Source organism: Opisthocomus hoazin, chromosome 2 (genome assembly GCF_030867145.1).
Source record: "Opisthocomus hoazin isolate bOpiHoa1 chromosome 2, bOpiHoa1.hap1, whole genome shotgun sequence".
Lineage (NCBI taxonomy): Eukaryota > Metazoa > Chordata > Aves > Opisthocomiformes > Opisthocomidae > Opisthocomus > Opisthocomus hoazin.
Window position 1 is genome coordinate 34939753 of NC_134415.1, and position 118915 is coordinate 35058667.

The 118915-nt window shown below is 44.1% G+C and overlaps 2 protein-coding genes across 7 annotated transcripts; both read left to right on the forward strand.

Moving 5' to 3' along the window:
* The first annotated feature begins 33225 nt into the window (after window positions 1-33225).
* On the forward strand, window positions 33226-70125 carry FOXN2 (forkhead box N2). Of its 4 annotated transcripts, none has more exons than XM_075413154.1 (7): window positions 33226-33280; window positions 34970-35094; window positions 46866-47416; window positions 54795-54919; window positions 59829-59893; window positions 64890-64958; window positions 65402-70125. In XM_075413154.1, the coding sequence occupies exons 3-7, from the start codon at window positions 46880-46882 to the stop codon at window positions 65917-65919; spliced, it is 1314 nt and encodes a 437-aa protein (XP_075269269.1). In that variant the 5' UTR covers window positions 33226-33280; window positions 34970-35094; window positions 46866-46879; the 3' UTR covers window positions 65920-70125. The 4 variants fall into 4 exon arrangements, with proteins under 4 accessions (XP_075269269.1, XP_075269272.1, XP_075269270.1 ...); XM_075413157.1 differs by having other exon boundaries at window positions 59832-59893; XM_075413155.1 differs by lacking the exon at window positions 34970-35094 and having other exon boundaries at window positions 33240-33280.
* A 10635-nt stretch (window positions 70126-80760) lies between these two features.
* PPP1R21 (protein phosphatase 1 regulatory subunit 21) lies at window positions 80761-116352 on the forward strand. 3 transcript variants are annotated; one of them, XM_075413158.1, is made up of 23 exons: window positions 80870-80914; window positions 83097-83211; window positions 83900-83968; window positions 84371-84517; window positions 86592-86693; window positions 87395-87559; window positions 87659-87717; window positions 90145-90239; window positions 92560-92612; window positions 94778-94927; window positions 97989-98090; window positions 98166-98254; window positions 99108-99244; window positions 100260-100352; window positions 102189-102316; window positions 102689-102841; window positions 103599-103691; window positions 104233-104466; window positions 105887-105922; window positions 107112-107228; window positions 109250-109348; window positions 111559-111687; window positions 113485-116352. In XM_075413158.1, exons 2-23 carry the CDS (start codon window positions 83167-83169, stop codon window positions 113512-113514), a joined length of 2325 nt encoding a protein of 774 aa, XP_075269273.1. In that variant the 5' UTR covers window positions 80870-80914; window positions 83097-83166; the 3' UTR covers window positions 113515-116352. The 3 variants fall into 3 exon arrangements, with proteins under 3 accessions (XP_075269276.1, XP_075269274.1, XP_075269273.1); XM_075413161.1 differs by lacking the exon at window positions 83097-83211 and having other exon boundaries at window positions 80761-80914; XM_075413159.1 differs by lacking the exons at window positions 83097-83211; window positions 109250-109348; window positions 111559-111687; window positions 113485-116352 and having other exon boundaries at window positions 80777-80914; window positions 105887-105956; window positions 107112-107209.
* The last annotated feature ends 2563 nt before the right edge of the window (window positions 116353-118915 follow it).

Here is a 118915-nt window from a genome sequence, read left to right on the forward strand (position 1 = left end):
GTCACATCTCATATATGTGGCAATTACAGCCATGGCTTACTTTGTAGAAAGTATGTTGGGGAAGTGTATCATTTTGGACACTGTGAATACAGGAGGAACCATTAGCAGATGATGACCAGCTACTCGACAATTATGAGCCACCAGGGAGTTTAAAAATTTCACATCTGTGGTTCTTTGCAATGTTTTTGCCTGGAGACTGTGTGGCAGTCTTTTTTCATCTTTGAAGACTTTTACGCTCAAGCTAGTTGCATCAAGGTAGAGGGTGTGGAGAATGTCAAAAGCTGTGTGGAGTGAACTATGACTTCACTTTTTCTCGTTATTTTCCAAGCCCAAGTTGTGGCAGGTGGGCACCGTGCAGCTGTCTCTGCAGTGACAGTGCTGCTACTTGCACACTACTGTGTGCGTGCTGACACTTCATTCAGATGTTGGGTGAAAAGCGGAAGACACAGAAGGTGCGATAGTTGTATTTTAGCAGTCCAGATCAGTCTTGGGACAACAAGAGTCACAGTTTGTCTTTTGACATTAATCTGATTTTGTAAGGTGGGAGGGGGTCACATGAATGTTTATAAATTGTTATTTACTACATCCTATGACACGGGGGTGGGAAAGAACTTTATTTCCAATAATGATGTTAATTTGTATGTGCATTTTGAACAGCTTGCTGTGCTGGGCATAATTTAACATGGCTTAATTGTCTACAACTGGCCTATAGTTCAGTTTTTACTGACACTAGAAAATCTCAGCCAATTCTTTTCTTCCCTATGGCAATGCAGCTTTTATGTGTCCTAAGTTATCCAGAAATCGTTTGATAAATCTGAATTGAGAGAAACACAGTTTGAGATCTGTATGCTTGAAGCCCTATGGCTTCTGTAGAGACACTTAGAATTTACAGAAAATCATTATGGTCAAGACATATTCTTCTAATTATACAATCAAGAGCCTATGCTATGTAAAAGTTCCCTGTCTGGTTCAGTCAGACATGCTTTTTCTATCTTTTTTTTGTTTATCTTTTTTTTTTTACCTTGCTGCTATTAAATTTTCTCCAAAATGACTCCTGTTTTCTCTCCTCTGACCCTTTTCACCTTGGCTTACTTCCCAGTATACTTCTTCTTTTATTCCTTTCCCAGTTATAAGAGGCTTTGTCCTGCAAGCTTTACCCTACACCTATGCTTTGATTCTGCCTTGTGCTCAGCAGCAGCACTGGCTAAGGGTTTTGCTGCTCTGGCCAGTGCTGACAGACCACACCAATGTACCCTGCTTTGGGATGGTACGGAGTCTTCCTCGCCTAAGCTGTTCCTGTGCCTCAGCTGGCCTGGAGCATTGACCTGCCTTAAAAATTGTATATTGTTTTCCTGGGTTCGTTTTTCCTTTTCTTCAGTTGACTTGATCATGGTGGAGTCATGAACAAAGTTAAAGGATGCAGCCCTAGAGTATGTTACTCGACTCCTTAATCTCTTTTTCTTTTTTTTTTTTTTGGCTGTGCTTTGGATCTCATGCCTGACAACAGAATAGAAAAAAGTGAAGTGTTATAAATTTTGCTAGGCCCCCACAGCATCTTGAGAGTAGCTCAAAAATCAGGAGACTGTTTTTAAGAGATTAGGGCTCTTTTTGTTTTGTCTGGGCTTAAGAAGTCCTTTGGATACATTTAGGTCACTTTTTCAAGCTTTGTTCTGCAACCATGTGGACTAAAAACTTATCTTTTAGAATAAAACTGAAATTTTTTGATCATCACTTCAAACCACCAAGTACTGCAAGATATGTAATGTAATTGTGAGAGACGTCAGTTCTTCTAGTATTCTCCCAAAGTACATTTTTACAGCAACCTTCCCCTGCATTGGAGGTTTCTGGTTTTGATTTATTCAAGACAATCTTTTGTATTTATTTTCATCTGTGGCTTTTGAACACAGCACATATGTGCAACTTGTGACCACTGTAAAGTTCATGAGAAACTGGAAATAAATATTTCCGTAGTTACTAAGAACTGTTTGTTGTATTGACACTTCACCTTCCTTCCCCAGGGCTACGTGGTCTCTCCCAAATCCTCGCCGCGTGTGGCTGATCCAAATGCTATGTAATCCTTTTGATGCAGTTTGGTTAATTTTGAGTCAGCAAAGCATTTTGTGTGCTTTTAACCTCCCTGCTGCATGCCACACCTGTAGGGGGGCTGCTAATCTAATTTTGTTTCACAGTGGTGGCAACAAGCAGGTCACTTACGGAGTTAATGTCATCTGCTCCACTAATTACTGTAGGAAAGTGATCCCATCATCCCGGCTGAAAATGTCTAACTCCAGCCTACAAAGCACTTTTGGTACGCTAATTCTGTTAGTGCTCCATTACTGCCTCATTTGAGCTGTGTAGTCCATCTCCCAAAGTGAGGTAGTAAATCCCCAACCAGTTCCAGAGCTGAGAAAATTGTACAGACAAAAACATTGACTACATTATTGGACATTGTCTTCTGTTGGGCTTGGTTTGTTTCTTGAAGTTGATCTGCCGTGGTAACTCTTCACTTATAGTAGCCTTAATCCTCCACTCTACCTTGAAGGGAGTTATATGCCAAAAGAACCCCTATGGACACGGATCTGATCTCTCTACTCCTTAGATACCGAATATAAAATTAGAATATAAAGCTACACTGTTGCAATACCTTGAAATTTATCAGGGTCTCAGAAAACATGACAGTGGCAGACTATACCAATACCCTCAGACACAGTAGTAGAGGAACATCTTGAAACATCTGGATAGGTATCCTTGGGCTTGAGATTGTACACTTTGCATGAAAAGCTCCACAACAGCCTGAGACCATGAGAAATAACCAGGGCACAACGGAGCACTGTACCACAGTAAATGTCATGAGAATAACAGTGATGTAATTCTGTGCTGTCTTCCACCCCAGGTCTCCACGAAAGACATATGTATGTGCAAAGTCTCTTACCTTCCTAAGTTTGTAAGACTTTAACTTTCTTCCCGTTGAAGTAAGTGAGAATCCTCACACTGGAATCTTCAGAGTTTCTTAGAGTTTCTTTAGAGATTTTTAGGCTTCTTCCAATCATCCTCACTGTCATTTCTCCTGACGTCCACACATATCTCCTTAAAATATCTATCTTAAAAGATATAAAAATTATTTCAGAACTTATTGATGAGCAAAATGCTTTTGAAGAGCAGAAGAAAATGTGTAGTGTTGGGAGCTACTGGCTGGCTTGGTTTAGACAGGAGCTGTGTGTTCACAGTGATGGATTAATAAATATGCCGAGGTGTCTGAACTTCTTCTAGGCATTCCCTGTTCATTTCTCAGCTGAACTGCAAAGACTCTTGAAAAACTTCACAGAAGTTACAAGTGAAAGGCAATGTGAAAGAAATCTACTGAGCAGTTACTTTCTCAGCTGTAGCACCAGCAGTGCTGAGGCCGTCGAGCGACTGGAGCTCGTTGTAGCTAGTGGGACTGCAAGGGCTGAATGATGGGTGGCTCTTGCAGGAGCATTTGGTGACTGTTACCCCAGGCACTACTCGCCTGATACTCCCTCTGTGCCCAGTCACTGGGATCTCTGTTAGCCGAAATTCCCTTGTACAGAGTCTTATGGAGTTCATGTCTACATATTCACTCTAGGCTGCTTTTGCCTTTCTGTTCCTTTTTTTTTTTTTAAATATATGCACTATGTAGAAGTATAATAGGTCATGACTTAACCATATTGCATATCCTGCAGTGAACAGAACCTATTGCTTAGGTTATTCCTAAGCACTTATTCCATATATACATAGCAATGTTTCTTCAGCCTTGTTTCCTATGAACTTTAAAAACCCCTCCTGCTTCTAAAAAGAGGCTTAATATAAAAAATTGCCATCTGAGTGGAACTATTTTGTCAATGCTTAGGAACCAGTGAAGGGAATGTTATGGATGAGGTTGGAATGTAGCCTTAATAATCATCACAATTGTACCATGAAATGGGTATATTTGTACAGATATAGTTAAAACATCTCATGTAAGAAGGCAAGTTAGTGTCAGAATAAATACTGTGATATGGTTGGGAGGCGTGATTATGTTTTGTTTTGCAATACTTTTATTATGTATAACACAAGGTGTTTACTGTCTCCCATAACAGAGTGTGACTAATGCATATCTAGAAAACTGCATCCCTATTTCTCGTATGGAATGATTGCCACGACAGATATATTTGTATGAGTCCTGGAGAAGACACACCTTCAAAGAGACGAGGCTACAACTGAGAGCATGGCGTGAAGCTGTGCCCCCTCCTGCCAGACACGAGCTCGTACCTATATTTCCCACTGTTTCACAAGGCTGCCTTGGCTCGGCTCTGCTTGCTCTTGCTGCCAGCTCTGCCGGGCTGCCTTCTGGCAGATGGCTGATTACCATAAAGAGGAGCCAGCCGGTTGTGGCCGCTGTGTGCAGATCCCGGCGTAACCAAGCACGGTGCAGCTGTAGCTAAGCACGGGAAAGTGGCATTCATCTTCCCACCAACGCCGGGTTTGACCTTTCAAAAGAAAAAAAAACTGGTGGTGTCACTTGGAGCAGATGGTGAACAGGAGCTTGGTAAAACATCTGTGATGTCCTTTTTAAAAAGTCACACTGGGCTCTTCGTGGGCTGGAGTCGTGGCACCAGGATATCACCGTTTTTCCTCATTCAAAAGGTGAGCTGCCGCTAGCGTATGCATGATGTGGGGTGCAAAATGTGACCCTGCTTCTGCTTTAAGAAGTTGTCAGCATTGCTTTGTGATTTCCTGAGCTTAACAAATAATATAGGTGAAATATAGATTATGATTTTCCATAACACAGTGTGCACTTTGGTGTTGTGTGTGGCCAAATTATTCAACAAAATCTGAAATGTTGAAAGCACAGTGGTCACAAGGGGACCTTTGAATCATAGAATTGTAGAATCATAGATTCATAGGTTGGAAAAGACCTCGAAGATCATCAAGTCCAACCATCCTCCCAACACCACCATTCCTACTAAACCATATCCCAAAGTGCCACGTCTACATGTTTTTTAAACACCTCCAGGGACAGTGACCCAACCACCTCCCTAGGCAGCCTATTCCGATGCCTGACCACTCTTTCAGTAATGAAATTTTTCCTAATATCCCATCTAAACCTCCCCTGATGCAACTTAAGGCCATTGTCTCTCGTCCTATTGCTAGTTAGCTGGGAGAAGAGACCCTTGGATGCACTCAGGCAAGGAGTTGCACGTTGGGATTACTCGCTGGCTGCAGGACAAGTGTAAAGGAGAGTCCGACAAACTCACACTTGTCAGGAGTTCAGTCATTCTCAAAAGCCTCTTAAATCCTTCGCATTGTATTTACCTCGGTATTTAAAAAAATTCAACCTGATTGAAGAATCGAATGCATTAGTTCTTCCAGTTCATTTTCCAGAGGAAGGAGGTGAAGAAGTTGAAACAGAAAGTGGGGGTCATTGTAGGATGTGTTGGGGAATCTGGCTGTATGACTCCTGCCAGGGTATGAAACTGTTGCTCTGAAAATTGATGTGTCAGCCACTGTGTCACCTGTACCTATCCATGGATGTTTCTGCGCATAGCTGAGGTGGGTCCTGGCTGTGTCATGGCTCACCTGGGTAACTGGTGGCAGGACTGATTTGGGAAGGGGATGGGACTCTCTCTGCTCTGAAGGGAAGGGGCTGGGAGGGACAGTGGAAACTGAGAGCAACAGAAGTTCCTAGAGAACTGTTTAGATGGGTTTGGGGGGGAAAAGCTGAAACCAGTGGGAAGTTTTAATTGGTGCAGAGGGTCTCATGTTGCCGGGGGGACTAAACCAGGTGAGACAAAATAAGCCACGTGCTGCTGACTGCCCTGCTTGACATTTCTAGACCCTGGGACAGCATGGCCTTGCAGTTAGGACATTTGCATTTCTACTAGCGCTCTCTGAGCTTGCACTGGTCTTCCAGTGTATGCGTGATTTGGTTTGTGTGTTCATTTGCACCTAACGTACCGTTCCTGAAGTGCCAAGCCTCTCGCAGCCACCTCAGATGCTTTGGGTTATCACTTCTACCAGTATTCCTACATCCTCCAACTTTTCCTGGTAATCTGCCAGATTCCTGGAAATCCCGACTCCTGTGCAAACAAGAGTGCCTCTTCATTTTGTGTGTGGGCCTGTCTTGCCCAGCATGCACACTTCACATCGGTCTGCATGCACACAGTATGTGAAATGCCTTATGGATGCAGTAGGCGCTCTGTGTACGTGCAGTGGGGTGCTGCTTTTCTGTCTCCGAATTTTAGCAGGTATGCCTTAGGTGGGTGTCTGGATGAGACCTCATGTCAGCTGCAGAGACAACTTTAGGACTGGACCATCTCCAGATGAAGAAAGTGGTGACAGACAGGCTTGTCACTAAGAAGTGTCCTGGCAGGGACAGTGGTTGGCAAGAGCAGTTATTCCTTCCAGCAAAACATGTGAAAGGCTGAGGAGGAGCCAACAAAAAGCACGAGGTAGCTGTTGTCACCCCTAACTATTAGCTGGTTGTTTCATTTCTCGAGGAACATAACAAGCCCATATTTACATGTGGTATCTACACAGCACCTCTGTGTGTTACATCATGGCAACCTAAAGTGACATAGGGATGTGCCCCTTCCTCCCTTCGCCTGGACATAGAGAGACATCAAAGATGGCAAAGGGGTCCCAGCCACCTAGCAGGTGGACATCTGCAGCAGTGGCAATGGGATCGCTATGGATTTAGTTCATGGAGTGATCACACATCCCCAGAGACATAGGTGGATCCATCCTGATGGATGGCACAAGCATCCACGGCAATTTTTTCTCTTTGGAGCCTCTGAGCCTTGCTCCCATAGTGAAAGCACCTTCCTCATGGGGGGTGGTGCTTCTGCCAGCTTCAGCTTAAGCGGGGGACAGTTTGGGTACCCCAAGAAGCAGCAAGGCGTGCCCAGGACCTTGCCTCCCCACTACCTTGCATGCCCCTAAGCCTGCACCCAAACCACCGTGTTCCCCCCACAGCGCCTGTCTGCTCCATATTTGCTGTTCTCTGCTCTGTCTGGCTCCACTTGAGTCCTTCACAGTAGCGGCATATCTGGCCCTAAAAACTTCAAGCATTAAAAAACTACTGGAACACTGTGCTCACCAGACTATCTGCTTTTTGCTGTTTAGTTCTCCATCACCGGTTCTGTTACATGCATTTAGGAAAGAGCTCTTTGTGTCTTCAGCATGAATTGTGCCTGCGGAACACCATTCTGATGTTACTCAATTAGCTTGACAAATTCCTGTCCTTAAAATGAGTTGGCTGCAGCAGGGTCTGCTAGAGTGCACAGCCAGTGGCGATGGGCTCTGCCAGGAGCTGCTGCTGCTTGAAGCAACGTAGGCAGTCAGCTCTACATGCAATACTTGGAAGTCATCGTTTTTGCTAATCAAATATAAGGTGTTCAGGCTGATTGTTAGGTTTCATCTGATCACAAAGCAGGCTGCCATTAATCCCTTATCAATGTAGTGCTTTTGATTGAAATCTGTCGTCCTCGTCCCCCCCCCCCCCTTTCCTCACTGGACATAACAGACAATGGCAGGGATAGGGCCAAACTGCTCTTCTGCAGACAAGAAGTCAATTGTCTAAAAACAACACGTCATTCAGGACTATGGGAGACTGAGGACAGTGGCAGGAGCATGAATATACAAAAGTGCCTACTGTTAAGGCCACAGCTTTAAGTGTTTAAATTCAAATCACATTCCCATTTGAGGTCCAAATTTATAGCAAGAACACACACACAAGGGTTTCAGTGTTTTATATAAATTTAATCCAACTTCTCAGGATATTCCTGATGGCAGCACATCAGAGCCGAGTGCAAGGGAGACTTGCTTTCCTTGCTGTATGAAGCAAAAATATTGAAGTAGGTTATTTTGGTTTGGTTTGGTTTTATGTGCTCTGTGTTAGTAAATAGAACAGCCTGTCATATCTAGGCTCTGGTTTTCCGATTGTGAGCTTAGTCCTTGGCTCAAAATGCTATTGTTCTTGGACCTTTGCCTTGAGCTGAAGGGCTCAGATGTGGGGAGGAAAAGGAGGAACCAATCTAAAAATAAAGTGAAAAAAAAAAAAGCTGTTTATTGCTCTGGAGTAGATAATGCTTTCCTAGAAGTCTCAGCAGTCCCGTCCTTGCAGGCAGTGTTGGCTGGCACAGTTTGCTTTCACACGCAAGAGGTGAATATCTGTATCCCCAACCGCCTTCCTAATGTTTTGCTCTGTGCTCGAACAGTGTTTGCTCATGCCGGTCACAGCACAGTGAGACAAACAGGCTCCCCTTTCCATTACACGTCAAGCAAAGAACATCTGCATCGCAAATGTAAGAGGCAGGTCAAGTTCCTTCGCTCCTTCGTGTCCCTTGGTGCGACCCCGCGGTGCCTGCTCCCGCCGTGGCCCTGTACTGATGGGAGATGCCGAGAGCCACACAGGCTTTTCAGTAAAGACTGTGGCACACAATAGCTGTGCGTACACGTGCACGCTGTGCCCAGAACAATACCTGAATCAAAAGCACTCTCTGTCTCCATTTATTTACCCACCTCCGCAACCGGGTGTCCCATGAAGCCTTGAAGACTGCTGGTGTAAGGCAGTGAAGGAGACGTTTCTGCTCCAAGGGCCACAGCACTCGCTGCAACAAGACTTTGTGCACGCAGGAGCTGAGCAGATGTTAGATTGCTTATGGGAACAATGAGAATATCCCAGATTACGTCAGATGAGCTGTAAACTAGACGTGAGGTAACTGCCAATAGTCAGGACTTAGAAGAAAGCTCCTTTTGCACAGGACATTCCCTCCTTGCCCATTTTCAGGCTTTGAGGACATGCCATTAAACCCTCTGCTGTCAAGCCCTGTCGGTGCTGGGTACGAGGCTAAAAGTGTAGGATTGACTCAGTGCACAAATTATCCTGTTTCAATATAGATGCCAGGGAGACGGGTAAAATATTCAGGCATTCAAATATTTTCGCTGAAAATCACTCGGCTGAGGTTATCTTTGACCAATATATCGACATCCACCATCACATGGATAAACAGCGCCCGAGGAAAGATCACAGAGGCCACATCCTCTGCATGTCCAGCCACGCTTCTCTTGCACTGATAAAACACTCCTGCAGCTTTACAAGTTCAAAGAATTAGATAAAGATTTTCTCTCAGCAAAGTGGTTTTACTCAGATTGTTGTGAATATTTTATGTGCAGTATCAAGAGCATTGGTACTCAGTTTCTTGAAATATTTGAACAAGCAGAACATCAGAACCATTTAAAGGTTGGGTTTAGCATCTCTTTAACAAGGCACCGTGCTTTTTTAGACATTTTAGAGACCTATTAATAGTAATATTTCTCTGTATGAGTAAAACACACAGCACTGAAGATGCCTCTGGGGTCCCTTCCCAACACGCTTGCACTCATGAATTGGGCCAGTTGCTACCTCCCGAGGATCCAACCAGGGTATCTGCACAGAAAATTCCCAGGTCTGGCATTCAAGTTTGAGTATATTATTAGCACATCCTGTTTCTTGTTTTAGGGCAGTTAATTGAGAAGCTGCGGCAAAGCTGCCTTTTCCTCAATCCCTAAAACCTTGGAGGTCCCTTTCCCTTTGCAGCAGTAACTGATAACGTGTAGTCAGGTTGCCCCCGAGAGCAGTGTGTTGTTAAACAGCAGGCACTCGAGTACTGGTTTCGTGAGCTGGAGTGACGGTAAAGAGCAGACAGGCAAGTCCCTGGTGCAGAAACCTCAAGCTGGGCAAGACTGCCCTAGTTTGCTTTCACAGCTAAAATGTGGTTGTGCTTCAAGTATCTTGCTCTAAAGTCCTCCTTGTGACCAGGAAAAGGGCGTGTGCACCCAAAGCGATGGATAATTTTCCTCCTGCGTGGGCGATCGCTGTGATAAAAGGTATAATCTCTTCTTACAACCTTTGTCTCATTTAGTGGAGAAAACGCAACAGTAGTTTTACTGTCATGGGGGTGGGTAAAGTGCAGGAATTGTCCATCTGCATCCCAGTCCCGTGTCTGTGCTTTGTCTCTCTACAAAATGGGTGATGAAAAAAAGACTCTTGAAGCAACCCCTGCCACCACTTTTTTCAACAAGGAAGACATTGTTTTTCTCACTTTGTGGGGCATTTCGTACCTCACTGATTACTAAACCTTAAACCACTTTTCTCCCCTCAGCTGCTGTATCTGCGCTGGTAACAGCAAAGCGCTGCTGGCCCAGTGGGATTTGCGTGTCGGCTCCCTCCCCGCAGGCGCTGGAAATGCAGGTCACAGGGGCAGTGTCGTTTGCATGTGGCCTGGGACAAGTCTCCAAAGACTCATCTGGACATGGGACAAGGATGCAGCTTATGCACTGGCCTTCCTCCCCACTGCCGTCAGGTTGAAGTGACTCACTCTTCCACCTCACCACTACAAGAGATGTGGTTTTTAGTTAGTCCTAGCCTTCTCATTTGAGGGTTTTGGAAAAAAATACAGGAAAACAGCAGCAAGCTAGCCTGGCAGGGCTATCTGTGCTGAAGTCTTGCCACCCCTCACCAGCTGGGTTCTGCTCTACAGTCTGCAGCCACTGACTGCTGGAGAAGCTTAAGAGCTCCAGCTTCGATATTAAAGGGAGAAAATTACTGTTGGAAAGACAAATCCTGGATCAAACCAACCTCAAAGCCAAAAAAAGAATGAGAGTGGCACCTGGAAGTGTGTGGTAAGCCTGGATAAGCTGGACGCAAGACACCCAAGCTGAACGGATGGAAGTCAGCAGCGCTGCCTTGTTTGTGCCAGCTGAAGGTCTCACCTTATCTGCTCAAAATGCAAGGACGGATCCATCTGACTCAAAGTCTGCAAGATGTGACTCTTGAAATATAAAAGCAGCAGGCTTCATGCCTTCTGCGAAGTTGCTCAGTGGCTTCATTGCACCTCTGGAAGTACAGCATGGGTGAAGCTGGCTCCTTTGTTTAAAACCTTCACCTTACCATCAAGACATAAATCCCAGTGTCAAATTAAGTGTTATGACACTCTTGTTCTGATTCTGTCTCCTCAAAGTGGCTGTCTATTTAAAAAAAATCAATTTTTGTCATCATTCTTGCTCACCTTTCTCGTAGGGAATTAAATCCAGCTCCTTCCTCTGGTTTTATTGCTGAGTGCTGTTAGAGAAGGTGATTAAGGGTTTTTTAACTAGCAGCTACAGAAGTATCACTTTCATGCACAAGATCTGTGAAGGCTATCGAGAACACTTTCAACCAGTTGTTTGCTTTGTTTGATTTGTGTGGCACAACTAATGTAATAACGTCTTTGCAAATTATATTAATTATGACTTTCCCTTGTGTTATAGAAACAGAAAGAAGAGCTTTTTTAGAATGTAACAGCAGCAATTTCTCATGTCCCATACTTTGCAATGTTCGAACCAATTATCACATCAGTAAAAACATGAAAAACAGTTTCACTGTTACAGTCATTACTGAGAATACATGGTTGTAGTTGTTGAAAATGTGCTATCTGCACTAACACATATCTTAGCAAATGCCAAAGGAATTTACTTAATCTTGTATTTTTCAAGCAACCGCAGCATTACTAATAACCACAGTGGTGATAAACAAGTGCACTTGCTTCTGTGGTCATGGCTTAAATTCTGCTTTCGAGATGAATATCGGAATTTGCTCCTGTTGATTGATACAGATTTTAAATCTGTATTTTCATAAGTGTGAGTAAGGTTTGGCTTAGCAGCTGGGAAAACATATTTAAAGCTGGAGAGAAATTAATATGCACAAGAGGATGTGTGAGTAGCTGTTTAATGCTGCCAGGAGCAGAAAGATGAGATTTCTTCAGTTAATACAAACAGTACATTTGCATCCACATCTTAAGACAGGGACCCAGGAGTGACTAAAGGCTACTACTGTATAGATGTTTTTGTCGTAGGATTTTGTCAGCAAAGACCACTGATCTTCTTCCTAGAGAGCTAACCCCAATCAATGTAATTAATAGGGTAAAAAGTCTCTACTGCTGCTGTGAGTTGTGCCTGTGTGGGGGCTATTTTGCCAGTGTTGCTCCACCAGTGGGAGAACATTTTTCTTGTCCTTGTAGCTCATTGTAGGAGTCTGGGACTGCATCTGCTCGATCACCCTGAGACCGGGGTGGATTGGAGTGGGCAGAGGCAAAGAGCAAAGTGCTCATGGCGAGAGCACCGAGTGGCATGTTGCACCGTGGGGTATCTGTTTGCCCTCAGTGTGATCGCTGGGGCAGGTGTTACCCTTTCAGCCTGAAGCTCTGCCTAGTAATGAGAAAGACAAGCTCACAGTCTGCAGTTTCACCAATACTTTAATACAGCATCGTCTGCCACCAAGAAAGGCAGTCCCGCTGCCCTTCCACCTCTGTGCTCTTCCAGTCCCTGTGTTTCACAGCGGTTGCGTGTTCAAGTCTACATGAGACCTGATCTAGATCAAAGACAATGATTTGCTCTCGGCCTTTGGTTAGGCTGAGTTTCCCATCGTGCTCTTCGCTGTATTACATTTTTCCTAAGACACTTCAAAACCGGGGGAAGCCCTGCCAAGCAGGCATCCACTGAGCCTTGCTGTCCAGTGCACATGCTCCACCAAAGATGGATTTCAAAGTGTGGCTGTGACCATGGATGGAAGACTTCACCTAAGCACCCTGAAGGTGTCTGGGTGGAGTGGCTGTACGGTCAAGTAACTGGGAGGAAAATTTGGCTGCCAGAAGTCTGCAACATTACTTTAAATGTGATTAAGCATTAAGCCTTGTTTCAGTTATAAAGCTTAATGAAACACTGCTATGGAGGTGTTTCAGGAGTCCTGCTGACCTCCTTTGTACTTTATAAAGCACAGTCCTCTGCCTTGTTTAGGTTTAATTCTCATGGGAAAAGCTTACTCTTTTGATTTCTTGTAACGCACCCTTTTGATTTCTTGTAACGCATTAAACGCTGACAGCCGGCACGGTGTTGTACAAGACATGGGAAAAGAGAGCAGGAAAATTCAGAAGAAATGTAACTGAGGATATCCCCCCCGACGGCAGCCAGAAAGCAGCCATAAGTGACAAATTCATAGGACTTGCATCAGCCTGACGTTCTCTGGATAAACAAAATGGAGCTAATTTACCCCAAGGACCAAAAGGAGTCCAACTGCTGGGTTTCCATTTGCCCTCAGATTCAACATCTGGGATTTGCATGTGTGATATCCCCTGAAGAGGGAGGACCCAGCGAACTCACGGCAAGATCAGCCTTACATATCTCTGCGAACCAGCTTGTCGTGTCACGGATGCGCTTGCAGTGGCGCTGATCCTGGTGAGGCTGCGCCGGCGTAGCAATGCGGTTGTCCTCTGCTGCCCTGTAGGTTGAAAGCAGGCCCAATGCCCGTCGGTAATGTTGGCGTTACACCTGGTTTATCACATGCGAGTAACTCTGCCCTGCCCGTGCTCACATCAGAACGGTCTCTCAGAGCGACATTTCCGGACTCTTTATTACATTTTATCATCCATGGAACAAGTAAGCAAAGGAAGCTGGGAGACAGATGTGAGGCCGATACAAACACAAATCCTTCTAATGAGCTCAATGGAGCTGAACTAGTTACATTAGGAGAAAAATTTCCCTTTCTCCCCAGGCCAGGAGATGAGACCTGCAGCCCAGCTCACCCGTACCCAGCCTGACTGCTGTCATTTGCTCCCAGGAACACGATGTCTGTATTTTCTAGGGTGAAGGTGCTGGGCCTGAGGGAAGAGCTGGGGGCTCGGCTGCCCAGCAGACGGGAACTCGAGCATCAAAGAGAGCAATGATGGTTGTTAGCCATTTTGCTGGCTGCTGGGTTTCTTCCCAGGCATCTGGGCGGCCCAGCATGGCAGAGTGCGAGGCGCTGACCTGGTCTCCTTGTGTACAGCAAGGACGTGTGTTCGTGACACTGTGAGGTGACTTGCCCCAAAGCCAAGTGCTGCAGCACTGACATGAGCAGATGTGGCATGGTACCAGCCAGCAAAAGCTTGGATAGGAAAAATCCCTTACACCTCATCGGTTCCCTTCTTAACAGACACTTTGCTTTTGGATTATAGGGGGTAATAAATAAATTGATTTATATTTTTATATAATCAGCAACAGCATAACTTTAGTGACTTCCTGAGAATCTGACAATCTGATTATAAAAACAAGAAAAAGGACAACTCCAGTGGTTAAAAACTCAGGGTTGTTCTTTGAACTTTCACCTCATTTTTTAAACAGTCATCAGCTGTGATTGCATCCCATTTGAGGTGATTGCCATAATTAATTCTAATTGAAGTATATTTAATTTAAACCTTGAAAAGTTTTTTTTTGTATCATTGCGTAGCACCAATATTCATATATGACAAAACATCACTCACATGCAATTTTGCAGTTCGATGCTGACTCATACAAAGCCTGCTAGCTTAGCCATGCTTTGAAAATTCAAAATATGCTCTTGCTAGCATGCTGCAGCAAATGCCAATACAATGATTACATAAGGCAGAGGAATCAGCTGTTGTGCATAGCTGCAATTTTGTGGAATACCACATCACACGTGTCCTTGCACATGCCAATAGGTTTTTACAGCATACTGTGGATTGATTTTTCTGTGCCCTTATCAGTCTGTTCCATGATGATCTTGGTTTGAGGTGGCGATGTAAGGTGGACAGGGCTTTGATTCATGCTCAAAATCTCTGTAACACTGGCCATTTGACTGACAAATTTATGTCCTGCTTCCCTAAACTGGAGCCATCCTTAAGCTGTCGCTGGCTCCCAGCAGCTTCCAGCCCTGACTGCTGTGGTGTTTGCTTTTGGGAAGCTGTGAAAAACAATGAATACATCTACAACTGACTTGAGAGTCAGAAACATTTGGTATGGTAATAAAAACATTCCTGCCAGAATGCTTTGGTAGCAGCCAGCTTAACAGCTAATTGGCTTTATTCTCACTGAACAGTATCTATACATTTCTTGGGAAAATGAGTGCAGGATTGAAGCAAGAGATATTTGCAAGCTTGTTTTGCAAGCAAGTTTGCTGATGATACAAAACTGGGAGGAGCGGTGGATACACTAGCAGGCGGTGCTGCCATTCCACGAGACCTGGACAAGGTGGAGAGTTGGGTGGTGAGCAACCTGAGGAAATTCAGCAAGGGCAAGTGCAAGGTCCTGCACCTGGGGAGGAACAACCCCATGCATCAGTACAGGCTTGGGGCGGACCCGCTGGAGAGCAGCTCTGCAGAGAGGGACCTGGGTGTCCTGGTGGATGACAAGTTGACCATGAGCCAGCAGTGCGCCCCGGTTGCCAGGAAGGCCAGTTGGATCCTGGGGTGCATTAAGAGGAGTGTGGCCAGTAGGTCGAGGGAGGTTCTCCTCCCCCTCTGCTCTGCCCTGGTGAGGCCCCATCTGGTGTACTCTGTCCAGTTCTGGGCTCCCCCATTCAAGAAAGATGAGGAGCTGCTGGAGGGTGTCCAGCGGAGGGCTACGAGGATGATGAGGGGACTGGAGCACCTCTCCTACGAGGAAAGGCTGAGGGAGCTGGGCTTGTTCAGCCTGAAGAAGAGAAGGCTGAGAGGGGACCTTGTAAGTGCTTATAAATGTCTTAAGAGTATGTGTCAAGAGGATGTGGCCAGACTCTTTTCAGTGGTGCCCAGTGACAGGACAAGGGGCAATGGGCACAAACTGAAGCACAGGAAGTTCCATCTGAACATGAGGAAGAACTTCTTCCCTCTGAGGGTGACGGAGCACTGGAACAGGCTGCGCAGGGAAGCTGTGGAGTCTCTTTCTCTGGAGATATCAAAACCTGCCTGGATGAGGTCCTGTGCAGTCTGCTGTAGGTGAACTTACTTTGGCAGCGGGTTTGGACTAGATGATCCACAGAGGTCCGTTCCAGCCCCTACCATTCTGTGATATTATTCTCTTCCCGCCTCATATAAAGCTGACATGGAAATCAGAAAGCAAGCCAGTGTGTGAAAGTGTGATGCTATTAATCAGCTTACGAAAATACCATTTGGATTTAGTAGAAAATTAAACAGAAGTGTTTTTTTAATATATTTGAAACAACCGTACAAATATATAGACAAAGTAAATTATTTACCATATGAATCTCCATATAAGCAGGTCACCGTGTCTAGGTAAGGCTGCAAATAATATTAATTCAAAAATGTGTTGCTTCTCCTCCTGAAATTTACTGCCACCTTGAATTAGTATTCCTCATGGTAGCTACTTGTCAAGAACATGGCCAATAAATAACAAGGATGGTGTAAACACAGCTATGTGATCTGGAAGTTAAAAGATGTTTGGCAATGCCTTTTTGGGGCGTCTTTCCGTTTCTCAGATGAGGAGATTTTCCCTACCCATAAAACTCTAAGTTAGCTGTACAAGCCCGTGTTGGCTCAGCCAACATTTCACCTCTGTTCTGCAGATTTTAGCCACATGAATCATTTCCAGTTCCGCTTTCCTATTGCCACCGATTTTCAAAAGGGAGCGGGCGCGATCAAGAATATCCAGAGTTACTATTGTTATTGCTAAACCAAATGAGAATGAAGTTGAAAAAGCACTTGAATGGCCTCCTGGAAGCCAGTGTTTAACTCCTGGTGTTGGGATGAGAAATGCAGATTTTTTTTTACACCCTGGGAAGTATCCAATACTAGCCTGCAACAGAAACAGGGTTGTTGAACAGACTGGACTTTGAGATCAAGCCAGAAGATTAATTCCTGCTTTCCTGCCACAGCCTCCTTCCTCCTGGAACTGCAAAATGAGCCAAAAAACTCTAAGCAGCATGTCTGGCCTTTGCTTTCAGCTGCCAAGGCCCTGAGTGCACCCGTTGCCCTGCTCCTGGGACCTCCATGTGCCCCATTCCTGGCTGCTCCTCACTTGCTGGCCAGACGTCCCCATCTGGTCATGGACCCACAGTGCGAGGCCACCTCTCCCCTCACTGAGCTGCTTCCTGGCACGGCCACCCGCCTTCGTCTCTTGGGCAATTTGTCCTAGCTTCCCTTTGTTAAAAAGTGAAAGCTTGTTTCGGATCATCCGGAGTACTTTATTTTCAGTATAATTGGGGAACTGGCTAGCATTGGTGGCATAAATACAGTCTTTACAAAGAAAGATGTTGGAATTTTGTACAATGAACAGGGCGACGTTTACTCAAATGCTACTGTATTATACATAGGTAGACAAGTAAACCAGGTTCAAGACAACAGGAGGTGGTGCTCCATGAAAGAAGTGATGGACCTTAGCAAGTCTTTCCTAAGGGGTGGTGTTTGGGTGCAAGAGATTTTTATGAGATCGAAGGGGAGATGGAAAAGCGCTTGGAGAAGAGAACCTTTTGTTACTGACAGATGAAGAGCACCAGGCTGGGGAAGCCCCCAAGCTGAACGTAAGCAGAGGCTGGGAGACTATTAGGGGGCAGAAGGATGACATACACTTGCGTTGCTCCTGCCCTCCCCTCGCTGTCCACTTATCATCATGGCTGGGTACAGAATGATGAGCCAGAGGGATTCTTGGTCAGAGAGAGCATGACCACCGTGTCACCTTGTCAGTTGCTTTCAGGGGCAGGACGTAGCCTCCGAATGGTGGTGCCCAGGCAGAAGCTACCCCTTACTGCCTCTGAAGAAGAGAAGTTGTTGCATTGTCTTGCTTAATGATTTAATCTTCAAAACAGTAGGATTTGGGACAACGCTGCTGCCTTCTCATGTGGATCCTGGGGAACATGAAGTGGTTTGTTGGTGATTGATTTGGATGGATTGCCGTACTGGTGGCTTAAACCTTTGGGTATAGGAAGAATAAATAATAGCAAAAATAATTTATAACTTTATTTGACTGACTTTTTGCTTAAACATCAATTAAATTCATCATCCTCATTAATTAGAAGTGGTCTTACAAAGTTAACAGAGCAAGATTACTTATTGTTGGTAGATGTACTTATAGACATGTCAATAAAGATCTACACAAAAGCCTAATCCTACTTTCATTGTAATTTTACCCATGTGCAATGTTTCTTTAACTTTAGGTTAGAAGTTATATAAAATAAACCTGGTTTTTCTAACTTACCTTTCATGGGCACCCAGAATAATCAAATCAACCCTTAGGTAAGGGGTAGCAGTTTCTATGCTTCGTCCCAATCTTTTGGAACTCCAAAATCCAAATTGCATCAAACAGAGGAAAAACAACAGCATGGTTTCACATCACCTCAGAGATGCCAGCGGAGTAACCACCATTTGGTCCACTTGATGATCTCACTCCATGTTTCTAGATCAAATCTGATTTGAGCAAGATGCCGGTTCAGACAGAATTAAATGTAGGTTTTGTTTATCATGATAATTCATTAATTAACACTTGTATTTCTCTTAGCTGAGTTTGTCTCAGGTTTTTCTCTCTGGTGCACCAAGGGGGTCAGAGGCAGAACTGATATCAAGTATACTGATCTAACATGAAACGTTAACGATGATTTGCATTTTATTTCGATTTTCATCACATTTCTTACTAGGTTCCTGTCTCCTCACTGCCTCTCTCAGGATGAGTGTATGCCCTCCACGCAGGCTGGAGGCTTTCCTCCACCCCCAGGTTAATAGATACAGAAATAGAAATAGATGGATCCTGAGCTATGGAAGAGGCTGTCCCCATGCAGATGCCAGAATGTATGAGGCCTCTGGACAGCTGGAATCAGGTCCAGGCAGCAATCCCCACCAGCTGTTGCACAGATGTGCCTGTCAGAAGTACTTACAGTTTGGGAAACTCAGCAAGCACCATCTAAGAAAGTCCTCCTCTCTTTGCCCAGGGCACAGCCCCTCCAGTGGTCTGTAGTACCAAACTCTGTTATTTCTAACTAACTCTCCAAATCATACAGATCAAAAAGTTTTCTGGTGATAAAGTGTGATGATCTATGGACATGAATAGCTGGTGTGTGCCTCAGAGGCTGATTTTGATCCAAGTTACGCTGCTATAAATCTGGAGTGACTTTGAAAAGACTAGGGGAGATACAACACAGAAAGGGCGTGGGAAGTGACGCACTGAAGCGGCAGAGCATGCAGGTTTACCATCAGGATCACTAGTGGAAGTGCAGGTGCTCTGCAGAGTTGGGTCACGGTGGTGGTTGCTGCTCTGCAGATGAGTTACAACCGGTTTTACAGGAATTGCTACTGTGCCAGGGGAGAAAGACCTCTGAAAGGTTCTCCAGTAATCATCCCGGCAGCCCGGGCTCAAGCTGACTGGGAGGAAAGGTGCTGGAGCCTGGACTCCCCTCTGGTTCCTTCTGCCTCCTTGGATGGGGCAGAGAAGGCCCCCCATGTGGCACTGGCAGAGGCAGTCCCCATCGCACACAGGCAATAGGTGTGCAGAAAGTGCTTTTGACTTTGTGTGCCCAACCAGAGACGTTCTCACCGAATCCAGAAAGGAAAGAAATCACTCTGGGGCAAATTCTGTCATCCTGAACCAAGCAAGATGCCCAGCAAAATACTGGAAAGTTTACTCAAATGAGGATTACTGTGATTGAGCCCAGCCACTTCTCATTACTCTTCTTCACCTTGCTGTACCTCCAGATACTCTGACCTGAACATAGCCCCCTCTTTTGCTGGACTCCATGCAGGCCTGCAACAAAGCAGATTTGTATTCATTATTTAGATATAATCTTACAGTTAAATTATATATATGCAAAAATATACATATATATTCACATATAAAATATATGTGTGTACACACACTGCATATAAATAAATATATATATATACACACATATACAACAATCTGAGCTTCAAAAGAAGAAAAAAATTTGGGGGTGGAATACAATCAGTAACTCGTGGTGTTTCTGACAGCCGTATATGAGGATATCCCTGAATATATAGGACAGTCCAGCTGAGGAACATCAGCTTTGATATTTTGAGTGATGTATAGAGAAAATTGCTTGCAGTGATTAGAGTTGTAAACTGCTGCTGAGTGGTAACCAACGCTACAAGCAAATGTGGAAATTGCTTGTTAAGTGTAACGTTCAGCGACAAGTGTTTTGATCACAGTCAGTTCAGGGAAGCCTGATAGACGGCAGGAACGAGATTGAAGGAATGTTAATTACACCTTGGATCATCTCAGACTTTGGCTCTGGTGGGAACCAGAGAAAACCTTTCTTGCCTGGATGCCTTAGAGTTTTAGACAATTCTGAATTATTTGCGTTTTCACAGGTGAAAGGAAGATCAGGACATCAAGACTACCTGTGAAAGCCAGAGTGCAGAACCACGACGCCAGCAGGCACAGGCATGGAGGAGCCACCACCAGCTCTCCAAAAACTCAAGGGGCAGCTTCATTGGCTGAGCTCTAGTCTTATGGTAGAAAAAGCAAATGAAATCCTGGTCATAAAAACTGACTTTTTTCCAAGGACATAGATGCAACATTTGTCGTGCAACTATTTTTTCTGAAGACACTGGAGATAAGACAGGAAGGACTGCCTTCTAACGAGGGGCAGACCTTGCACAGCTCAGACAGCAAGCTCGTCAGGGCATGGCATTGGGTCTTCTTCCTCAGCACCAACTCTGTGCAAACCAGCCTCTTAAAGCTGGCTTTGCCTACAGCTCATGCGCTGGAGGAGAGCCTATATCTCCTCCCACCCTGTCCCCTCTCTCACACTGGATATGGGCTTGGGGCCCCCTCGCTGGACATATCCCAGTTATCAGATGTATTTGCAGTGATGAATGATCTCTCATTCAGTCCTCTTCCCACACCCCCACCCCCCAGATTCATACAAGGACAAAACACTTCATTTTTTTAAAAGTACAAGTGAAAAGTAAATAACAGAATGTGGGGAATTTGTATCGTTAGTTTCTGATGTTTTAATGCACTCTCTGGTCTCATCCCTGCACTGAGCAGCTCCAGTCAAAGCAGCCAGTTTAGGGCAATACCAGACTCCAAACTGAATCTCATACAATTTTTTCTGCTGATTCTCTCCAGTGCACAGATGTGGGTAGTTAAGGCTTGGCGGTCTGAAGATGTCGCGCTGTACGGAAAGGTAGTGTCCCCCCCCTCTCCTAATAGCCAATAGCGTTTAACCCGTGAAGTAAGCAGACGGAAATGATGCTGTAAACCTAGGCTATATAACTCTGTGTTATTTATCAATAAACGCCATTTGCCGTCCACCACATTGGTGTCCGCGTGCTGATGACCCGAGCGGCCGAGGGGTGGGTCGCCGAGCCGTCCCTGAACCAGGTCGCCACGCCAACAAAGGCGACAAGTGGTGCCGAAACCCGGGAAAGACTCGCCTGGAATCGGGTGAACGGCGGCCGGAGCGGCAGGACCAGCCCGGCGGGGAGGACGCTCACGGACTAGCAAGGAGGATGGAATCCCTTGTGAAGGACCGGATCATCGGACACCCCCATAACCCGCACACCCTGACGACAAAAGAAGACGACAAGTCGGCAAACGTCCTGTCCGAGCCTGAAACCTCCTCACGGACAGAATCCAGACAACGGCAGAATAGCGTCCGCAAAGGGGGGCTACAATGCCTTTGTGTGATCCTAATCTTGGAGCTTGTCACTATAGGACAGGCAGAATCAAGTTACCATCACCATCAGCCATATAGGTGGGTCCTACGGAACCTTGTAAATGGTCGAGTAGTAAGGGAAGTCATAACAGCAGGACCTCCTAGATTTGCTGCTCACCTGTGTGAATTAGCACCCATACAGCCCTGCCTAAACCAGCAGCCCTATTACTTATGTCCACAATCTAACCCAGGAAAGGGATATTGTAATTCTCCTAATCAATATTATTGCGCATATTGGGACTGTGTCACTATCGCTTCCGCTTGGACACCCCCAATCCCAGACAAATATTTAACGACAACATGGGGACCACTAGGTTGCAAACATCCACGACTTGATTGGTCTGGAGGATCTGTAGGGTACAGTAATTGTGACGCTATAATCCTCCAAGTAATTTCATCCAGAAGACTCAAGATGGGTAACAGGAAGAACTTGGGGAATTAGGTATTGGGAACCAGGACAAGATCGAGGTGGATTGATACATATAAGGAAGGAGGAAATAATAAAAAACCCTCCTCATGGAGTTGGCCCCAATCCAATTGTTAGTGGACCACAGATAACTGCTAGTCCCCTGGAGACCACTCAAAGTGATGTAATATCCTCCCTCGATGCGACGAGGGAACCTCCCTTATGGAAACTAATGCGAGCTACCTATGACACCTTGAACCAAACCAACCCAAAACTAACTGCACACTGTTGGTTGTGCTATGATGTGAAACCCCCTTTTTATGAGGCTATAGGGGTAAACACAACATATAGCCTAGACACCCGATCCGTACCACTTCAATGTTCTTGGGGAGAGAAGAAAAAGAGGATAACCATGCAATATGTTTCTGGATCTGGGACCTGTATAGGCAATGTGTGGGGACAAAAACGGAAGCTCTGTAGTTCTGTCTCGTCCACAGTGGGAAAAACCAAAGAAAAATGGGTTATTCCCTCTAAAGGAGCTCAATGGATCTGTTCCAAAACAGGCCTTACTCCATGCATATCTCTGGCAGTGTTTAATCCCATGGTTAACCACCCTGCTATCCACCTTGATAGGACCAATCGCGATGATTGTAATAGCACTAATTTTTGGACCCTGTATACTGAATGGAATCGTGTCGTTCGTCAAGAGTCAGCTAGAGAAAGTTAACATTATGTTCATAGAACACCGTCAGCTGCTTTAGAAACGTACCTACCCAGTGTTATCCTAAAAGTTACCTCAACTTTTACCTGTTTACTGTGCCTTATACTTTTTCAGGTTTATAGCATATACTTTTTAAAACTATAAATATAATGTAAGATATAGAATAAATATAAAATAAGAATATCGATAGAATTTTTAAGACTTTAAGATTATATTTTAAGATTATGTTATATATATTTCAGATTATATTTTAGCTAATTTACAAATGCATTTGTTCAAGGTGCCTTATATTTGTTATCTTAAGATCTTAATATTTATATTTTTAAGTTATAGTTAAGATTAATTAAGGTTAAGTCTAACATAATATTTAATTTTAAGTCTTAAGTTAAATACTAAGTTAAGTGAAGTATTACAACTTTATATTTCATATTAGCCTATTTAGTTAAGCATAAGGAGGGGGGAAATGTGGGTAGTTAAGGCTTGGCGGTCTGAAGATGTCGCGCTGTACGGAAAGGTAGTGTCCCCCCCCTCTCCTAATAGCCAATAGCGTTTAACCCGTGAAGTAAGCAGACGGAAATGATGCTGTAAACCTAGGCTATATAACTCTGTGTTATTTATCAATAAACGCCATTTGCCGTCCACCACATTGGTGTCTGCGTGCTGATGACCCGAGCGGCCGAGGGGTGGGTCGCCGAACCGTCCCTGAACCAGGTCGCCACGCCAACAAAGGCGACACACAGAATCACAGAATCACAGAATGGTCGGGGTTGGAAGGGACCTCTGTGGGTCATCTAGTCCAACCCTCCTGCCGAAGCAGGGTCACCTACAGCACGTTCAACACAGGCTGTGCTCGGTGAACAAAACAAGCGGTTTAAGGACTATCTTTGACCAACATTTTGTCTGCCCAAAAAGAGAGGCAACAATAATAACCTGGGGAAGGAGAGGGAGGAGGACTATGTGAAATTGTCTGAAATTGTCCGCATGTAGCTGAATGGGGAATAAGGCTGAAGAAGCAGCTGCAGGAGGGAGGATGGGTGGAGGACAAGAGGCTGGAGCCGCAGAAGCAGCAGGGGCAGATGGAGGAAGATGGACCGACAGGAGGTCGAGGGATGAGGAGTGAGATGCACAACAGCAGCATGCACGGCACAGCTGGAGCCAAAGCCTAGCCTTGCTTTGATATTCAGGTGTCCGAAGAATCTCCCTTTCAAAGCATCGCTTTGCTGTGGTTCAAACGTTGAAGTCTCTCTTCTGTTATCAGAGCTTCAAGTTGAAATAAATGTGCAGAGTGAAATTTGGTAACATTATTTTGCTCCTATTCTTTGGTTCCTGACTAAAACCAGCCTTACATGGAGATCAGGACATTTTCTAGACATACGTGTACAGACACACGTGACCCTGCACAGAATTGCTTTCTGTCCTTTCCACGTTCAGCACATCCCCTATTTTAGCTGCTTTTTAACAGTTTGTACATTCCCATTCACATCTGGAAACATCCCTGGGGATCTTCCATCCGCCGCTTACACTTGGATGCCATGGTGATACGTGTCTAAGAGGTATGCTCTGCTGCACAGGGACCGGCCAGACCTGCTCGAGCTGTGTCAGGTGCCAAAACTACTCAGCTGAAGAGCTAGAGATGTCACTCGAGCATCACAAGGGCCATTCCCTAGCAGGATATATTAGCCTGTGCAGAGGTCCACACCACCAGTCCCAAGGGACGTCATTATTAGCATGACTACTTCAAATACCCAGCAGATGCATAACCAACAGATTTAATGTTGGCAAGTCAGCTGTTGGTGCTTTGACAGTGAAGTCGATTAAAACCTTGTTAATCCATGAGCAATGGTATTGTGAATGTGCCTGAAAGGACTGGCTTCGAGAGAAAAGGCTTCCTATACTCTTCCAGCACCATTACTGGCATACAGTTTGCTGGCCACAATAAGGACACGAATGTATCAACCAAACAAAATATGCATGATCATTATGCTGCCCTCAACCGACTGGAAGGCACCTTCCTGAATGCCACAGAGAAATGCACCAGCTGCTGTTGAATAGGATTTCTCCTGTCCAAATAAGACCATAATCAATAGACATCTGAGTCCAGCATATTTTCCAAGGCCTCATCCATCTCCTGCTCTGACTCATGAGCAAATTTTATTCCATAGCCAAGTATTTCAACACAGTTGATCCTTTAGCCCAGCACATCCTGCCCAGGCAATGAAAGGGTGAAAGAATATTTTCTGTCTACAGAACAAAGAAGACCATTTCATTCACCCTTCTCTCCTATGCCTTTTATTCTCTAAGTGATGGCAAGGTCATAGATTGATACTTTTATCTACTTGGCATGCCTTCATTTCATTTCTACACATCAGCCACTGAGAAACAGCTAGCAGGAACCATGCCAGCCTCGAGACACATGGTGAGAAGGATTCCAGTGTTCATTAGTTGAAAAAGAAAGTTTAGCGAAACTGTGGGTTTGGCTGTCGGAGATGGTGCAGCAACTAGACATAAGGTCTTTGACCATTATCTTTCTAATATTTCCAGCCAGGGAGTCTGTTCGAAATCCTTGACTGGAACAGTCTATGAGTTTTCCAGCTTGGTGCTGGAATATCATCCATGTGAGAGTGACTTTTCTTAGCTTGCTTGAAAAGATCGTCGAGAACAGGTTTGCAGGTATCAAACCAGCCATTGCTATTTGCCTTGTACAAGGACCACAGATCTTGAGTTTCTCTTGTATGCAGAGATTATCAAGCAACCTGATTTAGGAATGGAGGGAGATTCAAACAAAGGGTAACTTACCTGCAGAACCAGGCTGCAAAACCATGATTGTCAATGCACCGGGAGTCTCAAATCATGTGGGCCCTAGACAGGGACGATCAGGAACCCATCACTGCTCTCCTTATGGACTCTTATCATATCATGAAGTCACTGGAACTGATAACTTGGACTGCCTGGGTCAACGCTTTGATACCACTGATGGCATAACTCTACGGCAATCTCTTGTCATGGAAGCATTGCACAATGACCTGCCTGTATAATATGTATAAGAAATATCTATAAAGAAATATGCGCTCTTGTTTGCACCATCCATAATACCATTTCTTGTCTCGATTTATTTTCTTTCCCCTTTATATATTTTTGCAAGTGCTTTGAACTTCATAAAAACGAAGTGTCAGTTCCGTGTGCAATCTTTCTGTCCTGCCTGGAATCCCTTGAATTATGGGTTACGGGCAGTGAAGGAGGAGAGGCAGGAGAGCCAGTGAGCTACACACGCATGTCTGCGCCATTCCCTTACTGCCATCAGAGGCCCCATCACTGCCATTGCTATTGCCTCTGTCTCTTGTCCAAAAACCAACTCGTCCAATGCCAAAAGCTGCATGTGGAGGCTGGTGGTCCTTGCTTCCCCCAGATCTGGGCAGCATCTGTTCGCTTGCCTTTGCAGTACACAGGTAGCCTAAAGGACTTGGTAAGCCGCTTGTTGTCATCCTTTGTCTTCTGCTAGGCGCTCTTTGGTTTGTAAATGTCCTGTGCAAAGGGGGATGTTCAGAGAGCTCTCCTAAAGCTGTCCTCCCAGCAACAGCCTTGGAAAGCCTGTGCATTCCTCTTGCTTTTGGGCTGAACATTAGGACGGCATCATCTCAGACTCACTGGCCTGTGTAAGGGGAGTCCAAAAACATCCAACAGCAGAGCCACAGCTCTTCTGTGCTGGTCCTAATGCAGCCAAAAAACGTGATGGCAGGATGAAACCAGATCTCTTTGAGGATTTTTTCAGAGATGATGAACCCTAGCCCACCACTGTGCAATGATGAGATGCCATTCACCTCTCAGCCCTCCTGTATCAACCCACCTACCTATTAGAGAAGATTATAATAGCCAGCTGCCTCAGTCAGTGTTTTGAAGCTAAGCACTTGTAAATGCTTGAAGATACTTGGATTAAAGATAGGCTAAGTAAAAGCTGATGTGAGAAGTAAAGCTTATAATGTGCAGTAAGATGAGGTCAGTTTTTTTCACTGGGCCTTAAATCATATTTTTTCTTCTGAATAATAATTTAAAACCATAAAACCTTTGTTGCTGAGAGGCACCACAATGATCATTTTGCATTGAAATCAAAATAGTTTCTTTGAAAAATATTCAACCTCTCTTTAAACTGCCAAGTCCTTAGTCAGATCTTTAACCTCAGGTCGGAACCTGAACTATTGCCATTTGCCTGAAAATTTTAAGCATCAGCATAAAAATAAACCACAAGTAAATTCATTTGGAGTACTGCAGAATACACGGACACGACAATTTGAAAGCCAATTGTTAAACAAGCAAGTATTCTCCTAATCATAACAAAAAGAGACCGCCATAACACACAGTGAAAATAACAGAAAGCAAACAGCGCACACCATTGATTGAGGCCTTCATTATCTAGGATGGCTTTTAATGGAGAAACCTGCATGTGTGTCATTGCTCTTATCTCTCCAAAGGCAGTATGCACACACTGTAAAAATCAGTCTCTTCATTTTCTGCTTGAAAAGATCATTGTAAAAAAAAAGTGTCAGGGAGTGGAGGTCATGCTGATTTATTGGCAATTAAACCTGCAGGATTTCTGCACTCCTTTCAAAACAAAGTATCTCTGGGTAATTCAGCCTGGCAGATTACATAGTAGGCTATCTACTAAAAGGCATGAATCTTTTTGTTTGTGCACAACAGAAACAATTGACTTGGTCTTATTTAGGAAATTGCTACTATTTTCTGTAAGGTATTTGTATTACCCATGAAGAGAGAGAGGTAAGTTATCTCTTAAAAATGCAAGATTCTTGTCCAATAGTAAAAATGATGGTTTTATTCCTCATCCATTGTGGAGGATAGCCAGTCTACAGTTAAACTTCCTCCTGCTAAATAGTTGTAAATAGATGACAGTGGTAAATACATAATCCAAATGCATTGCTAAGGAAGACCACATTTGCTTGACTCCATGGCTGATTTACCCGTTCTTGAGCAGGTACTTCTACAACAGCTTTCAAACCAGGCTGCGTTGGCCTGGTCTCTTTGTGATGATTTTCTAGCTGTATTATTTAGAAGCCTGAAAAAAAGACGTAGCTAAACTTCCAAAATGTTGACTATTCTGTTTTGGCAGAACCATCTCATGCGGGTTGCATCATTTACTGAGCTAGCGTAAGCTATACCAAACAACCAGATGCAAGTACGATCGATATTCCCACCCAAAGTGTTTCCCAGCATAGCAGTAACTTCAAACTCTTTCTGACACAGATAACTTCATAGCTTTGCACACAGTTTTGGATATCCAATATCATAGAGCCATGATATTTCACTGGTGATTCAAAACGTGTATTTCAGTTCTTGGACATGCAACATGCTGTACAGGAGGAATATTGCAACCAGCACTGAACATCTTCCCAGTCAGTGTGGTGACTTTGGTTGTATGGTTGGGAATGCACCTAATTATTCATTTTGCCAGATAACATTGCCCCTAAGACTTCCTTTGTAGTTCCCTGCTTGTCTGAGCTCTGCATCTGCACTGCAGGAGTATTCAGTGGAGAAGAGTGGGTCTCAGGAGACGTTAACACACCCTCAATCTTAGAAGGAACTGTTAAGGGGGGAGGAGGAGGGGGAAGCAGAAATTCAGTCCCTAAAATGCGGGTCTTCAGACCTGTCTGTACATAGCTACAACCAGATCGGAACAAGAACTTCAGCACAAAGTCGTGTTTAGGACATAGCAAGAGATGAGAGAGAGCAAATGTGGCAGGCGGCAGGATGGTGGGAGCAGAACTGCTACGAACCACGCACTGTGCAGTGTCCCTCGTGGCTTTGCCTCGGGCGAGGGAAGAGACCAAACGCCAGACTAGGCTGGTGGCAGGAGAGAGAAAAGCGGGAGGCATTCCCAGACAGAAACTGCAAGCAGAAAGTTACGGTGTGGGAGCAGAGTAGGCAGACACGCCAACCTGGGGAACTAGGAAGTCCCTTTGAAGTTGTTACTTCAAACAACCTGCCAATGCAAATCGGAGATGCCACTTGCAACAAGAAGTCCTGGGAGAAGCAGGGGTCCAACCAGTGCCGGGCCAGAATTTCCCTCACGGCATCCCTGGGCAGAAACGAAGGCTAACCACATCCTGCAGACAGCACCCTGTTTTGCTCCTCTGGAGGAGACAACGCTGTTCCTGGGAGGTTTAACCTGACAAACTCTTCGTATGCCAGCTTTCTGCAGGGTGATGCACCGGTTGCAGGTCACTGGGATCAAAGGGCCTGTGGTTTCATGACGCAAAGTGCTGAGGCACTATGAAGCCCAGCTGACCGTGTGGCAGAAATCCCTGCACAGTAGCTGGGGCTTGCTGGCTCTCGTATCACGCATCCACACCACCTGACCTCCAGCACTTGCCCCTCTGTTTTTCAGCAATTCCCTTCTTGCCCTTCCCCACTCTCCATGCTCTTAGGTCGCACCTAAGACCGCTGACCACGCGTTGTACTTTAGACGGCAGGATGGGCGACTGGTTTGGGTGAGGAGGTGCTTTCGTAGTGCTGGGTGGCATGGGTCGGGTCCGGCTGACATGGCCTGTGGAGAATCCCTGTTGTGCAGGGATCTCCTCTCAGGAGAAGCAGGTTGTGACTGCTGGGAGGCGGGTTTCATCTTCCCAGTGGGTCTGTTCACCACACACCAGGTCTGGATGACCGTCCTCTCTGCCCGAGGAAAGCCTCATCCCATGGTGCACATATAAAGCCACGTACCGTCAACGTCTCAGATCACAATAGGAGAAAAATTCTGAGGATGCTGACCCAGACACAGGAAAGGTGGAAGGGCCCGTTTTCTGCCCAGAGCAGAAAAAAAACCCCAAACTGCTGCTTTTTTTTTGCCCCCGCTTGCATTTCACCATGTGGTGAGAGCAAAACAAGCAGAGCTGTGACTGTGCCCTGGAGGGGAGAGGACAGCCAGCCTGTGGCAGAAACCGTTCAGGAGCCGGGAAGGAGAGCTGCAGTCATGAGAGCCGCCTTGGCAAAGCAGGCACGACACGTTCTTGAGTGGGCAGGACCTTCAAGGACAGCCCTGGAGCCAGGCCAGGAGGCACCAGCAGCCTCTGCTGAGTCTGTCTTGGCTCCGAGCAGGAGGTGACAAGGGTAGGGTGAAGGGCATCTCCTGCCACCTCCTCAGCACCTGCCTCCACCTTTACAGCCTGTCGTCCCCACACCTCCCGCCTTGGGGGTCTGCAGGAGGTGCTGCACGGACCCCTGGGGAGCTGTGCGGAGACTCGTGGTGTAGCACCATGGCCAATGTTTGTCCCACCTATTTTAAAGGTCTGTGTCGGGAAGTTGCACCATGTCCTTGTCACTTGAATTGGACGAGTTCTGCTTTGTTTGGTTGCTGGTTTGCTGTAGGTTTCCTTCAGCAGCTCTGGTGCTTGTCCTGCATGCTGTAGAAAGCTGAAATGGAGCAAGATGGAGATCAAGGCGGCGTGTGAGCTTGGACTGCCAGCAGCCGCAGGCCTCCATTGCGGGACAGGGTAAACTGCAGGAAAGAATGGTTTAATCCCTTCAATCTGAAATTTCGGAACAAGCAGCTTTCAGGGTTTTTGCAGAAAGCAGCCTGGCAGGGCATCCTCCACGCTGTGGCTCTCCAGCTTCTCAGGGGTGAGCAAACACGTGGCAGGATGACACCAGTGGCCTTGGCTCCGTCTGATGCCATTGCTTGCAGCCCTCCACCACCTGCTCCCTCTTGCTCTCACAAATCGTGTGCAGGATGTAGCAAGTAAACTGGATCATGGTAAGGAAGCAGGGACCAAACTGGGCGTGGACACTGAACAGAGACAAAGATGGGTTCCTCGGTCACCCGGCAGCTGCCTGGGCACTAAGTGAAGGCATTCTGATGCTGGCTGAGGTCACTGGTCAGGAGTCAGTATGGGCGGGGGCAGGCAGGGCAAGCAAACATTAGGAGAGGTGTGAGTGCCTCCGTGACAACCCAAAGAGGCCTGTGGTGGAGGACTGTCTCTGCCTGTCCATGGAGGATGCTTACCCTTCTCTCCAGCTGTGTGCTTGGTGGGGACCAGGAGAGCCCGGAGCCCTGCTGTGCCCTGGCCGCTGCCTGAGCTGCAGGTGCGGACTGGGGCGGCTGCCAAAGACAGAGTGGAAATGAAGCATCGCCCCAGGGTGCAAACGGTGCTCCAGCAGGAAGGTGCTGGTTTTTGCAGGGCTGATCCTGGGGAGCCATGGCTGGCAGGACATCAAACACCCTTGAGGAGCCAGCCGCAGCATCTCTGTCACACCAGGGATGCTGAATCACGTACCCATGACACGTGCCTGTCCTGTACCCGGTACCTGACCTGGCAGTGCCCGCTCAGAATGCTCTGCGCCCCAGCCGAGCCAGGTCAGCTCCACGTCCTCCAACACACAACTGAGCTGTTGCAGAACGGCGACCATACGTGCACTGCTGGAAGACGTAATTCTGCCTATTGCGCGTTATCGAGATGAGTATGAGAGAAGACAGAAGGTTGAAGCCTTCCTAGGGATTGTGCTGTGCGTTCCTTTGTCCCCTGTCCCCAAATGCACTGCTGCAGCCACTGGTGACTTCGCAGGCAGCAGAAAACTCTTTTCAGTGGTGCCCAGCGACAGGACAAGGAGCAATGGGCACAAACTGAAGCATAGGAAGTTCCGTCTGAACATGAGGAAGAACTTCTTCCCTCTGAGGGTGACGGAGCCCTGGCACAGGCTGCCCAGGGAGGTTGTGGAGTCTCCTTCTCTGGAGATATTCATGACCCGCCTGGACAAGGTCCTGTGCAACCTGCTGTAGGTGACCCTGCTTCAGCAGGGGGGTTGGACTAGATGACCCACAGAGGTCCCTTCCAACCCCTAACACTCTGTGATTCTGTGATTCTGTGAAAAGTGAAGGTGATGCTGGTTGGTGTTGGAGCTAAGAGGGTGACGCAGAAGGCAGTCCAGAAAACTGCAGATCTTGGTTACTGCCTTTGTTTATATGGAGTTGCTGAATTTTTAACAACGTAGTATGGTTTAAAACCAAAAAAACCTGCTGTGGGCATGCTGAGCAGTGGAGAGGACTGAGGAAGACAAAGGTGACAATGTTTTTCAGGAGGTGTAGAAAGGTTTGATTTTATTTGAAGTGTTCTGCTACGCCCAGCTTTAAATAAAATGCGCGTTCAAAGGCCAAGTTTGGGGTTTTTTTGTTACTGTGAGGGGGTGGTGACTTCAGGGCACTTTCAGCTTTTATCTTTTCAGGTTTTGTTTGGTTTGTGGGTTTTTTTCTTCCACTAAAATATAAAGGGTGAGAGGGCGTATGTTCCTGCTGCACTGAGCCTGCGTTTTTCGAGGGTAAATGGAAAAATCTGTGAGCAGCCCCGCTTTGAAGGCCCGAGTGTAAACGCGATCGAGGGGTGAGAAGGGATGCCACTGCTCGGTGGCCCACACCAAACCTTTCACGTAATAAATGGAAGCCGGAGGGATCCCGCATTCAAAATGTCGCTCTTTCAGGTAGCCGCCCGGCCGGGCAAAAGGCAAAGCAACACACCCTGACTGCGAACAACGCTCAGCGCGACGCCCGCTCCTCCCTCCGAGGTGCGGTCGCTATCCAGGCGAGCCGCCGCGCACGCTTTCTGGGAGGCGGAGGGGGGGGAATCCAGGCAAAGGAGACTCTTATGGGCGAAGCGTCGCTGGTACCAGCAGTGCTGGGTCGATTTTTAATGGTTTAGGAACGGAGGGCGCTTTCAGGGTTAGAAGGCTTTAGCAATGCATAATTAATATAAGCGCACTTCCGTTGTCCGCCGAGAGGGTAAGAAGGCCCCAGCTAACTTCTGAAGCTGCGGAAAGGTTGAATGAATCATTATGTACTCAACCGGTGGAAATTAGGTAGGAGCAAAATGAAAGTTGCCGAGAACGATTAATCCTGCTCAAAACTGCGTGGTTGGACTCTGTTTCCGAAGCCGCGTTTGGCGGCGTAGCAGAAGGAGCCCGTACGTGCCGGGCTGAGCCTGCCTGCCACTGGATTCAGCCCTCCACCCTTGGGAGAATATTGCACCCGCTGCAACCCCGGGGCCCGATTCATCCTCGCCCTTCCAAAAAACCCCTGAGAAGTTGTTCTCTGAAATTACTTCAGATTTTAAAAAGACGCCCGACAAGTGGTTCCCTGCTGACGGGGGAGCGGGGAGGGGGATTTCCTCCAAACCCATTCCCGCGACCTCCCTTAGAAATGAAACCACCGCGGGGCAGGCGAAAGCCGAGCGTCCTTCGGCGAGGCGAGGGAACCTCGGAAGGGCGAGTGAACTTTTTCAGCCGCGAAAGAAAATTTCCAACCCCCTCCCTTCCCCACAACCTCTGCGAGCGACTTTTTTTTTTAAATTAAAAAAAAAAAAATTGGGGGGCGGTGGTGTGAGGAGTGATGTTGGGGGAAATGGGAACTTTTACCAGGAGGTGAGGGTGCTCTCGGGGTGGGATGCGGGGCAGGGAAACCCCTCGAAACCCCGCACCGCCTCGACGGCCCCGGGGGGGGCGGCGGTGCCGAGGCACCGCCGCCCCCCCCGGGGCCGTCGAGGCGGTGCGGAGAGGCGGTACCGGCGACGAAAGGGTGTCGTTCCCGGTTGCCATGGGGAGGCGGGGAGGGCGGTACCGCCGCCGCTGCGCAGGGAGCAGCTGCTCCCTGACACATCCCCTCGCTGCCATATTGTGTCCGCGCCGCCGGCCGCACGGCTTCATGTCCGCGGTGAGTGGAAACGGCGCTCCCCCCCCACCCCTCCTTTCCCTCCCTCTCGTCCCCACGCCCGTTTTTGTCGCTTTCCCACCTTTTATTTGTTTAGTTTTTTTTTTTTTTTTTCCGGGGGGTTGGTGGGTTTTTTTTGTTTGCTTGTTTTTTGTTTTTTAACGCGCTGGAAGGGTTTCGCGGGGGGAAATGAGAAGCGGGGCGGCGGGTCCCGGTGCTGCTGGGGGGGTATGTGTTTGTGTGGCCGGTGCCCCCCCCACCCGGGGATGCTGAGCCCCACGCGTGGAGGCGGAGAAGCGACACACAGCCCCCCCCCCCCCCCCTCAGTGGGGAGAACGCGGGGCCGCGCCGCCCCCCCCGCCCCGGCAGCTCCTCCCCCCGGCGCGGCTCCGCGCAGCTTCCGCCCTCCCGCGCGCGGGTTTTACGCGGGTCACCTCCCCCGGCCCCGTTATTCCGGGGCCCCCCGTCCATCCCCTAAGCCGGCGGGAAGCCCCACGGGCGCGCAAAGTGGGTCCGTGGTGTGCAGAGGTGGGGGTCCCGCGTTTGGGGGGAGAGCGCTGGAAACGGCCCTTGAGGCGCGAGGCGGGGAGCTGCACGTGGCCCTGGGGAGTTTTCCGCCTTCCTTGGGGGGGGTTTGGGGGGAGCTGAGCAGCGAGGCGCCGGGGCGGCTGAGGAGCAGCGTCCCGTTGCCCGCCCGGCTTGCTCCTGCTCGGACCCGCCAAGACTCCCGGTTCTCCCAGTCCACACAGGAGCGCAAACCGGCTTTTGTTGGTAAAGATTTGGGTTCCGACAAGGCCCGAACAAAGAGTAAAGAGGACAAAGAGTAAAGCCAGAAAACGAGGGGTAACCCTGAGCGGGGCTCGGCAAGCTCGCCTCCACGCCTTGGTGGCTGCCGAAGGGTGGGCATCATGCGTGAAACATAAAGCTAGAAGTGCTGAAAGATGTTGGACTGGAATGCTGAGAAGGTAACTTGGTTAGGTTTGTGGCTAACTTGTGAAAGCAAGATGGTTTTATATATACTATCACAGAATGTTCAGGGTTGGAAGGGACCTCTGCGGGTCATCCAGTCCAACCCTCCTGCCGAAGCAGGGTCACCTACAGCAGGCTGCACAGGACCTTGTCCAGGCGGGTCTTGAATATCTCCAGAGAAGGAGACTCCACAACCTCCCTGGGCAGCCTGTTCTAGGGCTCCGTCACCCTCAGAGGGAAGAAGTTCTTCCTCATGTTCACCTGGAACTTCCTCTGCTTCAGTTTGTGCCCATTGCCCCTTGTCCTGTCGCTGGGCACCACTGAAAAGAGTCAGGCCCCATCCTCCTGACACCCAGCCTTGAGATATTTGTAAGGTCCCCTCTCAGCCTTCTCTTCAGGCTAAACAGGCCCAGCTCCCTCAGCCTTTCCTCATAGGCTATGCTACATATATATTATGCTACATATATATATATCTCTACACACTCTCTCTCCACATCTGGTTATTGGTGGACTTGCAGTTAGATGGACTTTGGTAACAGGTGGGTTGCAAGACGTTGATGTGCGAATTGCTTAACTTCTGGCGCGTTTCTTGGTTCAGGGTCTTTCTGGCCTCCTGGAAGTCTGTCGTGGTGCTCCGTCTGCTCAAGGTAAATGAAGCCGGCCCTGTCTCGTGTTGGAAAACTTGAACTGCTTTGCAGTTGTTGTCTTTCTTTTTCTTGGCAGGTGCCGACTCACGGTTCCCAAGTTCTGCAGGAGGTGGCTGGACACATCAGCTCTGAACCGAAAGCTGTACAGTAGCAATTAAAGTGGCACGGAGCTTGAGCTAATGAACTTAGCTGAGTGCTGGGGTACGTTATTTCTGAGCTCGGCCCCATGCTGCCACAGCGGTTTTGGCTTCTTCTGGGGGTTCGCTTGTGTCCAGCTGCGTGACTGGAGTTTCATGGAAACAGGGAGGAGATGGTAGTTCTCACTTTGTGTGTCCGAGTTGCTGAAAATACGCGTAGGACTTTTCTGTGCACTTAGTATTTTTTTTTAAATGTGCCCATGAGGTGAGCAGTGGTCACGCTTGCAGAGCGCGGTGGAGACGTGGCGTTGGCTCTAGCTGCGGCACAGCCCCGGGGAGCGGGGGGCTGGAGGAGCCGGTGGCACCGAGCCCACATCACCCCACGCGTGCGGCCCCGAGTGCTCCTGGGGACCTTGCCGGAATAATACTCGGTTGGTGTCTTTGTTGTCAGCGTCTTGACCGGAGGATGAAGTTGTGACCCTTTGGGTGCTGCCGCCAAGGCCGTGCTGGAGGAGCTCCGCAGGGATTGCTCAGCCCAGAAGTAAGATTTTCTTTTTTTTAATCCAGAAGGGACACCAACCAAAGAGCACGTTGCCTCAACAGCTCCAACTGCCACAGGTTTTCTGCTGGAGGAGCCTTCCCGTGTGCTGTGGGGAGCTCGGGATGGAAGGCACCAGCATTGCCAGCAGCTATCTCAGTGTCAGGACGTGCCAGTCCAGTAAGTAATGAAGCAGATAGAGGGACATGTCGTGGTCCCAGTCGTGGACTAGAAAAGCACTGCCTGGCAAGCAACCATAGTGCCTGGGAAAGAAGACAGAGGCTTTGGGGCACGTCAAGCTCATTTTTGCCATCTCTGTTAACCACAGGCTCTGCCCGCTCAACGCAGTCGGCTTGGAAACCTGACACGCTGGGCAGAGCCGGACTCTTTTGGTCAAGGAGATAGCTTGACACCCGAAGATGCTGTGCATGGATTTCGTTTAATCTGATGAGAGAACGGTGCAGTTCTTGCAGGGAAACACTGGCACCCGTAAAAACTGTGGAAGTTTTGACTCTGGTTTCACTTCGATTGTGATTCTGCCTTCCTCCCCTGCCGTTGTTCTGTGGCCACTTGTTGCTGGGGTTAAAAGGAGCTGGCATTTATGCAAGGAAATACTCCAGGTGCTCAGAAGATTTTTTCGAAACACAAGTTCGTGTTATTGGAACGAGGTGGACAGCAGGATTACAGCCGGCGGGGTGACAGAAAGTCGGGGTGTTGGGAGGAGCGACGGTGTGCCCACAGCTGCCGCCGCCGTGCATCTCCCACGCCGTCGCCTTCCACGGGGCAGTCTCACTGCACCGCCGCGGCGCAGAATGAGCTGTGTGAAATACAGCTTTCCTTTCCTGGCTGCAAATCAATGAAAAGCGGCCTTTAGTCCCCGTAAGTAAAGGCTGTCAGCGGGTGCGCACTCCCTGCCTTTTAGCAACAGGTGTAAATTGTGCCCGCTTTATTCCTTTGGGTTTTCTTTTTATGGCCGTGGCTGTTCCTCCCCCTGCCGCCGTGGTGAGGTGGGTTGTGTCTCGGCTCGGATGTAGGATGTGGCTGCATTGCCTGCAGCTTCTCTGAGGGAGGTGGATGGAGGCAGCAGGCGCCCGTGCCTCGCCGCTCGGCAGCCGAGCTGGTGTTGGGCAACTTCCTGCGCCGAGACGCTGCCGTCGGCGGCACTCGGTGACTCACGGCGGCGCGCGGCTGCGTCTCTCAACAAGCGCATGCTTGCAGGCTGCGAACCCCGTCCGCATCCCAGCGTGGTGACGGAGGGGGTCGGTCTGGGTGCCTGCAGAGCATCTCTCCCCGGATCCAGCAGCTTCTGTGGCTCCCAGAGAAGGCAACCACGAGGAAAACAAGAAAACCCTGAGATGCTGCTTCGCTTTTTTCCTGGCTGGACCTTGACGTGTAGATACATGTTTATTCGTTCCCTGTCATGTTAACACGTGCCTTCTGACTTAGTGCACGCTGTGTGATGGCGAACTCTCCGTCCCATTCTCACCATGCTGAGTAAAAGCACACAGCGGTGCTCCGAGGTGCTTGCAAAATACAATTTAAGTCAGCAAGTGGGAGACAGCTCGCCCATGCTTTGATAATAAAAGATGTCATACGGAAGAAGCACTGTCTGATGCCAGCCAGCGTCTTTGTGACCCCTGGTGCTCGGCCTGCTCCCTGTGAAACGTGACGGCTGCGGAAGGCCGCGGGTTGGGTCACGCTTGCTTTGGGAGCGCGCTGCTGGGTGCCCCTCAGTGCCGAGTGCCTGGAGGCCGGCGCGGTCGGCGCCCGGGAAGACTAGCTGTTGTGTCTGGGGCAGAAACACCCGCGGTACCAAACGGTTGCTTGCGTACCAGGACCGTTTTAAGAGAAGCCTGGAATTTGTGCAGATAAGATGATTTATACCAAAAGTCAACAATGTGGATTTTTACTATTTTTTTTTCCCCCTAGTGTGTTCAAATTTTTTTTGTGTTATGTTCAAACTAGACGAAGAGCTCCCTACTCTTCCCTGAAAGGTTAAGGTGTGTGAGAGACTCCTCTAAACTGGCTACTGCTGCTGCAGAAGTCGCCCCCCACCCCTGCCCCTCCGCACCCTCCATAAGGATGAGAGTGTAGTTTGGGAACGTTTTCACCCAGTTCCTGCTGGCAGAAGATCCTAACGTGATCTACTCGGGTCAGCGGTACCCGTGTACGTTGGATGACGTTGCAGGATGGTGGTTGATCGTCTGAGGTGGCTGACGCCGCTTCTCTGACTTTGCTAACGGGACAAGTTTGAAATGCAGGGCTGGGCTGAGATCCGGTCTACAGCCTCCGGCTGTGGCGCTTACGGCCGTGTGCGGGCCTTCCCCGACGGCCGGCGACAAACCTGGTCTGTGCGTTGCAGCCACAGACCCGCACGCCGCGATGTGCCATTGAATGAACGGTGTCGCTGGGTACCTTCGGCTTTGTTGGTGCGACCGCGTCTTCCGGCTGTTGAGTGCTGGGTGGGTGGTGTGCAGGTGATGCTGCTCGGTCCTCCTGTCACTTCGCTTGCGCATCTGGGAGTCCCACCAGCGTGCGCTGTACGAATTGCCATCGCCTTTTTATTGTGGACTTGCTGATGTGTGACTGGATGTATTCCCAGAGCCCATCCCCTGGAGCAGCTTATCTTGAAGCTCAGGCTTTGTTTCTTCTCACAGATTATTTTCATTCCTGCCTTGCAGTTTGTAGCTACTTATAGTTTCCTGGTTCACCTGTGGTCCCCTGCTTGCTTCCTTTCCAACACTCTCACTGGATTGCATTGTGCTTAGATTTGGGGCAAGTATATGGTTGTCTAAGAGCCACTTAGTGGAAGTGGAGATAGCTCAGTGACTGGAAAACTTGCACAAAGTTGCGCTGAGTGAGTGGGAACTGGGAAGCTTGCTGCCAAGCAGCAGCAGCAACCACTCGTCTCTCATCCTCTGCCTGTGAGGACCACCACTGAGCTGGTTATCAGCCAGTTTGGGTTGGTTTAGGGATGTTGAGTAGTCAAAAGTATGAGCTAGTACGCTTTTGGGCTTTTGACCGTGCCGTATGAGAAGGGTCAGATGGCATCTTGTACTTTGACGGTCTAGTTTTGCTAGCAAAGGTGCCTTTCTTTCTGTGTTTGGAGAAACTTCTACCTTCGGTGGACTTTCTTCTGAAGGTGTACCTCAACATACAGACCCTGTGTGGTTAAACTGAGCCATTTTTCCATACAAGAAAGAGGCTCAGTCTGGTTCTTCCAGTGTGGGGTCACCGTACAGAAGAGAAGATAATTTTATGCCACAACCATTATGAGCAGAGGGATTATTCTGATACGAAGTAATTTTGAAACAGGAAGCCAAGTTCAGCTGTTGTGGGGTACAATTAAGAGCAAGTTGGCCGGGGAGGTGTTCACGGTGAAGAGCATCGCTTTGCCGTGCCCGTGGCTCTGGAGGAAAACTTGCGCTTCGGGAGCAGGAGCTGGGAAGCAGCAGTCAGCGACAGCTTCACAATCACAGAGTTGTACTGGTAACGTGGCGGTGGCTTTGTGTTACGGCTCCAATGATGTTTGTAAATTAAATCTTGCAGAAGGGTCGCTTGGGGCGAAGCTTCAGATTGTTGGTTTTCAGCTGAAAAATGGGAGCTCTGGTACTTTAAGGCTGAAGAAGGCAGAAAAGCTGGGTGGGAAAGATAGCATTATGTTTTCTAGTGTTGGTAAATTGGTACTGATGCCAGCTGAAATTTAGCTATATTCACTTCTGTTTCAAGAGGATGGTAGAGAAACACGTGGAAGGGTTACCCTGGAAAGGGAGTTAGCATCAGAATTATTTTGCAAGGCATTTGCTCAAGTAGCTCACTTGTGAACAGATCAGTGGCTTACATTGTTTTTGCATTTTAGTCGATTTAGCAAGCAAGGTACTGAATTTAAGGAACATGACCTGAAGGCATCTTTCGAAAAGCTGCTGTTGGCAGTAAAGCATTTTTCTTAAAAGCACTTCTCCTCCCTCCACCCTTTCTGTGACACGAAGGGGTTTTCTTAATAGTTTAGATTTCACTGCTGGGGTTTTTTTTGCACTTCCCAGTTTCTCAGTTGGGCGGTTTTCGTGTACATGTTTCAAATCTGAGGCCCAGGGAACCCGATCCAGTAGTGACTGCAGCCTTGGGAAGGGCTTAGCGATCGCAGAGTCCCTCCAGCCAGCGCTGGAATAAATGTCCCAGAGGCTCCGGGCCGTCCACAGGGTCTGGGCTGGGCTCTGGGCCTGTCCGTGAGTTCGTGTATCATTTTTGTGTTGGGTATTTATTTCAATCACAAAACCCACTTGTGTGTGCGTGTATATGTGTACTTAATAAGAAAAAGAAAACTTTTTTCATACAAGTGAGCTCCTGGGTGAAATGTCACTCTTGCTCCCTGCCCTGCCCCGGGCTATGATAAGGGTTCGATCCCTTCCCTTATTAAATTTTACAGTGTTTCTTAATTTTTCCTGATACTGGACCCTTTAATTGGTTTTCGTTACCATTTGTTTTTGGGTTTTTCCCCCGGCCTTTGATTAGATCAGAGAGTGCAGGAGAATATTAACATTAAAGGGGCATTAAAATGGGAGAGCCTTGGAAGCATTTCAGCAAATACCTGGAAACCCTCTCTTCTCCTTTGAGCCTACTGATGCCAAGGTTAAAAAGAAACCCCCGAATTTACGGCTTGTCCGGTCCTTGGCTGGTTTTGGTTTTTTTTCTTTTTCAGGCTGGCTTTGAGAATTCGATAAGCTTCTTTTTAATGGATTTTTTGACAATTATTTTAAATTTCCCCCCACTTTGCAAGCCAACAGGAGCGGAAAGGGCCCCTCCTGCCCTGGGTGCTGCCCTGGGGGAGCATCTCTGAGTGCCTTTTGTCACCGAGGGGTGAGGCTGCCCACTCCTCTCCTCCGCAGACAACAGGTCCCGGCTCGCCGAAATCTATGGCCGAGAGGCGGTTTTGTCCCCAGGAGACTGTAATGCCTTTAGTTGTCTTGGATACGTGACATCATATACTGTTGTAATCAAATATAGGGCTTTTGCAGGACTGGGAGGGGGGATTTCAGGCTGACCTCGAGCCCGCCAAGCCGCCTGTGTGAGGTGGGCAGGGGATGGAGCAGCGCAGCCCGAGACAAAGGAGATGAGGGAGGGGGGAAGGTTGAATTAATGGGGGGGAAAAATGGGCTGCTGTCATGCTTCTAATGCTCCCCGTCAAGCGGATGTGGTGCGCTTTGTCGATGGGTTTTTGCTGGTGGTTGCCAGGATTTTTTTGTTGCTCTTCCCTCTAACGCACAAAAACTTGTAGCCGGTCTCTTGCTGTGTGCCTGCTGGCTTGGAATTTTATCCGAAACTTGTGTAGGCAAGTGGTGACAGTCATTTATTTGTGTAATTCTTGGGCTGTTTTAGCAACACGATGCCTACTTTGATATGTTTAAGTCAGGACAGTCCCTGGTGTCAATATGCTTCCCATAAATGCAGGGAGTATGAAAAATCATTAGAAGAGGTTGCTTTTGGTATAGTTGCTTGCATGCAAAAGCACGTACCCATCTTTTTAAAGACTCTCTCGGAGCCTGCTATGTGTTAGTACGGAAGTTGTGTGTGTGGAGTGCACAAACGCGCCAGTTCTGTAACGAAGGCTGCATGCCCTGAGCTTGTTGCAGAGCTGCTCTCATTAATGCAAGCGTGATGTGGCTAAAAATCTCTCTCTTCTCTTGGATTAAAATAGTATTCTACTCAACAATGTATAGTAAGATTTTTGTTATTGTTAATTTTTATTTTTTAAATCCAGAGGGAAGTTACTGCACAGTTAGCAGGTTCCAGGTCTTCCCACTACTAGCAGAGGTGACTGAGCTGCTCGGCTGGTCCTGCAGAAGTAAATAGGTATGTTTAGCTGCAGAGAAGGTTGTCCTAACCCGGGGCACTGATGCTATGCTGATGCCAAATGGCACCTTTCATCCGACGCTGCTGGAGAGTGAAGAAGGGTCAAGCAGCAGCTCTGCTTGTGCTCTAACTTGTCACAGATGAGGCTGTGGCATCTTTTAACAAAAAGGCTGAATTCTTTCTTGCTGGGTTGATGAGTCCAGGCATGGTGACCGTAGTACTGAAACGACGACTGTGCGCCGTTACCTGCAACGCTGCTGGTTTTAGAGAAGGTCACTTTTGGTGGGATGGAGGTATCTGCTACTGCTTTGTCCCCTGGACCTGGACTCTGCTGGAGCTTAGACTTCTTCAAGAAGGGCTGCTGCAAAAAAAAAGGCATGCTTGCCTGAGGATATGCCCAAGCAGACTTCCAGTGGTGTTAAACAGTTGGCCTAGGTTGAAGCAGCTTTGTCTTCATAAAATGCTTATGCATCAAAGTGTTCACTTCTGTGGCAGAATATAGCAGTGCTCAAGGTCTTCTGTAAAAAGAAAGTTATAGCTGGTGACGTATATGGGGGCGTGCAAGCCTGGTTTAACGCCAGATGTGCTCTGCTAGTCTGAGGAACTTCCAGCCCCCATAACTGTTCCCAAACTTAGCTCTTCAGTGAGTTTGAAAGAAGGCTGCAGAAAATATTGTCTTGTCTTGCGACGTTGAATCTCCTCATCTGATGTGTTAGTGCTTCTCTGAACCTGACTGCCACCTGGATACACCTGCAGCCTTAACCAGCCCCTTCGGACCCGGGCTGTGCTGTCTGGGTAGTGAGGGGCCTGGAAGAGCAGGACTTCACTGGACTTTGGGTGCTGGACCGGCATCTGTTGGAAGAGAGGTCCTCTCCTGGCTTCTCCGTGAGCTCTTGAGCGATGCCAAAAGTCACAAGACTGCTGGAAAGAAGGTTGTCTCTCTCGCCTCTTTTCTGATGCACCCTAACTTTTATTCGAGCACCCTCGGTTGACTTTGCAGCCTTTTAATCTTCCGACCCTAGAATCACAGTCCTCTGTCTGTAATCACCATGCAAAACAACGTGCACCTCCACTGCAGTGCGTTGTATTTGAGGAGCAGATGTTTTGGCTGGCTTTTCTTTTGAAGGTGCTTGCAGGAGGTGGATGCTTGAGTTCCTTAGGGTCTGGATGCTCCGTTTCCAGTTGCAAGTGTTGATACTAATTGACAGCAGCGTGCTGTGTGGCTGCCTACTTATTGGTAGGGCAAAGCACGTGGGACAGAGCGTAAACTGTTGCACATTTTTCAGAGGTGCACTTCAAGCGTTTTATTTCTGCATTTGGAGGTCGCCTTTTGGCTCTGCTTGCGGGGCTGGGGCTGTCCCCGTGGGAGCTGCAGCGAGTCTCTGGGCATTCAGCGCGCCAGCCGGAGAGGTCGGTTAAATGGTTGCCGTCTGCCATCCTCCTTCGGTAAGATGTGGCTTGGGGAGAGCTATGGGAGAGGGACAGGGAGCGCGTCTCAGCAGCTGAGCAGGCGCGTGTCATTTGGGGATGGTTTTCTTGCAAGGCTTTTGCTGCCCCTGGAGTAGCTGCAGAGGCGGGGAAGGTGGCACGAAGGGAATGAAGGAGTGGAAGATTAATTTCACTGAGTGGCTGTGAAACGCTTGTGTGGGCTCTTAACCCTGCCTCTCTGCTAGGTTTCCCCTCCCTCCCCCCCTCCCCATTTCACATTGGTGCTGCTAATTCAGGTTGGCTGGGAGCGCTGTGGAGAGCAGGTCCTAGTGGCTACCTCTCACCTTGTTCCCATCGACCCTTCTTGCCAGTGAGAAATGTTAGGGAAAAATCTGAGAGTCCAAGCTTGTATGGTTTTATCATGACGTCTGCACTGGTGAGCTTCTTCCGTGCTCTTTTCTTTTCACAGTCTGCTCCCCTTGCTCTTACTGTGGGTTTCCCACTGGGTCATCCCTGTCCACAAAACCCTGCTAGCTTATAGCAAAGACGGCTTCGGTGAATGGCATCACCCTTGTATAAAATATGAAACCCCAAATATTGGAAGTGGTAATCTTGAAGAGGACAGCTTGGAAGCTGTGTTCTCATAGTCCCATCTGCTTACGGCCAAGCAGAGCACACATGGGGAAAAAGAAATTGTAAACTTTGGATGTCATTAAGGGTCTGCATGAATGAAGAGGGGCTTTGGAGAGCACGCAGGCTGTCCACTTGTGTGCCACTGGAGTGTGTCTGAATCTGCTGCTGCTCCCCACTAGGCTGCTACAGGCAGAAAGCAGTGCTGGCTCAGCTGAACAGTTAGAGATGGTCCTATGGTCCACATGGTCCTTGTGTGCTTGAGAGGTGAGGAGGTCCTATGGGCCGCATGGCCCTTGGGTGCTTGAGAGGTGAGGAGGTCCTATGGCCCACGTGGTCCTTGGGTGCTTGAGAGGTGAGGAGGTCCTATGGCCCATGTGGTCCTTAGGTGCTTGAGAAGTGAGACATTAATATGTCTGTTAATGAGCCTGTCTGTGAGGTACCTCTTGGAGCTGTGGTGGTTGATCTTTGTCTAGGGGAAGGGCAAGCGTTTGATGGCTTTGCAGTCCTTTGCAGTAGGAACGCTGCCAATGTTGGTTTCTTCTCCAGACTGATGCAGCAGCAGGCTAGAGTAAACTGGACAGAATTAGAGGTTACAAGATTCTGGGATCAAGCAAAGCAAGGGCAGGTTAGCATGGTATAAAGCACTGTGTCGTTGGGGCTGAGGTGACGCTCTCTAGGAACACTGGCTATCCCCAGAAAGGCAGCACCAAAATTATCATTTGAAGGTCCTTAGTGTTACCCGTCTCGTTACTGCCGTTGCAATGGCGTTAAGTATTACTTCATTAAAATAACTCTTCCTGTTGCATACTCTGCTGTTTCTATATTTAAATTATCCCTGATGCAGCATTTAGACCGCTGGAGAACACCCTTTGAAAACCGCAGTAGTTATGGAACCGTGATTGTTTGGTTGGTTTGTTGGTTTTTATTTATTAGATGGTAATAGTCTAATAATGGCCTTTGTAGCTTTCTAGAAAAAATATTTTAATTTCTGCTGATGTGTTTATGTAGAAGATGTGTGAGGTGGTGAAGTAGGCACTACAAAGGTAATAAGAGACATTTGGATTTTTGTAATGTGTCTACTAAGAGAAATGTGGCACTAGCCTATATTATTACTGTAAGTATATTGGTTGCAAATAGTTTTTTTTAAAAAAGTAGGGTATTAATTATTCTGATGATTCTCTGCTAACACATAATAGTGTGCAAGCAAATAGTGCATTGACACCACAAAGCCTACCTGATTTTAAGTGCCAGTTTAATAAATTAATATGTTTTCCTTCCCTCTATATTTTTGGGAAGACTGTGAGTGTGCCCAGGCCATATTTGTCTTGTAAAACAGACTTGATTGCCCCGTTTCACCAAAAGGATAAATACAGTGACCTAAAACTTGCACGTGTGTGTGTATGTGCATGTGCATGTGCTTGATCTGCTGTGCTGATGGAAGATTTGCAAAGGGATATCTGATGCAACATGAACCGAGTGCTAAAATTACAAATACACGGCTGAGAGGTGTAAGCTAGTATGTAGCTGGCTAAAGAGGCTCTGAACAGGGCGTAAAAGCTAAGCGTTATAAGGAAAACGGTGCAGCTGGGGTTTGTCTTGCTGTAGGAATTTTATCACTAGCTCTTTGTTTGTTTTCTTAATTTAAGAAAGGATTGAAAAAATGACATAAGCATATGTATATATCGCTGTGTTTAAAGCCAGTAGTCGCTGACTGCCAGTATAAATCTGCTCTGACGGCTTGGGGGAGAAGTAAATTGTAGGGAGAGCAAAGCTATTTTTGACCAGCTATTTGAGCAGTTTGCTTTGCTTTAATTTTTTTTTTTTTTTTTTTTTAATGACTGAGCTGGTAGTTAATCATGTCTGTCCCTGCACAAAAATAGAAAATTTGGGGATGGTTTCCAGCACTAGCACTGGTAAGCATAGGTGCAGGTGCGTTACTGTCAAAACAGCTTTGCAATAGCTGGTGCCAAAGCGTGTGAGCGGATGAAGAGAGGAGAAGAAACTGCTGGTGGGAAACCCGGTGTGTTTTCTGGGGGAGGCACAAATTCTGCACCCCACACCTGCCTGGCACCAGGCAGGGGCAGGCAGAGCTCTGGCTCCTCGTGGGGAGCAGAAAATGGATGTATCCTGTCGCCTTTCTGTGTCGCCATGTCACGCCTCCTTGCCTCCACTTTGTAAGAGAAGACGCGAGCGCACGAAGCCATGTGTTTACTAAAAGATGTTGTGAGGAAATACCCAGTAACTGCGTAGAGCTGTCTGGTGAGGTGCGATACGGAAACTGTCCTAGTCTTGCAACTGAAGAAGGAGCTGGAGCGTGAAACCAGAACAATAGCACACATACTGGGACAGGGAACTGGCACCATGTCTTTAGAGTGGTTTTGTTGGCCTGTACTTCTGGTACAGTTACGTTGGCCAAAGCTGTAGGTGCAGTGAAGCTCTCGCGTGGTCACGCCAGCAGAAGAAACAGCTGTTAGCACAACATGTTTTGCTGGATGAGCCCTTTTAGAACTCCGGGAGCAAAAAGATGCTTTCTGTTAGTGTCACGCCTCTAAAGCATGGGTAGCCTGTTAAGGCTGTGTGTTCTGGGTGGCAGTTTTTAATAGATACAACTTTATATTTTATATGTATATTTTCCTTTAGGGAAAAGTTCAAAGCAAGTGGCCAGCCTTTATTGCTGCAGCAGGTCTGAGCTGCCACGCCAGGGGACGGTTTCTTCCCGTTGAGAGCTGGTCCTACTGCCCTCTTCTCTGCGAGGGAGCCCGGGTTGGGACAGCAAGCCCTTGCACGAGGGGAAAGGTGGTCTTTCGCACCTGGGACCCAGCTGAAGCAATGGGCTGGCCAGATCTTTCCCTGGTGGAAACAGGAGGCAGTACTTGGGAATGACTGTGACTTTCAGGGAGCCATAAAGCCTTCATTTGCACTGAGATCACAACTTCACTTTATGCTGATCTAAGTTTTGCAACTTATTTTTTACTCTTTGGGCACCAAAGGCAAATGCTTCTAAACAGGGTCAATTTACAATACCATGAGTATAACTAAAGGGTTGCTGTGAGAGCTGGATGGATTAGATCCTACCTGTTAAGGTCTTTTTCAGGTTTCAGCTGTTGACATCAAAATAGCCATTATTTCTGTGTCCAGACTGGTGTTTCAGGATGGATACAGCAGTTTCCAAGTGCTTACCATACATTCTGGTTATAAAATGGGGGGAGTTGACACATGTTTATGAGATTACCAGGGGGCTCATGTTGGACTCCAGCTCTCATCCATGACTACAATGTTCTTGCAGAGTGTGGGGATGGTACAACCCTGCATTTGGGTTTGGTGGGCTGCCACTGAAAGTGATTTCCAAGGTTTGCATTGATTGCTGACTGTCTCCTTTGTTGCAGACCAATAAAGCTAAATGGGTCCAGTCACTGGAATGACTCCAGATAAGAAAGCTGAAACACCAGGAGCAGAAAAAGCTGCAGGACTACGGCAGTTGCATGGGATGGGCAGCTTGCCCGATGCAGGTGACGCTGGCAGGCCGAAGGCCACTGTGGTGGACAGAGATTCGGCAGACGACGAGCTCACAAATTTGAACTGGCTACATGAAAGTACTAACCTTCTAACAAACTTCAGCCTCGGAAGTGAGGGTCTTCCGATCGTTAGCCCCCTATATGACATTGAGGGCGACAGCGTGCCGTCCTTCTCGCCGGCCTGCTACCAGAACCCCGAAAAAAAATCTTCCACTTCCAAACCTCCCTACTCTTTCAGCCTTCTCATTTACATGGCGATCGAGCATTCCCCCAACAAGAGCTTGCCAGTCAAAGAAATCTACAGCTGGATCCTGGAGCGCTTCCCCTACTTCGCCACGGCACCCACCGGCTGGAAGAACTCGGTCCGACACAACCTCTCCTTGAACAAGTGTTTCCGAAAGGTGGAGAGAAGCCATGGCAAGGTGAGACCTGGCGGGAGGGAGGTGGATTGAGGTTGAAATTCAACGGGAAATGGAGAAGACTGTTGTTCTCAAGGGCTTTTGGGTTGGTTTTTCCCCCCCCTCCATGTCCCCTAACGCTTAATTTGCAGCTGGAGATGGTTTGGAAATGCCACTTCTGACAAATCGCAGGATGACAAAAGTCTCTTGGTTTTGTTACTTAGTACTGACCTGGGTAGAGCTAGCTGTAACGCATCCTTTTGAAAGCTGGCTAACATGCTATTGCGAAGGATCCTGTTTCCACTTGCTTATGATTTTGTTCGCCTGCAATACCCAGCCTGAAATTTCAGACATCTGTCTTAGGACGTCTTTTTGCTGAAGCTTCTTAAACTGGTGCTCTCTCTCTTTTGCCGCGCTGGAATTTCAGGCTGCGTTCCTCCTTCCCTGCTTTTCCAGCCCGGCCGCGGCTACGGTTGCAGCGGGAAGCAGAAGAGATGGCGGGGTGCCCAGCAGCTTCCCCGCATGGCTAGCACGGGTGTTGCCCGTCTGGGTGCAGATGCGGTCTTCTGCAGGGTGCCCTTGCTTGCAGGCACGCTGCGTGTACGTGGCCGGGAGTTTCTCTGTCTGAAAGCTGTCTTGGATATTAAATTGACTTTTTCACCTGTGGTGGTCTCCTACACTTAGCACAGCTCTAGCTTTTGAATAACCATCTTAATTCCTGCATTTGATATACTGTATTTCTTTAACGTCCGTCATAATGTGTCAGTGTGTGTCTCTAAGTGGTGCAGGCACAAGCTTCACTTCTTGAAGTCAAGGATACTCTTTCGCTGTACAAATTCTTTCTTCTCATCTGTATGATTTTCCTAGTGACTTCCTTCCTCCCTCTCTCTCGTTTCCCATCCTATTCCTCAAAGAGCCGGCTCTGACTTAAATAAACCAACAAACCACATACCCCAAAAGTCAACAAACAAATCCCGGACTCCTGTGCTTGGAGGTCAGCCTCAGTGGCAGCAGGCTTGTTATCAGAAATGCACGCAACGCCTGGCGTGCTTGACAGCCTCTCACTGTGGACGGAGGTCCCGGAGCTGAGTGGGCATCGGAAGGCACTGTCTTGTACTGGTAGGACTGAACGTCGCCAATTCTCAATATCCTTGCTTTTATGTTAAATTGTGAGGGTGTTGTTTTCCCAAGCAGCAGCTTTGCCTTGAAAAAAATGACTTTTTACTGCTGTGTGGCAAGGCCAGTAACTCCGCCATAGCTGAGTTCTGCTGAGTGTTAGGACGGGCTTTCAGCGTGGCTCCAGGTGCTGTCATGGAGCAACAGGGACGCTGCAGGCTGTGCCTGCGTGAAGGACGTGGAGCTGAGCAGCGACCGCATGCTGCCGCCGATGGCAAAGGTGCCCTTCAAGGAGTGGATGGCCCTGTCTGGGAAGGCAGACATCAGTTTCGGAAGAACTGGGGCAGGGAAGGGAAAACTCCTAAATCGGTGTACGAGTTCCTGCTGTCTGTGGATCTGCCCATTAAAGGTCAGCCGTTTCCAGCCTGGAAACCCTCGCCATTTGGGAGTTACCAGTCAAACCTCCTGTCCTGGCATGGGGGCGGCAGGAGCTTGAGATTGCCCGGTCCCCTGCTTACCTTGCCGACTCCACCAGTCTTGCCGGGCTCAGAGTGGCTGAAGGAAAGCCAAAGGATGGCTTGTTGCTAGATGTGACACCTCTAGTAGGTAAAACAAAACGTAGAGTAGGTACCACTGCTACCTACTAAGCTGTAGTAGGTAGTAAGGTAGTAAGGTGATGCTGATGTGCTCTGTCAGTGTGTTCCCAAGGCTTTAGAGAGGGCACAACTCTCTAATTCTTAAGAACAGAAACTGCATTTACCTAAAAAAATGACCACAGAAAAGCCCCTCTTGAAACTTTGCCAAAGCTTCCCTATTTCCAGAACATAGTAGTTAAATCTTTACCCTCTGCCCTGCTTAGAAAAGGACCAAGTGAAGGTACTGCTCCAAATTCTTCCCGCAAAATAAGTGCACGGCGTGCGCAGACTCCACTGGGGATGGCAGGGATGCTGCAGACCCCTTTGGATGAGCTCCTTGGGTGTTGCTTCTTGCAGCGAGCAGCCGTAGCTTGCAAGCTTGGCTTGCCAATTGTGTTGCCCGTAACCGTGCGCTAGCAATGCCTCTGGGTGCTTCTCTGAGAGGGCAAGATAATTTTGTATTTTCTTCCCTTTTTTGCTTTGTTAATGGCATCTTAGTTGTGTCTTGGAGGGAGCACGTAGCTTCTATTCCGAGTGCCCCTGGAACCAGAAGTGCCTGTGGCATGTTGCATGAGAGACCCATGTTTTATTTTGTAACATCAGGGTAAGAAGGGTTTTCAAGCTTTTCAAATTAATCTGGGCTCTCGTATTGGAAGAGTGTAAATGTCTGACAGGGGGGTTGGGTCTGTGCCCCCTGTTCCCGGGGCAGGCTGCTTTCTGACACCTCCCTGGCTATTGCTGCTGGCCGTCAGCTATGAAATCATCTCTTGGAGGTCTGGCAGCCAAAGTTGGAAGAGTCTGTCCTCATGTTTGCCATAACACTAATATTTTGGTTTGGACTGGGATTACTTTTCGAAGTGAATCTCCTGATTTTCCCCACTTACCCCACACGAGCTGGTACTGGAGGGCAGTTTCAGCACACGTGAACTGGATTCATTTTGGCTGGTGCTAACCTGGAAGAGTTGCTGCAGGAGCATGCTTGCTGTGCCCCGACTGCTCCCAGACGTTGTCCACAAGACCGTGCTGTAGCAGATCTGGAGTAAAAAAAGCTCCAACTACCAACAATATACGTATATTCATATCAGCCGGCTAAACACCTTCACCCTGCCTGTGGCAACAGGCTGCAGGCATTTGGGAGTCTAGGATGGCTGTCTTTGCTTGGATCGCTGAAAAATATTGTATGTTATGGTTTTCTTTTAATGAGCTGAAGGGCACTGAAGGGAAAGTAACCACTTTGAGATGTCTTATGAGCCAGCACTGCAGGCGAGAGGAGGAACTTCTCATGCCATGGAAACAGGGCGAATGTACGTCAAATCTCTGCTGAGATATACATTACCCTTTCTGTATGCGTATATTGTGATGCTGCCGTATCTAAGTGGCTTGTCCAGGTTTACCCCAGGTGATAGACTTACGAGCTGCAATACCCTGTCTTATTAGAGTTGCAGTTGAGCTCATGTCTGCAGTCATCCAGACAGACGAGATTTCAGTGGTTCTCTGGTAATGGTGGTTGGGAGCTGGAGCTGATTGAAAGCAAGGGGACGGTGTTGGAGCTGGTCTCTGGGACACCTGCTTGCCTTCCAGCGTACCTGCTGTGGCCCTGGTGCCCCTGAAGATGTGGAGGTGTGATTGCAGGCTAGCGATCCTCATCAGATACTGCTAATGCTCTTTGCATCTCAAGTACTGTCACACAGCCTCGGAGTCCCGGGGGAGAGAGATCTGCAGTGGGACATTGCTTTATTTGAGGGACCAGTGTCTGATAGAAAGCATGGGAGGACCTGAAGTGAAAAGCAATTTAGAGTTGGAAGACCTGAAGAGTCTCCCTGCTCTTTGCTAGACTTGTTTTTACAGTTGTGGATTTGGGAATTTTTTATTAATCGATACCACTGGGGAGGAAAGGTGGGAGGATGCAGGAGTGGCATCTGCCTCAAGCATCAGTTTGGCGTTCCACGGCTCACAGGGATGTGGCCCTGCCACTGTCTCCTCTGGGGGTCGGGGTGGGGACAGGGCTTGAATATCTTCCAACAGATCTCCCTTTCTTCTTGTTAGATACGTGTTTTAGGTTTGTTTTTCCTTCTTTCAACGTTTGCCCCTTTTTTTTTTTTTTTACAAGAGGTGGTGGTAAACAATCTCTGGCGATTCAAATATTCAGGTGAAGAGCGGGTCCCATCTATAAGCCTGCAGAGATAGGAGAGAGATGTCTGTTATCTGATAAACCTCTTGGTGAATATCCGATTCATGCACACGCACGGTATTTCACAAAATCACAGAATAGTAGGGGTTGGAAGGGACCTCTGTGGGTCATCTAGTCCAACCCTCCTGCCGAAGCAGGGTCACCTACAGCAGGCTGCACAGGACCTTGTCCAGGTGGGTCTTGAATATCGCCAGAGAAGGAGACTCCACAACCTCCCTGGGCAGCCTGTTCCAGTGCTCCGTCGGCCTCAGAGGGAAGAAGTTCTTCCTCATGTTCAGACGGAACTTCCTATGCTTCAGTTTGTGCCCATTGCCCCTTGTCCTGTCACTGGGCATCACTGAAAAGAGCTTGGCCCCATCCTCCTGACACCCACCCTTCAGATATTTGTAAGCATTTATAAGGTCCCCTCGCAGCCTTCTCTTCTTCAGGCTGAACAAGCCCAGTTCCCTCAACCTCTCCTTGTAGGGGAGTGGTTCACCTAGCTCAGGTGGAAGCAGCTGGTGAGAACTGCCCGTACCCGATGGAGCCGGGGCTGCTGCCCAGCGCTGAAGCTCATGGAGGGCTTTCTGCAGCATAGGGACGGGTGTCTGCCTCTGCAGCCAGCCCGAGCCACCGGTGCCAGCTGAGTCGCTCCGCTTCGGTCGCTCCTTGGGCTTTCCTCACTTGTCTGGTCATACTCAGTGGTCGTGCTTCACCGCTAGCAGAGGAGGGACCATAGCAGGGTGGTAAAGGGCAAGGCTGCACCATGGCGGGCATCTTGTTTCCGATCCATGTTGCTATAATCAAGCCCCAAAATGCTGGGGACTGGAAAGTTACTCTTGTTACGAAACAGTCCAAAATGCAGGAATTATTTTCCTTTCCAATTTTCTGTATTTGGCTAGATAAAATCCTGCAAGTCAAGTAAGAAATGTAATAAGGATGCAGAAGAGAGATGATAGTCAGACCAAAAAGTCATCTCAGAACAATTTAACTACCCACTCATTTTGAGAGGGAGAGTCAAAATGGTCTGGTGGCTGCTCTGTTCTCACTCTGGAGGGACGTTTCGGTAGGTGGTAAATAAAAGTTACATCTACATTTCATCTAGCACGTCAACAGTTGCTCCACTGTTGACGTGGCGTAGTAACCTCCAAAGGCGTTTTAGTGTTTTGGATTGCCTAGGCTTTGTCTGTGCTAGGAGAGACGGCACAGTCTTTTGTTGCTGTGCTTAGACCGCTGGTTTGTTTTAAAGCTGGGTGTTAGCAGTGTTTCATGGGGTTTTCAGCTCCAGTGGTGCACGGCTTTCCCCTGAAGCATGGCACTGACTTCAGACCCGTGTTGGCCTTCCACTGTGTGTCTTTGCGGAGCAGCAGCTGGGAGTGCGAGGGCGCAGATTAGCAGCCCCATGGGCAGCAGCATCATCTCTTTCACTCAGTGTCTGCTTTTAGTACAAATAATGGTGGGTGGAAGTGTGGTTTTGCTTTACGCCTAACCCAATCTTACTACCCAAAGAAGTCACCCTGTTTATCGCCTCTTGCATTGGATTGAGTGCCTGTGTGGCTTCAGGGCGTGCCCCGGTTCAGCTCACTGTTGCAATACCCACCCCAAATCACTGTATTCTGTTATCAGGGCAGCAGGCTGGTGGGAGTAAGTGGCTGAGAAGATAAAGAGGGAAACTAGCCCCATTCTGTCTGCAGCCCACAGCTGAACTCAGTGAGGCATCAAGTGGAAGTGCTCACCTAAAGTAGCAGATAAAATAGTGTAGATCAGTGGTGTGCTGGCTGGTGGAGTTCCTGCTGCTCCCTAAGGGCAAGAGCCTCAAAGCTACCAAAGAGGTAGGGAAGAAAACCCTTGAGTTAGGCAGGGTCTTTTACAGGGGAAAAGTAATGAGCTGGCTGGCCAGCCAGGGAAAGGGTCTGGCTCTGTGAGGGGTGTAGGGAAGGGATCAGGGCATTAGGCTGTCATTGAGATGATGGATGGAGCTGGTTGGGAGGATAACCCCCCTCCCCGTTAGTACCTAGGTGGCTAAATAATCCTGCCAGTCACCACGGTGGAGGATTTGGCTGTTTAATTAAAGGTAAGCTTCTTGATAGGTATCTTGAAGGCTATGCTCAGTTTTAGCATGAAAAGATGAGTATAAGAGAGATTCAGGTTAAAAAAATAAGTAACTTGGAGAGATGCTGAATCTCAGAGATCCCTATGAAAGTGATGCCGTGAAAAGCCAGAGTTAAAGACTTTCCTGTCTTCTCAAAACAGCAAGGATCTACTTTAGTTTAATTACAATCACTCTAGCATGTGGAAATTTTACATTTATGGATATCAAAAGGCAGTGGCTTCAACTAAAATTATGGAGCAGCATCTCTCTGTTTCTCAGCTGGAGCTCTCCCTGATTTCATTTTGCACTATCAATAGCAAAATATTTCCTTTTTTCAAGGAAAGTCTCGTGACTTAAATAGGACCACAGACTTTGATGCTTTGTGGATCCTTTTCAGTCTTACATAAGTCATGGAGTATCCATCCATAAAACGGTATTAATACCTCCTTGATACTGGTAGGAGAAGGCCAGGTGGGCTTGCAGGTGGTGCTCCACGAAGCTTGGGTTTTTTATCTGAGACTTTTCTGCCCCAAATCCTATGGAATCTTCCTGTTCACTTGTAGAGCTGCACCATCCTTCTGCCACGTGCACGATCACCCCTGTAACATATGCTTCCCCCCTTAAAAACCTGGCACTGCTACCTGTAGAGCTGTTAGCTCTTTGTGTTGCAAGAACTAGCAGCCTCAAAAACCATTTTTTTCTTTATATAGTAAATATGTGAAGAAACCCTTGAGAGGAGCAAGAAGTGCTTTATCTTGCTTGTCTTTTGGCATATCAAATTTAATATTGAGAATGACTAGCACAGTGGTGCTTACATTGTTAGGTGCATCAAAAATACATAAATTAGGTTTTCAGAGTTTGGAAAAGTGGGAATAATCCGTTTAGTAGCTGAGCATCCGGCAAGTTACTTTGACAGGGCGGTGTAAAGTTAAATGAGTATGTGGCTGTATCTTAAGCGAAGGGAGAGGCACTTTGGTTTCTTACTTAGAAACCTGTTAATCAAAAGACTACTGATCAATTCACTGATGCCTGGAGAGACACTTAAATTTACAGCTGTATTTAACAAGTGTTTAAATAAGGTTTACAGCTTGCAGTGGAGGAACATGAATGGAAATGGGACTTTAGAGGAGGGGCTTTGGAGATGCTACCCCAAGCTGCAAGACAGGTGCTTCTATACCATATAACAAGGGTCCCGGCACCATACACTCAGTCTGGGAGTGTCCACTTTCCATGCAGGCGATGGAGCTGCCTGAGGATGATGTACATCAGCTGTACAGCGGTGGGTGCCTGCATCATTGCACTGTGCTGCGTCTTGGGAATGTTAAATTAGAAATGACTGTAAGAGCCTGGCCCCTGGATTTTCTAATTTGCACTCCTTCTGTCTTGCAGGTGAATGGAAAAGGTTCGTTATGGTGTGTTGATCCAGCATATAAACCTAATCTTGTCCAAGCACTGAAAAAGCAGCCTTTTCCCTCAGCACTTGCATTTTATACTCCGCCGGCGTCACCACCAAGGTAGGTGAATTTTCTCATCCAAGTACGGTGCGGGGTTGTGTTACTTTGCCCAGCAGAGGAAATGCCCATGCAGATGTTGATGTCTTGTTACTGGTTGCCACCCAAGAGAAGAATTTGAGTGGGGCTTAGGTGAGACCAGCTAGGTGAGGTGGGGAGATGTAATGAGTTCCAGCTTCCCATATAGCAGATCTGGGGTTTGTGTCCTCCCAGTTGTCTTCATAACTGAAGTGCTTAGAGTGTCTGGGCTGAGAGGGGTGTTTTTCTCTGAAGCTGTTAAAAGCATTTTGCAGCAGCGATGGGAAGAACAGCCTTTACCATAAACATGCTCTGAGGTGGAGCATGCAAGACTTCTGTAATCAGGGCTTCCTCATCCGACGCATTTTAAAATGAGGCAATAGATTTTGGAGAATTTGAAGTCAACGTCACATGTTCTCAGTAGAGGAAGAGGAGCGGCAGCTGGGTCAGCCTGTAGACGCGGGACAGAGAGGAGGAGGAGATAAAGCAGGGAGGAATGCATTGCTGTTGGTGAGCTCAGTTGTTAGGTAGGCACGTGGCTGGTTTATCTAGTTCAGCAAAGAATTTGGGCGAGATAAGAGATAATTAAGGTCTCTGTACATTGCCCTACACCTTAACATTACTGTGAGGAGTTTCTATAACAAACAGGAGGAACTGGGATTACTGGAGCAGGACATAAAACTGGTAACACTGAGCAGACATTTGTAAGGGTCCAACGGAGGTTGACTCTGAGAGCTGCCACCCCCGTGCAAGTCTGGCAGCAGCCGAATGCATGGCATGGGCTCTTCCCGTGGGCTTGTAACCTACGAGATGTAAAGGTGATCTCTGACCTTCCAGCCATCTTGAGCCGTAAGGGGTCAAGAAGTGTCCTGTTTTCCATCTTTCTGCTGGGAGCATTTACTAAAATAACCCTGAAGCGTTTAAGTATTAAGAAATAGTGAAATTGGAAGGTATGATATGGCTGGTGGTATTGTCAGGCTTTGTTTCCTGGGAACAAAGATTGTTGATACTACTGTAATTGGACACTAGATTATAATGTTTTTACAGGCATTAATGTTTCTGTGTAAGGGCATGGACTTCTGTTTTTCGGTTTAGTCCTTGAAAGCTTTGTTAACAACATGTCTATGTTAACGCAGTCAAACTTTAAAATTTAGACACTAATACAGATGGGAAGGGACCTCTGGATGTTGTCTGTCCAGCCAGAGGAGCGAAGGATGAAGACAGACTCAGCCTAGAGCAGGTCGTTCAGAGCCTTGACCAGTTAAGCTTTTAATATCTCCAAGGTCCTCAAGATTAGTCCAACGATACAAGCATTGAAATATGATTTACCTAGCTTGTATAAATACAATATACTGAAATGAGGTGTAGAGAAGGAGAGAGATTTTGTCTGAAGGCTGAAGCACTTGCAAGATCAGGACTTCAATTTGAAGCTGTTTTTTTTCCAGTAACTTTTTTTCCTTCACTGAAGGACGAGTCACACTTGCCAACAGTTACAAGGAAATCCTGGTCCTGGTGAAGGCCCATGGCAAAATTCCCACTTCAATACGTGAAGGATTTTGCAGCACTTATATTTATGAGGACAACAAAATAAAACCGACATTAAGATACTCAAATTCTCCCTAGTGAAAGCTGGTTTATTTTCCTTTAATAATAACAATAAAAAAACATTTGTGTGACTTTGTCATACACAGAAAAAGAAATTCCCCCTTCCCCCCAATTTAAAAATTCTCTGGTTTAGTTTTGGAGAAGGGCCCCCAAGGGGCTGCCTTATCTTGTCCAAATTTATCTACAGGGTGATGCTCGAATTCAGCTATGAGAGTGTCTGGATTTTTCTGTGGGAGGGCTTGTGTTCATAATTATTTTACAGTGTGTTTGTGGGGAACATACCAATCATTCAGCAGCATTTAAAAATAAAATTTAAGGTGTTACTTTGAGCAGAAGTTTTCCAAAACTGTAATCTGTGTCTAGTTACACTGAAACTTCTATTATCATAGATGATTGGCATCACTGGTGCATTGTATTCCATGTATTGCACAGCTTGTTCAACAAGTCGCCGCAAGGCCCATAGCTGCATTGTGTTGCTACGACTACGTGTATTATATCCCTGGGCTCTGGGGACTGCCGTGGTCCTCATCTTGCAAATACCTTTACGCATATGCATAGCTTGTCTTAATCAATACTAAGCATTAATTTGCTGTAGGAAAACTTTGTGTGTATGATTCTTGAAGGATCTGAGCTGAAGCTAAAGGATGAAGATGTTTAGCATCTATTTGTACATTTACCTGCAGACTGCAGAGCCAGCCATGTTAGGGTGGGTCCATTGCTCTCCTTGTGACTCTTTCTTAATTATTTTTAATTTTTTACCCTAGTTTTGGGTCTATTCCCTTTGTACTCTGTCACCCCTACAAGAAAACGTACCAGACAGTGAACTTGAGTTTTGCATGTTTGCGTTCCACTGCACTGGATCTTTCTCCCATTGGTTACCACATTGGAAGATGCTTAAATATTACTTTTCAGTAGCTTTGGTTACCAGTGCTGCAAGAGCTGCTTGCATAGCTCGGATGATGCATTTCAAGCCACCTTGCTTCTTTTTTTTTTCCTTCTGCACTATACCAAACTTTGGAGCTGTTACCAATGGCCAGCTGAGTTTGGATGCTATGATGGCAAGTTGGAGAAGTGAGAGTATTAAACGGGCATCCCTCATAAATAGCTGTGCAGAGTAACCGATCTCAGGGTTCTTAAGATGCGTGCAGCCACAGCACCAGTTGGTGAAAAATATTTTCTTCAAAATTCAAGTTAAAGAATGAATTGGTTGGATGGCCACATCCACAGGGTAGTGGTCAACGGCTCAATGTTCAGATGGAGATTGGTGACAAGTGATGTCCCTCAGGGGTCTGTACTGGGACCAGTACTGTTTAATATCTTCATCAATGACATAGCGGTATCGAGTGCACCCTCAGCAAGTCTGCAGATGACACCAAGCTGAGTGGTGCAGTAAGTACGCCTGAGGGGTGGGATGGCATCCAGAGGGACCTGGACAAGCTTGAGAACTGGGCCCATATGAACCTCAATACAGGTTGGGGGATGAAAGGATTGAGAGCAGCCCTGCTGAGATGGGCTTGGGGGTGCTGGGGGATGAAAAGCTGGACATGACCTGGCAATATGTGCTCACAGCACAGAAGGCCAACTGTATCCCGGGCTGCATCAAAGGCAGCGTGGCCAGCAGGTCGAGGGAGGGGATTCTGCCGCTCTACTCTGCTCTGGTGAGACCCCGCCTGGAGTCCTGCACCCAGCTGTGGAGCCCTCAGCACAGGAAAGACATGGACCTGTTGGAGCGGATCCAAAGGAGGCCACAGAAACGATCCGAGGGCTGGAGCACCTCTCCTATGAGGAAAGGCTGAGAGCATTGGGGTTGTTCAGCCTGGAGAAGAGAAGGCTGCGGGGAGACCTCACTGCAGCCTTTCAGTAGTTAAAGGGGGCTTATAAAAAAAGATGGGGACAAACTTTTTAGCAGGGTCTGTTGCAACAGGACAAGGGGTAACAGTTTTAAAAGAGGGTAGATTTAGACTAGATATAAGGAAGATATTTTTTACAACGAGGGTGGTGAAACACTGGCACAGGTTGCCCAGAGAGGTAGCGGAGGCCCCATCCCTGGAAACATTCAAGGCCAGGCTGGACGGGGCTCTGAGCAACCTGATCTGGTGGAAGATGTCCCTGCTCACTGCAGGGTAAGTTGGACTAGATGACCTTTAAAGGTCCCTTCCAACACAGACTGTCCTATGATTCTATGAAGGTTTTACTTTTTAAAAAGGTGTTTTAAAAACTGAAGTCCTTGTCTGGGTTTTAATTAATAATCTAGACCATTAATTTTTTTAAAAAAAAGTACTTAGCAGCTTTGTGATTGGGGGGGGAGGAATTTGTGTCTGTGTCTTACTGTGGAAATTAGAGCTGCCTAAACATGATAAATATAAAAGGTAAACACAGCTTACTGATAGAAATCACTCCATTAATCCTGTGAGGTTGCTGTTACGGGTTGGGCTTGAAAATTCTGCTCATCACCCTTTGAATTCTTCTAGTGATACTATAAAAAATGTGTATTGCTATGTTTCATGCGACTTTAATAGCTGTGTACTATTTCTGTTGTATTTATTTCTAACTGTTTGCTAGTATCTTTATAATGAACTGATTAGTTAGGGCTGGGTGTGCAGCAGAAAACCATGTGAAAGCTTTAATTTGTCCTGTATTCTGTAAGGTATTAAGTGGTATTTTGCCAGGTGCAAAGCTGGTCTGATAACACAAAAAGCAGACAGCATCCCCAAAACAGCCCAGCTTCAGGTAACTTTAAAAGCAGCAGATATCTTGGTTTGTTTTTCAGGTGGTTTTTTTTTTTTTTTTTTTTTTTTTGTTCTTCCCCAGCTTTTTGCACGACACCACCTTTTGGTTTTGTTCATCTCCCACCACTGCTTTGAACAGCACACATCTGGTCCTTACCTACTCTGTTGCTCTGAGGCTCTAAACATCCCTGTATAAGCTAATGTTTTGTTCACCTGTATGTTTTACTTACTAAAAAATACATATCTTTGTTTAAAATCCACCTTTTAGACAGGTACATAGAATCTGTAGAAGTTGGTGTCTCTTGCCAGAAAGACTTTTCCTTAGTGTGTGTGTTTTGAGGTGTTTTCAGATGCTGATGATGGCTTATAGTGCTACATAAACAATCAACCAATGTGTCAAGCCACCTGCTGAGGGCAACAGAAATTGCTTGTCCACCAAACTATGGTGTTTGGGCTGATTTTGTTTTTACCTTTCTATTTTCATAGTATTGTCTACTGTACTTTGTACAAATCATTTGGCTAATTAGGCCTTGGCTTTGACCTGTTGAATTTCTTTTCAGTAGGTCAGCGTCCCCTCACTACCTAACTTCAGTCCTTCAGGAGAATCATGGCCGATCTCTCAAAGGTACACATTTAATTTTCTTTCTCTCAGCTCCGCTGGTTTTAGTCACAAGCACATACTGAAGCCTGGCTGATGTTGTATATGGACCTGCTCTGACAGGGCTGCTAGACTTAAAAAAAAAAAAAAAAAAAAAAAAAAAAAAAAAAAAAAAATAGTAGAATGCATGCTCATCATATTAGCCACTGGTGCGTAGAGTTTAAATACATAAGATGAAATTAAAGATGTAATAGGGGCCATCTTGTTCTGCCAGCAAGGTATTTGGCAGACACATCACTCCCAAATATAACCTGTTTAAAGAATGAATAGTTCAGTAGAAAACCAATCTGTAAGTTACGTATCTCTACACTAGTTTTATTGGTTACTGAGAACAAAAGGCAGCGAACTTTAACGTATAAAATTTGAGGATGTGGCCAGAGAAGTGCCTTAAAGTTGCTTGTTTGATACAAGGTGGGTGGGAGAGCATGACAGGATTTGCAGGGGACCAGGGAACAAGAAGTATGTTTCAGAGGAGTATTTCATAGCTGTGTGGTACTTGACTCGTGCTAAAAAGTTGGGCACAAGCTGGTGTTACTGCCAGTGTAGTTATGCAGGAAGACCTAAGTTCTGGATATTAACCTGGTTAACAGAACAGCCTGATGACGTCTGCTTAGTTTAAGGTTCTCGCCTTAAAAATTGCAAGATGCTCACTTTAACTTTTGGGAGAGGGGAATAGGATGGGTTTAATATGTGGACTCCGAATACAGGTCTTGATACCGTAGGCTATCAAGTAGGCTAAGTAGCAACTATGTTGCTGCTTCTCAACCAAGTTTATATCCTTCTGTGTTTCCTGAACAAGTAATGAAGTAGGTGCAGGAGAAAACAAGTCATGTCCACAACCAAAAGCTTTTATGTTGTATAAATGTTATTTTAACCATAGTCACCAAAAATTGGTGGGGAAAGATTGGATCGGATCGAGTTGTGCTCAGGATATTACTGTGGATGAGTGGTCTCTTGTAGCCACGGCAGGAGCTCCGTAGCACAACACATTTCCCTGCCTAGCAAGTCAAACACAGTTGGCTGTAGATGGTGTTGCAGAAGGTGCCCGTCCCTCCCAGTTGTCTCTTCAGTAGCTGGCACCGCTGCTAGGGCAGTTTGGCACTTGCAAACCTGCCTGAGGGATCGGGTAGGCACCAACAGCAGTGTGCAAGCTGAGCAGGGGATGCTGGCGTAGCTACGCGTGCACTTTTGTACCACAGACCAGCCCAAAGTGGTATTACTACTGAGAAAGAATACAGATTTTGGGGTTTTTTGCTGTTTATTTTCAGGTAACCCCTGCTGAAGTCCAGCACTGCTTGTCTTTCTGGTGTCCCCTTCCCCAACCCACTGGGATATAGCTACTCTTACAGGAATTAAAGAGCGTTAGAGTAACAAGGACTTGGCCGTACTTCTGTCCTAGGGATTTCTACTTTTGCTTTCCATGACAAAATACAGCCAGACGGATTCAGATTTAAAAAAAAAAAAAAAAAGTGAATTTAAGATGGAAATCTGTTTTTCATTGACAGTCAAATGCAAATAGAAGTAGCAACACCTGTTGAACAGAAGGTGGTTACTTCATGTTCCCATATGTACTTTTTACAAAGCTTTCTTAATTTTAAAACATGTTAGTGGGCCTTGGTACCAGGAGGGAGCTAGACAGCGTGCTGGGATATCACAGCATTTCTTTAGAAACAGCCTGTTGAGCACAGGTCGTGTACCTCAGTAATAAAGCTTAATCCACTGAAGGCTTATCCTCACCAAAAATAATAATTTTTTTTTTTAAAGTGCTGAAAAGTGAATTGTGCTCATTTTCTGAAGGGCTGATCCCAAGAAAAAGCAAGCATTAGTTATTTTGTTGTAGAGAAGCATTGCTAAAGCTCTTGATTTCAACAGGATAATAAAAGGCCCCTGATGAAGTAGGACTCCAGCAGCACAGCAGGTGTCCAGCTCTCTGGTTTTGCTAGTGCGGTGGGCTGTGGAGGTGAGGAGGCTGCATTTAATTTTCAGCCACACACCAGAAACGTTGGTTAGGCAGCAAAGACGAGGTGTTTTAAAGACCAAGCAGCTGCCTGGTCCACGGATGATAATTACCACGCATCCAGACGGAGGTTTTCTGGTGGTTCTCTGGTGGCAAGGAAGCATCCTTGGCTGGCTGGCTGCTGCGGGGCTGCTAAATCTCCTCTGCCCGTGGGACTGCAGGAGGAGTACGTTTCCTTGGGAAGACCTGGGATCCTCAGGGCTCGTTAAAGAATACAAGAAATCCCCCTCCTCTTAGTGATTTTGCTGGTGTGTCTTGTGACAGGCTTGGAGATTGCCAGCCTGATGCTAACTATTCCAACTGGCTACCCCGGAGGTGTGGAAATAATGACGTATATCTGCTCTCATTTAATTTCTGCGTCTCAATGAACCTGTTCAGCATCTCCCCGGCATTAGAGAAAAGCCATTAACATTCCCGAGGTTGTACAGGGCAGCTGTTGTGCAGATGAAAGAATTCCTTGTAATGAGGTGCTTCCTCGGCCATTCTGCTGGGGAAGCATAAATTTGGGAAATACTGCTCTATCCAGGAAAGCGATTGCAAATGAAGCTAAAGCACATTAATGGTGACACAGAGCACTGCTAAGACGTCGTGGCGGAAGTGCCTCTCCTCTTTCTTTGGGGGTACTAACATGCAGAAATGCTATTTGCAGGTAGTAATTCTGTGTTGCATTTAACGCCTCAAATTGCTTGTCATTTTAACAAGGTGGTGCTTGTATACCAACATCGCATATTAAAATAAAATGTCGGTGATAGCAAGTAAGGAGTGGGAATATTTTATTTCCTGATTATGGTAGTGGAGGAAAGTAACTCTTCATGCTTTTTTTATTTTATTTTTGTCAGTTGGATACATAGGGCTTGTAAATTCAGGGGCTCTAATGCTGCCAAAAAAAAGACAAAATGGAATACAATAAAATAATCTCATGAGTGCAGTGGGATACACCTTAAAGTATGCTGGTTTTAAAATTATGGAAAGTGAAAACAAGGGGGGAATGGGTATGGTTTATAACCTGTGTTGGAAACAGCAGCTTAATCCCCTTTCCATGTTGGTACAATATTGCCAAGGTGACATCATGATCTTCAGTTGCCCCTCTACTCTGCTCTGGTGAGACCTCACCTGGAGTCCTGCGTTCAGCTCTGGAGCCCTCAGCACAAGAAGGACATGGAACTGTTGGAGCGGGTGCAAAGGGGGGCTACAAAAATGATCCGAGGGCTGGAGCACCTCTCCTATGAGGACAGGCTGAGAGAGTTGGGCTTGTTCAGCCTGGAGAAGAGAAGGCTGCAGGGAGACCTGATTGCAGCCTTTCAGTACTTAAAGGGAGCCTATAGGAAAGATGGGGACAATCTTTTTAGTAGAGACAGCAGTGACAGGACGAGGGGTAATTGTTTTAAACTAAAACAGGGTGGGTTTAGGCTGGATATAAGGAAGAAATTCTTTACAATCAGGGTGGTGAAACACTGGAACGGGTTGCCCAGAGGGGTAGTGGAGGCCCCATCCCTGGAAACATTCAAGACCAGGTTGGACAGGGCTCTGAGCAACCTGATCTAGTTAGTGGTGTCCCTGCTCGCTGCAGGGGGGTTGGACTAGATGACCTCTAGGGGTCCCTTCCGACCCAAAACTTTCTATGATTCTATGATTCAAATTTCTCCTTTACCAAGGTGAAGTTAGGGACAATTATTTAAGATTAGGAAGCCAAACTGACAGTTCTGCAGTCCCCCTCCCAATACTAACTCTCCCCTCAAATTCAGTAATGTAGTTAATGCATGTGATGGGGGGCAGGGGGGAGGAAATGCCATCTCAAAAATGACATTGCTGATGTTTCACTTCAGCAATTCCCACTCCAGTTCCAGTTCAGCAGGACTGAGAGCCCGTTCTGCTTGCTGCTGGCACCTTCCATGCGTTGTCTGCCAGTGCCGCTCCTCTGCTTACCACTCATACGTACATACGTACACACACACAAGTACATCTCGGATGTGGTCTTTGGCTCTGAGACACCAAGATTCTTGTGAGAGCTCACTGTCTCTTTTGACTGGGTACTCCAGCATATATGTATATAGTCTTGCATATTTCCCTCCTGTATAAGGAGAGGAATATATAGCCTGTCTCTCCATCATCCGTAGCTGAAGTGAGCAAAGGAAGACTTTGGATTTCCTCTTTTTGTAGAGTGCCTGAGTGTGTGCTGAAATGATGGGAAAGGCGTGCTTGGTTCTTATCCTTTTTCAGCTGATTCTGGTTAGAAATGTCACTCATTGCTGTAATACCCTCAAGGTGCCCTTTTTGAGATGTAAGCAATCCACTCTGGGCGGCAAAGGATGGAGTTTTACAGCAGCGCCTGTCACTGTAGCTAAAAGCGCTGCAGTTCACCTAGACCTTTCCAAGTGCCTATTTATTATTTAGATCCCCATGCTTTCTAGATCGAGCAGTTCAGTGCCCTTTGCCCCCTCGTCTTCTTGATTTCTTCTGCTTGACTTAGTGTGAAAAATACTGCTGGAGAAGAGAGGTGTGCTGAATTAGTGCTGTGTTAACGGGCATGTTTGTTCGTCAGCCTTGCATATTGGCATAACCAGAGCATGAAGCTGCTGAGATGCTTTGCTGTGCCATATGCATAATCTTTTGCTCTCAACCAGCACAGACAAAAGCCACTTGTTGATAAGCATAGCAACAGCATCATCATATGAATGTCTAATTAATGTCGCTGATTCTTGGCTTCAGCTTTGGTTAAGTGCAATGTGAGAATTCAACTTCTGAATATCATACTTAAGATACAAGACTGTTCTATAACTGTATTGCACTGTACAAGAGTCATGCTTTGTCTAAATTAGTACTTTTTTTTCCCTCCCTGGCCTTTATTGTAGGCCAATCTATGCAGATATATTCTTTGTATGTTCTAGGGGTCTAATTTTGTCACGGTTATCTGAGATCTAACGTTTTGCTGCTTCTCCTTCACAGAATCTGATATTGATGCTGCTACTGCAATGATGCTGTTAAATACTTCCATTCAACAAGGGATGTTGGACTGTAAGCATGAACCATTTTACTCTCTTTTTCTTCTCTACCCGGTAGCTAAATGTTTTCTCTCTAGTTTCAGGAAATGATTATGGTCTAGTTTCCACATAGTAAGAGCAGTCAAGAAGCAATTCTGGTTTGATTATTCTTTCTGCTAGCATCACAGAGTTTTGTAGAACCACCTTCTTTTTTCCCACCCCTCAGTTAATTTTGCTTTTTCTGCAAAGTTCTTCCACTGACCTCTTTGTGCTAGATGGTAAGAAGACTTTCTTAGCTGCTGCTTCTCTGTTTCTCCAGCTCTTAGTTGTGATTAGCTGAAGACCATTGTCCTCCATTGATGACGGTAAATGTGCAGAAGATACTACGACTCTTTGCAGTCAGCCAGCCACAGTGCACTCACTTTGCAGGTGATCTCATTGGAGTATTTGCTTACTGATAGATCATGTTTTTGATAGGTGAGAAACCTCAGCCTCTGAAGACGCCTAAGAAGAGGAGTTATGGCAGTGCATTCAATCCTCCCAGTTCCATAAATCTGCAGGAAAATGATTCTGCGGCCACCAACATTGATCCAAAGGAGGATCACAACTACAGTGCCAGCAGCATGGGTTCCCAGCGCTGTGCGTCTAGGTCCAGCGTGTCTTCCTTGTCCTCCCTTGACGAGGTGTATGAATTTATCTCCAAGACCAGCCATGATGGAAGCGATGGCAGTGAAGGATTTCACAGCGAAGTGGATACAGACGTTGACTATGAAGATGATCCTCTTGGAGACAGCGGCTATGCATCACAACCTTGTGTAGATACCTCTGAGGAAAGTCAGCCTAGCAACAAAGCACTCAAGGAGTTATGTCAAGAAATCGATGAGGAGTTGAAAGAAGCAGCGGGGTCTCTGCTCCACCTTGCTGGCATCCAAACGTGCTTGAGTTCCTTGATAAGTACTGCAAAGACCCACTGTCACAAGCAAAGGAAAAAATAGTATGTTTGTCAGTGTTGAATATATACATATATTTTTTTTAATTGTGGCAATACTCTTCTACTTTTACCCTTCACAAGGGAGATCAAAGCCATAAGAGGACTCATTGCTTTTTTATTTTTGGCGCTAACTATAATTTAGCCATTTATTTTTAAATCACTGCCTAAAAAGAAAAAAAATTATTTAATCTTCTCAAATCAGAAGAGATGCATGACTTGTGAAAACCTGAAAGCATACTTCTTAATGATTGCTTTTTAATTTTTTTTCTTTTTAATAGTTGATTTTATTTTTTTTCCAGAGATATATTTGCTCAGATGCACGTTGTGGATCATATTTGCATCTCTGCTGGCCCCATCTGCAGAGATGAATTTTGCCCTGTCTAAGGGCTCTGACTTCCATGTAAAGGATTAAAAAGGAGGAGAAAAAAGAAAGAAAGGGGGGAAAAATAGAGTTCTGGCCTTGGCTGTCTCCTCCCATTCATCCTCTCTTCTCTCATCTGAAGCAGGTCCCAGTGGAGATGCTGGTGAAGCAGCTCTGAGTGGCTGCAGTTCTCAGCCCATCTGATGCGGCGGCTGAAAACCTGCAGCACCCCAGGAGCTGCTTTCAGCCAGACGCTAAGTAACCCTTGGAAGAGTGAGGGTAAGGGGTAGCTGAGGTGGGTACCACCCAGAGTTTTCTTTTTTTAAACTCCTCCCCCCAAATCTACTGTGTGCAGGTCAGATTCCTGAAGGAAAATAGGGGTTTTTTTTTTGTTTTCATCTTAAAATTGTCTTATTTGGGGAGGTGTGTGTGTCCTTTTCATGCAGATACACACGTGCATACACGTGCCTTGGATGTAGCCAACAGGGAAAGCTGCCACTTGCCAAGTTTGATGTTGTCCTGGTGTTACCACTGTTGAATACGTAGTAGCTGTGGAGTCCTGCAACATCTGCCCTTCTGCTCCCCTATACCAATTCTGGGGGAGGGGAAGAACCCAACAGTTGTTGGTGGTGGCAACATGGATGAGGTGGAGGCTTTCAGTGGCCTAGGTGGTGAACATCTGCTGAAAAGGGAACATCTTACCCCCTAATCTGAGACAATAAATAGTTTCCTTTTGGATCAGTGAACCTTGAATCGCTTTGGGGGTTTTTGCCCCCTTCCCCCCAGCGTTCGTTGTTTTTGTCCCATGGGCTGCCCGTACCTTTTGTTTCCCAGATCACGGTGCCTTGTGCTGTGTGAGACCTATCAGCCTCCTGCCGCATACGGGGCATCGAAGGGGCAAGGCTAGGCTTTAGCCTTTGGATGTACATCGTAGCTCAGGAGGACCTCTCTGTTATGGGAAGAAATTCCTTCACAATTCATTTTTGCAATAAAAGAATCTCTTTACAGATCCCAGATGTCCTTCGGCCAAAAATGTTTTAGTGGTATGGTGAAGTTTTTTCCTCTTTTTTTTTTTCCTTGTAAAATCATTGATTGCTTACCTCTTCTTGTAGATGATGGCTTTTTTTTTTAAAGTTTTCTGTTAAAAAATGGGTAAGCAGTTCTGTTGGAGTGGGTTTTAACAACAGTGCTGTAAGTGTAAGGATGCCTTAAGTATGTTGCAGTATAGTATACAACTATCAAAGGTCATCTTTCCCCTTTCCAAAAGGTAGCGTGATGTGCCATAAACGTTCTCCCTGACACGTGAAGCTATTGCTTCCAGCAGGTGTTGGGCAAGCTGGTTGAAAATTAGGAGCAGAGCCACCTAGGAAACCAATGTCCACTGTTTTGGTTGTTGAAAACAGTGCTGGATTCAGCCAAAAGTTAACCTTTCCCTAACGGGGTATTTTTCTGGCTATTTGGAGGCCTTTCTTAGATCAGTGTGGGTATTTTGGGTTTTTTTCGTATTTGTCAGTCTCTTCATGAATACTGCCATAAACTGTCTACTTTAAATATGGACACAGCCATGCTGCTGAAGGTCTGTTGCTCTGAGGGCCTGTTCCAGTGCCTCTTGAAGACAACAGTGGTGCTCCCGCTGACTCAATGGCTGTTGGATTAAGCCTGAAATATTTGAAGTTCTTTGTGTTTTGGAATTTAAAGCCAACATTTTTTTTTTTTAAAAGCACAAACACTAGGAAAAATAGTGGTTCTTTTTTTTCTCCCAGTTATTTCAGTTTTAAGCATGATTTGTTTTATTTTTTGAAAGGGAAGAAAAATACTCTGCTGCATTCCTGCTTTGTGTGAACACCCGTTAGCCTACACCCGTAACAGGGCAACGCGTGTGCAGATCTGTATGTCTTCTGGGTATCACAAGTGGTGCATTAGCCGGTTAGATCTGATATCGGATGTGTTGCTGATGGATAGTAGGGGTAAAACTCGCTCTTTAAAGGAAAATTAAGTACCAGCGCGCAGTGGTTCTTGGGATTTTGGGGTGTGGATGCTTGGTGGAACTGCTTTTTGCTCACGGGTTGCTTTTGTACCTTGGTGGAAAACTGCAAAGGGCAGAGTTTGTCTCAGTGTGAAAACGAGGATTCAGCTACCCAGAAACAGCAGTCTGGGATTTTGCTTGGTGCCGTGAATTCAGTTGCATGCTGTTGAAGAGGGGTGCTGCCTGGCTCCCACTGAAGGTGGTTGCAGCTTTTCTGTAGCTTCTAGTGAAAGCTGAATCAAGGTCCAAGTACTCTTGGAAGCTGTGGTCATAGTTGGCTACGTGGTGTGGTTTGGTTTGGTTCTGAATTATTTTTTTCCCTCAGATCAATTTTGAGAAGGTTAATATTTACTAGGAGTGTGGCTGTGCCGCTGTTAATCCTGAAGTTGGTGATAATGACTCCAGCATTTCTGAAGGGATGGGGTTGGGATGCTAACGCTGCATTTAATTGCCATATGCAACGAGCAATGAAACCATACTCATCAGAAGTTAGCCGTGAAAGCTGAATCCATCCTTACAGCTTTCAGCCTGGGACAAATGGAATTGTGGAAGGGGGGAACCAGGGCCACGCTCTCCACGCTTTGGTGTCTTCCCTCTCCCCTTCACAAAGGGGAGGGCAGCTGATCTGTGCCCCTGACCCATTCCACCGCATTGTCCCACGCCTCTGCCGCATGTTTTGGCAGGCAGAGGCCGCCGGCTCAGTTGCAGAGCAACCCTCTTGGCAGTGGGAGAGAGTAGCTGCCCTTCCTTTCGCTTACATACCTAGCATTGGGTTTGGGTTTGTTTGCCACCTCAGTTGGAGACCCTGGTGTATATAGTATAAATGGAGTATAATTAAAAGTTATTTTGATTGTTGGGTTTGGGGGCTTTTTTTAGTAACATATGTAAAATGTTCATGCCAATGGTTGACTTGGATATATTTTGGCAAGAAAAGTATTAACAAACCACATTCAATTCTTTAAATACAGTGAAGAAGTGTATGAGACTAGTGTACAGGGGAGGTTGCTCTGTTCAGGATAAATCTGATGTAAATACTGTACAAACCTGTACTTGCCTTTCAGATTCCAATACTAAATTACTGCTTTTGCGAAAGTCACATCAAACGTTTTAAAATCCAACTTTAAAATGGAAGTTGTATGGTTTGCAACTTTTCACCAGCCTGAAAAGTAAGTATAAGCTTTGGTTAAAGCAGAGTACTCTCATACACGTCAATAATGGTGTAGTCAAAATATTTATTGAAAAGAAAAGGTAGAATTATTTTAAATGTTGCACCTGCCATTATATCTTAAAGCACATTCTTCACACCTAACTGCCAGTGCCATTATCAAGTCTGTTTTATAAATGTACATTTCTTCAAACTAAAAAGTGCATAATTAAAAGTATTATGTTACTGCCATATAGTGATTTAAAACATTTTATAATTGCCAATTCATTGTAACTATTATTTATTTAAAGTGAATTGTAAGAATGTTTTCTGATCCAATGAACCAGAGTTGTTTTTAAACTGTTCCTGTTAGCTTGTTTCTAATGTAGCATAAGCAATGTCCTTGGGTTTGTTTAGAATATTCTTGCCAGTAGGTGACCAATTCTAACCCTTTTTCCTCCAGTTTAGTCCTTTACCCATTTTAAAGACGATTTACAGAAGTTTAGTTTTTTGTATGCTAATCTCTGTTAATTAAAATGTTTATAAAGTTTATTTTTACCAAAGAGATGCAATTCATTATGACAAAATATTGCAGAATAAACTTTGTTTTATAACATTTGTGACTTTTCTGCCCACATTTTTCATTCAGATGATCAAAGGGGCTTTTCTAAAATAAACAGCATTGCAAACAGAAAGCGCTGTGTTCTCTCTTTGTCTGCTGACCCTGGTCTCAGGTGGTGCTCCACGTCACCTGCCTTGCTGTTTAAATCTCTTCCACAAGACTAGGCTAGTGTAAAAAGCCAAGTGTGTAATTCATGGTAGGTTTTGGCTTGGTTAAGACTCTTGCATGCATGTGGAAGTCATCTGTTACAATAACAGAACCCTATCAATCCACAGCAGGATTTCCTTACAGTCAGGTTCATCCATAGCTGGCCTGTAATATATGAAGAGCATCTTATTAAGGCCAGGATTTCACCCTTTAACCTAGAACTCGAGGAATGTTTTGACATCTTGGAAATACATAGATACCTTTTGCCTTCCTGTGCAAAGCATTTGCTTAAACAGAAATTACTTGAATCTTTTTCTGATGAAACATCTGCGATTATTTACAGTTCGGTATCTGTATCGCTATGGCTAAGCTGCTTGTATGATACTCAAAGATCAACAGCGTAATACAGGACAGGTAATGTAAGAAATGTGTTCCTGGATAAAGCTGCATAGATCTTGTTCGGTGGTTTTTTTCGATGTTTACTTTCTAATGTCATCTGTCTGGACTTCTGTTAAAGTCTTCGATATGGTTCCCCACAGCATCCTTCTCTCTAAATTGGGGAGACAGGGATGCGATGGGTGGACTGTTCAGTGGATAAGGAATTGGTTGGATGGCCGCAGCCAGAGGGTAGTGGTCAACAGCTCTATGTCCAAGTGGGCACCAGTGACAAGTGGTGTCCCTCAGGGGTGCGTACTGGGACTGGTGCTGTTTAATACTTTCATCAACGACACAGACAGTGAGATCGAGTGCACCCTCAGCAAGTTTGCAGATGACACCAAGCTGAATGGTGCAGTTGACATGCCAGAAGGACGGGATGCCATCCAGAGGGACCTGGAAAAGCTCCAGAAGTGGGCCTGTGTGAACCTCATGAGGTTCAACAAGGCCTAGTGCAAGGTCCTACACCTGGGTCGGGGCATCCCCTGGAATCAATACAGGCTGGGAAATAAAGGGATTGAGAGAAGCCCTGAGGATAAGGACTTGGGGGTACTGGGGCATGACAAGCGGGATATGACCTGGCAATGTGTGCTCACAAGCCCAGAAGGCCAATCGCATCCTGGGCTGCATCAAGTGAAACATGGCCAGCAGGTCAAGGGAGGTGATTCTGCCCCTCTGCTCTGGTGAGACCCCACCTGAAGTCCTGAATCCAGCTCTGGAGCCCTCGGCACAGGAGAGACATGGACCTGTTGGAGTGGGTCCAGAGGAGGCCACAAAAATGATCCGAGGGCTGGAGCACCTCTCCTATGAGGAAAGGCTGAGAGGGTTGGGGTTGTTCAGCCTGGAGAAGAGAAGGCTGTGGCTTACTGCAGCCTTTCAGTACTTAAAGGGGGCTTGTAAGAAAGATGGGGACAATCTTTTTAGTAAGGCCTGTTGCAACAGGACAAGGAGCAATGGCTTTAAACTAAGGGAGGGTAGATTTAGACTAGATACAAGGAAGAAATCTTTTATGAGAGTGGTGAAACACTGGCACAGGTTGCCCAGAGAGGTAGTGGAGGCCCCATCCCTGGAAACATTCAAGGCCAGGTTGGATGGAGCTCTGAGCAACCTGATCTAGTGGAAGATGTCCCTGCTCACTGAAGGGGGGTTGGGCTGGATGACCCCTAAAGGTCCCTTCCAACCCAGAGCATTCTGTGATTCTTTAGATACGATTTATGGTGTCTGTTGGGTCTTTACACATAAGCCCTTGTGGAAGGCAGACGGGTGGGAATGCTCCCTCTTTGCAAGCAGGAATGAAATACTCTCCGTCCCCCTTTCCACTTGCCTCAGCTTGCTGTGCCCAGGCCAGCTTTCCCCTCGCATGCACTGGATGGGCCTGAGAGGCAGAAGTACCAGAGGAGGGAAACAAGATATGACTTGATGCTTATTTCTTAAAAGCAGACATTGGTCCATCTCTTTTATTTTTATTTTTTTTTTAACCTACTAATATCACTGAGTTAAGTTTCCCCTGTAGGATCTCATGGAAATATAGTTTCTTTTGCAATACTTGAAGTGATACGGTAGAGTCTAACAAAAGACTTGCCTTCATCACCGTATCAATATTTAAATCACGAATTACAGAATATATATGCGCTATTAATATATTTGATTTAGTGTTCATCTTAATATACTGGTAGGAGAACAACTGCTCTAATTAGTTTAGACAAAATCACAGCTATGTATCGTATGTTAATGATATCTTTCTAATTGTTACTCACTATATTGTGCTAAGAGAGCTTTAAGTTCGTTGTTAAATTTCCCAAGAGTGTTTTCCTCTGTTACGACTTTGCTGGAAATTACCCTCTGTATGGAACCACAACTCTTGAAATAAAGCATTAACTGAAGTAATTACCCACTTATACCAGCTGTATTTTAAGAACATTTGTTGAGGAAATACTTAATAGATCAGATTTATTTTGAAAAAAAGGGCTGTCTAAATCTGACACGGAGTATGGTTATACTTTCACAGATCTTGAGCTTCCAGAGACCTGTAAGTGTTCTTAGTCTGAGTGAATATACGATCTGGTGTGCTTAGAGGTAAGCGTATATGAGTATTAGTCCAGCAATGTTCCTGTGACCTTCCCCAGCGTATCTGAACAGAGAAACCCTCTTCCCTGTTTTTACCTGCTGGAGTTGTTCTGGCACCCAAGACAGCAAAGCAATATTGCCGCTGCTTGACTTTTCAGTGTTCGTGTCAGTTGGGTTTCTTGTTCTCCGTTTTCTTCCAGAAGGCTCTCTGGAAAGCTACCTGCTTTTACACTTATAAACTACTTGCAGCTAACGTAAGATTATTAACTACCCTCTGCCAGTGTTTGTTTAAACAGCTCTTCGTTAAACGTCAGAGTGTTTGTTTTCCTATTGCTTCAGTAGAAAAGCAATCATTTCCCTCCTTAGGCTCTTGACTGATTAAACAAAGAAGGGTTATTTGGTTTCCATTTCGAAGGCATGATCTTCACTCTTCTTAACCACTTTTCTGTACATCAATTCTAGTTTGAATTCAACCTGCTGGCATGCACATGGGAAGAGCTACAGACACTCTTGTAAAGAGCGCTGGTGCCTTTTGTAACCTGGCCTGAATACCTTCCCTGACTTTGCAGCACCACTTTTGCCTGGTACGTCCTAGGCTTGTCACGGCCTTTAGCATGGTTGCGTACAGTCGACTCATCCTGTTATCAACTAGTATGTCCACATCTTTGTGCTCTTCCCATCACTGCCAAACGGTGAGAAAAAAAAAAACAAAACACAGCAGAAAAAGTCGGTAGTTTGTGACCTGGAACTTGACTTCATGAGATCTGTCCTGATCCTGACTCATAATCTCTCCTGGTAATCCTCCTGCTCACCAGAAACTCCCTTTTGGCACAGCCTGTCCAAATAAAGGAAGAAAGTCAAGACTTGTCAGCTATGATATGTATTTCATCAATGCATGTTGCCATTCAGCTCGTTTTGCAGTTCTACAGGGTTGGTTTTTCTTGTTGAAAACAGCAGGGCCAGATCAAAGGTGTCCTTGCCTCCTGTCTTAATAGGAGATGCTACATTTGCCATTGTCCCACTTTATTGGAGTCATCAGAATGACTACCCTCAACCAAGTACTTGAATGTGCTCTTTCAGTGTTCAGAGAAGGACATCCAGTTTCTTCAAACCAGGTATGTCTGCCTGAGTTGTTTTTATGCTGGTTGCTGTAATCTCCATTTCCAAGCCATCTTGACTTTCCAAGCCCTAATGTGCAGCACACTAGTTTGGACTGAATACCTTTTTTTCTGTATCCATTCCAAAGATGCTGGTAGCAGCTGAGCACTCCGGTATTTTTATGCCTAGAGATGCAGGTTGGCCTCTATCAGACCAACCTCAGAAGCACTAATGTGCTTATGTGCTTTGCAGTTGGCAGGCAGGTGTTCAGAAAAACCTCTGTAGGTGCCTATATCAACCTTTACACAGCATCATTTTTAAAAATAGATTTTGTGCCTCAAAGGCTTTTTTTAAAATTTAATTAACTTGGTATCTTACTGAGATCCAGTAGTTCCCAGTTGTTTTAAATGCTAAAATTAGCTCAGCAAACTATATTCTCAGTTATTTTCAGTAACGGTACATTTTAACCTCTCTCATAAGCTTCCTGCATGTTTTCTGAACTGCTGGTGGAGGTTTCCATGCTCTGAATACCCAGTCAGACCTCCACAAATTACAGGCATTTTGCTTTTCTTTTGGCTCCAAGTAATTTGAAAAAACTAAAAATCCACCTGTTGAGTTTGACTGTGGTGTGCTGGCTGAAATGACCTGCTGTGTCGCGCAGCCTCTGTCAGCCCTTCTGTGGGGCAGGTAAGGTGTCGGCACAGCTGAGCCACTGCAAAAGAAAAGATGTTTCCCTCAATCTCCGAGTGGCTGCACTAGTCTGGCTATTAACTCGAGTGCGATCGTGTCGTATGCTACCTTAAAAAAAATGATGCCGCCGTGCTGCATGATGTCACCTTGACCCAATCATAACCCATTTTCTGTGAGCATAACGTTAACTCCCCAGAGAAGCATCCGCTGAGTGACAGCAGCATCCCATGCAGCCGTTGCTAAGCGACGAGGTTCGGCTTTCAGCAGGATCTAATTTTAAAGTATTTAACCCTAGATCTGTCAAGGCTCATTATTTCCAAGGTGGTTGTTAATCTCTACTTGTTGGTGTCCGACTTCGCAAATACCCTGGTTCTGGTAGCATTGCTTTTTTATTTATCATACATAGTGGCTCGTAACGAGGAGAAGCATAAGCACCCCAGGTGGATCTTGATACCAAATTTCATTGTGGTGCTGATCTATACACATAAATATGGGATGCAATTACAGGTAGAAAACAGTGCATTGTCATTCCGTGAATCTTCCTTTCCTTGCTGGCTCGTGCAAGTGGCTTGCACCTACTTCCTAAGGAACGCTGGTTTTCAAAGGAATGAATGCTTACAGATGGGCAGCTGACAATAACAATTAAGGTTCAATTTTTAGTACTGTTATGTGTCCTTTTACTTCTAGCTGAATTTCACCTAGGTTAAGAAGCTTGTCTTCTGTTCTAAAACCATTCCGATAAACTGCTGTCATTTTGAAATGTAGGGGGTTTTTTAATACTGGAAAACTTTAACTCTTCTAAATCATTACATGGAATATTTACAGATCATGATGAAGTTCTACAGAGTCTGTGGGTTTTTTGTAAATAGCTTTCTACATTTTATTTCTTTTTATAGTGTAGAGGCCTGGAAGCCTATTCCTGTATTTTACACACACACAAAAAAAGAAAATATTTCTGACTGTGTTATTCTTTGATTAATTTACTACACGTGTCCTTGTAAGCACACTCAAGTTTACTGCTAGCTTCTTAAAGGTATGTGATATTTCACTCAGCTGAAATAATGCTGCTTTTACTGGTCAGTACTATAACCACACAAAAGAAAAAAAAAAAACAAGAAAAACCACTGAGAACTGCACAAAACCCCACATAAAATGTAGTAAAATTTAAAAAGAAAAGATTGGACCATTCATATTTTTACCAATGCTGATACAGTCTGTCTCAGCCTCGTAATCCCCCCTAAGATTCTTCCTCCTCCCATTGTTAGGATTCAAACCCGACACTGCGTTGCTCCTCATGCTGTTTCTCCTTTCCAGTTCATCCTAATCCGGAAAGACAAACCTGTCTCCACCAGAGCACTTCTTCCAGCAGTCAATTTGATCATAATACTCCCCTGCTGCCTTCCGCTCCTCCTGGGGTGTCATCGTCCCCCCCCGTCTGCTGCTTCAAGTTCACATTTCCCATCGCTGGGCTTGCGATGTACAAATAACTGTTTATCACGTTCTCCTGCTGCCTGGCATGTTGTGCCTTCTCCCCGTGCTCTGTCTGTAAGGAACCCTGCCCCACATCTCCTCCACCCCTCTTCTTTTTCCACGACAGCCTTCACACAACGAAGACCTGGCTTTAGCACATTCCAAAAGTCAAAATTATTTCTGGAGGCGCCATAATCTTCTTAAAAATAAAAATGCTCATGAACAGGAAGAGTTCTGATTAAAATGTTCCCTAAACTACTGGTAAATCTGCCAGGTCTCTCTCCTTCCTCTGCTCACGTGTTTGTCCCTGGAGATTTGAGAAAATTAAGACAAATCCCTGCCATTTTTGCTGCAGGTAGTAGCTCTTGGTTTGCTGAGGTTACTCGCATGGGCTTGCAGGTCGGTGTCCACAACTGTTGTATGTGAGAGAGCACCCACTTCTCACTACAATCTCCATAACGCTCCTTCTCAATTCAGTCTTTTATCTTTCTCTATAAATTGGGCAATTTGTCTTTCACGATTTAATGTACATCAGTTTTATTTTTATTTCTCCAGCAAATGTGTAAGACTGTAGAATCTGAGTGCAGGCGGTCTTAGCTGGGGCAGCGTTTCTCAGCTATGGCCCCTGCAAGCATGAAGGGAAGCAACACAGGAACCGAGGCTGTAGAAGATGTGTAGACCTCCAACAAAAGATGGCAGAGCTAGGGAAGAGGTTTCATTTTCCTGGAAGAGGGGGAATTCTGCATTAAAAAAAAAAATGGAAGAAACGTAGACTTTTTCAGCTGTTACTCAGTTCTGCAGTTTCATGGAGCAAGTAAGGATTTGCTGTGAAGACACAGAAGCTGCTGCTGTTGCACCAAGGGCTGGTATGTGTTGTACCCAAGTGGAACGTGAGCTGCAGAGTCAACTCTGAATTATCACAGGCAGCTGCCTGCTCAGTTTTTCCCTCTTCTCGTTCTCAGCAATTTCTTTTTACATGAAGGCACCACTCCGCCAGCCATGCACACACCCTATAGATGACTCAAGCTATTTATCCTATGGGCTGGGAAGGGATGTGAGAGACAGAGACTTGTTTTCAGTTCTATTTTTAAATGCTACGGAAACACTGAAATTATGATAAAGACTACAAATAATTAAACTGTTCTGTGAAGTTCACATTTGTACATGCATACACTTTTTTCGAGTACTTGGCGCTTTTTTGATCAGAACAATCAGAAAGAGGTGAAAGGTTATATACAACAAATGGTTTGTTAGAGAGTCACGATGAGAAATCATGAGCGCATATCATGAGCGCATATCCTGCTGTTCATGCTTGCCGTTGCTAAGATAACAGAAACAAAACACCAGTTTAGGGTGTTTGCAGCTTCCGAGGATGTGGTTTATGCATTGCTTGTGATAGTCTGATGACTGAAGATGGCTCCTTTCCAATCATTTTTGAATTTTTTCCTGATCTTAGAAACGCTTTTGTTTTGAATACGTGTAAACATGTAAGCAATGACAATGAAGTTTATTTTCCCAAAGTACAGAAAACATCCTGGATGATTCAAAATATATTCTTGTTTATTTCTCTACCTGCACTTATTCACAGAGTATGTCAGTACAAGTTCTGACTAATCAGACAGAGGTGAAGGCACTGTTTGAGCAGGGAAGGGAGGATAAACGAGCTTGAAAATAGAACATATTGAAACAATCACTGTGATTCTTAAATAAATTATTTGTCTTGAGACAGCATCTAAAATTCAACACCCATTATACTAGCTGCTGAACAGACATAGGAAAATGACAGCCTCTGTTCTGCTGTGTATCCTTTGCTCTCCATTCTCCCCTCGAAAGCCAACAAGACAAGCAAAAATGCTCTGACCCTTGTAAAGGATTTCCTTGCCCAGCATGTCGTGTTTTAGCTTGTATTAAGTTCTGCTGCTGTAACATGTACTCACATGCGTGTGGGTGCATGTGCAGAAGGTAGTATTTTGGGGGTCCTGTGGCAACCACCCCACAGTGTTTGGCATTCCACCCACTTGACCTCTCACTCCGAACTTCTAATGACAGGATCAGTCCCGCGCAATTACGTACTGAGCCACTGACAAGGGGGCATTACGACACCGCGCTGCAGCAACACGCACCGTGCGCCTCTCCGGCGCAGTGGTTGGACAACCTTGCTCTCTAGGGAGAGATGAGTGTTAGGAAAGTGCTTGCAAGGAAACAGCACAATGAAGACATTTTTTCACAGCTGAAAGTAGGGGAAGTAGCACTGCAGTGGCAAAGACAAAAGGGTGAATCTGAGAATTTCCTACAAGAAACTTGGGGGAGGGGAGGGGAACCCAAGCCATGTAACTTCTGTTACCTGTATGTTTGGGGAACTCTGACTCAAGCAGTTCACCAAGTACCACCACGGAATGGCAATAAATTACAACGTTATATGTTCCTAACATTATAGGGAGTCCAGGATCCATGAGAAACTGGATGAGGGACAGGACCACTTTAAAATACAAGACACTGGCCTGATGCCTAAAATACATTGCAGGAGAACTGTTCTGATGAGCCCAAAAATCCTGCAGTCAGCTCCCAGCCTTACAGCAGTAAAAGCACTCAGCTTTTGATTCACTCTGTCAGCTTGTGTTTTAAGAAACTGGCATCATGTCCTATGACAAATGCCTTCTATAATGTACATTTGGATCTTGCCATTGTGGATGGATGCAGGCAAATAAATTCTGTATTCCTCCACCCTAAATGCTAGCTACCCAGTCAGAAACACCGTTGTTGTTAGTGGGAAGGCAATTCATTCTGCTACAACTAGGCACTGTAACTCCCCCAGCTCCCTTTCCCAGCTCTCAGCTGTGAAACCTCTCTGCCAGTGTTCATTGCACCAGGAACAAGGAGAAAATCTTATCACAAAAGCAACTTTGAACACAGCACGGATCATGAGTGCTGTATTTTGCAAAGTATGTTCAAAGCATTTCAGTCTAACTTTTCATGAAAGACACATCCTAGAAAATGCAAACTTTAAAATACAGGCTTAGAATGAAATTGTAAAGGTTTTTAGTAATTTTCCAGCATAAAATTTACTGCACTGACATGTGAGGACATACCACGCAAGGTATGTTGCCATTAACCCTGGTGTGTTGAAGGGCAATTGCAAACTCCATTTACTTCATTAAGAACTTCTATAGGGAATACACAATGGATTGGAAGGAGTAGTCTATGACGGCTCTAACATTAAAAATTAGAGCTTCCTTCTATCTTTTTCCAGTATTGCTGTTTAAGCTCTTCTGGTCATGCAGAACAGCAGCAAGATCATCTGGATGAATTGTGGTTTGCTTTTTTCCCCTCTTAGACTTCCTAAAAACGTGCAGTCTCTGTTCTTGGCAATAGGGATCAGCAACACATCCTCCAACACCGAGACTTCCTGTCGAGATACAAACATATTTACTAATCTGGCCACCATATCATATTTAGTGCTTGCCAGCTCCGCTACCGTGATAAGCAAAAGAATAGCACACACCATCCAAGCCTCAAGACTAAGGAAAAGGATGAGCTTCCGTTACAGGGGCCTACTATCTACTCCTGCTTCAGGGACACGAAGAGAATAGGAGGCAAGAAAATGATGATTTAGCACCTCTAGCACTACCCACTACTGAGGAAAGGCTATGAAGACACCATGCTGAAATCAAGTGGTAAAAAAATGATACCATGGAAACCGAACAAAAATAATCATTTGCCGTTACATCTCTATCCTAGACCAGGAAGCCCCTAACCTGCAAATCACCAGATGCTCAGCATACACTGGTGAAGTACCGTCACATTTCTGCCTTATTATTCTTTTCCTTACACCTCTGTTTCCAGCCATTTCCCAAAACAAAGTCCTGCCTTGCCCCGGTATCTGGCAGGACCAAATCCACCATTATGATGCTTTCAGATTCTGCTTCAAGGGTGCAGATGGTACACACACATTTACATGCTCGGCGAATCTGAGGATAAAGAAGAAGAAAACAGGAGGCAACCAGCAGAGTCCAAGCAGTCCCCGACGGAGGATGGCTGAACGGCGGAGCGGCTGAGAGGCGGCTCCGAAACAAAGGGACCTCCAGGCTGGAGGCAGCCGAGGCGGCCCCCCCGCCCGGGAACCACCGGGTGCAGACGCTCACAATGACCCCCCCGAGACTCTGGCATTTCCAGCTCCTGCACCTTGAGAGCGAATCGTGTCCGGCAGGAGCACGCCGTGTGCCCCGGCGACCCTCCCTCAGCATGTAACGGCGCCGGGGGACGAAGGCGGGAGGAAGAGACACACGCTGGCACCGACCAACACCCCCCGCCCCACCGCCCTCTCGGACACCGGCGTGACCGCCCCCCGCCGCCGCTGCGCGCCCCGGTGCCGCAGGTCCGGGCCCGGGGCTCCCCCTAGCGACAGCCCTGCCTCGGGCGGGGAGCCGCGGAACCGGCCCCGCCACGCTGCCCGGGCAGGGCACGGCGCCGGGGCACCGCCCGCGCCGCGATCCGCCGACACGGCCGCCCCCGCCCCCGGCCGCCGCCTCCCGGGCGGGCGCTGCTCCCGCGCGCGGACGGTGCTTTTTGGGCGGGGTGGGGCCCCGTAGCCTCGAGGCCGCGCGGGGCCCAGCGGCTGTTACTGTGGCAACGGAGGCGGCTAGGCTCACCTCCCCCCCTCTTGCTGCCCCGCCCTCCTCCGTGCCGCCATCTTGGAAGTTGCGTCAAGATGGTGGCGCCGGCGATTTAGAGCTCCGCCCTCCCACCCCTCGGCGTGCGGGGCGGTGTGGTGACGTCATCGCGTTCTCGCCCGCCTGAACGCGGAAGTGCGTCTCCCCTTGGCGGGCGTGCGGGGCCGGCGGGCTGCGTTAGCGCCGAGGCGGGGGCCGGCGGCGGGGAGATGGCGGCCGCCGCGGAGCTGCAGGGGAAGTACCAGAAGCTGGCTCAGGAGTACTCCAAGGTATCGGCCGCCGGAGCTCGGCCCCGCCGCTCCCTGCGCGCCGGCTGTTACGCGCCGAGCGGCCGCCTCTCTGAGGGGAGGGAGCCCGGCCCGCCGGGCTGCTCCGCCCCGGTGCCGCCGCGGGGCCCTGAGCTCTCCCGCCCGGCGCGGCTGCCCTCGGCCCGGTGCTGAGCCGGGGGCTGGCCGGGACCGACGCGCTGGGGTCTGCGGCGGCGGGGAGCGCTTGGGGCCGCAGGGCCGCCTCCTGGGAGGTGAAGGCGAGCTTGGGCAGGCAGGGGAGGTCCGAGTTGGCGGGTGCTTTGGGAACGCGGCGTTGCCGAGCGCTGGCGGGGCAAGCCGGCGTGAGGAGCACGGTGGCCTTGTCTGCAAAGCAACCAGCAGGACAATTAGGGGGTTCAGCTACGCCAGGGAAGTGACACTGGCCGTGCTTTCCCTTGCTTCTCCACGCCTCAGGCGTGAGGCTTAGTTAGCTTTTTGGCTGTGAACATTTGTTCAGGTCGTGGTCCTGTGCCTTACCCCTAGACTCTGAGTTTGCTTGGACTGGTGGATGTGGGAGTGCAGTGGTGTCGGTAGTGCTTGCACTGGTGCTGCAGTCTGATGGAATTGAGGATGCTGGATTCCACACTTGCCTCGTGTCTGTTCCCATTCCTCTGCAGCTGCCCTCGGTGGCTTTGCTTCCCTTTTCTCGTGCTGCTTAAGGGATAATTTGCAAAGACTTATGGCCCACAGCAGAGAATGCCTTTCCTTTCCAAGATTCTCGAGATGATTTCCTAAATGGTGGAGCCTTGCTTAATACAGAACTCTTCATTGTTGTTTCTTCACTAAAAGGAAGAGGAGACCATTGGTCTTGAATGGCATGGTTCTTCAGTGGCCTTGGGGAAGAAAGCCAGTGCTTTATTTTTGTGTAGCCCAGTATCAGAGTGTTTGGCAGAAGGCACTTGACTGTATTTGACACCTTTCCCTAGATTACAGAACTATGCGTCTTTAAGTACTGTTCTCCTTGGAACTGCTGTAAAAAACCCTCTACAGAATCAAAATCTTTCACACGTTTATTTTTTTAAGGCGTCCACAAAATCATTTTAAGAAAACTGAATTAACTTTGTGACTTTGTAGGTCACAGAGTTCATATTACTTGTTACTTTCTGCAGTGGCTCTGCTGTACCTTGGAGATTAAAAATGGCACAGGTTAAGGCAATTGAGGGACTTAGCTGCTTGATTCCTGAATGAAACTTTGCAGTGTGGACCTTTTGACTATAGCTTCTGAAAGTTCCAACTGCTGGATCCTCTTTCTTTTAGTATTGTGGTGTTCAAAAGCTTTCTTTGAACTTCATCTTGCAACTTTCAGCCTGTGATGTTTCATTGATTCTCTGTGGGAACTATATTTTGGTCTCATCCCACTTCTTGTGCAACAACTCCAGGGCATTGTGGTATCTCCTTTGCAGATAACTCCTTTTTGTGGAAATGATCAGTGGTTCGACTGGCTGTTTATTGTGTGCAGGTAGAAATGGAGAGTAGCCCTGGGAAGCTATTCGCATGTTCACTTAATTGTGTTGTGGAAGCCAAGGAGAGAGGTAGGCAAGAGTTTGATAGACTCAAGAAGCGCCGAGGGAAGTACCTGCCAAAGGATTGCTTTCCCTCTCGGTTCACAGAGCAGCCCAGAAAAAGGGTGTGTGTTTTCAGAGTCTCTTCTTACCTTTGAGTTGTAGCTTCTGTCTCTCTTGCACAACCCTGACGGAAGTGGTAGTCAAAAGGCTCTTTTCAGCTCATGACAGACTTTGGTGGATCACACTTCAGCTTAGGTATCTCAATGCAGCATGATTGAGGTAGTTCATTTGGTGTTTCATCATTGCACCCGACATGTTCCTGCATTAGTCGATGTGGCAGAAAAAAGGCGTAGAAAACTACTGCGCTGCTTTTTCTTGCCGGGGACACCCCGTGCTGGAAGGTCTTTCTATGGTCATCTAGCAAGTTTCTTCTCTTGCCTATGTGATGCCTGTGGGAATACTGCAGGATGAAAGCCTGTGCTTAGCAATGTCAACTGACTTTTGACCTTTCAAATATGTTCGGTCATCAGACTGAAAGGATTAGCCATTGCTGTTTTGCATGGAGTCTTGCCTTTTATGCATCTGCTAGAGGTATTCCAAAACACTATACAAACCCTTTTAATTTATATCTGCAACAGCTGGACTCAAACATGTCAAATGAATACAAACTGCCATTGAAGAAACCAGGATTCCAGCAATTATCAAGGAATGGGAAGATGGAACTGTCGGTATCCTCATTGCTGCAGGGTAGAGGTACTCTGTGAAGTGACTGGGAAATAGATTTCTTCAATATCACTTTTCACTACAGTGGTTTTTAGCTCAGATTTGTGAACTATATAAGTAAGTCTTAGAGGGCTTTTTCTGATATGGTTTTTATGCATTTTCCTGAAGTATTTGTCAAGCTGTTCTCTATGGATCATCTGCTGCTACTGGCAATAAGTATTTTTGCATTAGAGTATAGTTAAGCTCTTCTTGAACTGATACAGATTTTGACTTTATTGTGAGCCCTACTTATGTTCCAGAACCAGTCATGAGCAGTTTTGGAGAGAAGAGTGGAGAGATAGAAGTAGCAGTGAATACGAGCAAGAACTTGATTAGTCAAGGAAGAAGTTGAAACTTTTCCATATTTGTTCACTGTTCTTCAAACCTTAACTATATTTAAGTTATTAATCTTCCAACATGCTTGTTGAGTAAGAATTATGTTCTATTTGACCCAAATATTCAGATAGTGAAGTAACTTCTTGTTTCTTGGCAATTCAACATATGAATTGGATACCTTTTTTCAACCTGATACCACTGCTGTCTACCTGAACAGAACGCTTTAAAAAGTATCCACATCTGGTGCTCCCACAAGAGAACACGATGCTTTACGCACAGTGTAATGAATGGCTTTTATTTATTCCTTTGTCTTGCATAGTTATTGGTGTCTCTTATTTTTCAGCTTCGAGCTCAGAACCAAGTACTGAAAAAAGGGGTTGTAGATGAGCAAGCAAACTCTGCTTCTCTGAAGGTAATCTCAAAAACGTGTATTAAGCTGTGACAGAATAGGTAAACAGGAATGTTTTTTACTCAAAGTATTGTGATTAAAGGAATAAAGAAGGAACTTGATTTAATAACAGAATTTCTGTTCTGCAACCAGTCTTCATTGTTCTCTGTGGGCATTGACATTTTCAGTGTAAGGTTGCTTCTTAAACTTGCGGAATGAAGTACCTATCTGAGTGTGATCTGTGGGCAGCTCAATGAGGTGAAATCTGTTTTTTAGTTTAAAAGCAATACTCTTTGCTTCTTCAGTGTTCAAATAGCGAAGAAAGCAATTTTTTAATGCGTTCTTTTTTTAATGTGATACTTCTTATTAAAAGCATGTGTGAAAGGAAGTGTGGAAGTTTTAAAATTAAACTTCTTGGTCATTCAGGAGCAACTGAAGATGAAGGATCAGTCACTGAGAAAACTGCAACAAGAAATGGACAGCTTGACCTTTCGAAATCAGCAGCTTGCCAAGCGGGTGGAGTTACTTCAAGATGAACTTGCATTAAGTGAAGCTAGGGGCAAGAAGAACAAGGTATGTGCTAATGGCAAAAAACCTGCCTAGCAGATGCCTGCTCCTCACCTGTCAATGTCTTACCCTGATTTCTAGCAGTAGTTGCTTTGTGTCAAGGGTTGAGCTGCATGTTCTTGTCAGAACTTGTGTTATTAACTGATGTTAGTGAAAATACCTGCAAAACAGGCATAATGCTGATACGTATAATACATGCTGAGTAGTTCCGTACGTTTTTCTATTGCGTCAGCTAACTGATACTGAATTGCTGGTTCCCTTTACCAGATATATATTAAGTGTCCAAACAGCTGGAAAAGATCTTGGAGCTCTGCAATTAATCTACTGCTATAAAGAAAACTGATCACCCCTCATTTTCCATCCCCATCTCCTTGCTTTGTAATTTTGATGTCGATGGTTAACTCTTCAGCCCACAGTCATAGCTTTTCTAGTTGGCTTATACGTGAATCTTGTTAAATGCTTTGAAATCTAAATTTTTAGCTAGTATTCCTTAAGTTATTTCAAAATAACTGATTAATTTCAGTACTAAGATCTTTCTTTGCCAAAATGCTTGCTGATTAAACCTGGTTATACCATGTTCTAAGATCAGCAATGTCTTCTGTAGGTAACATCAGAATTCCAGGGGTGGTGTGTGTGGAGTTAAATAGGGCTCAAGCATCCTTAGCAACCTTCCTCTTAATTACTGTCATCTTTCCTTTTTGGTTAGCCAAATACTCTAACTATCAAGACTGACATTAAAGAAATCATTCAACTGATAGTAATATTATAATATTCCTTTTTCCCTAAACTTTTGTGATTTTTTTTTTTTTTTTTCTTTGCTATCCAGTTCCTGGATAGTACCTCTGACTTACACTATTCACACACTGTAACAGATTGCCCTTTAAAATGCAGTTCGACCCTTTTTGTTCTTTTATTTCATGTTATGTAACTTATTGCTTTACTAGACAGGTTTCCAGATTTTGGAGGACCTCAGCCTGGCTTCAGTAGCTTTGCAAAATATTGCCACTTTCCTGTTCAGCTATTGGCATGCACAGTTCTGTGTTTCTTTTTTCTTTAGAAGTGCTTGTCCTACCTCTTATGTATGTTTCCTTTAGTTTTAACTATAGGGCCTCATTGAGTATATACGTTGTGTTGAACGTACCCCTACTGAATTCCATGTCGCCCTTACTTTAGAGACTTGCTATTGGGAGACCATGTAAATCACCTCTAAAACTATTTAGATTAAGATTTGAATAGATGATCTGTGTCAGACTACAATCCTTTTAGGAGAGCATATGCCCGTATCTCAGGTGTTGTAGTTTGTAGGCTGACATCAAATGCAGAGGTGGCTTAGCTGTCCCAAACACTTGAAGTTTGGTGTTATGTTTTGTAATGTAAACAGTCTCCCTTTTGCTTGGTAATGGTATTACCTTTGTTCAGTAGTGTGGTAGGGCAGAGAAGCAGTGTGGGATTCACTGGTGGTCTCTGAGTCTTTTGGATGAAATGGGTGAAAACTGAGGTCACAGCTGGCAGAGAGATGTCTGTATTCTCAGGGTGGTTGGTGGACAGTGAAGACCCTGTGTTTTCCAGTGCTGCCTTGTGCTACAGCCTGCTGTGGGATAGTGCGCTTTCGGTGATTATTCCTGGTCCCTGCTGAGACCAGACCAACTTACACCTGCACACGTGGTGGGGGGAGATATGCCTTATGCACATCTCCCAAACCAAATAAGCCTGTGCGCGTAGGGTTTTGTATTCTTGACTGCATGAAATCATTCAGAAATGGTGTCAAATGGCATCTGCCCATACAAGCAATTTCATGTGTGTATGAATGTGACGCCTGAGTAGAGGCTTTCCCCAGTCCTTACTGAATTAGCATTCTACAGCTGTACTGTAACATTGATGGGAAGGAAAAAATGCTGCCTTTAGGCTCATGCTGTGTGCAATAAGCGTGCCTTTTGAGGTAATAGTCAATGTAAGTAAGATATGTCCTCATGTGCCTCCATTGGGAATTAGCAATGGAAAGTGTTTTCAGATACTTGGGGATGGGCTTTGGGATACCCCCAGAAACCTGAAGATAATTAATGCATTTTCTTGCTCTTAGAGAAGTGCAGAATCCTCATCTCAATTGAGTCAAGAGCAGAAAAGTGTTTTCAGTGAAGATCTTCAGAAGAAGATAGAAGAGAATGAACGACTACATATACTTGTAGGTTAAACTTTTTTAGCCTTTCTTTTTAGTTGACAGAACTGATCACACAAAGAGAAAATAAAATGGCATCTGAAAACTAGTGGGTTTTGAAGCTTAGTTGTATGCAAAACAGTAATTGGATTGATAGCTTGCTTATAAAGATGTTCACTGGACAAATGAGAAAGTGCTTTGACTTCAGATTCTTAAGGCAGTATGTGGAATAACTCACATAATATATGTGTTTTCTCATTTAGATTTTTAACTTTTGGGGACACTTAGGTACTCTACTTAAAATAGCCATGTAGTTGGTACTGAGTGGAAACCTCCTTTTAGTTCACTAACCGTTTCAGAATTGCCTTAAAGCTTAAAATACTTTCTGCAAGTTGCCATAATTAAGTCAGGAATTACTTTATCAAAATGGAATGTGTTTCGCTTTGGCTTAAAAAACTTGAGAAATAGCTTATAGCTCAAGTTTAATTTTTCAGGTGTCTGCTATTAATCGGCAATGTATTTAAGAAATGCTTGGTGCTATAAAACTTTAATAAACAGAGTACTTTGTTCCTGAATATCTTCTCTGTAAATATCATAAAATTTCTATTTGTCTGAGAACTAGTACATGTTATGAGGCTGGACTGGCTAATTAAATTGGTGAAACTCATAGGACTAGGTTCCATAGTAAAACGAAGCTTTCATATGAGCTCTACTTTTTCTTATTTCAGTTCTTTGAAGCAGATGAGCAGCACAAACGTTTAGAAGCGGAGCTGAGAACTAGACTTGAGGTTTTGGAAACTGATGCTGCCCAGCATCAAGCTGTGGTGGACAGTTTAACAAGGAAATACACGGATACCATAGAAAAACTGCAGAATGATAAAGCCAAATTAGAAGTAAGGAGTTTTTCTCTTACTTGCAAGTTTGAAAAGTTTTGAAATGAAACGTCTTGCTGTGTCAGTACTTACATTGTGAGATTATCTTCTTGCATAAAGATCAAGTCTCAGACACTAGAAAGAGAAGCTAAGGACTGTAGGCTTCGAACTGAAGAATGGTAAGTGTTTTTACTTAATATAATGAAAATTGTCTTAAAGAAATAACTACTGTAAAAGATTAACTGGATTGTTTTTAGAGAAAAATACCTTAAAAAAAAAAAAAAAAACAAACCCAAAACTTTGATAAAACTCAAAATATCATGCAACAGCACATTGACATCAAGACTGGGCAGGTCAGACCCCTGTTCCTTCCAAGTAGTAACTAGATAATCAATTCCACAGATTCAACTTTTAGTAAGAGCAGCTCCATTGCCAAGCTATTTTGAGTAGCAGAGGAGTTGATGCAAGCTTGAAGAATTCATTTGTAATGGAGTGCTATAAAAAGTAAAGAAACTACTGAACTTTTGTGAAACAGATATATGAGTTTTTACAAACTACTTTTAAAAACAAAACTTGGTAAGGTATGCTGAGAGAAGAGTGTAGAGAAGAGGTATACTGACTGAAGAGAGTTTCAAATATCCCCCTCCACCACAAAAGCTTCTTGAACAATTGCTTTTGCCTAAGATATAACACACTCTGCTAGAATATTTGAAAGCCTTTGTTGAGGGATTGTATTGTTAGTTTTGGAATACTTTCATTGTCTGGCAGACAAGTTGTAGAAAACAGGAAGAAGTTGAGGACTGTGGGCCAAATCAAATTAGAGTGCACTTCTAGGAATTTTTTTGTTAAGGTGCGTTTTTTTAAAGATGTATGTGCAGTGTAGATCTCTAACGTAGTGGATAAAATGCATAGTGAATGATCAGATAGAGTTCCTTCTTTCAAATGGTAGCCTTGAAGTATGTATTTTAATTATTTTGATGGATGTGAAGATACTTGAATTCCAATAACTCCTAATACACGTCAGGGTTACACTAAGAATGACTTGCAGAAGAGGATGAAAGCTGTTTGTTGGCGCTGTTTGCTTTTTTGTGGTGTTTGAAAAACGGTGTAATCTGCAGTAGCAGAGCTTGTCTGTCATGTTCTACGATGACTGGGTGATTAATGTTGTTGTAAGAAATTGTCCCTACCATTTATGAAGAGAGGCTTTTTGTAAATAATAAAGCCTGGCGCTTCTTTATTTTGTCACTGAAGTCAATATCTAATCAACACATGGCAGAAGATGCCTTTGAGAGTACTGCTCTTCTGTTTTCCCTGCTCTTTCAGGGGAAGCGATCCATTTGCCTCTGACAACCATGCTTTATTTCAGAAAGCCAGGGGATGTGAGACTTGACAGCCTGCATGCCTTGAAAATTAAGGGCAGAATGTAAAGCAAAGCATATCAAACTACTTGTTTGCCATTCTTTTATAGTACAAAAAGTAAACATCTGTACTTTTGCAGTTTGTCTTTGAGTTTATTTTCTGGCATGCCCAATGCTACTACAGTTCATGCTGTATGGTTTCCATGCAACTACAGTTCATGCTGTATGGTTTCCATGCAATTCTGGAGCTCCTCTTCAAGAAAAATGTTTGTTAGTATGCATGAGCTACTTATCGGCCAGTTTCTTCATCTCTTTCTTGTCTACTTTGGATTATTTTTCGTATTAGTCCTGATAAATTTCCATGTATCAAATGTTTTTGTAAAAAAGGAAAAAAACAATCACTTTGACACCTCCCCCCTCCCTCCACTATATGTGCAAGAGTTCCAGATATCAAACTGGAAGCAAAGCAGTGAAGAATTTTGGGGGCCTGAGTTGGGTAAGGTGTGGAATTTGGTCTGAATCAATATGCAGTGATTTTTGATGTATGTAAATTATACTGGAATATGTTATGATTCATCTCTAGAATATATACTAATGATATTAGTAGTAATAATTTAGGTTCACATCAGTATACACAATCGAATGCAAGTGAAGAAGATCTGGAGAAAATCACTGGAGAATGCATATGAAACATAATTGCCAAGTCTGAGAATGGGCTGTATTGTAGTAGTGTTTAAGTATGGGGCTTTGAAGAGCTCGTGAGGTATTTCTAATAGTGATGTGACGTAGTTAGCTGAATTATCAAGAACTCACTACTTGCATATTGGAATAGTGTATTGGATATATAGTAACTAACTTAAAGGCCCTTTTGCATTCCTATTTAAGCTCTGGTAGAAAAGAGTAACTTCGTATAGCTTATGCACTAATTGCAGAATTTGAAAGCAATGTTAAGATTAACTCTGAAGTAAGATGAGCTTATGAAGAATGGAATTTAGGACTTATAGCATTTTATTGCATCGTTCACTGCATTTGTTAGGGATAAAAATACGATGCCATTTATTTAATGTGACACAAAGGATGAAAAGTTATTCCTGCTGTCTTATTTCTATCTAACTTCTAGAAAGAAACAGGTACCTGTAACACTCAAGGGATCCTTATGGTGAGCTCCGGTGGTGGTGATACAGATTAAATTTTAAAGGTTTACAATGTGTATGTGTGTGGTTTTTCGTTTATCTTTTTGTTATTTAGCCAGCAACAGTTAAAGAATCTTCAAGCAGCTTTGGGCAGTAGACTGGAAGAATCTCTGTGCATAATCAATGAAAAAGTACCTTTTAATGACACAAGTACGTATTGCCTTCGTCTGGGTTCTTGTTTAATTTGGGGTATCCATCTGGAGGAGGTGATCTTTATGAATTAAAATGCATTAGTTGTAAGAAATGTTGGACATCTGAACAGACACTTGGAGGTAATTGTAATAAGTATTCGTGATACTAGACATCACCTTGTTTAGTGATCTTAAAATACCAATTTTTTAAATTCATACATGTCTCCAGTGAAAATTAAGACTTTTGAAGGCCTTTGAGTAATTTGCCTCGTCTTGCTTAGCGTTGACAGCATATTGTAAAAGATGGAGGAACACTGTCAATTTACTGGTTTCTCCACAAAGATTTCTTTAGTTATTCATCACAGAGTATTATGTTTTGCAGGGGGTATTCAAGAGTTACAGTAAGTTAAGATGCGGATACACTAGTGGCTGCAGAGTTGTTGACTTAATGAGGCATTATATCAATAATGATCTACACTTACTATTAGTGGGAAGTCCATCAGCATGTCTCATCTCCGATCAGAGAACACCTGGACTAGTTCTTATCTGGCTTGTCTCAGACTTTTTTATCTTTTTAGGAAAAAAACCTCAATCCTTTTGAATCAGAGGAATTTTACCTGAAGCAACTTTTTTTTTCTGCTTCCTTTCCAACTGCTACTAGATAAATAGAAGTGCAGAAGATACCATGAAGTGCTAGTCTTTGCATTGCTTTGGTACTGGAATCAGTTAGTATGTCAGTGCTGTGTGCTGGATGCTGTTGTAAATAGCTTGAACATGAGGTTGTACTTGAACAGGCAGCAGTCTGTACTTCTCTGGCAAGGAGTCTTAGGAGGAGCTGGCATAGTGAAAAAGCTGAAAGTAGAGAGAAGGAGCAGAGAAAACAGGCTGTTGAATTTCCGGTGGATTTTATTACTAGCTTTTGCATTTTTCATTCAGTTTGAAACTTGGTATCAGTGTTTGGAATAGCTGTAGGTTCTCCAGGAGCTGATCCGGCGGGATGCTGCAGGGGTGAGCCTTCCGAGTTCTCAACTGGGTTGGCAGTCCAGTGAGTCTTGACTTGGAAACACCACATCATGTTCTCTTTAGGAAATGCTGACTCTCATACAGCATGTTATACTTAGGTGTTGGTGCCTTGAGTTGATACCCTTTGCACTTCTTTTGTGTTCCAAAGATCACTTTGCCTTGCATCTGCTGCCTGTTTCTACTTCTCTGGCTTCTTTAGCTGATTTTTTTACAGATGGCTGTCGTTTTAGTGAGAACATGGATGCAAATGATTTGTTTATGCCATAGCATAATGGTTTTGCTTGTGTAGAAAATGTTGCAAATAGTGGACAGATCTTGTGGCAGAAGAATGAAAGTCAGGAAATGTTTGTCTGCTGTGGATTCCAAATGTCTTGCTATAGGCTCCGTGGTTGGTTTTAAGTGTAGCTAGCAGCTGACTTCAGTTTCAGTAACAATCAAATGACTTGTTGACTGCTAAGCATGATTTTAAGAGTAGAAAAATATTTCCTGAAGCATTTTCCTTATGAGTAGAATTTGGTAATTTTGGACAGTGGTTTTTGTTGTGAATTCCACTACCTCTTCCTGTGTGTTAATTGCCAAATATGAATGATAAAAAAGGAGTAAGAAGCTGTAAATTTCCTTTGTTTTTAAATTTTAAACTAAAATGGTTATTCCATTTAATTGAGAATGGATGTGATCCCTTTTAAATCTACAAGATTTTGTGAGCTGTTCTCTAGGTACAAATATCTCTTCACCTCTTTAAAAATTGTGCCTGCTTGTAATGAATCGTCATTCTAGTTGCTCTGCAACTGAATGCTGAAATATGTGGAGAGTACATCAGATTCTAAATTATCAATAAATCAAGTACATACAGGAGCTTTTTTAATCAAGCAAGTCATTGAAAAATATGTCCATCATCTTTGACAGTCCCTGGAATGTAACTGAAATTTGAAGATCATCTTGAGTTCAAGGTTGTGGGTTTTTTTAAAGATTTTTCACTCTTGTTAGTGATGAATACTGTTCTTTTGGGCAAGAGGATTCTGTTCGTACCTATCAAATTCAGCATGTTCAGATGGTTAAATTTGATTTACAGTCTGAGGCAAGTGTGGAAGTGCTTTTTCTCCACCTAGCCACAGTAACAGTTCTAAAGTGAGTATGTTTAGGCCAACTTTATTGAAGCCAATTGTTTGTATCTTTTTAGTTAACTTTACTTGCATGAACAGTAATATTACTGCAATGAAATTTTGTATTTTAAAAAAATCAACTATTTACCAGTAAGTGTCTCTTAAAAAAACCCCATGAATTAACAAGTACATGTAACTCTTTTTGTCCTGTAGGATCTAATCGATACAATGCTCTCAATGTACCGTTACACAACAGAAGATATCAGGTGAGCAGTTTTTGTGACTTCATATATAAAGATGCAACTTTGTACACAGATAATGAATAAAACTATTCATTTTAGTGACCCGAAATGGCAAAAGATAGTATGTCTTACTACTATAGGGATATTCCAAGGAAATTTCTGTTCACAGAGCCTCTGTGCTTTTTAAAGGTAGTCTGTATTGTTCTTATGGTGAGGGTTCAAGTTGTCTGCTCACCTCTCTTCACGACAGCTAATCCATTGACTACTGGCTGATGATCACTGTAGGTATTAACTCGGGCATGCCTTTCTAATGGCAAAAAAGTTTAATATTTCTCTTATAAAAATATTCTTTTACTATACAAACCTGCAGTAAATTAGAACTTGAACATTTCACTTTTGAAGTTGGTTAAAACTACGTTAGTTTGGAGGTCTTAAGCTTTTTGTTGCAAGAAGGTAGTTTTGTTATCTTAAATTCCTTTGCCCTCAAACTTAGCTTCTTCAGTCACATCACTTGAGCTCCTAAGAATGTTTGCATTTGTAAACTATACATTGGTGTGTATGCTAGAGTACCATACTAGTTAATATTACTTGTCACTAGTCATAATCCTTTTAAGGAATAAATCATGTATCTTTGAGAACTCTGCATGGTTCACTTGCAGTTTGTGGGATACTTCTTGCCGAAACGCCTCTTACTTGCAGCCAAATCACCCTTATTAATTTAAAAGTTATTTTTAAAAAAGAAACAGTTTTTGTTTATTATAGTAATTTCACAAATTTCCTTGGGAATGTGGTTTACTCAGTATTTGGAAATGAGCATTAGTTTTCTATGAATAGCTAAATGTATTAAACCTTTTTACAGTGGTACATCAGATACCTTGATGCAGTCAATGTTTCCCTGTTTTGCTACCACTGAGTACGGGCTCCACAGCACTCAGTGTTTTTTCACTTTGCTTGTGTGGCATGTCGTGAACCTTGAAGTTAGTGCATTCAGATGCCACTGTAGAAAGACTTCAAATAGTGGCTTTCTCCTTTCTTCAGAAGTGCCTATAAAGATACCTTGTTTCTAATTCTGTCTGCTTTGAGAACAGGAGACCTACTCTCTAGTTTTGTGATGGAACTAGCCTTAAGTCAGCCTGTTGCTGAGTACGAAGAAAAGTCTAAATAACTATGTGTAGAGTTTCTTCCTTTACCATTTTCTGCTAGCTCTACGTCAGCCAGCCTCATGCTTCAAGATCTGCTGTCTTGAAGATGTTCCAGAACAGATTTTTATGACTGGCTTTGCCAGTGGAGGCAAAATGCTGGTGTATTAGCACAGGCTGCAGTGTAAAGGACAGCAAAGCAGTAATATTGTCTGTTTTCCTTCCTTGCATAGCTAATTAAAATACACAAACTGAGTATAATGACTGCATTAATTACTTTATTAATCACTGCCATCCCTGATCCATAATCAAGATTCACTTAATTTAACACTGTGTTGAAGCATTAGGAGTGCATCTCTCTTTCTTAACTGAAATGTCACTTTGACCTTACTCTCTTCTCCATGTATCACAACAGTGTGGTTTTCTTCTCTGTTGCCTTTGTTTTTTCAGAATGTTCCATTTTGTGTTCATTTCTTCGATACCTTCCTACTGCACTAAAGCTGCAGAACAGCCTTATTCATGAGCAGCAGCAGCAGCTCAGTTCTCTCCAGGTGGGAGAGTAAGAATTGAGTGTTACTAGTTAGAGAAGCAGACACTTTTTATTCTGGGAGAGAACCTCACTTGTTTTTACTAACTAAAGTGAAGTTTCCTCACAACCAGGTGTTACCAGTTTCTCACTATCACCACACTGAAAGAACTGAGCTATTGTCAGCAATTAGTCTATTTCTCTTTAGAAATTTTAATGTCAAAGATGGTTTCTGTAATTGCGCTGACCTTTAAGAGGTCTTGTGGCCTGTAGTTTGAGAAATGCAGCAAAGGCAAAACATCACCTGCTGTATGAAATAAAAATGTACTTTGTCATTGAAAAACATGCCCTTCTGAGTGGCATTGTAGTTTATTCATAACCTTAAAAAATTAAGCATAATTGCTGCTGTGTATTTTAGGCTGAACTATTAACAAGAAAGAAATCACTGATAGCAATTTTTTGTATCCAGACAGAATTTTTCTCATATTTAAATAAGCACATGTCAAATATAACTGTCGTTACAGCTGAAATTGCGGGACCTTGCTGGCCAGGCACTGGCTTTTGTTCAAGAACTTGTAACAGCTCTTTTGAACTTCCATACATACACTGAGCAGAAGGTACAGATCTTTCCCATTGATTCTGCAACAGACACTATATCACCATTAAATCAGAAGGTAAAGCTTACAAATTTCAGCTACAAGTATATTCAATTATGTAGACTTTCAGTAGTGAATAATCGTAGTTGTGCAAACTTCTACCACCTTTACTGGAATGCTATGAGTGTGTTCCTGAGGGGCAGCCTCTCCTGCCTGAGAAGTCTTTTCTACTGGATGATTTCTCTGAATGTGGGTGAAAGTGTAGCCTCAGAGAATCCTCTTCTGTGCCTCTGCTACAAGAGCAATATGATACTCAAATCAAGGCTTTGATTTAAGTGCTAAATCAAAGTGCAGTTGTCAAAAGTTCAGCTGACTTATTCTAAAAGACACAAATATGGCACTACTAAATAGATGCTTGTCTTTGTTAATGCACTGTAGCATGGGAGAAATTGAGACAGAAGATCTTGTGTTTAAAGTGTTTAACTGTAATGTGAAATAAACTGGATGTAAGGTAGACTTACAAAGGAGAGAAACTGTACTCTATTCTCTTGTCAAATACCAACTTTATCGTCTGATTTTGGGCTGTTTGTGCAAAGACCTTTCCTGTAAGTGTTCTGAAGCTTCAAGTCAGTAAAAGCATGTTGAAATTATTACGAGAAATCTGACCTATCTCCGTGCAACTCCACAGGACGAGTTTTCTGAGAGTATCATTGAGTTGTTAAGCTGCATCTTTTGACTTTCTGTGCCATGAAGCATGGAACAGAACTTTGTGCACAAGGATTTGTGTGGGGATGCATGCATGTATGTATGCTTTAGAATCAAAGTGCTTTAACATCAGTGTTGTTGACTTCATAGTACAAGTGGGCCTCTGTGCATTTCAGTTGCTGGGTGAGAGCATTTTCTGATTCAGACTGTAACTTCAGTTTGGTAGTTTGCAGGGCTCAGACCAGGTGCAGAGATGGACGTGCATTCATCAAATGGCTGCAGTGCATGTAGTAGCGATGTGAACTTTTAACAAAACTTTCTTGTTCTTATGAAGATCTCCTTTAATCTCTTCGCAGGCAACAAATATGCTTGTGAAGGTGTTAATCCACTAGAGAAATCCCACTCTACCTTCTCAGTTGTTTCAACTATTTGAATCAAGAATACACGTTTACAGAGATTCAGCATAGATCTTAGTTTGAGGACAACATTTTCTTGCTCCTGCCACCAAACATACTCAAAATGGCACATCCTTCTTGTGAGAACTATGTGGCTTTGTGATCTTCCAAATTCTTTGGGGCAGGAAATGCCTCCTTGTTTGTGGCCCAGTGTGGTGATGGGGTTCTACAGGCACTAAGGCAGTTTAAGCTAAGGGAGTAAAATTAGGTTTCTTAGACATCACTTCTCGCGCATTTTTTTTGTTAGCATTGTAGTTAACACTGTTGTTTTTCAGCAGAGAAGTGCTTTCACACAGCTGAAACACACAACTTAATCAGAACTGTAATTGGATTCTCCTTTTCTGATAATTGACTCTGATTCAGTAGTTCAGGCTTTGTTTGTTGTCATAATCATGTCTGTTGTAGTCTGCCGCATTGTGTATTCATGACCTAATTGCCTCAGTGCGTATTGCCTCTCAGGGCTTGTGCTGTGATTTTTCCAGCAGTGAAGCATCTCTTACCACTCGCTGAAGCTGCTGTTGCTCCTGTATTTTTTATTAATTTATCTATTTGCTCGGCAAGTGTTCTCAGTGTGATTTAGCTCCTCCACAGCGTGGTTTGAAAACCTCCCCTTAGTGCAGTGCAGAAAGTGAGACAAGTGTCAGGTAGTGGCTTAGCACACTTGCACTGATCTATTTTTCCCCAACTCCAGGTCTTGTCTGGCGCTTTCAAGCTATTTTCCCCACCAAACACTCAAAGTAGATGTGGACAATTCCCTTCCAGGTTCAAGTATTCCTTTTCTCTTTAAGTGTTGGATTGCTGGGTTCTGCTGGGTCTTCAGCATCATGCCAGATAACTCCAGTCCTCTCTTGCAACACAAGTCCAGGAGCATTCTGCATGTGTTACTTTTTCCTCCTGAAGTTTAGGATTTTTCCATAATTCCATCCAGATTTCTGCATGCATGAATGAGAGCTTGGCATCTCTCTTTTCTTGTTAACACTGTGTTTCTGCACTGTCATAATACAAGAAATAATTAAAACTTCCCATACCCTAGTTTCCTGGGATCTTTAGCTGCTGTTGTAGTATAAATAATCAAAGGTGAAGGTGTCTTTCTGTGGGGCAAAATAAAAATGAAGATCACTTTTAACTACCTATGTCAATTTGTGGAAAAGCTTTTTGAAATACTCTGGTATCAGAATTGAAAGCTGATGGTACTGTTATGTTTTGCGTGTAAGAGTAAACACATTTGTTCTCAGGTGTACTTTTTTGAAGGTGAAATTAGCCATAGAATTTACTTAAGCAATTTTTAGCCAAGTCAGGCAGTCCTATGAGGCCAAAGTTTCGTAATTGCCCAAAGCTGTCATAGTTCTTGAAAGTAAGACTTTTCCCTCTGATCAGTTACTGCTCCATCTTTTGCATTGGTGTAAGCATGCTTTGACCCATGTTGAAAACCGGATTGGGTACAGACAAAGATTAAAATGTATCTCTTGCTCTCAGTTTCAACTCGGTTTAGTTCAATACTTCGCACAGCATAGCTGTGCAAATGTTTGTGCTGATGCACAGGGCAAGGGCCGATAAGCAAACAGATGGGAGGGAAGGTAGGGCAGTTTATTCCGGTGGCTTAATGGTGCATGGATCTAGCCTTAATTTGATGGAGTTGAGCAAGGAATGCAAGAATGTTTAAACTTACAAAGCAGGGGTTTGGTGTGCTGTGCATGGCAGTTTAAATGAGGTAAGCTGCTGTGGCAAGGCCTGAGATGTGATTTTGCCTGGGCTTCCTATATAGTCTTCACTATTTCTCATTTTCCCTCAAGGTGTGTGTTTGTGTGTCCTGTAGAAGAGGTTGCTGTACGTCATTTGACTGTTACATATTATTACTGATGTTCTGGGGATCATTTAAGATGACAGGCACTTTGCTAAAGTGGCCTGTTCAATTGTTAACTTGAAACAGTTTGCGGGAGCTTTCAGCAAGCACCATTTTAAAATCTCTCTGTACTCAGTTCTCACAGTATCTTCATGAAAACGCTGCATATGTTCGCCCTCTGGAGGAAGGAATGCTGCACTTGTTTGAAAGTATTACAGAAGATACCGTGACAGTCCTGGTAAGATTTCTTATTTTTAGCGTTGGAAAAGGTTTTTACAGAACAAAAATACTTATGTGTTGTTTTTCCTTCCAGGAAACAGCTGTGAAATTGAAGGCCTTCTCAGAACATTTAGCTTCCTACTTATGCTTTTTAAGAAAGATTCTTCCCTATCAGTTAAAAAGGTACTTTTGATTTGATAGATCAAATTAAAGGCACAGTGAGTGTCAGGCATGCAGCATTGTCAACATCTACAACACAAATATTAAGTCAGTCCTTAAAGCACTCTGGCTTAAAAGGCAGAACTTTTTTTTTGCCTGCTGGTTTTTGAGCCGTTAGGTTATGCATATTTTTTTCAGCTTGGCGTTAGAGCTAAACCCATGTGTTTTAAAGCCTTTCTTCCCCCTCACAGATGAGACTTTAACAAAAGCTGCACAGGTTTTTAATGTTTCCTAATGATATTCAATAGCATTGATACTATTCAGGTATGATACACTGAAACTGTTAATTTCTTGAGCCTGCCTGAAGATCATTTATCATGCAGTAAATATGGTAATGTAGTAAAACTTGGCGAGATGCACATTCCTTCTGCGGTGAAAATCTCTATCCCTGAGCAGGTTGAAGGGAGGTGAATTATTAGTGCAAAGGACTACTTAAAAGGAGGTTTTGGATTAAGGAAGAAGAGAAAGCTTGTTTTATGCCTCCTTTGTACCTGTTCTCCTGCTCCTTAGGGAGCAAAAAGTAGTTTGTATGTAGTAGAGGAAAAAGTCTTTAAAATGATGCAGTCAGTTCTTTACTGTGAGTGAAAACCATTCCTGGCTTGTGAGTGAAGCTTATAAGAGTGGGAATAGTTCATGTGCACAGTATTTTCAAGTACTGCGAAGTTACTCTGATATGTTAACATTTCTGAAATAAATTCCTAGTCTATTGTTGCTTTGGACTGGGGATGTACTCTACTCATCTACTCCAAAACTCATGAACTTATTTTTTAAGATAATTGCTCACTTTTTAAAAAAAAAATAATTCATATATTCCTAGTTTGGAAGAAGAGTGTGAGTCTTCTCTTTGCACAGCTGCTCTAAGAGCTAGAAATATGGAGCTACACAGAGACATGAAAAGGCTGACTGCAGTCTTCGAGAAGCTACATACATACGTTAGTCTTCTTGCGTTACCAAGTAAGTGCCAGTTTTGGCTCTGACCACGTTGACTGGAAAGTATAGCTTCCCTTCTAGAACTTTTTTTTTTAAAAAAACAAAACAAAAAAACCAAATCGAAACAAAAAAACTCTAAAAAAACAAACCAAAACAAAAAAAAACGCAAAACAAAACAAACGCCCCAAAATCTCGCCATTGAAAGAAAAACACACAAAAAATCACACTTCTGTGAAAGAGCAAAACAAGGTTAATGCTACTCTTTAGGTACAGTCGAAACTATGGGGCATGTGAGTTCTGCAGTATGCTCTGTTGTATTGGGCCCTCTTTGATCCAGTCTGGGAGGTGGAGTGTGCTGTACAGTGCTCTGCATTCTTTCTCCTGGATAGACATGGGCATGATACAGACCTGGAAATACCAAGCAGTCACAAGTACCACATTTTAGATAGTAGTAGTTAACTGTAGGAGGAGAAGAAATGACTGTAGGCTTTTGTCATTTCTTAATCATGAAATTGTTAATAAGCTACATTTCATTACTAATTATCACTTTCGAGCTCCTCCTGTTCTATTAAACGATAACTCTTATGGTAATGACTAAATAAAATCTGGTAAAACCTTGGTGTGTATGTGTGTGGGGAAATAATATCCGGGTGCATACTGTAAATAATAAGAGGAAACACTTATTGTGTATCTTCAGATTATTTTAGAAGGATCCAGATGGTCCTTCCTACAACAGTGAGCATATAAATCTTTCTCTGTGCATAATTGCTTTTTAAGACCAAAAGAGTTGATATTTGTAAAATCTGAATGAAATTTGGGGAACTGGGAAGTTTGCCTACTCTGGTCAAATTTGGTGTGTATATATATTATTAAAGGAAGGGGAATTGAAATGTCAATGAATCTGTTATGATTCTCAAGTTCTAAGACCATACCCCATGCAAATGTTTCTAGTAGGTAGAAATTGGATGATTTTTCAAAGCTAACTTTTTTCATTCGTGGTTGAATTGTTCTTTTTCTCCTTTCTATATGGTACTTTTAGGTACAAAACCAGAAGGCCTTCTTAGGACAAATTACAACTTGGTGTTTACAAACATTGCTACAAGTCTTCATGGATTTCATGACATTTTAAAAGGTGAGAATACAGGAATAGTGGTATTTGTCTGTTTAACATAGCAAACATGTACTCTCTCTGTAACAATGTTAAATGTATAATATGTGATAAGTCTGGTTTGTCTTGCCTTTACAAGCTAAGGTAAGAAACTAAACCTGCTAGCTACTTGTTTTGGACATGCATGCATGTTTTTTCACTCCTCCATTCCATTAGATCTGTTCTTATAAGTTGCTGGAATATTTAATTGTGGCGTTCTAGATCTTCCTGAGCAGCGTCGCTTTAGTTACTGAATTTCATTGCTCTAGTGAATCTAGCATACAGAATGGAATGCCATTAACTATACATATTTTCCTCTGCTTCCATGCTGTTGACCTAGTACCTTCAAAGTGGAATTTTTCCTTAACAGTGTTTAGGTTGATTGCTATTTTTAACATGAACATATAACCAAAGCTTACAAAGAAGTCTGATTTCCTTTTGAAATTGAACTTCCTCCTTGAAAGTGGCTTACCTTTCATTTATTGGAAGGACGTGGATATGTTGTGTTTTGAGTGAAATGATGTTTGGTTAGAACTTGGAGTTTTAAAATGCTGATGTTTGTGTGTCCTAGAGTTTCTGCATCGTGTAGCTGTTCCCAGGGAGAAGATAATCCATTGAATTGTTTTGATGCTAGTCAGCTGTTTAAACACTAGGCTTTTATAATTTTAAACAAAATGGTTTTTTGTTTTTTCTAGTCTTTTAGTAATAATGTCAATAGCCGGCCCCATTTTGCAGTGTCCCTCTGTTTCTCTTTTTTAAAAAAAAAGATACTGTTGGAGATTGTACCACAAACCAAATGAGACCCTAAACCAAGAGTTTTGCAACATAGATAAGTTTATTGATAAATACCTTATACCTCTTAATATAGCTGCTATAATATAAAAACAACCCAACTAAAAAAAGTAAAAGCAAAGTGCTGAAGAAAACTGCCAGTAGAATTCATTAGCTAGCAACAGAAATACCGTGCTTAACACCTCACACTCCTGTACTTCAGAATGCTTGACTTGTGACTTCTGTCCTCCTTTCTTTCCCAACCCAAATGAATTTCCAAGTGCTTAAGCTTGCCTTAAACTGTAACTTCTGATGGTGATGGCTTGGGATTTCTCCATTCTGTAGGTTATTGTAGAATAAGTGTGAAGTGTTCACTTGTAAAATAATTACTTATTTTTAATTAGGCTAAGTTGTGAATGTTTGTTCTTACATAAATACTTGATTTTTTTTAAATTTTGGTGCTTTTGAAATTAGTGTATTTAAGCTAAGACATTCTTGTGAATGACTTTAAAAAGGTTTGTGGTTTTTTTCTCTCTGAAGACTGTTCTGTTAAATTTGCCCGAAAGACTTTTAGAATACAGGAAGTAGCATTGCAAATTTCTGGCAGTCATTTAGATTTGCTCTGACAGAGCTAAAATACTCTTCCCTTTTAAGTCATGTAAGCTTAATACTCAGATATTGAACATGACTAAAAATTCTACCTTTAGTGTCCTGATGTAAACATACGGAAGTTGGAAGTGTACTTGTGAAATGAAATGCTAGTTTAGTGTGAGCTTGGATCTGCTATATAGCTATGATTTTTAGGACACAGAGTACACTTAAGTATACACATTTATCCTGCCTTGTGTAACAGGCATAATGTCTGTTCCTTATGATCATAAACAGTTGTCTAAGGCAGTTCTACTAAAGAACTAAGAGTGTCCAGAACTTTTATAAAACCTGCTTAAAAAGGGGAAAAGCATTTGAAACCTGAGGTCATAAGCTGGATTTGAAAGTTGTTGGTTAAGCAGACAAAAAACATAATTTGACATAAATGTGTGTTTTTTCTAGACACTTCCAAGCACTACAGTCAGAAAGCTACTTTAGAGCAAGACGTTCCAACTGCCACACAGAAACTCTTAACTACAAATGACTGTATTTTATCCTCTCTTGTGACTTTAACAAATGGAGTGGGGAAGGTAATGGATACTTTCATCTCAGTGTAATGCCCTAACTTGTGCAGGTTTTCTGGGGAGGGGGGGAATCTTAGTTGAATGATTTGGAAATTCTAGGTGTACCTCTGATATTAATGATCTGTAGTATCAGGTTTGTTCTAAGGTATTTTCAGGCTACAAGAGAAAACAACTGAATAGGTGATAAAAGTAGATACTTCAGAGAGGATGCTTTGCATTAGTAAGTTCTAAGTTACGTGAAAGAGCCTGTAGCTGGTTTGAATTTCGTGTTGTGAAGTCCCGTTGCACCAAATACTTGCCTTTCTAAAATGAGTGATTGCTTTCACGAATCTTTCTGGTCAGCTTAATTCAAAAAGTGACTTCTCTTGATGTGTCTAGATTGCCTCATTCTTTAGTAACAACTTGGATCACTTCACTGCTTCGCTGAGCTATGGACCTAAAGGAGGAACAGAGTTCATTAACCCGCTTTCAGCTGAGTGTATGCTGCAGTACAAGAAAAAGGCAGTTGCTTACATGAAGTCTTTAAAGAAGGTTTGTTCAGCTAGCATGGTTGCACAGAGAAAGCACAGTTTTATGCCAAAGAGAATACAAACTAAGGATTTTCAGTATTTGGAATGGTTGAGATTCGCTGAATGAAAATCTTTGGCTGAGGAAATGGAACCCTGAAGGCAATAATGCTATTGAAAAATACAGAGAGCATAGTTGCTCTCATAACTGTGGGTATGTGTCAATTCTGCAGTTACCCATTTCCACTAATTATTTCTGTGCCAAGGCTCCAAGGAGGAGAGGGTAGCTGCTTATTTAAATTTCCTCCCATATTCACCAGTATTATGGAGTGAATGACATCATATTCCTATATTTGCATTCACTGGAAGATGGTGGAGAGCAACAGGAAATAAAAGCAGCTGAAAAGAAGGTATGCTGGAGAAAATGTGCTGAACCAAAGGATTGAACACTGCCAGATCTGTCTCCATTAAAATTAACAATTAAGTGATGGTGTGATTAACAGTAATCATTAAACCACTTTACTGCAATGTCTGTAAAGTGGACCTTAAGATGCAGTTGATCATTAGGTAACACCTGGAGTTTTCCGAGTACTTTTTAATCAGGGTGTGCATTTGGGCAGTATTTCGTATGAGCTCAAGCCATTTTTTTCTGCTGGCTAGGAAATGCTTGGAACATGTTTTTCTTGCCTTTAATAAAAGTAAGGAGGGCAATAAGCAAATGTAGAATACATATTCTGATCTACTGTGAAACATGTTTTAAGGTTTCTCTTATTCTTCTGCAGCCTTGTGCAGATTCAGTGCCTTATGAAGAGGCTTTGGCCAATCGCAGAGTTCTTTTGAGTTCCACAGAAAGTAGAGAAGGTCTTGCACAACAGGTATTTTGGTATAATTTTACTAACATGCATAATAGTGTATTTTATGAAGGTAAAGTACTATCAAATAGTGTTGAATAGTAGGAATGAGATGAATTTCAACAGAAATTTGTGGAGTGATATGATGTGTACTGTTCTATAGCTGATTTCTTATCTGGATGCGTGGGTTCTTCTCTCTGTGTGAGGTGGGGCAGCTGGGAAGAGAGGATTGATTGTCTTTCTAGCATAGAACAAGATAATGCTAGTGCCCGGCACACATCTTTCAAGTTTTCATAAAATTTTTCCCTGCTTAGATTTCTCACCTAATACAGTGTTGCCATTTCTATGAGCTGTAACTTTATGATGCATGTTTCAGGCTAATTAACTAATATGGTCATTTTTGACACATGAGCACAGTTAAGCATACAGCTCAAATCAGTAGTTTTTTACGTGCTGCATTATTCATTAGCTTGCTGATTTGATTAATACTGTCTTCAAACATTTCCTGTGTGTGACGTTTTTCCCTGTGTTCAATAACCTGGACTGTAAACTTTCCCTCCTGAAGGTCCAGCAGAGTTTGGAGAAAATTGCAAAACTTGAACAAGAAAAAGAACACTGGATGTTGGAGGCCCAGCTAGCTAAAATAAAGCTAGAGAAAGAAAACCAAAAACTGAAGAACTCTCTTAGTGGACATTTAACTGAAACTATACAAGAGCGTTCTGTGTTGCCAAATGTAGCTGAACAAAAGAAGGAAGCCATAGAAAAAAGTCTGAAGGAACCTGCTAGAAGTACTAGTCTGGTAAGTGAGCTTTTTCTTTCAGTAGAGAAAAATCCACTTTCTTTAGTAGAGGTACTGTTTGATCAGTGGAACGCTAATAATGAAAGCTTTTTGACTGTGGTGAAAAGCATTCACACTTGGTCTCCTTGTATTTGCAAAGCTGGTTGCTAATACTTTTGGCAGAGTTTGGAACTTCTTGGCTTTTGAGACTATGGTTTCTTTAGTATCATGGAGACGTTTATGTAGTTCTGTATTTGTATGACTGAAGGGGAAATACTGGATACTTAACTTCTAGATTTTCCTGAGTCTGTAGTCAGGAAGTCTTGTGAGTTGTGTATATATTGGGTCAGCTCTGAGTTTCCAATACTTTTTTCATCTGTGCGTAAGTTAAAGCAAATGGAAGTAGGTAATTAGTGTTTTTAAATGGGTTGAAAGACTTCCTGCGCATCAGTGCAGTATAACTTGATTTTAACTTGAGGAAGCCATTCAAGTTTTCAGTGCTCTCTGGAGCACTAAATTTTATGTAACTTTCATAGGTGCATACAACTTGGGCTCAAAAAATGTATTTGGGTGTGGCATGTGTTCTGTCTGTGCTCTTCTATTTTGCGTAAATGTCTTTCCTGTTTACTGCTAGTAATTAAGAAGCTGGCCTTTCCTGTGAATTACCATTTCCAAAGTGGTATTAACAGAGATGTTGTCTGTAAGAAATAATCTACTTAGATCAGCACTTGATAGAATTCTTCCTTTTTTCTTTCCCCCCCTCCCCCTTGATCTGCTAGGAGTTTGAGGAGAGTGACTTTTTCGAGCTACAATGCTAAATGTAACTCACAAGTGAACATATTGTATGTTTCTCGTAAACCTAAATATTTAGTCCTGTTGAGGTCATAAAAAAAAAAAACCCTCTTGACTCTGCAAAGACATTCTTCCATGAAACTAGCTATTTGCATGCACCCCTCTGCTAGAGTTCTGTCAGTGCTGCACACTGACCTGTTGTGCAATTTACTAGTCAAACTGAAAAGAAAGGAATTCAGAAGGTGCTCAGGAAATCCAAGATGGGTTTCCTTGCTCTTGAACATGAGAAGTAATGTTTCAGTGTTCTAACATACCTCTGAATAGCTTCATTTACTCAAGCAGTTGCATAATCATACGAGCTAGCTGCATCTTGTTGCTTTTGTGGCTTGTTCCCTGTGTACATCATAAGGCAAAGGATATTTCATATTTGGAGAGTTGGTGTCAGCTTTAATTCTGCTTAAAGCATTTGTGTATAATATTACCCTTGCCTATGTTACAGGTGGAAGTACTTAAATTTTGTTTTAGTTTTAACTGTTACAAAATATTTTTTAATTTAAAGTCCTTCTATGACTGAAGCAGAGATGACTTGCAGCTATGGTATCTTGTTTTTTGCAGTTCTCACTTAAGTGTATTTTCTTCCTTGTTCTAGATTGGAATGTTGACTACAACTACTGATAATGAAGAGGTAATCTGTTTTGAACATTATCAGAGTACATCTGGTAAATACTTCAACTCTGGTTCTGTTAAACTTATTCCAAAGGTCTGCTTACCAAGAATACTGTAGGGTAATGGCATGAGTCACACGTAGTCTGTATGCTGTATGTTCAAGTCTCAAGAAATACATGGATTTCTTAATTTTCTTCTGTTTAGTGAACTGTTATCTTTTATTCATGTAAGCCGTTTGGAGCAGTGTAAGCTGTGGTCCAGGTCTGTTCTCTGTAATCCAAGGAAGGTGTTGGTCTGTTTGTACTTCAGTAACCCTATGTGCATTCCAAGCCTCAATTCTTAACTCCTGAGGAAGAAGAGCTCAAGCTGCAAGTGCCTGGTGTTTGACGCTGAAGTACTAGTTATCCCAAACCAGAGGTCACACTGAGAGAAACTTAGAACCAGCTGTCAGACTAAGAGTTAACTCTTTATTTAGCACTGCTATAGTGTAACATTTGCTCCAGCAGGAACTTTGCAGAGTAGGATTCAGTGCTTTCCCTTTTCTGACACTGCAGGGAGCTGATGTGTATTTTAGTTTACTCCCATTTTTCTTCTGAAAATATAATTAAAAAGGGGATGGGAACCAGATAATAACTGATACAAGTTCTTAAAAGCTACTCTATAGTGCTGAACTTGAAGGTAATGGCAAGTCATGGGAAAGTTGCCTCTGGTGGGTTACTCTGTAACTTAAGCTGGTGAGTTTCATTTTGTTGTTTTTAAAGTTCAAATGTCTAAACAAACTTCTGGAATATGCAACATAAGAAATAGTTCTGACTGTTGTGAGCCTCTGAAATTTAGTTATGCAGAGGAATTCTTCCTTGTTGGGATAAGTCAGCAAGTTTCTATGTAGGTGAAAGCAGTCTATTTCTGCAGTCGATTTTTGTCTTCATCAGAGACTTGATATATTAAATCAAGCTGACTTCTTGCATCTTCGGTCAGCTCTTTGTCCTTTAGGGGAGTCTGATGCTAGGAATCACCATCAGAGTGACAAATTGTAGAGTGACCTGCTGTAATTTGTTTGTTGTCTTTGGGGAATTTAATGTGTTTTGGGTGGAGCATCCAGGTCTCATGAGGGAAGAAGAGAAGTCAGTGTAGAGGACAACATTCTGATGCAAGTATTCAATCTACTAAACATAAATATCTGTCTGCTTAAATTTTTGCTTTGCCAGACTCCAGATGTTGAATCTCGTGAAGACCTGATAAAAAACCATTACATGGCAAGGATAGCAGAACTCACATCTCATCTGCAGCTTGCTGACAGCAAATCAGTACACTTTCATGCTGAGGTGAGCATGCATGCGGTGTCTGAACTAAAAACAGTAAATCCCTTTTTGAACTTTCCATAGGCAAGTGCTATGACAGTGAGTTAAAATATGGAATGTAACATTTCATAAAAATCTGTTCCTCGAATATGTTTTTTGTCTGTAGCCTAGTATGCATAAAAATGGATACTGTAGAAAGATTTTTTTTTTTAATAAATCCTTTGGTAGCCTTGTCTTGGGTGTACTAAGAAGTACATTGTGTATCGTGTAGGTTTGTTCATATAAACTGAAGCAGCTGGCTTTAGTTACCAAGCTAGTTTTGACTTCATCTTAAAGTGATGCTGATGTCATTCAAAAATATTTGAGTGTATCATAAGTGATGAAGACAGCTTTCCTCTGAGAAGTTGGTTCTTAGGCCTAAGTTATACGTTAACACTTGACAAAATTCATTGTGTCTGTCACTTCCTGTTTTCATTTCAAATCATGAGGTAACTTTTCTTGAAAGTAGTGGCGATTTCGATTGTTGTAATTAACTGATATGGAATATAACAAAGCTCCAGGTTGACAAAGCAAACTCTTGAGTAGTGGATGTTGTCTACCTCGACTTCAGCAAGGCCTTCAACACTCTCCCATAACGTCCTCCTAGGGAAGCTCAGGAAGTGTGGGCTGGATGAGTGGTCGGTGGGATGGATTGAGAACTGGATGAATGGCCAAACTCAGAGGGTTATCATCAGCGGCACTGAGTGTAGCTGGAGGCCGGTAACTAGTGGTGTCCCCCTGGGGTCAGTACTGGGCCCACTCTTGTTTAACTTCTTCATCAATGACCTGGGTGAAGAATTAGTACCCACAGCAAGTTTGCTGATGATGCAGAGCTGGGAGGAGTGGTGGATACACTAGCAGGCTGTACTGCCATTCAGCGAGACCTGGACAGGCTGGAGAGTTGGGCAGAGAGGAATGTGATGAAATTCAACAAGGGCAAGTGCAGGGTCCTGCACCTGGGGAGGAACAACCCCATGCATCAGTACAGGCTTGGGGCGGACCCGCTGGAGAGCAGCTCTGCGGAGAGGGACCTGGGTGTGCTGGTGGACAACAGGTTAACCATGAGCCAGCAGTGTGCCCTGGCTGCCAAGAAGGCCAATGGGATCCTGGGGTGCATTAGGAGGAGTGTAGCCAGCAGGTCAAGGGAGGTTCTCCTCCCCCTGTACTCTGCCCTAGTGAGGCCCCCTCTGGTTAGTACTCTGTCCAGTTCTGGGCTCCCCACTTCAATAAAGATGAGGAGCTACTGGAGAGAGTCCAGCGGAGGGCTACGAGGATGATGAGGAGACTGGAGCATCTCTCCTACAAGGAAAGGCTGAGGGAGCTGGGCTTGTTCAGCCTGAAGAAGAGAAGGCTGAGAGGGGACCTAATAAATGCCTATAAATATCTCAAGGGTGGGTGTCAGGAGGATGGGGCCAAGTTCTTTTCAGTGGTGCCCAGTGACAGGACAAGGGGCAGTGGGCACAAACTGAGGCACAGGAAGTTCCGTCTGAACATGAGGAAGAACTTCTTCCCTCTGAGGGTGACGGAGCCCTGGCACAGGCTGCCCAGGGAGGTTATGGAGTCTCCATCTCTGGAGATATTCAAGACCCGCCTGGATGGGGTCCTGTGCAGCCTGCTGTAGGTGACCCTGCTTCGGCAGAGGGTTTGGACTGGATGATCCACAGAAGTCCTTTCCAACCTCAAACGTTCTGTGATTCTGTAAACTTTTTATCGTAGTAGATGATACAGTGAGTTGTTTGCTTTTTACGTATTAAATGTTTCCTAGTAATATGTAAAAAATGTGATATTTAGAGGATTGGTAATATGGTAATTCTGTAAAATGAAACAAATGTAATGTGAGCATTAATGCATTTCAAAACATGTACAAGCTCTGACTAAGTTTCTTGAAATGTAATGGTTACAGAAAGACGGAAACACCCAAAACTATCACTTAAAAGTGGCACAAGGCAATACTCTGGAACTAACTTTCCTCCCTTGTACCTTCCCTATCCTGTTCTGATTGACAGTGTCGAGCACTTTCCAAAAGACTGTCTTTAGCAGAGAAGTCCAAGGAATCGCTTACGGAAGAGTTGAAACTAGCTAGTCAAAACATCAGCAGATTACAGGCAAGTGAAATGTTATATAATTTAACAGATGCAGTTCATAATTGTATGTAAGGGGAAGTTAGAGAAGAAAAATTACGACCATCAAGCATGGTCTTGCCTTGACTAGGTCCTTAGAGTAAAAACTCTGATGTTATGTAGAGAAGAGACTTAAATAATACACTTCAAATCCCAGATATAAAGTTGAAGTGGAACATGCTAGCAAGGGGAAGGTTATAGTAGGCAAGCCTGTGTTTTAGCACATTTGATGTCAAGGCTTTTTATGAAAATGTGTTTGTGGTTTTTTAATGTCAAAAAGTGTAGTTGTGTGACTGATTTCAGTGGCTTGTTTCCCTCTGTGAGGGGAGGATTACTTTGTGTACAGCCAGCACTTGTATCTACTCCTCACAGAGTTAGATGTGATACGGACAAGGCTGACTACACATCAGTCCATTGAACTTGGAAACAGGACTAGGAAAGTGATGAAAGTGTAATTTCCTAGATGAATTCTGAATCCTTTCTAGCACGTGGGTCTTAGAAATGCCAGGGTAGTTTTTTTGAGATGAATAGCATAATATTAAGCCAAAAATAACTTTGGGATAATCTTTAAGAAACTGTTGTAAAGAGTAGGTAATAAACTCTTCTGCTAGATGTCCTGTGAGTGTCCTGTCCCTTTGTCCTTCCCCTCCACACAGCTGAGAAAGGAGGCAGTAGTAAAATAAAGTATATATAAATACTAAATTTTTAAATGCCTTTGTGTTTTTTTCATATTTATTTTGTATCTTTATTGCTCGCCTGTCTGAGATGGTGAGTACCTAAAATGCTCCATACAGGCAGTGAATATAATGATAGACACTTCAAAGAATTGTTCAAAAACAAAGTGCTCTTTTGATTTGTTCCGTTAACAAATTCCACAATCAATATCCAACTTGGCGTGAGATGTTCATCTCCAATTCCTTATTGAACTCTTAAAGAAAAGACAGCAGGTGCACCATTTGTATGTTTAGTAGTCTGCATAATATTCAATCATAGAATTGTTTAAGTTGGAAGGGTCCTCTGAAGGTAATCTGGTCTCCTCCTTTGGTCAGAGCAGAGAGAGTTCAGATCAAGCTGTTGAATCGGGAGTTTCCTGTACAGCCATGCTGGCCTTCTGCCACCATTGCTCAGCGTCCTAAGCACTGGACTGTTCTTTGCTCTGTCCCTGGGCATTCAGCTTTCCTGGGCTCCCTTAACTTCCAAGGCAGTTTTACCTGGGATTGTACCAAGCAGACCTTGAAAAAGCCAAAATCAACTCTTCTTAAATCTAGGGCTGCTGTAATGCTACTATTCATCTTGCTTGCTTCCCTCAGGATCTTAAATTCCACTAACTCATGGTTGCTGCAGCCAAGGCTACCATTGGCTTTCACATCCCTGACCAGCTTTTCCTTATTTGTGAGTAACAGGTCCAGCAGAGTGCCTCTTAGGCGTTTTGATCATTGGTGTCAAGAAATTCTTTAGCACGCTCAAGAGAACTCCTTGAATTGCTTGTGTCCACCTTGTTGCCCTTCCAGATGTCAGGGTGGTTAAAGTCTGTTACGAGGACCGGAGTCTAGGGTTGTGAGACTTTTACCAACTTCTAGCAGATACCCACCATACGTAACACCCTTGTTCTCTTCTGATCTACCTATAAGATCTGAATTGTCTTCAGACCACTCCTTCACATAGAGCATGACTTCTCTGCTTCCTATCCTGTTCTTCCTAAGTGTCTGTATCCCTTCATTGCTGCATTCAGGTCATGCACACAATCCCACCGTGTCTCTCTGATCCCAGAGAGATCATGGCTCTGCAACTGCATGTGGATTGTGGATTCCGTCAGCTTTGTATGCAGTGTATGTTCATGTGTAGGCCATCTTCTAACCCTATACATTTTACTTGTTTCCTGGCTGGAAGCAGTGTTGGCAAACTTAACTGCTAGTCTTTTATGTAAGCCATAAAAAGCAGGGGAAAAATTATAAAAGAAACAGAGCAAAAATAAGGGGGATAGACCATGCATGAGACTTCAGGTAAAAGAAAAGTAGCTATTGACTTTCTTTCAAGTGATTGTTTTGGTTTTTTTTTCTCCAATGGTTTAGCTTGATTGCACCCATTCAGCATCAAAAGTGTAGCTTACTATGCCGAGGTAGAAGCTGGCCACTTTGCCAGTTGTCATTGATACTGAATAAAGGTTTCTGGATTTTTTTTTTTTTCTCCTTTAGGACGAATTGATGACAACAAAGAGAAGTTATGAGGATCAGTTAAGTATGATGAGTGACCATCTCTGCAGTATGAATGAAACCTTAACTAAACAAAGGGAAGAAATTGATACTCTAAAGATGACTAGTAAGGTAAGTGGCCAGGTGTTGACATTGGGCACTGGGTGCAGTTTGGAGGTCTGTGGGTCACATCTGGCATTCCTGCAGTACTACCCTATAACAAACCAATTCAGGAGCTGTAGTTCTTATTCTCAGCTGACTGGAAAGAAAACTCCAAACCTTGTCCTGCATGTTTCAGTGAACAAAAAATTCTTGCCAAACATGCCTGTGGGAAAGAACAAAACACTTGATGCCACTGCTTCAAAGTAGGCTTTCAAAGTGTACCCTCTGATGGAAGATCACCACCTTCTTTTTTTTCTGTCTGGTGAAAATGGAACTACTTGCAAATCCAACTAGTGATACTAGGTGATTACAGTTAACTTATTGGTGGTAGGAGTGTCCTTCCTGCACTCCTCATTTGGTTGCAGCGAACTCTGTTCTTGGAAGCTATTCTTTTTCTCTGCTTTGTTTCCATATTCTAGCTTGTGTCTCTTACACGTAGGAATGAAAAAGGTGTCACTTACATTCATCTGTGAACTTAAAATGCACACTTAAATTCTTTCCCAAGCAAGCAGCCTATCTGTTTACCAGAAACAAGTTTTTGACTTCTCTTAATCATGAAAGATATAGAAGTCTGCTGTCTTGAGCAGTCAGTGCTTAAACCTTGGTATATCTTACTCTGATGGCTCTAGGGAGAAACAGATGTTTTGAAGGCCTTTACCCTTCATTAGTCTGGCTGTGAAACTAGTTAGCTAGCATTATTCTCCTTAATTGTGGAATGCATGGAAGGAGGTCTCGTCTCACTGAAGGATTAAGAAAAAAGTTTTCATTAAAGCTTCCATGGCAGTGATTTTTTTTTTATATGGTAGACTGTTGCCCCCTCTGCACAGAACTGTTTTTGCTCAGATGCCCGAGTGTTTTGATTTGGTATCATAATATTTAAAATTACTTTTTGCTGTTCTAGAAGGAAGCTGTTGGCTGTATACTGACCACAGAACTCATGTTTTCATAAAATGTTTTCTGGAATTTTTCACTTGTCATACTTTTAAGACTTGAAGTGGTACTCTATAAGAAGGTAGTTCAGAATCTTGCAACAGTAGACACAGATTTTTCAAATGCTACCAAACATAGAAGGTGATTTGGTTGAAATCAAAACGATGGAATCAAAGCCATTATTACTTGCAGAGAGTTGCTGGTTAGATTAAAATCAATGTTACGTTAAGGAAATAGGAAGATGGAGAATTGCCAGCACGTAACTACTACACACGTTTATTTTAAGTTACACATTTTCTTTATGGAATTGTTGCAAGTCAAATTTGAGTTGGCTAGCCGTAGAATAAATTCTTTTCTAAATAAGAATATCCTGCGTTGTCCAAGTTAAGGTTAAATTTGTTTTGGAACAAAAGGACAGGGTGGGGGGTTGATTTTCATTTGAGGTAATTATGCTATATGGTTTATGTTTGAAATGTCACTTAAGGGTGAATTATGATTTGGTTTGCCTTCACTGCCACACAATATTAGTGGTGCTAATACAATGAAATGTCTTGGGACATAACTCAAATGTCTTTTTTCCACAGTTTTCAACTGAAGTAGGGTACTGCTGTGCTTATTTGAAATATCTGGTACTTTCCTCTGTTATGCCTGTAAAGATAGAGGTATTTTCAGAGCAAGCAGTTACAGTCTTCCTTTATTAAGAGCCTGTGGACTGTTTGTTTTCAGATGAGCTGTTCTTGTTCACTGTAGGCATAAACTGTCAGATGTTGGGTTTTGTTGTCTGTATAGATTTTCTTATCGGAATTATATGTTCTGTTTGCTTGTTTCTTGTTGCAGGGAAATTCTAAAAAGAGCAAAAATCGATAGCTTACAGCTAATCAACTGGCTTCGGAAGCTGCTGCTGCACAGGATGCAGTTAGTGAATGTTCGTTTTCCAATTCCTGTTTGTTGCAGGAAACAGGTGGTATTTGGTCTAGTAAAAACTGGTTTGGTGCTGTAAATGGCTTTGAAATATTTAGAACTTGTAGCATACAAGATGGAATTTAATGTTGGCTCTAAACCAGGAAATAGACACTCTGTGGATAATTTATATAGTAATTACCTTCAGTTTTTACTGTGCACTTTTTAAAACTGGATTTTAATTTCATGTAATAACTTCAGATTTTGTATATTTTCAAATATGGTTATGCATTAACAAACTTGGATCAGTGCAGTAGTTGTCTATTTTTGAGTTATATGTTAAATTGTCAACATGTGTACATTCCTTTACTTGTTAATAACAGTTTAAAAATCAGTTTTGAGACTTTTTGGCCATGTAAGCTGTGCAGTTACTATAAATGTCTTATTCTTGTTGTCAGCCCTTTTGAATTAATTGGAATTGTGGCTTTAAATGATTTCTATAAATTGACACAGGTAAATGGGATCACTTTTATTTTAGACTGTAATAGTGGAAACTTTTGCTGCTTGTATTTGGCACTTTGGATTATGAAGTAAAGAGCACAAGTAGCTGAATTGGGATACTTCTATGAAATTGCTTTAAGCCTGTACTTAGACATTTTGTTTACACGTATATGTATATATATTGGTTGAAATAGCTGTTCAAAGCTAGAGGAAACTGTGACTGTAATTTGCCCCAAAAGAGTGAGCAATATATGTGCGTAGAATAGATCAGCTTACTGTGCTCTCTTACAGTAAAGAATATGAAATATATAGAAGATTTAAACATTGAATTTACAAAAAGTCTTCATAGAATTAAGTCCTAATGGATTCACTGGGGTGATGCATATGGCTTTTTCTGTGTTTTGGGAAGTTTGTGAACTTTAGGCCTCTCCTAAGTGTTTTTTTTTTTTTTTAAGTGAAGTCTAATACGATGAGTTTTCACAGCACTAATTTTTTTAATTTTTTTAATCATATGCTGTGCTGCTCCACACTTTACACTGATCTTCTGTTCCATAATTTGCATTATGGTACTGTTTTTTCCCACAAGGGTTTACTTGGATAACAGCTGTGTTATGTATTATTAGTATGTAATAATAAAATTGACCACATGAAACCAGCTTGACTTTTTTCCTTGATTCTAGTTATATACAGGTTGCACAATGTGGTATTGTGGTGAAATGCCAACCGTTATTCCTCATGAGGTGAGCTGAAGTAATTAGACCATCTAGTTACTCTCAGTAGTGCTTCTCTTACTTTGCGCCAGGCTGCGTTTCTGTACCTAAGGCTGCAGTGTGCAAAGTACACCTGGTCCACGTTAGCATTTCTCACCTTCTTGTTTGCTCAAAGGCAAACAAGCTTTGCGTCTGTATTGATCGCAACTGTGATATGGTTTTTCCTTTTAATGGCAAAATGGATGTGGTCATGAAGCTGGAGAAGAGATGGGGAGAGCATGCGTAGTTTCTTGCTAGCATCATGTTGAATTAAAAACTAGGTGGTGGTGCTAGTGAGGGTTGGAAGTGTTTACTTTCTAACCATTTTATTGAAGCAGATACAGCTTCAACTGTTTCCGTTAGGGTTGGCAGCCAATTGCTCTCTTCAATTCTTTTGAAGCTGCCTTTTCTGAGGACTTTTATATTGCAGGGAAGATATTCAGTTATTTTAATTCTCTGAATCAAATTGCTGAACTTCTTACTGATGCTACTTCTCAGAAGTGGCTGCATTCAGAAAAAGGCTTTGCTTGTGCAATTTCTGAAAGGCCTAAGTAAAAATATGCTTTGAAGATCGAGTGTTTAAAAATGTACATACAAGAAGTTCAGTGTATGTTGTCTCAAACTGTTTTTACAACAGAGTATACCCCCAACATCAAAAGTGGAATTAATATAGAATGTATAGGCATTTAGGTACAATTCCAATGTATGCAAGCTTATCAGCATTTTTTCCTTCCAGTATCTGGTTGGAAATTTATTTGGGTGTCCCGCTCAGTACTCAGCAGTAAACATGCTCAGGAAGAGACAACTGTGATCAATCAAGCTGCCTTCAGTTTTTCAGGGAAAAGTTTTTTCCAGTAAATTCCAGACAATTGTAAAGTATCAATACAGAAAAATAGTCTTGGGGGGAAAAAAAATTAAAACAATATTTTGGAAACTGTTGTAGTAATGTTGTACAGGGCATAGTATATTACATCTAACTCAGTAACATTAGAAGCTGGTCCAAGTGGAAATGCCCAACTAGCTTATGTTTATCCTCTAACCAGGTGGTTCTGAAACTGTTTCTGAATACCCAAATGCTCTTAAATATTTAAATTACTAATGAACAATGCTATGCTATTAAAAAGCTGAAAGCTGTCTTCAGCATTGCAGTGAAGAATTCATCTTTGAGAGAAAGTCTTCCAGAAGTATGAATTTGAACAATACAAAATGGTCTGTGCAGATTATTAAGGAATGCACAAAATTTGGGCAGAGAAATTGTACTAATACTGGAATTAGTGTTCAAAGCTTCACAGTGTGAATCCTTGACTTCCAATTTGATAAGAAAACTAATGATGAACTGTTGTAAATTACAATAATCTTTAGAACAATACAGTATAAAATCAAGGTTCAAGAAAAACCCTAATACTAGTTGATTTTTTTTTAATGGACAGTGCATTGTAACACAAGTTTTTAAAGCATTTTTAAAGTGCTTTAAAGGGGTGTTTAGTTTCTCTGTAATGTTGGGCACCTCATGAATGATCTCATACACGTGAATAAGTGACCAATTTGGATAACAGCATGATTTCCTATTAATAGTTTTAATAACATGATCTTAAAAAATTCTTTCTAATATTTGTTTTAAACCTATCCTAACACTTTGAAAGATGTCAAAATGTTTGATTTCTGAAAATACATCGCCTATATTTTCAAATATATATTCAAAATATTTATTTTGAAAACACAGTAACTGTTCTGTGTTTTCGTAATAAATATTTGCTATAAACAAGAAGGAATTTACCTTCAAGATGGCCCTCTTAAGAACTACTGCTTGGTGAGTTTTGAAAGTACCCGAGAAGCATCAAATACATGGGCGATTTTGAAAGGCCTTAAGAGATTTCACTGCCTGAAAGATGAACTTCTAAAGCGAGAGTCTTAGGCTGACATTGTCATAAGCTGCCCAAGGGTGCTACCTCATCGGTGTTTAAATAATCGTAATTATTTTTAATTTTTACATACATAATTATACATCTGTGATTTAAATACTCATCATCTTAACTGTTGGTTTAAAAATGGTGTGCATAATGTCTTTTGATAATTCCTTCAGACTGATTCTTAACCAGGTCAATCCTCCTTAACCAGGTCAGTCCTTCTGACGATGATGGTGCCAGGAATAATTTAACACTGGATGTGATCTAGTGGCACTCAAAACAGCCTTAGTGTCAAAACTGAAACACTTTGCTTTCCCATCTTGGTTGAGTTGCATTGGCTATTTATAGAGGGTATTCTCTCTTTTTACTCAGCCAGCTTCACTTCTGATTTGTACTTGTAATCCTGTTGCTCTTTCTACTCTAGCTTCCATCACTGACGGATGAGTTGAATTTTAGGTGGGGAAAGGTCTTTGGCCCAGCAGGGTTCCTTGATGCTGACCTTGGACACAGCAGGGCCCCCTCATTGTTCAGCAGTGCTCACCACACCTCCAAAGAACAGGTTTGCTCAGACTTCCAAGGCATCAGTTGCAAACAGAAAAGGAAATAAACTTTTTATCCCCATATTGCGTGTCATGAGGCCAGAGAAGTAATTTACTGGCTTGGTTGAACAATGTGAATGTGTTTTTTTTTTTTAAATATATAAATCCAATGATATATTAAACTTTGGAGAACCATCTGGCCCTGTAAACTGGGCAACCTGTTGTTCTTTAATACAGTATGTATGTAAGGTAATTTGAGAGCACTATCTTAGCAACAGCAGGGTCATAATAAAAATAAAGCTTACTGCAGTAAAAAATGGTAATTGCTACCAGAGGTCTGATTTACTTCCTCCCACAAAGGCTAGATGCTGCTCCATGAAGAATGCTTGTTCTGCCTTATTCTGCCTTTTCTGCTTCTGTTATGACTTGCAGTGTTACTCAGCAGTGAATTAAAACTGTGTTTGTTTAGAAGAGGCCGTGTTTGCCTTAATTCCTGAATATTTCTTCTAATGAGAGAGTGAGAAACTTGCTTTAACTGTAATTGCGTGTGCAGAACTGCTTGCTTGGTTACAGATGGGGTGAGGGGAGAGCTTTTGGGAGCGTTACAACCACGGCCTGACTGGGGCTACGCAATCCACCCCATGGAAACTCGCCTGGGGGCTGTTCTCATTGTCTGCCTCCGCATGTCAGTGCTAATTCAGAGTCGCTCGGCTGCTTACGGAAGCGTGGAGTGCAAATCCTTGCATCACTGCTGAGCCGCAAGACAAAAAGCGTACGATTCTTGTTGGGCTTAACTTGCATGGCAAGCTACCATGCTAACAGCCCTATAAAATGTTTTAGTTCTAAACTTTTTATATGTGAAATTGCAGAGAGAACAGCAGAAATCATACTTTTATTTGTACCGATTTTCACTCTAATTCACTCTGTAAGTCCAAAGCTTTATAAACTGATGAGGTCTTACCCAAGGAAATAGCCTTTGGAATCTAGGCCTGGTGTCAAAATTGTATTTATGGTCTTCCATAACTCTTCTCAGGACCAAGCTGTGTTGTTTAAACCCACAAAGTTAAGAGTTCAGGTGACTTCCAGTCACTGTAAGCACTATGGATTCTTTCATGAATTGACTTGGAAGCTAGCCTGTGGTGGCACATAGCTTCTTGCAGACTTTCTCCATATGAAGTTCATTGCTTCTCAGACGAGTGTGGGGGGACTTGGAGTCTCCGCACCTCCCCCCTCCCCTTTCTGCTACAAGAAGAGTCTTTGTCCTTGTCTGCCCTCCCACTAAAGCTTCAATTTTTCTTCCTCTCGGACTTAGAAGGCTTTGATTTGTGCTTACATAGTGAATGCAGAACACTTTATTCAAGAAAAAAATACTTTAATGAAATTATTAACTTGAAAAAGTCTGAACTGAGAACTTCAGTGCGGTTTCATTATCTGCCACCGTTGGCAGAAGGCACAGCTGTAACACTGGACATGGGCACCGCACCCCTTGCGTGCCTGCTACTCAACGGATTTTTGAACTGCGTATCGTAAATGTGATGTCAGGCACAGCGACTGCTCACCTTGGGAGGGGGGGGAATCAGTTTTACCAAACGTTTCGTCTGAGTCTTGGAAGTCTGGTTCATTTTCAGTCCAAGCAAGCAGACAAGAACAAGTTTCCCTGAGATTGTCGGTC

Excerpts from the sequence above, each read along its gene's own strand:
- FOXN2 (XM_075413154.1), top strand. The coding sequence starts at position 46,880 with ATGGGTCCAGTCACTGGAATGACTCCAGATAAGAAAGCTGAAACACCA. Across the intron at positions 59,894-64,889 it reads TCATGGCCGATCTCTCAAAG|AATCTGATATTGATGCTGCT; the intron begins GTACACATTTAA and ends TCTCCTTCACAG. Across the intron at positions 64,959-65,401 it reads TCAACAAGGGATGTTGGACT|GTGAGAAACCTCAGCCTCTG; the intron begins GTAAGCATGAAC and ends TGTTTTTGATAG.
- PPP1R21 (XM_075413161.1), top strand. The coding sequence starts at position 80,855 with ATGGCGGCCGCCGCGGAGCTGCAGGGGAAGTACCAGAAGCTGGCTCAG. Across the intron at positions 94,928-97,988 it reads TATCACCATTAAATCAGAAG|TTCTCACAGTATCTTCATGA; the intron begins GTAAAGCTTACA and ends CTCTGTACTCAG. Across the intron at positions 107,229-109,249 it reads CAGTACACTTTCATGCTGAG|TGTCGAGCACTTTCCAAAAG; the intron begins GTGAGCATGCAT and ends TCTGATTGACAG.